Source organism: Natrix helvetica (genome assembly GCF_964273705.1).
Source record: "Natrix helvetica genome assembly, chromosome: 1".
In the NCBI taxonomy this organism is placed as follows: domain Eukaryota; kingdom Metazoa; phylum Chordata; class Lepidosauria; order Squamata; family Natricidae; genus Natrix; species Natrix helvetica.
The window spans coordinates 10516330-10638225 of NC_138548.1; the positions used below are offsets into that span (position 1 = coordinate 10516330).

Consider the following 121896-nt stretch of genomic DNA (forward strand, 5'->3'; position numbering starts at 1 on the left):
TTTCTCAAAGTAATACAGTGCAGTTCATCTTTCAGCTTTAACGTGATCTAGGCCAGGCATGTCAAACTCGTATTGTCACATGACATATGATTTTTTTTCCCCTTTGCTAAATTGGGCATGGGCATGGCCAGCCGATGATGCTTCTGGCCCGTGGGCAACAAGTTTGACAACCCTGTTCTAGGCTCTGTTTCAGGGTAGGCATCCTGGATCACCAGTTAAAAGATGCTGGGCTTATCCCCTGTAAAGCTGTGACAGCCCAGGTTTGAGACCCAAGTGCTATGCAACAGGGTGAGCTCCCGTTATTTGCTCCAGCTTTGGGCCAATCATCAGGAGACAGGGAGTTCTTGTCCCACCTTCATCATGAAAGCTGGCTTGGTGGCTTTGGGCCAATCATCAGGAGGCAGGGAATTCTAGTCCCGCCTTCGTCATTGACGCTGGCTTGGTGGCTTTGGGCCAATCATCAAGAGACAGGGAATTCTAGTCCCGCCTTAGTCATTGACGCTGGCTTGGTGGCTTTGGGCCAATCATCAGGAGGCAGGGAATTCTAGTCCCGCCTTCGTCATAAAAGCCAGTTGAGTTCCTTCACTCTCTCAGCCCAACTCACCTTACAAGATGCTTGTGGGGAAAATAGGAGGAGGGAAACATGCTGGAAATATCCACCACCTTGAGTTATTTGTAAAAATAATACAGGTGGGATGCAAACAAATAAATCCATAAAAATCCAGCTTGGGCGCCATCTGGCAGTTCTAAGTGCCTTACTGTCAACAACCCATCGTGACCAAAACTCACGCACGCACGCACGCAGACACACTCATCAGTCTGTGATTTAGGACTTTGCTGCTCCAAGACCATCCCTTAACGTTGTTGATTTTCCCCCACCCTCCTCTTCCATTAGGACGGCCTTTAACAACAACGTCCACTCCACCTACGATGCCCTCAGTGCTGGGGGCAAGGGCAAGAAACCCGGCGTGGACGGGAAGACCTACAGCGAGCTCCTGCGACTGCTGTGCCAAGAGAGGGGCGCCTCGGAGGAGACCTTGCAGCCCCTCCTGCAGAAGGTCTCGTGCCGTGACCACGAGGCGGTGCCCTTCGACATCTTCCGCTACGGTGTCCTCACCTGCCTGATCCTCCTCGAGTTCCTGGCCAAGGCCGACGGTCTCTACGACGCCCTCGACGACGGTTCGGGCGCCGCCGATAAAAGGGTCTGCACGGCTGTGCTGGGCACCCTGGAAGATGCTCTCCACGTCACCGACGTGTCGCCTCCCATCCGTTGCTTGGAAGCTGGATCCAAGCTCAGGCCGGACTGCTTGGCGATGGCGATGGACCGGGCGCTGTTGGAGAGGAAAGCCAACACGGCCATGGAGAAGGACGAGTTCCTCAAGAGGGCCTCCTCCATCTTTGTGACAAAAGTGAAGTCCGTCCACTGAGCCCCCCCGCAGGGAAAGGCGGGGGTTCTCTCTGGCTTTCCTGAGGGCCAGAAAGATCTGTGATGCTACAGGGTGCAAATGGACACGGGCGTGGTCTGTTTTGGGGGTGTGGGCAAGGGGGATCCCCAGAATCGGTTTGCTTTCTTCCGTTCAGCAGGGCAGCTCCCCTCTAGGGGCAGGGGTGGCGAAATATGGCCCCTTGACGACCTGTGGACTTCAACTCCCAGAATTCCTGAGCCAGCATGGCTCAGGAATTCTGGGAATTGAAGTCCACAGCATGGCTGGCTCAGGAATTCTGGGAATTGAAGTCCACAGTTGCCGTAGTTGCTCACTCCTGCTCTAAGGTATGCCCAAAGCCTGGCCCGCAGTCTTATTATTTGTTTACTTATTTACTATTGGTTCTTATTTATTTACTTGTTTAATTATTGACTAGATTTCTTCAAGAGCTCAACGTAATAGATACAGCACTTCTTCCTCCTATATGTGACAACTTTATATTATTGTTTCTTATTTATTTACTTATTTACTTACTGTACTTACTGTACTTACTTGTTTACTTACTGATTAGATTTCCTTCGAGAACTCAAGGCAGTAGATGGAGCACTCCTATATTTTAGCACAGTGACAATTTTATAAGGTCGATGAGGCTGGGGGGCGAGATAGGCTGGTCGAGTCACCCAGGAAGTTTTTGAAGACGAAGTTGTTCTTTCCTACAAGGGCTTCCCCGCTGCCTTTAAGCCACCCAAGTCCTTGGGCATTCACGATCTGGGGTTGATTTGGGTCTTTTGTGGGACCGGGTGGGTTCTTGGGGGTGACTGCAATGGGGAAGGGCAGTAGGATTAGGTCTGTGTATCCAGGCATAGGAAGGAGGGGTGTCCAACCTTGGCAACTTTTAATACCTGTGGACTTCAACTCCCAGAATTCCCCAGCCAGCCATGGTTGGACACCCGTTATAGGACACCCGTCAAGGATCTGGTGGGCAATTTGGCCCTAGTTGCCATCTGAATGGGGCAGAAGGTTGGGCTTTGGACTATATTGTCCTCATGCGGCCTCTCCCTGCGTGCAAATCCTGGATCACACCTTGGTTTTCTGAGGAGTTAAGAGATAGACATAGAGTTGGAAGGGACCTAGGAGGTCTTCTAGTCCAACCTCCTGCGTAAGCAGGAGATCTTACACCATTTCAGACAAATGATTGTCCGGTTTCTTTTTGAAAACCTCCAGCGATGGAGCATTCACAACTTCTGAAGGCAGGCTGCTGTTCCACTGGTTGATTGCTCTCATCGTTAGAAAATTCCAGAATATGCCAGAAGGGACTCCTGGAGTGCTATGGGAAGATGACTCTGAGTGAGTCTAATTGAATCTGGGGAAGGGCCCATATTAGAGATTCCCTTGTGAGTGGAGAAACATCAATATTTCTCCATCTTGATTGCATTCAGAGATACCCATCCAGTGGATGCCCTGGTTCCTACTGAATTGGGGCAGGCCAGAGGACCTGCAGGTCTGTGAAAAATATTCTAGCTGCCTGGTAGGTAAAGTCACTCAAATCTGGCCCAAGGCCAAGGGGTGCTTGAGGTTCAATCTTATTGTGTAAACTGGGAAGAGTTTGAACTGTTGATTCTTTTTTTCCTGAAAAGTTTTATTTTTTTATTCTCTTACATACCATTTTAAGTATACCTTCACATAACTATTTTTCTTCTTTACATTTATCATTCTTATACATTTGTTATTCCATTTTATTGGGTTGCTTTGTTTACCATCCCTTCCTCCTGTTGTAACGCCGCCTTATTTTCCCTTTCTTTTCTCCCTCCCTCCCTTCTCTACTTTTTTCCTTCCTCCTCTCCTTTCCCTTCCTTCTTCCCTTCCTTTTCTCCTACTCTTCCTCTTCCCCTACCTACTCTCTCTCCTTCTCTTCCTCTCCCTTCCATCCTCCTCTCCTTACCTCTTTCTTCTTTCCCCCCCATCTTCCTTTCATTCTCTCCTCTCTTTCTTTTCTATTATTATAGGTGTCTCTTTCAGGTCTCTGTTTATGGATGTAGGACTCAGAAATCCATCATAGCAGGTGTCCAAAATGTCTGTCTGCCTTACACAGAGTTTATTTGGCTTTTATACAGTTTTAACAAGCAACAAGAGCATAGGTAGCAATAGGATTATCGTTGGCTTATTCTCCTTGGCAATCTCTAAGACCATCCCAGCCAGGGTAGAATCTCACGTAACTCCCTGGTAGTGCCTGGTTCTACTAATTAAGTGAGCTCATAGACAGTTGAGGTAATCGGTTACTAAGATATAGCAGTTTGCTGCGCATGTCTGCACGTAACCTTTGTATAACCTCTACAATGTTTCCTTGGATGGTATTTCTGTTGATTCTTGAGGACATGGAGAGGGTACTCCGTGGTGTTAGCACAACCACCTGTCTGCTGGCTTTGGAGTCCCTTGGGTCTTGAAAGTGGCAGGGAGGTTGAGGCCTTGCTGTAGTGTTTTTTACATTGATGGAGGGGTAGGGGCTCTGACCTCAAAAGAGATGGTAGCTTGCCTCCTCAAGAGGCCCAACACTATTAGATAACCACCAACCATCTCCAACCTTTGAGAGAATGGTTGGACCGTAGCTGCAGAGAACCTTGGAGGAAGAATATTATGTAGACCTGTATCAGCGGGATTTAGTATGAAGAGGGTCTGGGTGATACTTGTGGCAAAGCTGGGATGGTGGTGGCCCATCCATCCTTGTGCTCCTTGATTTCTTGGCAGGGTTTAACCCCATCAATCACGGTATCCTTCCACACTAGAAGTTGGACATTGAGGGCACTATTTTATGACGGTCATCTTCCTTCAAGGCTACTGTTGGTGATCGAAGGTCTCTCCCAAGGCCCATAGTCTCCTCTCCTATTCAACATCTACATAAAACTTGTAGATACGGTGATCCACTGGTGTAATTGATGACACCCAATTATATTTTTCAATACCAGTCCAGTGCCTGGAGGTTCTTACAGGTTTGGATAAGGAGGAAGTGCCTCCAACTCAGTCTTACCAAAACTGAGAGTTGTGGGGCCACCAAGATCCTAAGATACCTTAAATGAGATCACGCTTCTCTTTTTGAGGGTCAGGGGCAATCTGGAGGTCTTTATGGATTTACAGCTGCTGCCCAATGAGGAGGCGGACAAGAAGGACTTTGCCCCGCTTTATCTGGGGTGGCAACTGTGCCCTTTCCAGGATCAGGAAGCTTTTCAGATGGTCACTTTTACCCTAGTCCCCTCTTGACTTGACTGCTGCAAAGTGTTCTCATGGGGCTGCCCTTGAAGACGACTTGCCAGCTTCCTCGGGCCCAGAATGCAGTGGTGCAGATAAGTGACAGGGCAGCTCTGCTCCATCAGCTGACCCAGTCTCATCTCTATATCAAAAATGCAGGAACTAGAAAAAAGGAAATTATTCATTTAAATTGAAAAAGATTTAAGAACTTTTAATAAAGTTTATTAAACATACAGTATATCTATATCATTCTAGCCCAATGCCAAGATATTTCCAAGCAGCAAGTCATTCAGTGTGCCTGTCAGTCCCAGTGGGGGCACTAGAAAAGTTGGATAGTTGTTGAGTAGTGCCACATTTGCAGAAAATTATCCTCCTCTTCTGGGGGAAACCCCCATTTTTCCATGTGGTCTTTAGTTAAAAAGGATATTTAATTTAAAAAAAAAAGAACAATAAAAAGGATGTTGAGATTCTGGAAAGAGTGCAGAGAAGAGCAACAAAGATGATTTGGCTGGAGATCAAAACATACAAAGAACGGTTGCAGGAACTGGGTATGTCTAGTCTGTCGAAAAGAAGGATTAGGGGTGACATGATTCCAGTCTTCCAACATCTTGAGGGGCTGTCATAAAGAAGAGGGGATCAGCCTATTTTTCCAAAGCACCAGAAGGCAAGAAACAATGGGTGGAAACTAATCCAGGAGAGAAGCAACCTGGAACCAAGGAGAAATTTCCTAACAATGAAAACGATTAACCCGTGGAACAGCTTGCCTCCAGAAGTTGTGGATGCTCCATTATTGGGGGAGGAGGCTTTTAAGATAAGACTGGACAGCCACCTGTCTGAAATAGCATAAGGTCTTCTGCTTGAGCAGGGTGGTGGACTAGAAGATCTCCAAGGTCCCTTCCAACTCTTGTTATTCTGTTTTAAGTTCCAGCCAAACCAGTCCACAGTCTAGTTCGGTGTTTCTCAACCTTGGTGACTTTTAAGTCCTGTGGACTTCAACTCCCAGAATCCCCCAGCCAGCTGGCTGGGGGATTCTGGGAGTTGAAGTCCACAGGACTTAAAAGTCGCCAAGGTTGAGAAACACTGGTCTAGTTAAACATCTCCAAACCATCCACTCCTCCTCCAGGCAACTCCTCAAATGCTTCTGTCCCATTATGAAGCTGGCTTGGTTGCCAACGTGTTTCTGGCTGCAACTGAAGGAGCTGGCTATAACTTGAAAACTCCTTAAATAGCACACAGGCTAGTAATTTGAGGAACTACCTATCTCCATGATGGCGAACCCAAGTGGCACCTGGAGCCATGCCAGCTGGTCCGCGCAGCATCGCCCATTCCTCCCCGTTTCTGGCGCGCAGGTGGGGGCATCGATCAGCTATGCGCCAGTGCCAGAAATGCATGCACACCAGCCAGCTGATCGTTGCCTGCCCATGCACACCAGTCACCGGAAGACAAGCTGACTAGATAAATTCCTAGATAGGCTGCCCAGTGGGCATGCGCGCTGGGAAATGAACTTCCGGTTCCTGGCGCACACGTGCCCGCTGGGCAGCTTATCTTCTGGGTTGCCTCCCTGACGGCTGTGTGCGCGCATGCTCCCTTTTTCAGCATTTGGTGCCCAAAAGGTTTGCCATCCTTGATCTCTCTCTTATAGTGTCTGCCTGGCCCTTCCAAGCTTACAGCAGATTGCACACATTCCAGCTTCTTTATCAAACAATGTCAGTTATCAGGACCCTGGAAGCGTCTCTTTTCTGCCATGGTCCCCCCAGATGAGGTTCTCCCTGAGTTCCATCCATAATGGTATTCCAGAAAATGTGATTTTTCTTCCCTCCCAGGCCTTGGGGGGGGGGGGGGGCTAGAGTGACCGGAGCAGCCCTTGGAGGTTGTTGGTATTTATCCTTGCACTGTTGTTCAATTTTGTCCTTGTTTCCTTTTTTTTCTAGTGTGTTTGGTTTTTTTTGCTTGGTATCATTCCTATTTATATGTATTTTTTTTTCCTTCATTCTGTTCCATGTATGGGAGTCACCCAGAATCGTTCTGGAGTCGGACGGCATGAAATTGAATAAAATAAATAAATCTGCATCCTACGAAGACAGAATCCTCAGTTTTAGTATCTTCACCAACATCTACCCTACCCCGATTCTTGAGCTGAGAGGGAGGAGCTGGCCCAATGTCAGCAAATGGGCTTCTGTGGTTGGGACTCGAACCCAAGTCTTGCCACTCCTACTCCCAACTTTCCTCCTACATCTGATTGGTTCTTAGGTTTAGAGGGAGGGATTTAGCCCAAAGTCGGCCAATGAGGTTCTGCGCCTGAGGGAAGATTAGAACCCAGATCTTCCCAATCCTACTCTAGCCACCGAATAAATAAAGTAATTTTTTTTTGAAAGTGGCAAATGTCAAGTTGGTTTTTAAAAAAATTGTGGAGGCATTTGATTTGATTGTTTTTAAAGGACACAATAGAAATCATTTCCTTTTCACTGGAAAAGTCTAGCTCTTTCCTTGTCTAGACTTTTCCAAGCTTCAAAAAGATTTCAGTGCATACAGAAGCAGAATTATTTATTCACTTTGATCTTTTCCCTCCCAAGATTATATTCCTGCCTGCAGCTTAAAATTCTCCCTGCTTAATCAAGAATTTGGGGTTCGGTAGCATTGTGACTCATTCTTTGGCCAGACGCATCTTATATTCTGACACCTAGATAAACAAAAGTTTTTATCTAGTCCAAACAGTCATACGGACCGTTCAGTGTCTCAGTCAGATAAGACCCTGGTTTGTTTTTTTCCCCTCCCAGGTTTTTCTCCGCATTCCTTACTCATCTGAAGCCTGTTTAATCTTTTTTCTTCAGTTGGGAAAAGTTTGTAGACTAGCTGGCGACGGTTAAGTGTCTATCAGCAAAACTCTAAAACAAGTGAGGTGAAAAGGAATGAGACTGAAACGGAAGAAGAAATGAGAGAATTCAGCTTTCAGAGACTTCATCTTTTTACTCAGTGGTTGCCTTTGGATCTGGATTAGGATCTGGACTACTGTTGAGCTTAGGACATTGTGTAACCCACCCCCACCCTCACCAAGTGGGATAACACGGTTGTTAAATGAATTTAGGAATATTTTGAAGGTGAGAAAGGAGGGGCGTCTATGGGGATTCTCAGCCATCCAGGTCCGTGCTTATCCCAAAAGGTGATTTTCTCCTAATGGCCATTGGACCTCCTTGATTTCTCACGAAGGCGTTTCACTTCTCCAGGAGCTTCTTGGATGAAAAGTGAAACTTCCCTAAAACAACGCCCTGTTGCCGTAGGAGGAAAACACCTTTGAGAAAAGCTTAGCACGGTGGTTCTCAACTGCCAATGTTAGGATTTAAATCTTGAATTAAATTTTGGGGTCATCCGTGGTCATGGTCCATGGCCACAAAAGGTATTGCAAGGGGATCCGTGGTGAAGAAAAGGTTGAAAACCACTGGCTTGGCACATTTTGGGGGCAATCCCCAAAGGTGCTTTTGCAGGAGACAACTGGACTTCCTTAAGTTTTTCCTTGAAGACGTTTCGCTTCTCATCCAAGAAGCTTCTTCAGCTCTGACTGGATGGAGTGGGGGAATGGAAGGATTTATACTCCTTTCAGACAGCTGGTCGTTTGCATCCTTTGAGAGAGTCGCTGAGGCCACTTGGAGGTTTTATCTGCTGTTGGACTACAATACACCCTCCAGTCAGAGCTGAAGAAGCTTCTTGGATGACAAATGAAACGTCTTCAAAAGAAAAAACAGAATGTACAGAATCTCCATAGACTTTTAGCTATGCACTTTGGGAGGAACACTCTTTGAATGGTGGAGTATGAGAGTATGAACGGATTTTCCAGAAAACAGGTAGACTACAGGAACCAATTGCGCTTCAGTTTGAGATGCAGACAACACAGGCTCATCCCCAACAAGCCTGTGCCTGTCTTCCACAGGGAAGGAACTGTGGAAAGTTATCACCCAGCCCTCTCCCAGAAAAATGAAATATCCTAGGAAATATTGAAAAGGCAGAATATTACATTTCCCTGGATGTGAAAAGGAAGAAACATGTTTTAAATTGAGAGTAGCTCCCTGTAGCTTCCTGCCTCCACCCACTTTGTCAATGGGCCATTAAGGTGGCCAAGCCAGTCCCTTGACATAATAGAGTTCTCCCCTTCAGCTCTAGGGGGATGGGATTAAGGCATGATAATATTGGCCCTTTACCCAACTCCCCACATGGCATCTGAGAACTCAACCAAACCTGGATTCACAACGCAGCCTAGAGAGTTGCCCCTGCATGGCCCCATGGGAGTCTGACAACCCATCAGAAGACAAGCTCAAGATCAAAGGCCAGAGAGGGCATAAAACCAGGGACTTTCAGCATCTCAGTCCTTCTTTCTCATCTTCTCCACCAACATTGAAGCATGTGATCCCCCTTTTCTGTTCAGGACTCAAGCCATGTGGTCCTGTCCACCATTAAAACCATCTTTCCAAGCAGCCTCCATGTTTCCAGTGTCTTTTTCTCCACTTGGAGCCGAACCCAGAAGGACATTTCTTCCAACAGGACACAGGGCAGAAAACACCCTGCAGTCAAGTAGTGCCCACCCACCCATTTGCACTCTTCAGATGACCCTGAGGACACAGATAAACCTCCAAGCGGCCTCAACAACTCTCTAAAAAGGATGCAAATGACCAGCTGTCTGCAAGGAATATAAATCCTTCCATTCCCCACCATCCAGTCAAGAAGCCTCTTGGATGAAAAGTGAAACATATTCAAAGGAAAAAACAAAGTCCAATTGCCTCTTGAAAAAGCATATTTGAAGGTGTTGGAAGAAATGTCCTTCTGGATTCAGTTCCAAGTGGGGAGAAAGACACTGGAAACATGGTGGCTGTTTGGAAAGATGGTTTTCATGGTGGACAGGATCAAATGCCTTAAAGATGGTGGGTGGAAAAAAAAAAGGGAAGAGTGCCTGAGTTTTATACCCTCTCTGGGCTTTTGAATTTGAGCTTGTATTCTGATTGGTTGTCAGACTCCCATGGGGCCATGCAGGGGCAACTCTGTAGGCTGTCCTGAGTCCCAGGCTTGGTTGAGTCTTGCTGGGTGATGTAATCTTCCCAGGTGCCATGTGGTGAGATGGGTGAAGGGCTAATCCTAGCTTTGCTGGAACTTGGGTGAGGACATTTGCCTATGAATAGACCTAGCTATCTCTTTCTCTCTTAAGTGCGGACATCTGCTGTGAGCTATTGAGGATGGTGGGGCTATTAAGAGTGAGTCTGTTTTCTGGTTAAAAAACCACGTTTCTCCATTTCTCATCCAGGGAAATATAATATTCTGCCTTTTTAATATTTACTAGAAGATTTCATTTTTCTAGGAGAGAGGTGGCTGCTAACTTCCTACAGAGACAACCATGACTGAGAATCTCCACAGACATTAATACAATAGCAGAGTTGGAAGGGACCTTGGAGGTCTTCTAGTCCAACCTCCTGCCTAGGCAGGAAACCCTATACCGTTTCAGACAAATGGCTATCCAACATCTTCTTAAAGACTTCCAGTGTTGGGGCATTCACAACTTCTGGAGGCAATTTCTGTTCCACTGACTAATTGTTCTGTCAGGAAATTTCTCCTCAGTTCTAAGTTGCTTCTCTCCTTGATTAGTTTCCACCCATTGCTTCTTGTTCTACCTTCAGGTGCCTTGGTAAATTGTTTGACTCCCTCTTCTTTGTGGTAACCCCTGAGATATTGGAAGACTGCTATCATGTTCCCCCCCCTAGTCCTTCTTTCTATTAAACTAGACATACCCAGTTCCTGCAACCGTTCTTCATATGTTTTAGTCTTCAGTCCCCTCATCATCTTTATTGCTCTTCTCTGCACTCTTTCTAGAGTCTCCACATCTTTTCTACATCGTGGCGACCAAAACTGAATGCCGTATTCCAAGTGTGGCCTTACCAAGGCCTTATAAAGTGGTATTAACCCTTCACGTGATCTTGATTCTATCCTTCAGTTGATGCAGCCTAGAACTGTGTTGGCTTTTTTGGCAGCTGCTGCACACGGCTGGCTCCTATTTAAATGGTTGCCCACTAGGACTCCAAGATCCCTTTCACGGTTACTACTGTTGAGCAAGGAACCACCTATACTGTACCTGTGCATTTCATTTTTGTTGCCTAAATTAAGAGAGTAACGACGTTTTTTGTCTCACAAGCGTTGCCCTATGCACATATATACATATGAAGAAAATATGAAGAACAGTTGCAGGAACTGAGCATGGCTAGTCCAGTGAAGAGAAGGACTGGGGAGACAAGATAGCAGTCTTCCAATATTTGAGCAGGGGGTTGGACTAGATGACCTATAAGATCCCTTCCAATTCTGTTAATCTGCTAAAAGGAACATTGAGTGTCCAATTTATCTGATCCATTTCCATCATCAAAATCTATACACTATTAAAACTCTCATTTCTGAAACCTTTAACTGGGCAAAACAATGCATAATAAGGTTTTTGGACCAAGTGACTCACACAGGCTCACTTACAGAAGGTCTCCAAAGTCCAGGACTCATGCCTCCCAAGGGAATGACATTTGGGGAAATTGTAGTTGCTTTAGCACTGCCAGGTGCTGCTGTAGTCACGCGATGCTCATTTTCAACCTTCCATGACAGTTTCCCAGCCACTCTCACAATCCCTCACTCCATCCCTCATCCTGCGGCAGCCATTTACTTAGTTATGGGGTTAGTTATTACAAAGTTATGGGAGCTTCATCACTTGAGACTTTCAAGAAGAGACTGGACTGCCATTTGTCAGAAATGGTGTAGGGTCTCCTGCTTGAGTGGGGGGGGGGGACGTGTTGGTTGGACTAATGACCTACAAAGTCCCTTCCAACTCTGTTTAATCTGTCTGGCCTAACCTATGTCTGAATAAGCAACCCGGGTTAGGAAAATGCGGTGAAGTCAGCCGATCTTCGCGTGAAATGCACCAACGGAGAGGCACAAGGTGTGATGACGCACAGCAGCTTCACAGGGCCGGTGAAAAGAGGGAATTATTGCATTTCCCCCCCTAAGGCTCCTCCGTTGTAACCTTGCTCAGCTTTTCGTGGTGCAAAACCATATCAATCAAACAGTTCAGCTGTTCTCAGGCGGTCTGGGTGAGCATTTGCCAACAGGTCTCTGTATGACACAACGCATCCTTGTGATACACTTATTGCACACGCGGGAGACGTGTTTACGGTCCGATGCTGGGGGGAAAAAATCTAAATAAACAACTCGGACGGGCAATTGTCCAGCCCAGCCAACTTTCTCACGAGGGCGCATGCGTGCTCCGCCCCTGCCCCGCTCTCTGTCGGGAATGGTAGTCCGGCCTCAGGTGGGCGGGAGCAGGGAGGCTACTTGAAAGGCACTTGATCTCATGTTTTGCTGGGAGATGTAGTCCTCTCCACGCCCTTCGGACCGCCCTCTCCGGAAATCCGTCTCTCATTGGTGGAGGAAGGCGGGTCTGGCGGCGGTTGTTTTTGCCCCCTCCCATCAAGAACTACGCGTCCCAGGGAGCACCGCGCGCGCGCTCTGTGTTGTCGTGCCGCCGCCTTCTCAGTGGTGCGGTTGTTCGTGGCGCTCTTTCGGGTCCGCAGCGCTTCCGTTCTTTCTCCTTTCCTCTGCCCGGTCCGGCGCTGCTTCCCCGCCCGCTTCCCCCCTCCCCCTTCGCGGTCGGCGCATTCACGCGAGTCCCCGGCTTCGCTCGAGGCCTACGTCCTTTTTTCGCCTCCTCCGACGGCCCCGTGACATGGCGCGGCTGTCTGTGCCCAGCTCGCAGAAGGCCCTGCTGCTGGAGCTGAAAGGGCTTCAGGAGGAGCCCGTGGAAGGCTTCCGAGTCAGCCTGGTGGACGAGGGGGACCTTTACAACTGGGAGGTGGCCATCTTCGGGCCTCCCAATACGCATTACGAGGGTGGCTATTTCAAGGTAAGGAAAGGGGCTGCTGCCTCTGTGTGTATGTTTGTATGTGTCTTGTCTATTTGGGAGGGCGCCCTCCTCTCTTTGGTGGTCTCTAAATGGGAGGTTGGATTACAGCTCCCATCATCCCCAGCCAGGTAAGTATAACCAGGTAAGAGGCCAAGTCTGGACGGCTTATTTTGGGATGGTGCTGGGTGAGGTGAGAACACATTTTTGTGAAGCAGGACAGAATAGAATAATTCTTTATTGTCCCAAGTGTGATTGGACACACAAAGGAATTTCTCTTTGGTGCCTTTGCTCTCAGTGTACTTAAAAGAAATACATTCACCTAGAATCATAAGGTACAACGCTTAGTGGTAGTCATAGGGTACAAATGAGCAATCAGGAAACAATCAGTATCAATATAAATGGTAAGGATGCAAGCCACAAAGTTACAATCCTAAGTGGGAAGAGATGGGTGGTAGGAACGATGAGAAGACTATTAGTCATAGTCACGCAGGAAGAAAGAGGTGAAAATCCTGGAAAATGGGGAAACCAGGAAACAGAATCTCCGAATGGGCCAGTTCAAAAAGGCGGAAACCAGGAAGGTTAAAAAAAAAGAAAAGAAAAGATCAAAAGGGGGGAAAGCACAGCTGGGGAAAGTAGACTGGAAATCTCAGTCTGGCCCCTTCCAATTTGGGATACCTGCCCTCCTTCTGGGTCCCACCTGAGCATATGGAAAAAAATAGAGGGACTTTTTCTTCCCAGGAGACACGTACCAGGCGACAGAACGCTGCTATAAATCCCTTGGTCTAGATAGAAGTAAACAAAGCACCGCAGTCCTGGCGGGGTTCCTGCTTGAGGAAGTGCCACCAAACGGGGGTAGATCCAACCCAGTTCTGAGAAATCGAGCTACTTGGAATAAATCCTGCCCATCGCGGATCTGATTACTTCTGCTAAACATGTGGACGGTTTTACTGTGGCTACTGCTCCTTTTTAGGTCGGGATTTAAATTGGTCCTAAGAAGCGCTTTTTCAGCAGCAGGATGAATTTTTTTGGTTGTTGTGTTGGACAGAATGACTGTATAAGCCTTTTGGGGGGGGGGTTTCCTCTCTTCCTCTTTTACAGATTTTTTTGGGGGCTAGCTACTGCTTATTTTTACTTTGGATTCAATTGGGAGTTGTCCGGTTTACACCGTTAGGGCACTTTTCACATGTTACAAGGGGTTTTTTTTGGGGGGGGGGGTGTTGTGTTGGGCACAATTACTGTACAAGCCTTCTGATTTGTTTCCCCTCTTTTTTCCAGAAAGGAGTTTAAAGGAGTCATGGTTATAAAGAATAGCATGAGCGTGTGTGTGTGTGTGTGTGTGTGTGTGTGTTTTCACATCACCATTTCCTGTTTACCGGATTTGCTTTCCAGATGTGTGGGTTATAGTAGTTGCAGAAGTGAGAATTGAGAATCCCACATTGAGGAAATAATGTTGAGGAAGCGTGGAAAAGCTCCCCTGTTTAAGCTTCCCTCTCCTCCCCTTTCTAGACAACAATTTCAATTATTGGAAGAGTCATTTTGGATTACTGCAGCTTCTCCCAATCAATCTAGAAATCGAGTAGGATAACCCTTTTCACTTCTTACACACTCTGAGTTTTATTTCTCCTCTGAGCACAATTCCTCTGAGAAGAAAGAAATCCTCAACCATTCTTCAATAACAAAAACAAATCCTGGTAAAATAGATATTTGGCTACATGTTCTCCCCCTCTAATAAATAAACAATTATTTAATTAAAAAAAACATATGTCTTCAAAATAATGAATTGGTGAATTCATCGTTGTGAATCGATGGGACTTCTTGTACAGCTTTAATAATGGATATTTATTGTTTTTAGATCTTGTTTATGGTTCTTATTGTTGACTATCTTGAATGTGGGTTTGCTTCGGGGTATAAAATTTCAACCCTTTGTTCCCCACAAAGCCGTATTGGGTTTTCATACCATTTATGCATAATTTCGAATTCCTTTAGAGCAGGGGGCAGCAGTCCATGGCTCTGAAGCCGCATGTGGCTCTCACACAAAATACGCATCACAAGCACCAATGTGTGATACCCGCCGGCACGCAATTTATTGAGCTTTTCGACCCCTGGTAAGCCAACCATGGATAAATCCAAGAAAAGAAAAGTTTAGGAAGACAACAGAGAATGTTTAATTCAACTACATATGCTAGTTTTGTGGCCTCTCAGGAAATAGTCGGGCCCGGGAAAGGTTTTGTGATTCCCAGTATTTTCGTTTCTGTGGGAAACGGGTCCAAACGGCTCTTTTGAGTGTTTTAAGGTTGCCGAGCCCTGCTTTAGAGGAACCCGAATGACAGGATCTGATTACTTCAAATTAAATTAAGTTTTTTTTTAAAAAAAATTAAAAGCTCCTTTATTAGCAACCACAGACAAACCAAGATAGCTTTTAATCACTGAAAGAATTGTTCATTCTAGACACCTTTTACGGGGTATCATGGTTTGTTCCGCTTGAGGTTTACATTTTTTAAAGATTAGAGTCAGTTGATTGATGGGCAGAGGTTCCTGCCTCAGTGGGGTAATGAATAGAAATTACAATGAGAGGAAGAACTGCTGATGACTTCATGGACCAGCCGGGGTAATTTTCTTGGCACCTCATCTTGTCTTTTTCTGGGCTCTATCGGGCCTAAAACCTGAGATTTCCATTTCATTCTCCAACTTGCAACAGCTTGTTTAGTAACCAAAGTTACAGCAGCACTGCAAAATGTGACTTACAACCGTTTTTCACACCTATGACCGTTGCAGCATCCCCATGGTCACATGATCAGAATTCAGACACTTGGCAACTGACTCGTATTTATGACGGTTGCAGTGTCCTGGAGTCGTGGGATCAGCTTTTGGGACCTTCTGCCAAGCCAAGTCAACGGGAGAAGCCAGGTTCCCTTAACAACGGGTTATTCACTTAGCAACTACAAGGATTCACTTAACAACCGTGGCAAGAAAAGTTGTAAAACGGGGCAAATTTCACTTCACAAATGTCTCATTTAGCAATATAAATTTGGGGCTCGATTGTGGTCCTAAGTTGAGGACTATGTCCAGTCCCACTTCAGCCAAAGACAATTAAGTGCTACCAGTGCTGTGGCATTTAGCTGGTAACGGTAGAAAAATTTTCAGTATTTAGGACAGCCTTTCTGAAACCTAAATGGTATTTCTGGACAATAATTTCCTTGAATCCCAATTTTTGACTAGAAAGGATTTGTAGAATGAAGTAAATAATAATAATAATGGAATGACTGTGGCAAATGGAAACAGTGGCAGTACCAGTTGCCTTGGTTGCAATCCCAAACTGGAGCACCGTTTGAACACTGTTAGCATTAATAAATGGGATGCGGTGGCTCAGGGGCTAAGACGCTGAGCTTGTCGATCAAAAAGTCGGCAGTTTGGCAGTTCGAATCCCTAGCGCCGCGTAATGGAGTGAGCTCCCGTGACTTGTCCCAGCTTCTGCCAATCTAGCAGTTCGAAAGCACCTAAAAATGCAAGTAGAGAAACAGGGACCACCTTTGGTGGGAAGGGAACAGCGTTCTGGGTGCCTTTGGCATTTAGCCATGCTGGCCACATGGCCACGGAGACGTCTTCCAACAGTGCTGGCTCTTCGACTATGAAATGGAGATGAGCACCGCCCCCTAGAGTCGGGAACGACTAGCACATATGTGCGAGGGGAACCTTTACCTTAGCATTAACAAAATCAGTCAATTGCAAAAGGCAATATATGGAACAGTTTCAGTTTCAGTTTATTAAATTTATAAACCGCCCCTTCTCCCCGAAGGGACTCGGGGCGGTGTACAGACAATAAATATATAATAGACAACAAAACCAAACACAAAACCCCAGACAAAACAACTTAAGCACACAGTCTGTACAGTAACCATAAACTAACTGATAATTAAAACCAATTAAAATACCCCAGAATTTAAAAATTTTAAATGCCATTCATTTAAAATGAACAACATACATCCTGCCACGATACCCTTAGCACCAATGAACAGGAACATGTGCCTATCCTAAGTCCTTGGGAAGGACTTGATAGGTGAAGAAAAATGTCACATCCAGTCCAAACATCTGGCTGAGAAGAGATTGGACAGCCATTTGTCTGAAATGGTATTGGGGTTTCCTGCTTGAGCAGGGGATTGGACTAGAGGACCTCCGAGGTCCCTCCCAACTCTTGTTATTCTGACTTAATCATACAACAGCCTGAAAAATATCACGTCATGTGCTCTGATACTGAACTACAGAGCGTTGGAAGTGTAGCAGACGTGTCAAAAAAGGTGTTAGGTTGGCAATGGCGCACCAGCAATCCGTATGAAGGGATCCTTTCTTTCATTACTGTACTCGTTTGGTAAGAAGACTAAAACGATGAGCAAGTGAAGATTTGTTTCCTGGGTAAACAAATAAGAAGCTGTAAATAAATCTAGGGGAAGTGAAAATGCAGACTCTTCTGCCGAATGAAATCTGACTACAGGGTTTCTCCGGCTTTGTAGGCTTGTGTTGCAATTCCCTGCTTCCTGCCATGGTCTCACTTCCTTGCTCCCAGGCCTAGGTGGAGTTGTGGGTGAGTCACCCCAAAGTCGGTTGTGAGCAACCTTATAAAGGCAGCTGCTGTTTTTCCCTCAACTGTCTCGGCTGAAGCCTTCGGGGCACACCGTCAACCGTGGGGATCCCATCGGTGTCCTAATGGCTTCTCCCATTTGGCTGGTGTATTTTTACACATCAATATATTTTTTGTGTTTTGAGGTGTTGCACCTGCATTAAAGAGCATTCACAGAGCCCTGGAAGTGGGCCAGGGACATTGCCCTGATGTGAGTAGGGGGGAAGGCTGAATCGGAGCCATAAACTTGCCCGAGGTCAAATAAACGATCCGACATTTATTATAACCAATATTTTGTTGTTGTTAGTTGCGAAGTCGTGTCCGACCCATTGCGACCCCATGGACAACGTTCCTCCAGGCCTTCCTGGCCTCTGCCATCCTCCGGAGTCCATTTAAGCTCATGCCTGCTGCTTCGGTGACTCCATCCAACCACCTCATTCTCTGTCGTCCCCTTCTTCTTCTTTTGCCCTCCATCGTTCCCAGCATGAGGCTCTTCTCCAGTGAGTCCTTCCTTCTCATTAAGTGGCCAAAGTCTTTGAGTTTCCTCTTCAGGATCTGGCCTTCTAAAGAGCAGTCAGGGTTGATCTCCTCTAGGACTGACAGGTTGGATCGCCTTGCAGTCCAAGGGACTCAGTGCAGGAGTCTTCTCCAGCACCAGAGTTCAAAGGTCTCCATTCTTTGGCGCTCAGGATTCCTTATGGTCCAACCTTCACAGCCGTCCATTGCAACTGAGAAAATCATAGCCGTGACTATACACACTTTTGTTGGCAGGGGGATGTCTCTGCTTTTTAGCATGCTGTCTAGATTTGCCCTAGCTTTCCTCCCCAGGAGCAAGCGTCTTCTAATTTCTTGGCTGCAGTCCCCATCTGCGGTGATCTTGGAGCCCAGGAAAATAAAACCTGTCACTACCTCCATTTCTTCCCATTCTATTTGCCAGGAATTGAGAGGACCGGATGCCATGATCTTGGTTTTCCTAATGTTGAGTTTTAAGCCATCTTTTGCACTCTCCTTCTTCACCCACATCAAGAGGCCAATATAACCAATATAAACAACCCCAAAGATGTAGAAAACTGCACAAGGATGGCCGTTCTCCAAAAGCCCCTCTGTGGTTGGGCACCAGGCTAGTGGGAGACCGTGAGTTCTACTCGTGCTGAAAGCCAGGTGGGTGACTTTTGGCCAATCACCGGGAGACTGGGGAATCTAGTTCCATCATAGAAATGAAAGCCAGCTGGGTGACTTTAGGCCAACCACCAGGCGATGGGGAGTTCTAGTCCTGTATTAAATATGGAAGGTAGCTGGGTGACCTTAGGCCAGGCACCAGGAGACAGGGAAATCTAGTTCCATCATAGAAATGAAAGCTAGCTGGGTGACTTTAGGCCAATCACCCGGAGACTGGGAGTTCTAGCCCTGCCTTAGGCACGAAAACCAGCTGGGTAGTCTTGAGCCAGTTATTCCCTTAGCCCAGGGGTGTCCAAACTTGGGAACTTTTAAGACTTGTGGACTTCAACTCCCAGAATTCCCCAGCCAGCATGGCTGCCTGGGGAATTCTAGGAGTTGAAGTCCACAAGTCTTAAAGTTCCCAAGTTTGGACACCCCTGCCTTAGCCTCCTCAGAGCCTTCCCCAGACTCCATGACTGGCCCATGTTCCTCCCCAACCTCCTCACTATCTTCGTCTGTCACCAGCTCTGCTGGCGGGCCACAACAGTAGAGGAGGAATTGGACCAACGGAGGCAATTGCCTGTGAATTCCTGTAAACAGCAACCTTAAATCTTCAGTGTCACGATCCAATCGGCCATTGTGCAACATTTACTAGGAAGCAAGACAGAAGGAAACTAGTTCTTGTTGTTTGTCTTCTCAAAAGGTCTTTGGAAATGGACAAATGTTGTTTTTCTGCTGGGTCTCTGGCAAGATTTTCTTTTCTTTTTTTTACCAACCACAGTGGGTTTTATTTATTTATTTAATGTGTCTTGTCGATTTCTTCCCTTCCTGAGAAGATCCACCCAACAGTTGACATCGGTTTGATGACTTGCCTAATCAAGCTGTGGTTTTCTTGGACTCGTCTGCAGAAAACTGTCAGGAAACATTTTAGGAATACGGATAGTCCTGGATTTCCGATCACAATAGAGAGCCCAAAATTTCTGCTCTTAAACGAGACAGTTGTTAAATGTTAAATGAAATCGTAGAAAATACCTGTAGCTCAGAGTCTGTAGAGATTCTCCATCATCCAGGTCACGGTTGTCCCAAAGGTGCTTTTTTAGGAAGCACCTGGCCTTTCTATTTTTTTCTTTTAAGGACCTTTCGCTTCTCATCCAAGAAGCTTCCTCAGCTCTGACTGGATGGCGGGGAAGGGAAGGATTTATGTTCCTTGCAGACAGCTGGTCATTTGCATCCTTTTAGAGAATCATTGAGGACACAGATAAACCTCCAAGTGGCCTCAGCGGCTCTCTTAAAAGGATGCCAATAGATTGTCCTGTATAAATCAGCTTCCTTATGCCCCTTAAGAAGACAGCCAGCTTTTCACAATTAGCTTCCTTATGTCCCAATAATGAGAATATTTGTAGCCCAGGGTTGAAATGAAAGGTCCTTGATGCTCTCTGAGCTTGCTTGTTTTCTTGCAGAAGTTGCATGACCCAAACTAAGTAACATCATCAGGACTAGCATTGATGATGTTATCTAGTTGGCTAATGAAATGTCTACAAGAAAACAGGCAAGCTCAAAGAGCACCAAAAAAACCCCAAAGCCTCCTTTGTATCATTAGCTTCCTTATATCCTTATATGACAAGGCTAGTGGGGAATAGAAGGTTTATACTCCATGACCAGCTGTCTGCAAGGAATATAAATCCTTCCATTCCCCACCATTCAGCCAGAGCTGACGAAGCTCCTCAGATAAGAAGTGAAAAGAAAAAACAGAAAGTCCAGCGGCCTCTTGAAAAAAACACCTGGTCTTTGAGACTGGCAGCTCGGATTTTAGACTTCGTTAAGCGAGTTTGGCCCCGGTTTGCGACCGTCCTTGCCACAGTTGTCAAGTGAATCACCGCAGTTGTTAAGCAAGTCACATGGTAGCTAAGCGAATCTGCCTTTCCCATTGACTTTGCTCGTCAGAACGGGATCACATGACCCCAGGACACTGCAACCGTCATAAAGGTGAGTCAGTTGCCAAGCGTCTGAGTGTAACTCATGGGGAAGCTCCAGCTGCGCTCGTAACTCTGAAAGACAGTCATAAGTCACTTTTTTCGGTGCCGTTGTAACTTTGAACAGTCACTGAATGAACCTGTTGTAAGTTGAGGACAACATACCGTATTTTTCGGGATATAAGACGCACCGGAGTATAAGACGCACCAAGATTTTGAAGAGGCATTTAAAAAAAAAAAAAAAAGTGTTTGCACTCTGCAAACCTCCCAAAAACAGCCTGGTTTTTTTTCCAAAAAAAGGGGGCATGCATAGCCTTTAGGAGGTTTATAGAGTGCTCCTAGGGGCTGGGGGGAGGCAAATTGTTTGCCCTCCCCAGCCCCCAGGAGCACTCTGGAAGCCGCCTAAAAGCTATGCACGGCCATGTTGGTGAAGAGGGCGGGGTTTCGGGAGACCCAAAATGCTGTATTCAATGTATAAGACGCACCCAGATTTTCACCCTCTTTTTGGAGAGAGAAAGGTGCGTCTTATACTCCGGAAAATGCGGCATGTCAGTTTAAGCCAGGGGTGTCCAAACTTGGGAACTTTAAGACTTGTGGACTTCAACTCCAAGAATTTCCCAGCCAGCATGGCTGGCTGGGAAATTCTGGGAGTTGAAGTCCACAAGTCTTAAAGTTCCCAAGTTTGGACACCCCTGGTTTAAGCGCTATTTCTGTGATGTAGATGGCTGGGGAAGAGGTCCTTGCTCTCTAGGCAGACATTGTGTGTCCGTGGGAAGGAGAACATTGAAGCACGTTCAAAACGTTCAAAGGGTTATAGGAAATTCGATGGTTTAATCACACAAATCTGGTTCATGCACTGTAATGGAGTTGGGGGGGGGGGGAATGCATTACATTTAATTAATGCATCCCTTAAAGCCAAAGCTTACTAAATGCCAAACAGTTGGCAGCATCCACCCAGGCTCAGAAAGACCCAAGCTGTGACTGCAAGCGGCAGTGACCTATTAGAATGTTTTGTATGGCTGCTTCTTTTGAAATGGTATATTTAAGATCATTCTGTGCAGCTAACAAACAATCCATAAAGGGGCCGGGGGGAGGGAAACCAATGTAATTTCATAAAAAGTCGTAAACTCGCAAGTGTTCATGCCACTTTATAAGGCCTTGGTAAGGCCACACTTGGAATATTTGCATTCAGTTCTGGTCGCCACGATGTAAAAAAGATGTGGAGACTCTAGAAAGAGTGCAGAGAAGAGCAACAAAGAGGATTAGGGGACTGGAGACTAAAACATAGGAAGAACGGTTGCAGGAACTGGGTATGTCTAATTTAATAGAAAGAAGGACCAGGGGAGACATGATAGCAGTCTTCCAATATCTCAGGGGCTGCCACAAAGAAGAGGGAGTCAAACTATTCTCCAAGGCACCTGAGGGGAGAACAAGAAGCAATGGGTGGAAATGAATCAAGGAGAGAAGCAACTTAGAACTGAGGAGACATTTCCTGACAGTTAGAACAATTAATCAGTGGAACAGAAGTTGCCTACAGAAGTTGTGAATGCCCCAACACTGGAAGTCTTTAAGAGGATGTTGGATAGCCATTTGTCTGAAACGGTATAGGGTTTCCTGCCTAGGCAGGGGGTTGGACTAGAAGACCTCCAAGGTCCCTTCCAACTCTGCTATTGTATTGTAAGATTCATTTTTCTTGCCATGTACATATCTAAACCAGTCTGTGTTGTTTCTCTGAATCATATAATATAGCATATGTGGGTATAAGCATAATTTTGTATTTATTTATTTAGTCATATAGTGTATATTGGTGGTGACCCTTTGAGAGCTCTACAAATTTGAGGAGTTCCCCATTTATTCCCTCATCCAAATCATTGATGAAGATGTTGAAGAGTACTGGGCCTAAAGCAGAGCCTTGGGGTACTCCGCTGCATACTTCCCTCCATGTAGATGCAGTTCCATTGAGAACTACACGTTGAGTGCGGTTGGTCAGCCAGTTCCGAATCCATCTGGTGGTGATGCTGTCTAACCCACATTCTTCTACTTTATCTAGTAGTAGATTATGGTCTACCTTATCAAAAGCCTTACTGAAGTCCAAGTAAACTATATCAACGGCATTCCTCTGGTCCACTAATTTTGTCACATCATCAAAGAATGCAATAAGATTAGTCTGGCATGATCTGTTTTTGACAAATCCATGTTGGCTTTTGGCTATTATTTTGTTTGCTTCTAGGTGTTCGCAAATTCGTTGCTTGATTATTTTTTCCAGAATCTTTCCTGGTATTGAGGTCAGGCTGATAGGTCTGTAGTTTCCTGGATCTATTTTTTTCCCTTTTTTGAAGATGGGAACCACATCAGCTCTTTTCCAGTCCTCTGGTAGTTCCCCGGTGTTCCAGGATCTCCGAAAGATATAATTCAGTGGTTCTGAGATCTCGTCTGCTAGTTCCTTCCTCTATGCAATGAAATTTCACTTAAATGTATGCTGATTCGTGTACATTCGAAGTGACAAAGATATTATTTTATTCTACTCTATTCTAGTCTGCATTCTATTCTCTATTCCTCTGATGCCGAAACTATGGCACCCCTGCCAGAGGTGGCACGCAAAGCCCTCTCTGTGGCCACGCACACTGCCACAAGCTGCTTTTCTGGTTTACAGCTCGCAAATGTGCGTCGGCCAGCTGGTCTTGGCGGGTGCCGGAAAACGGCCTGAAAACAGCCCAAAAAACGCCCTCCAAAAAAGGGAGTTTTTCAGGACGTTTTCATCCAGGGATGCTTAAAACTGGCCTGTGGGGGCCAGCTTGGAAATATCAAAGGACCAGCCCACGGTGCCCCTGCTTCCCCAAAACGGGCCACACGGGGCCTCCATGCAGCCCCTTTTCGGTCGGGAGAGTGCTGCAGGAGGCCAAAATTGAGGTGTAGGGGGCCCTGCGCAGCCATTTTGGCTGGCAGGGTGCTATGGGAAGCATCCGTCGCGTCTCCCCCCACTCGCTCCCTGCTGGCCCGCGGAGAACTACAATGCTGATGCGGCCCTCGAATAGTTTGACACCCCTTCCCTAGAAAGTGTGCAGAGAAGCCCAACAAAGAGGATTAGGGGACTGGAGGCTAAAACATATGAAGAACGGTTGCAGGAACTGGGTATGTTTAATGGAAAGAAGGACTAGGGGAGACATGATAGCAGTCTTCCAATATCTCAGGGGTTTCCACAAAGAAGAGGGAGTCCAGCTATTCTCCAAGGCACCTGAGGGTAGAACAAGAAGCAATGGGTGGAAACTAATCAAGGAGAGAAGCAACTTAGAACTGAGGAGGAATTTCCTGAATAGAATAGAACAGAACAGAACAAGGAAAGGAAAGAATAGAATAGAACAGAACAGAACAGAATAGTCGCCACGATGTAGAAAAGATGTGGAGACTCTAGAAAGAGTGCAGAGAAGAGCAACAAAGATGATTAGGGGCCTGGAGGCTAAAACACATGAAGAACGGATGCAGGAATTGGGTACGTCTAATTTAATGAAAAGAAGAGCTATGGGAGACATGTTAGCAGTCTTCCGATATCTCAGGGGTTGCCACAAAGAAGAGGGAGTCAAACTATTCTCCAAGGCACCTGAGGGTAGAACAAGAAGCAATGGGTGGAAACTAATCAAGGAGAGAAGCAACTTTGAAGTAAAGGAGAAATTTGCTGACAGTGAGAACAATGAATCAGTGGAACAACTTGCCTCCAGAAATTGTGAATGCTCCAACACTGGAAGTTTTTAAGAAGACATTGGACAACCATTTGTCTGAAATCAGGGGTGGGTTCTGGCAGGCACTACTGCCACTTCGCTTGTTTGCGTGTTGCGCGCGCATGTGCATTGCAATTAAAATGGTTCTGTGCAGAAGCGAAAAACAGGATGGCAGTGCCTACGACGCCCCCAGAGAACCGGTTCGGGGGCTTGGCAGTCCTGGGTCGCTGGAACCGGTCACTAAACCACTACCGGTTCAGCCGAACTGGTCCAAACCGGTAGGAACCCACCACTGGGTGTAATGTTTCCTGCCTAAGCAGGGGGTTGGACTAGAAGACCTCCAAGGCCCCTTCCAACTCTGCTGTTCTATTCTAAATGAGAAAAGGAGCAACTCTCTCTTAAGAAAACTTAATAAAAGTTTGGCTGCTTCAATTTGTTGCGGACCTGGTGATAAACTTGGGGCAGGGTCTAATTGACAGAAGGCGAGAAAGCCCCGGGTGTTTGCTCGAAACTTAAAAACACCGAAATAGGTGAGGAGGAAGTCAGAAAGTGTTGTGTGGATGTTTGCTTTGTGTGACTCACTTGTGTTTTTGAGTTTCAGATCTCGGTTGTATGATAAGGTTAAAAAACAAGGAGGGCCTCTGGCACGTTCTCCGTACATTGCACCCTCTGTGATGTCACGAAGTGTTTACAAATATACCAGCAAATAGTGTTGTTTGCTTTCAGAGAGGTACGTCACAAGCCCCGACAACTGATGTAGTCCACACAAAATTTAGGCGCTGGGTCAGAGGTGTTGAGACCTCTCGGCAATATGAGAACAAGTTACACAATGTGCCCAAACGAAATCTCAAGTCGTTTTATCTATTACACAGTTTGGATCATCCATTTCATTGCCATTTGAAGTTACAAGAGCCCTGAGAAAAGGGACTTATGACCATTTTTCACACTTCACGACATTGCAGCTGGTCATGGACAAGTAGTCCTCGGCTTACGACCACAATTTTGCAGCCCAAACGTTTCTGTTGCCAAGTGAGACATTTGTGAAGGGGGATTTGCCCCACTCTACGTCCTTTCTTGCCGCAGTTGAATCGCTGCAGTTGTTTAACTGGGAACACGGTTGTTAAGTGGATCTGGCTTCCTCGTTGACTTTGCTTGTCAGAAGGTCGCAGAAGGGGATCACGTGACCCCGGGACACTGCGACCGTCAAAAATAGGAGTCAGTTGCCAAGCATCTAAATTTTGATCACATGATCATGGGAATAGGGGTAGTACTAAGGTCATAATTCTGCAAAACGGTCATAGGTCACATTTTTCAGGGCTGTTGTAAGTTTGAACGGTCACTAAATGAACGGTTGTAAGTCAAGGACTACGTGTGGTCAGAATTTGAGTGGTTGGTAGCTGGCACATATTTATGTCCTGGGCAACTATCCCAGGGTCATGCGATCACCTTTTGCAGCCTTCCCTGTCAGTTTCCAAAAAGTAAAGTCAGTGGGGGAAGCCAGATTCATTTAACGACCGCATGATTCGCTTAACAGCTGTCATGATTTGCTGTGACCAAAAAAGGCACAATACATTTAATAACTGCCCCTTGCTTAGCAATGGAAATTTTGGGCTCGATTGTGGTCGTAAGGACTACAGCTAGTTCTCGACTTAACTACAGCTCATTTAGTGACCGAAGTTACGACAGCCCTGAAAAAGTGACGCATGACCGTTTTTCGCAGTTACGACCATTGCAGCAAACCCCTCGATCACGTGAGCAAAATTAAGACATCTGGCAACTGACTCGTATTTATGACCTTGGCCTTGTCCCAAGGTTCGGTAATCCCCTTTTTGGCGACCTCCTGACAAGCAAAGTCAATGGGGAAGCCAGATTCGCTTCACGACCAGGTTACTAACTTATCAATCGCAGTGATTCATTTAACAACGGTAGCAAGAAAGGTCGTAAAATGGGGCAAAATGCACTTTTAACAAATCTTTCACTTGCCCATAGAAATTTTGGCTTGCGTTGTGGTCGTAAGTCGAGAACCACCTGTACCGGTATTTCAGTTATTCAAAAAGAGGTCAGTCTTTCAAGGCAGGTAAAATCAGGACACAGCAAAATAAATACTCACATACACACCTCCTGTTTTGATACGGGCTACATCAACAGTATTTTGAAAGTGGTGTTTTTCTTATCCTCCCTCCCTTATATGTCTATGGAGATTCTCATATCTTCCAGGTCACGGATGTCCCCAGGGTGCTTTTCCAAAAAGCAATTGGACTCCCTTTGTTTTTTCTTTGAAGACATTTTGCTTCTCATCCAAGAAGCTTCTTCAGTTCTAAAGACAGTACGGAAGAAGCCTCTTGGATGAGAAGCGAAACGTCTTCAAGGAAAAACAAAATCCAGCTGTCTTTGGGGGGGGGGAAAAACATCTTTGGTGTCTCCTCCATCTTACACTCAAGAGCAGAGGTGTCGAACTCAAGGCCCGGAGGCCGTTATTCAGCCCGCCGGGTGCTTAGATCTGGCCACAGGACTGCCCAGGAAACATTGGGAATTGGCCTCTGCCAGTGAAAACGGAGCAGCCCTCCCGAATTCCGTTTTTACTGGCAGAGGGTTGCAGGAAACCATCGTAATGTCAGGGTTCCAAATAGCATCCAAAAGTAAATCAGAGTCCAAGGCAAAGGATTCCTCAAAGTTCCAATTTATGAAGAGAGCCATGTTGGCACATCTGAGAAAACCCGAATCTGAAAGCTTCCCGGTTTTCCCCACCCAGCTGAAAGTTCAAGATCTTGCCCCCACACCCACAAGTCCATCCCATTGGTCCAATCTCCCACTGCAATGCTGGCAGCTTCCACCCATCCAGTTCCGGTCAGGTGCAGAGGTGGAGAGACAAAGGATGACCTTGACTTTCTGGAAAGAATTGTGTTATGGCTACATAGCATCTAACTCCGTACAATCCCCCCTCTAGTTTTCCCACCATAGGAAATGCATAGTAGAATAATAGAAAGTGTGGCAGGCCAAAGATCCAAAAGAAAAGATGGCTGCAGTTCTTACAAGCAGCTGGAAACGGAGCTCGGGAGCCCGTTTTCACTGGCAGAGCGCTCGGGCCACCACAGGTGCCCTGACATGAGTGATGTCAAGTTGGCCACACCCACCCTGGCCATGCCCACTCCACCCCTCCGAGGTCAAACAAAACCCCAATGCGGCCCTCAGTAAAATTGAGTTTGACACCCCTGTTCAAGAGAATCAAGTCCGGGGCAGCCTTGATTTTTCTCTCTCTCAAACTTTCCTGCTTTCCCGGACGAAACTCGTATTTTAACTAACAGTTGCTGTAGATCTTCTTCGTGGTCATCTGGGCTCATTTACTCTTTTTTTTAAAGAAAATCTGTTTCTTCGAACGTAAAGGGATTACAATATAATACAAAAGCAGAGTTGGAAGGGACCTTGGAGGTCTTCTAGTCCAACCCCTTGCCTAGGCAGAAAACCCTATACCATTTCAGACAGATGGCTATCCAACATCTTCTTAAAAACTTCCAGTGTTGGGGCATTCACAACTTCTGGAGGCAACTTCTGTTCCACTGATTAATTGTCCTCACTGTCAGGAAGTTTCTCCTCAGTTCTAAGTTGCTTCTCTCCTTGATTAGTTTCCACCCATTGCTTCTTGTTCTACCCTCGGGTGCCTTGGAGAATAGTTCGACTCCCTCTTCTTTGTGGCAACCCCTGAGATATTGGAACACTGCTATCATGTCTCCCCTCGTCCTTCTTTCTCTTAAGCTAAACATACCCAGTTCCTGCAACCGTTCTTCATATGTTTTAGCCTCCAGTTCCCTAATCCTCTTTGTTGCTCTTCTCTGCACTCTTTCTAGAGTCTCCACATCTTTTTTACATCGTGGCGACCAGAACTGAATGCAGTATTCCAAGTGTGGCCTTACCAAGGCCTTATAAAGTAGTATTAACACTGGCTGGTGCCTCTCTTTAACAGCATTCAAGCCAGAGGTGGTATTCAGCCGATTTGGATCAGTTCAGCTCAACCGGTAGTGGAAATAGCGGGTGTCTGTCCCCACCCGCAGCTCTATGCTGGCCTATTTAGGCACATTTTCAAGCCAAAGCGCATGCATTAGAAGGCCAAGCACATGCATGGAGCAGGCATGCGCTCATATTTGAGAACTGGTAGGGAATGCAAGTGAATACCAACCCTGATTAGAGCGGACATCTTTTTTCCACTAATCAATTTATAGTATTATCTGCCAGATCTATTTGTGGTTCACCATACAGTTCCCTCTTACTGTATGTAGACTCCTTAGGAGCCTCCTTTTCATTGTTCCCTGACAATATACTGTAATTAATAACAATATAGTAGAGAATCTGGTAGTCTGATCCTGGGCTGTGAATATATGTTTTTCTCCATAGTGAGGGGGAGGAGTATCCAGACTGGGTTAACCTTGTCCTCTCATTGATTGGACTGAGTCAGATAAGCTCTTTGGGAACGCCCACTGGACACCAGGTGCTACCCAGTTATCGACTCAGTCCACTCACTGTAACGTGATTGTTAAGGGAATCGGGCTTCCCCATACGACTTTGCTTGTCGGAAGGTGGCAAAAGGACCCTGCAGCTGTCATGAATACGAGCGTCTGGATTTCAATCACACGATCATCGGGATGGCTGCAACGGTTGTAAGAGTGAAAAACGGTCCTAAATCACTTTGTCCAGTGCTGTTGTCCATAAAACAGGCCGTAAACTGTTGTAAATCGAGGACTAACTGTATATTTGATAGAGAAATTCCTGAAAAGAAAGGAAACCACCACTGTTTATGCATTCATGCTGTAGCTGAATTACAGCGTACAAGTAGTTCTTGGGTTACAACGGTTTGCTTAGTGACTGAAGACATGGCAGTTAAAAAACTGACTTCACCATTTTTCGCACTTACGACCGCTGCAGTATCTCTGTAGTCACGTGATCAAAATTAGGATGCCTGGCCAGTGACTCGTATTTATGACGGTTGCAGTATGCCGGGGTCACGCGGTTCCCCTGTTTGCGACCTTCCGCTAAACAAAGTCAATGAGGGAAGCGAGATTCACTTAACAACCATGTTAGTAGCTTAACAACGACCGTCCTTAATATTTAGAATGATGGGGTTGGGGGGAGGGAGCAAACATTCGTTAAGTGGGTTTTGCTCCACTTTTAAGACCTTTCTTGCCACAGTTGTTAAGTGAATCACTGCCATTGTTAATTGAACAACGGAAATTTTGGGCTCAATCGTGGTCTTAAGTCGAGGACTACCTATACAACCTCCCCCCTCCCCTCCCCCATCATTCTAAATACTAAGGATTGGCTTTGTGACTCGTGCAATTTAACCCTTTTTGAACAGGTATATTTTTTCTACCCGTCCAAGAATGTACAGTACATTTCCCTTTCGGCAAACATTTCAGTACATCCTTATTGGGAACCAGTTTGGTGTAGTGGTTAAAGCCACCAGGCTAGAAACTGGGTGATTCGGCGTTTTAGCCTTCCCTTAGGTCCAAGACCAAAACTGGATAACTTTGGACCAGTTCCTCTCTCGCAGCCCTAGGAAAAATGTCAGGACAAACCACTTCCAGAAACATTGCCCCTCCGAAAAAAACCCTGCAGGGAGCTGTCTTTCTTCGGGTTGCCCTCAATTTACGATGACTCATTTAGTGACCGTTTGAAGTGACAGCGGCACTGAACAAAAGTGACTAGTTGCGGCGAGCCCTGCGGTGTTGAAGCTGCTGAGGACTGTTATTATTTTTGTGTGGTTTCAATTGTACTTTCGCTGCTGAGTAACCACAACGCAAAGGGTGGTTTGCAGATCTTTCTTCAGAATTTAATTGCTACGATAGGGTGGTTTTGGGAGTGGATGGGTAATTGCTCCATTTCTACCGTGTTTCCCTGAAAATAAGACAGGGCCTTAATTTTCTTTTGACCCTCCCAAAATAAGCGCTTGGCCTTATTTTCGGGGAGGTCTTATTATTTTTGAGGTGCAGGAGGCGGCGAGCGTAGTTACCTCAAGGCTGCTGTTGCTGTGTTGCAATATTTTTGGGGAGGGCTTATTCTCCATAGTGAAGGGAGGAGTATCCAAGATGGGTTGACCTTGTCCTCACATTGATTGGGCTGAGTCAGATAAGCTCTTTGGGCCATGCCCTGGTCACCAGGTACCACCCAGTTACCGACTCAGCCCCTCAACAGGCGGCTGTGATCATTCCAAGCGCCTGGAAATTTTTTTAAAAAAATATTGAACTCATTTTTAACTGGATTGCATTCGCTGCCTCCTTGCCTGAGTGAATAACTGGCTCTTGGCTGATTCCCTGGCCGGGAAGAGAGAGAGAGAGAGAGAGCACGGGCAGCAAGCCCTTCAGGGCAACGCACAGCCCAGGTCATAAAGAGAGACCTAGGGCACTAATCGAGACTGCGGGCGAGAGGACGTTCCCCTGAAAGCCCCGGGAAGGCACGTCGGAGAGGCTCAGAGCAGCAAACCGCGGCGTTTTTAAATGCAGCGGAGCGCCCTCGCCTGCCTGCGAGTGCCGGAGAGAGTTAGCGTCCCGCAGTAGCTCACAAAGCTCGGAAGAGAGCAGAGGAAGCAAGAGAGAGAGAGCTCTCCAGCGGCAGCGGAAGCCGCACAGCAGTCCCAAAGGCACAAGCCACTTCCATGTGTTCCCAGGGAGAGGAAATTTTTGAATTTGGAACCGGTGGCCATTTTGGAACCAGGTGAGCCAAGATGGCGGTGCCCAGCAGCACAGAGGATACCAGCAAGACTCCAGCCCAGCAGCCAGCAGCCCCACCGGAGGAGCAGAGGAGCAGCTAAACAGGTCAGAGACTGCTACAGAGGCTGCTAAGAGAAGAGGAGGGGGCAGGGCAAAGGCAAAGAGAAAGCACGTCTCCTCCAAGGGGGCCAAAGAGGCAGGCTGCAGCTCCAAGCCCCCAAAGTCTGGCTCCAAATACGAAAGGCGGAGGCACCGAGCCTTGGAGTGCATTTGCCACAAGGCCAGCAGCAAGAAGAGGGCTATCCCTGGCCAGGAAGCTGGGGAAGGATTTCCAGGGATTCTTTCTCCTGGCAGGACTGCAGATGGGGAACACACACACCCTTACAGGTGAGGATTCCCTTTGATACTTCGGGCATTTGGGGGACTGCACAAGGATGCCAATCACCCCCATGCAGCACAGCAGCGGGACCCTTGCCACAGCCCTTCCCGTTCATACCTGCTGGCACGGGGGCGAGAATACCACCCACATCAGGGATGCCCAACTTCCAGGATATGATGATGCGGGCTTTCCAGCAGTTCATGGCAGCAACCTTTCAGCAGCCACAGATGCAGACCCAGGCAGCCCCCGTGCCTAGGGTCTCGGAAGGGCTAGAGACTCAGGAGGAAGATTTCCCAGAATCACCCGCCTCTCCCAGGGGGATAGCCATTCGGATTCCGAAGAGGGCGAAATCAGAGGGGGTAGACTCTCTTGAGGACAAAGTCATGCCTCCTCCCAAACCTACCTTCTCCGGATTGTTCCAGCCCTTTTTGTACAAATCCCTTCTGTTCAAGACCAAGACATCTGCCAAGCTTGGCAACCGGCCAACAGAAGCCCCGGTACAACCCCAGGGGTTTTCAGCGGAAAACATTTTCGAGGAGCAGGCCATCGAGGCAGACACGGTGCCCACATGAAAGACATGATCAAGCGGCAATCGGCCTCCCCCACGGCAGGTTTTTTTTTACAAATAATTCAAGGTGGTAAATATAACCAACACAACTTCCTCCCAGGTTCACCACAACAGCAACAACCCTATGGGGTGGAAGGTTGGGCTGAGAGAGAATGACTATTCCAAATTCACCCATCTGGCTCTCATGGCTAAGGCAGGACTAGAACTCCCAATCTCCTGGTGATTGGCCCAAAGTCACCCAGTCAGCTTTCATGCCTAAAGCAGCAGGATTAGAACTCACTGTCTCCTGGTGACTTGTCCCAAGGTCAGCCAATTGCCTTTCACGAAGCCTAAGGCAGAACTAGAACTCACCGTCTCCTGGTGATTATCCCAAAGCCACCCAGTTGGCTTTCATGCCTAAAACAGGAGTAGAATTCACTGTCTCCTGCTGATTGGCCCCAAGTCACCTAGTCAGCTTTCATACCTAAAGCAGGACTAGAACTCACTGTCTCCTGGTGATTATCCCAAAGCCACCCAGTTGGCTTTCATGCCTAAAACAGGAGTAGAATTCACTGTCTCCTGCTGATTGGCCCCAAGTCACCTAGTCAGCTTTCATACCTAAAGCAGGACTAGAACTCACTGTCTCCTGGTGATTATCCCAAAGCCACCCAGTTGGCTTTCATGCCTAAAACAGGAGTAGAATTCACTGTCTCCTGCTGATTGGCCCCAAGTCACCTAGTCAGCTTTCATACCTAAAGCAGGACTAGAACTCACTGTCTCCTGGTGATTATCCCAAAGCCACCCAGTTGGCTTTCATGCCTAAAACAGGAGTAGAATTCACTGTCTCCTGCTGATTGGCCCCAAGTCACCTAGTCAGCTTTCATACCTAAAGCAGGACTAGAACTCACCGTCTCCTGGTGATTATCCCAAAGCCACCCAGTTGGCTTTCATGCCTAAAACAGGAGTAGAATTCACTGTCTCCTGCTGATTGGCTCCAAGTCACTCAGCTGGCTTTCAGGGAAACGGGATATTTTTTTTATTTCTTCGCTTTCTGTGTTAAGCATGGGAAACATTTCATTTTAAACCTGTTTGCGCTGGAAACGTCACAAAATGTCCCTTGGACCAGGGGTCTCCAACCTTGGCAAGTTTTAAGACTGGTGGACTTCAACTCCCAGAATTCCCCAGCACAGCGCCGTGATGGGATCATGGGACTGATTGTTTTGAGAAGGCGACAACGTTTTACTTTTAAGTAGGTGAAAACCGTGGGCACCTTCAGAGTCGGTTTTCCACCAGATCGGTGCCAGTATGATACATCCAATAAAGCTATTCCTTTGAGGAATCCACCTGCCTCGGAGTTTTGCTTGCTGTGGATCTATTACTTGGAACCCTGACATGGGCAACTTTAAGGCTGGTGGACTTCAACTCCCAGAATTCCCCAGCCAGCTTTGCTTTAAAAGCAGGATGTTCCCCAAATGTTTTGCACAGACCTGTTTCTGAGACAACTTGAGCAGAAACAAGGAACTCTTTCAGTAGCATCGTATTTATTTATTGTTTTTATCCCTCCCTTATTATTTTTACAAATAACTTCAGGAGGTAAATATAACCAGCACACCTTCCTCCCTGTTTCTCCACAACAACAACAACAACAACAGAAACAACCCTATGGGGTGGAAGGTTGGGCTGAGAGGGAGTGGCTAGTCCAAATTCACCCATCTGGCTTTCATGGCTAAGGCAGGACTAGAACTCACTGTCTCCTGGTGATTGGCCCCAAATCACCCAGTCGGCTTTCATGCCTAAGGCAGAACTAGAACTCAATGTCTCCTGGCGATTGGCCCCAAATCACCCAGTCGGCTTTCATGCCTAAGGCAGGACTAGAACTTACTGTCTCCTGGCAATTGGCCCAAAGTCACCCAGTCAGCTTTCATGCCTAAGGCAGGACTAGAACTTACTGTCTCCTGGTGATTGGCCCAAAGTCAACCAGTCGGCTTTCATGCCTAAGGCAGGACTAGAACTTACTGTCTCCTGGTGATTGGCCCCAAATCACCCAGTCGGCTTTCATGCCTAAGGCAGGACTAGAACTTACTGTCTCCTGGTGATTGGCCCCAAATCACCCAGTCAGCTTTCACGGCTAAGGCAGGACTAGAACTCAATGTCTCCTGGCGATTGGCCCAAAGTCACCCAGTCGGCTTTCATGCCTGAGGGAGGACTAGAACTCACTGTCTCCTGGTGATTGGCCCCAAATCACCCAGTCGGCTTTCACGGCTAAGGCGGCACTAGAACTCTCAGCTCCTGGTGATTGGGCCCCAACTCACTCAGCTGGCTTTCAGGCCCGAATACTCCTTATTGGAACCACGTGGCCCATCCCCCAATTCGCCGATTAAAGGATTTGAGACCGGGTGACATCCGCTCAGATGCATGGCATTTCTCCAGCGCTATTCTCAAAGGCCTCCTTGTGAGCACAGAGGCGGGGAACGAGGTTCTTCCAGGGTGTGACTGGACAAACTGGAAGCTGGGCTGCTCAAACTAAAAAGAAAAATGAAAAGAAAAAGAACCCTTTCCAACATGTGATGAGTGGCAGGATAAGCAGTTGGGGAGAAATGGGTGCAACCAGCTCGACAGGCCAAACATGAACAGCAAAACTCGCTTGGCAGATTTCGCCGAAGGTTCGAAGCTTCGGAGGGCGGCCGGTGGGGGACGAGCAGTTGTCAGTGACTCATTTGTGGTCTCCAATGTTGGCAGACAAGCAAAATGTGTCCTTGGTTGAAACCTTTCCCCTGACTTGGTTAATCCACCACTTCCAGCCACAGTTGGGATCAGGACATCCCAATTGCTATCCATCAGAATAGAGCCGGGAGGGACCTTGGAGGTCGTCTAGTCCAACCCTCCCTGCTCTAGCAGGAGTCACTGTACCAGTGATGGCGAAACTTTTCGGCACCCAGAGCCCAAACCGGAATGCATGTGCGTGTGCTAGACCACTGGGAACCTGAAGGCCAGCTGGCCAGGGAGCGCACGCCTGTTTTTAGGCTGTTTTTCAGGCCTTTTTCTGGCCCAAAACACAGCCTGAAAACTGCCCCCAATGTAGTAGAAAACAGCCCCCAAAACAGCCTGTTTTGGGGGCATTTTTTAGGCCATTTTTCAGAGCTCTGGTGCCCGCCGACCAGCTGCCTGGTGCACAAAAACGGCCTAAAAATGACCCAAAAACAGGCAGAAAACGGTCCCCAAAACAGCCTGTTTTGGGGGCGTTTTCAGGCCCTTTTCTGGGGCTCTGGCGCCTGCGAAGACCAACTGGTCAGAAACCAGAAGAGCAGCTGGCAATAGTGCGCATGCCCACAGAGAAAGCTCTGCCTGCCACCTCTGGCATGTGTGCCATAGGTTCGCTATCAAGGCACTATACCATTCCAGACAAATGGCTGCCCAATCTCTTCTTAAAAGCCTCCAGTGATGAAGGACCCAAAACTTCTGAAGGCAAGTTAATTGGTCAATTGTCCTCACTGTTAGGAAGTTTCTCCTTCATTCCAGGTTGCTTCTCTCCTTGATTAGTTTCCATCCGTTGTTTCCTGTCTTGCCTTTTGGTGCTTTGGAAAGTAATTTGACCCCCTCTTCTTTGGGGCAGCCCCTCAAATACTGGAACACTGCTATCAGCCCCTCCCCCAGTCCTTCATTTCTCAAGGCCAGCGATGGCAAACCTTTTTTGGCTCGAGTGCCATAAGTGGGGGGGGGGTCGTGTGCAGGCGTGCCGTACCCATAATGCAATGCGAGACCCACCCACCCCATTTTTGCATGCTTTTTTCGCCCTCCCCAGGCTCCAGAGGCTTTATAGGAGCATGGGGAGGACGAAAACAGCCTCCCCGGCCCCCCTGGAAGCCCTCCGGAGGCTTCAGGGACCTTCAGGAGCCTTCCCTGAAGCCTCCGAAGCAGTCAAAATGACCCTCCAAGCAAACCGGAAGTCACTTATGGTTTGCTCGGAGGGTCGTTTTAAGCGCTTCGAAGGCTTCAGGGACCTTCAGGAGGCTTCCCTGAAGCCTTCGTAGCGCTCAAAACGACCCTCCGAGCAAACAGGAAGTCCCGTTCACGAACTTCCAGTTTGGCCATGGGACCGTTTCTTTTGCGCTCCGGAGGCTTCAGGGAAGCTCATGAAGCCTTTGGAGGGCCTGGGGGGGGGGGGAGAGGCAGAGGAGGCTCTTTTTGCCCTCCCCAGCCTCCTATAAAGCCTCTGGAGCCTGGGGAGGGCGAAAAATGGCTTTAAAAAAGGGTGAACTCAGCTCATGCGCCTCGCATGCCCTGACAAATGGCTCCGCGTGCCACCTGTGGCACACGTGCCATAGGTTCGCCATCACTGCTCTAGGCTGACCTTAACCAGTTTCTGCAAATATTCTTCAGGTGTTTTAATGTCCAGGGCTTTAATCATCCTAGTTGCTCTTCTTTGCACATTTCCCCCAAAGTCTCAACATCTTTTTTGTAACGAGGTGACCAAAACTAGATGCAGCATTTCCAGGTGTGGCCTTAACTAAAGATTTATGAACGGGTACTAATACTTCACGTGATTTTGATTCTATGCCTCTGTGTATACAACCAAGGATTGTGTAAGTGAGTTGTGCATGATTTTTACAACCTTTTTTCCCCTATGGTTGTGTTGTGGCCCAGCAGCGGCCGGCTGAGCTGTTGGTGGACTCTGACAGCTCAGACCATTGTGGGACTGCTCTGGAGGGTGAGGAAGACTCTGGAGGGTATTTGGAGTCAGAGCAGGAACTAGAGAGGCCTGTTGGCCACCAGGTGGCATCTGAGTCGGGGAGCAATGAAGAGGAACAGAGGGAGGTTGTCCCTGATGTGCGTATGCGTAGAGCTGAGAGGAGAAAGGAACAGCCGTAGAGACGACAACATAGAAGGAAGTAGGGACAGCTGGCTAAGGTTGTGGCCCCTCCCAAAGAGTTTATAGGTGGAGCGACGAGAGGGGAATCTTTGCAGGAAACAACAGTCCATTTTACTAGCCGTTGAGAAAGCATTCCGTAAGTTTAATCTTGGTTTCTTGAAGATAGCTTTCTAGGCTCCTAGCCAAGGGGTGGTTTTATCTCTGTAATTAGTCGTGGCAGACAGCCAAGCCTGTGTCTGCATATTCATTGGAATCACGGGACAGAACAGGTTGTTATGTGAATCAGTGCAGTTGTTAAGATGAATCATGCAGTTGTTAAGCAAATCCAGCTTCCCCCATTGACTTTGTTTGTCGGAAGCCGGTTGGGAAGGTCACAAATAGTGATCATGTGACCCTGGGATGTTGCAACTGTTGTTAATACACCCTGGTTGCCAAGCGTCTGAACTCTTATCATGTGACCGTGGGGATGCTGCGATGGTCGTAAGTGTGAGGACTGCTTGTAAGTCTGGTTTTTTTTCAGTTTTTAACTTTGAACGGTCATTAAACAAATGGTTGTAAATGATGGCTTGAATGCACAAGCCGAAAAAGTTAATACGATCCTCGGTTGTATAAATGGAGGCACAGAATCAAAAGAGTAAGGTTCTACATTTAGGCAACAAAAACAGAATGCACAGGTACAGTATAGATGATACCTTGCTCAACAGTAGTAACTGTGAAAGGGATCTTGGAGTCCTAGTGGACAACCATTTAAATATGAGCCAGCCGTGTGCAGCAGCTGCCAAAAAAGCCAACACAGTTCTAGGCTGCATCAACAGAGGGAGAGAATCAAGATCACGTGAAGTGTTCATGCCGCTTTATAATGCCTTGGTAAGGCCACACTTGGAATACTGCATTCAGTTTTGGTCACCACGATGTAGAAAAGATGTGGAGACTCTAGAAAGAGTGCAGAGAAGAGCAACAAAGATGATTAGGGGACTGGAGACTAAAACATATGAAGAACGGTTGCAGGAACTGGGTATGTTTAGCTTAAGAGAAAGAAGGACTAGGGGAGTCATGATAGCATTGTTCCAATATCTCAGGGGTTGCCACAAAGAAGAGGGAGTCAAACTATTCTCCAAGGCACCTGAGGGTAGAACAAGAAGCAATGGGTGGAAACTAATCAAGGAGAGAAGCAACTCAGAACTGAGGAGAAATTTCCTGACCGTTAGAACAATTAATCCATGGAACAGAAGTTGCCTCCAGAAGTTGTGAATGCCCCAACACTGGAAGTCTTTAAGAAGATGTTGGATAGCCATTTGTCTGAAATGGTATAGGGTTTCCTGCCTAGGCAGGGGGTTGGACTAGAAGACCTCCAAGGTCCCTTCCAACTCTTACTATTGTATTATTGTAAAACCGCGTGAAGTATTAGTACCGCTTTATAAATCCTCAGCAAGGCCACGCCTGGAATCCTGCATCCACTTTTGGTCACCGCATTACAAAAAAGACGTTGAGACTTTGGAAAACGTGCCAAGAAGAGCAACTAAAGATGATTAAAAGGCCTGGAGACAAAAACGTATGAAGAACATGTTCAGTAACTGGGTATGCCTAGTCTAGAGAAAAGAAGGACTAGGTGTGACGTGATAGCAGTATTCCAGCATTTGAGGGGCTGTCACAAAGAGGAGGGGGTCAACTTATTTTCCAAAGCATCAGAAGGCAAGGCAAGAAGCAACGGATGGAAATTAATCAAATGGAGGAGCAACCTGGAATTAAGGAGAAACTTCCTAACAGTGAAGGTAATTAACCTGTGGAACGGCTTGCCTCCAGAAGTTTTTAGTCCTCCGGAGCCTTCTGAAGGTCACTGAAGGCTCCGGAGGACTAAAATCGGCCCTACAAGCAACCCAGAAGTGACTTCTGGTTTGCTCGTAGGGTCGTTCTTTGCCCTCTGGAGGCTTCAGGCAAGCTCCTGAAGCCTCCGGAGGGCCTTCAGGGGGCCGGGAGGAGGCTGCTTTCGCCCTCCCCAGGCTCCTGTAAAGCCTCTGGAGCCTGGGGAGGGCAAAAAAGGCATGCAAAAATGGGGTGGAGTACCTGACATGCATGCTGGGATGGGTCGTGCATTGCATTATGGGTGCGGTATACCCGCGCACGACCCCCTTGCGCTCCCCCGCTTAGGGCGCGTGAGCCAAAAATGGTTCGCCATCGTTGGTATAGGGTCTCTTACTTGAGCAGGTGGTTGGACTAGAAGACCTCCAAGGTCCCTTCCAGCTCTATTTTGTTTGAGAGATTAGTCTGAGCTACAGGTTTTACTAGCAAGTCCAGTGATCAGAGACACATACAGACTTTGTCCTGTGATGTTTACACTGTGAGTAACCTCTGTGTGTGCGCACACGTGTCTTACATTAGCCGTGGTCAGGGTCTAAATCCGGGGGAGGGGGGAACAGCATCAAAAAAAGGAGCACGTGTTCCTTAACTTAAGATTGGCACATTACAATAAACCATAATGGGATGATTCCTTTGATTCTGGCTCAAACCTGTTGCCTGGATCCAGCCCGTTTGCTTCTAAACTCTGATTCATGGCTTAGCATGGCCATTATCTATGTGGCCACTAGGGGGCCTTGACAGAACGTAAAGCTGAATCGGGGTAAGACAGGGGTGTCCAAACTTGGGAACTTTAAGACTTGTGGACTTCAACTCCCAGAATTCCCCAGCCAGCATGGCTGGCTGGGGAATTCTGGGAGTTGAAGTCCACAAGTCTTAAAGTTCCCAAGTTTGGACACCCCTGGGGTAAGATAATGCAGGCAATTGAATTTATTCAGCACCCTTTGGTTAAAATGCTTATTGTGTTGTATGAATCTTGCAACAGCAAGGAGCCACAGCTGCCTCTAAACACAACTTGGTTTCTCTGACCTCAGTCTTGGTTCTCCTGCCTCACTTGCCTCATTTAAGTGGGGTTCAGAGCCAGAGGGAAGCACCCCTCTTGCTCTCCTTAAATTTGTGTTCCTGCACTTTACAACTTTAAAACCTGTGGGCTTCCGCTCCCGGAATCCCCCAGCAATTCTGGGAATTGGAAGTCCAGACCCCTTAAAATCGTCAATATAAAGGAAACCTGTATGAAATGTTTTATAGATAGCACTTTGCAGCAGCAAGATTGGCTAAAGTATATAAAAATAGATCTGCTAAATGTTGGAAATGCAATCAATGGGTTCATTTTATCATATGTGGTGGACATGCCCAAAAGTTAAAAAAATATTGGATGACAGTACATGCTTGTTAGGAAAAAATGATAAAGGAGCACATTGATTTGAAACCTGAAATATTTTTGTTGGGCATCCTACCGGAAAAAAATATGATAAAAAGACTACGTATCTGGTAGTACATCTACTAACTGCAGCTAGAATGTGTATTTGCGCAGCAATGGAAATCTGATGAAATACCGTCAGATGAGACTGTCGTTAAGAAAATATTAGATTGTGCAGGAATGGATAGACTAATGCTGATTATCAGAGATAAAGGAGAAACTGAGTATTTCTTGACGTGGGATGTATTTTACCAATGGTTAGATAATCGAAATAGAAGTTCCACTTCTAGCACTGATATTGTTACTTAGTTGGGTCACGAAACATCTGCAAGAAAACAACCAAATGCAGAGAGCTCCAGGGCGCCCTCAGAGTCGTCTTTAACAAGATTTATTGAAGGAAGAGGGAAGGCATTAACAAAAAAAAACGTCATTACGATGACTGGTGTTGCTACTCAGTTCTTGACACATCTTCTCTCTTCCTTCTTTCTCCACATAGGCTCGGCTCAGATTTCCCATTGATTATCCTTATTCGCCGCCTGCCTTCCGATTCCTGACCAAAATGTGGCATCCCAACATATATGAGGTATGTTCTTGTGCCAGGGCTGGATGTTAGCCTGATATCAGCCGCGTTCTTCTCTTGCAAAGGGGATAAAGGACGTCGGTCCCTTTTGGCTCCCTTATGCTCAAGTATCACAGCCGAATATTTGTCAGTGTTCATTTCAATCTTTCTTATTGGGTCTCTCCGGTGCCCAGAGGATCGATCCCAAATCAATCCTAGTTTATATCAACAGAGGTTTACTATTTTTATTGGATTCAATTTATCAGTCGCGCCCTCTCCGCGAAGGGACTCGGGGCGACGTACAATCAAATATAAAGGCATGTGGCATGGAGGAGGTAAATACATCAACAATTAACAATACAAAAAGTAAAAGCCACAAAGTTAAAATAAATAACAATAAATTAATACAATTAAAACAATTAAAATACCCAAAAGATTTAAATATACAATTTAAAATTGCCAGGGAGGTTAGAAGTTCTGATTAAGCCAGGCCGGCTAGTTGGAACAGGTGGGTCTTGAGTTTCGTGCGGAAGGAGCGGAGATCCGTCGTTATCCTGATATCTGGGGGGAGGTCATTCCAGAGGGCTGGGCCCATCACAGAGAAGGCCCTACTCCTGGGCGCCGCCCTCTGGCACTGCCTAGTGGACGGCACCCGGGGGAGTCCCTCTCTGTGAGAGCGGATTGGTCGCAGGGATGTATGGGGCAGGATACGATCCCGCATCCACTATCAAGCTCATGCTGTGTTAATACCACTTTATAATGCCTTGGTAAGGCCACTCTTAGTCTACGGCATCCACTTTTGGTCTCCACAATATAAAAAGATATAAAATATTTATAAAATATAAAAAGTTGATATTCTAGAAAGAGTGCAGAGAAGAGCAACAAAGATGATTAGGAGACTGGAGGCTAAAACATACGATGAACAGTTGTAGGAAGTGGGCATGCCTAGTCTAGTGAAGAGAAGGACCAGGGGAGACATCATAGCAGTGTTCCAATATATGGGGGGCTGCGACAAAGAAGGGGGGGGGGTAAATGTATTCTCCAAAGCAGCTGAAGGCAGGATAAAATGCAATGGATGGAAGCAAATCAAGGAGGGAAGCAACCTAGAAATAAGAAGAAATTTCCTGACAAGGAGAACAATTAATCAGTGGAATGTCTTGACTTCAGAAGTTGTGGATGATGGACATCACTGGAGTTTGTTAAGAAAAACCATTTGTCCAGAACGGTATAGGGTTTCTTCCTTGAACGGGAGATTGGACTAAAATAACAGAGTTGGAAGGGACCTTGGAGGTCTTCTAGTCCAACTTCCTGCTTAGGCAGGAAACCCTACACCACTTCAGACAAATGGTTATCGAACATCTTCTTAAAGACTTCCAGTGTTGGACCATTCACAGCTTCTGGAGGCAAGCTGCTCCACTGACTAATTGTTCTCATTATCAGGGAATTTCTCCTCAGTTCTAACTTGCTTCTCTCCTTGATTAGTTTCCATCCGTTGCTTTTTCTCCTGCCTTCAGGTGCTTTGGAGAATAGCTTGACTCCCTCTTCTCCTGAGATATTGGAAGACTGATATCACGTCAACCCTAGTCCTGTGTGCCGGTACTCCAAGTCTGGGTCATAGGTCTCCTTTTTTAGGTCGGTCATAAGTCAAGAATTCACTGTATAGCCTGGTCTATCTCCTTAAGCCAGGGGTGAGGAACTAATGCCCTTTTATGACTGGTGGACTTCAACTCCCAGAATTTCTCAGCCAGTCATGCTGAGCCATGCTGGCTCAGGAATTCTGGGAGTTGAAGTCCACCAGTCATAAAAGGGCATTAGTTCCTCACTTCCTCCTGAAGCCATGATATGGTACATTTCTTTGACCCGTCTACGTTTGGTGAACATATAATTTATTTACCCATGAGTTAAACCATCTGGATTTTGGGCTAATGCTGTGTGAACTCAGCCTGTGCATAGCGGACACATGATTTATGCATTCCAGACGGGGGACGTTTGCATTTCAATTCTACATCCTCCAGTGGATGACCCACAGAGCGGAGAGTTACCGTCCGAAAGGTGGAACCCTACCCAGAATGTAAGGTGAGTTTTCGTTCCTTCCCTCTTAGCCACATTGAAACATATTATTTTTAAAATACAGATCCCTCCGCTATCAGCCCCCCCTCCCCTACCAGTCCTTCATTTCTCAAGGCCAGCGATGGCAAACCTTTTTTGGCTCGCGTGCCATAAGTGGGGGGGGGGGGTTCGTGTGCAGGCGTGCCGTACCCATAATGCAATCTTCAAAAGGTCTCATCCGGTTGGTATTCAGAGACGGTTGGCCTTGACCAAACCCAAACACAAGCCATCAGCATGCGCAGAAGATGGTGAGAACAAAACTCCCTTCTTGATAACTCCTCCAGTACCAGTAATTCCTTCTCCCAAATACCTTAAACCCCCACCCTCCCTGTTTCTATGGCAGCCGATGGCAAGCAAGCAAAGTAGAGGCTGACACCGCCCTCGTTGTCAGTGCTGGTCAGTGGTGGGTTCTGGATCCCGGTGCAACGGGGCCGGGCGTCCACCACATGAACATGCACACAAATGTGCAGCGTGCACATGCATACTGACGCATGCACCGTACGCTGCGTATGCGGAAGCCCTGAAAACCTCAAATACCGGTAAGGAGCGCGGGCAGGCAGGTGGGTCCTCCGGAGCACCGTACCAGAACGGTACCTGGTGCTCCCGGCAGGCACCGGTACACCCGTACCGGCCGTAACCCACGACTGGCGCTGGTAAGCTGCGCTGTTTTTTAGCTCTCCGCTCACGCACAGCAATCCACTTTGCCATGCGAATCAGCTGAGCTAAAAAAACACAGGAATATAGGACAGGGGACAACCAAGGCGGGAGGGCGGGGCCAACCAGAGGTATTTGCTGGTTCTTCGGATTACTCAAAATTTCCGCTACCGGTTCTCCCAATCCGGTCCGAACCGGCTGAATACCACCTCTGCATGTGACTCTGGGACAAATTGCAAGCGGCCATAAATGCAGGCTTAGTACTTGAAATGCGGTCATGGCCCCTGGTGGGAAGTTAGCCATCATAATTTCAGAAATGGGTCCTAAGTACAGGTGGTCCTCGACTTACAACCACAATTGAGCTCCACATTTCTGTTTGCCAAGTCAGACCGGTGCGGCGGCTTGCAGTGCCCCGTTATAGAACTCTTCATGCCTGCTAAGTGAATCGCTGCGTTTGTTAAGTTAGTTGCACTTGACGGTTGTTAAGTGAATCTGACTTCCCCGTTGACGTTGCTTGTCAGAAGGCCGCAAAAGGAATTCACATAAACCTGGACCTCCTGCCACCGTCATAAATACGAGTCCGTTGCCAAGCGTCTGAATTTTGACCGTGTGTCTGTGGAGATGCTGCAACGGTCCTAAGTGTGAAAAACGGTTACAAGTCACTTTTTTTTCCACTGCCATTGGTACTTCAAATGGTCACTAAAGTCGAAGGTTACCTGTGACTTTTGACTGGTCCATCGTAACTTCAAATGGCCATCGCACGTAGACTTATATACCGCTTCACAATGCTTTACGGTCTTCCCTAAGCGGTTTAGAGAGTCCGCCTGTCTCCCCGAACAATCCTCATTTTATCGACCTTGGAAGGATGGACGGCTGAGTCAACCTTGATCCAGTGAGAATTGAACTGCTGGCAGCTGGCGGTCACCAGAAGTAGCCCACAGTGCTGCATTTATTTATTTTTATTAAAGGTTTTAACAAATTTTACAAATATTACCCCTTCCCACCCTCCGATCCTCCCTCCCCCCAACCTCCCAGAGCAAAATACAGGGTATAAACTTTTAACAATCATACGCTAACATAAGCTAACTTTAACATCCTACCTCCTCTTGTGCTTTAATTCCCCTTTTGTTAAGCTAACTTTAGGTAAATTGTAACATTCCTTGTGCCTTCACTCATAAGCTAATTGAATTTTTTTAGTCTGATATTTGTTTTCAATATAGTCAATCCATCTTCTCCATTCCAACTTATATTTCTCATCCGAATAGTCCTTCAAATATGCTGTGATTTTGGCCATCTCTGCTAGGTTTACTACTTTTAGCATTCATTCTTGAATAGTAGGCAATTCTTCCCTCTTCCAGTACTGCACCACCAACAATCTTGCTGCCGTCGTTAAGTTCAAAATCAAATTAGTCTCTATAACTGTACAGTCTGTAATTATACCTAACAAAAACAACTGGGGAGTGAACTTTATCCTCTTTTTAAGTATATTTTGAATAACCCACCATATTTTTATCCAAAATGCTTTGACTTTTTTGCAAGTCCACCATATATGATAATACGTAGCATCAGCACAATCACATCTCCAACATTTAGGTTGTAAATTCGGATACATACAAGATAACTTTTTGGGATCTAAATGCCATCTATACAACATCTTATAAAAATTCTCTCTCAAATTCTGAGCTTGCGTAAATTTTACATTTCTTACCCAAATCTTTTCCCATGTTTCCATCATTATTGGCTCTTCGAAATGTTGTGCCCATTTTATCATACAGTCTTTAACTAACTCTGTTTCAGAATCTATTTCTATCAGTATATTATACAACCTTTTTATATGCATTTGACTCTGGTCCCTAATTTGCCACAGTGCTGCATTCTAACCACTGTGCCACCCCAGCTCAATTTATCGTCACTAAGCGATCAGTCTTAAACCAAGGACTACCGTGTTTATCCAAAAATAAGGCTCAACTGGAAAATGAGCCCTAGCACAATTTTTCCAGATGCTCATACTATACTGTATTTTCCCATGTATAAGACGATACTTTTTCTTTAAAATATTTACCGCATTTTTTGGAGTATAAGACGCACCAAAGTATAAGACGCACCAAGATTTTGAAGAGGTAAATTAAAAACAAAAGTTTTTGCACTCTGCAGGCCTCCCAAACCCTCTGTACGCCTTGTCTTTTGTGAAAATGGGGCATGCAGAGAGTTTGAGAGGCCTGCAAATTGCTCCTGGGGGCTGGGAGGGGCAAAAACGAGTCAGTTTTTGCCCCCAAAAAGGCCATGCATAGCCTTTAGGAGGCTTGCAGAGTGCTCCTGGGAACTGGGGGGCAAAAAACGAGCAAAAAACAATCCATTTTCCGTTTGTTTTTGCTCCCAGGAGCACTCTGAAAGCTTCCTAGAGGCTATGCACAGCCATTTTGGTGAAGGGGACAGGGTTTCGGTAGGCCAAAAATGCTGTATTCAGTGTATAAGACGCACTCAGATTTTCACCCTCTTTTCTTGGGAGGGGGGAAGGTGCATCTTATACTCTGAAAAATACAGTACCTAAAAATGGAGTGGCATCTAATACATAGGAGGAGCCACGGATAACCTTATCTAGCCTCACAAGCGAAACGTCCAATTGCTTAAAATATTGATTTCTGAATTTTGGGTAAGAAAAGTGTGTGGTGGTGGTGGGAGGGAACCTATACATGGGAGTATCTTAATACAGTAAGCCTTACCTCCCAAAATAAGCCCAGTTAAGATCATCAGCCCAGTGGATGCATTAAGTACCATACTTCCCCGAAAACGAGACCTAACCGGCAAATAAGCGCTAATGTGTCTTTTGGAGCAAAAAATCAATATAAGACCCGGTCTTATTTTCAGAGAAACACAGATATCTATACTTAAATTAAGCTGCCTTATTTTAAGACGCTATTCTTTTTTTCAAATGTTTTCCCACATCAGAACAATTCTTCTTAGTGTCATCTCACTCCTGAATGAACCAAACACTTTCTCTCCTGCAAATGTTGACGCTTCGGTGATGTACAGAAAGTGGAAAGAGAGCAAAGGGAAGGATCAAGAATACACGGACATCATCAGGTTGGTAAATCACCCAGTTTTGGAGATGAGCTTTGGTCATTCTGCACATCTCCCAGGCCTGCATTTGCTACAGTTAGTCCTCGACTTACGACCCTAATGGATTTGCCCCCCATTACGGCCATAAGTCGTGACTGAACTGTTTTTTCATTATTATTACTTTTTTATTGCAGTGGTTGTTAAGCAAATCACCATGGTCATTAAGTGAATCATTAAACGAACCCATTGTTTGCCATTGGGACATTTTTTATTGAAAGCCAGAAGCAAACTCAGGTTTTTTTCCGGGTTGAAGAAAGTGACATTACCGTTGCCCGGGAGGGATGCCCAGTTGGGGGCGTCTTTCCTGTTCCCAGCAGGGCCTGGAGCTCCCTCCCTCCCACAGCAGCACCCAGGTCCAATGTTCCCTCTAAGCTGCGCAGCCCCGCACGTAACAAGAAAACTCCGCGCAGCAGTATCCAACTGCCATGCCGTGTTTTTTAATGTCTTAAAATATAACTGAAAATATCCCCCCCTCCCTTCCTCCTCTCTCTGCACCGAACTCTCCTCCAGCGGGTGAAGTCAAGGAAGACTCTGCCCGGAGACCGATGACGTTGCAGAAGGGAGAATTCCCATTGGTCCTCTGGGGCTTCGTCGGTTCCTGGGAAAATGCGATTCGCTGGTTGTAGCCTGCATTTCTCTGCACATCCAGCGTTTCGTCTGAAGGCCCGTTCTGGCCTTGGCCGCCTTTCTGCGATCCCTTCGCTTTGCGGAGAGAGGGAAGCAGCGTGGAGTTGGACTGCCCGAGCCAACGGGATCCACGGGATCTTAAGACTTGATTTTTGAGCTCTACCATTCCACTCCACCCTTTTCTTTTCCCTTTCTGTCCTTCTTCTATCTTCCTTTTCTTTTTCCATTCCTTTCCTTTCACTTTTCCTTTTCCCTTCTTTTTTTCTTTTGCCTTCCCTTCCCCTCCCTTCTCCATCCTTTCCTTTCTTCTTTCCCATTTCCTTTCCTTTTTCCCTTTCCTTTCTCTTTTCCTTTCCTTTCCCTCCCCTTCCCTTCCTTCCTTTCTGGGGGTCTGAGGGAGAGGGAGGGGACCCTTTTCCTCCTTGCCCCCTTCCCCAACATCTGCTCTGATGGCAATTATGGCTAAAAAAAACCTCAGGTCTCAAACACAGGCTTGGGAGCCTCCAGCCAAACGTCCTAACCACGAGAACCAGTGTGCTCCTTGAGCCTGACGTGAATCGAGGATTTATATTATATTATATTATATTACAATACAATACAATAGTAGAGTTGGAAGGGACCTTGGAGGTCTTCTAGTCCAACCCCCTGCCTAGGCAGGAAACCCTATACCGTTTCAGACAAATAGCTATCCAACATCTTCTTAAAGACTTCCAGTGTTGGGGCATTCACAACTTCTGGAGGCAAGCTGTTCCACTGATTAATTGTTCTCACTGTCAGGAAATTTCTCCTCAGTTCTAAGTTGCTTCTCTCCTTGATTAGTTTCCACCCATTGCTTCTTGTTCTACCCTCAGGTGCTTTGGAGAATAGTTTGACTCCCTCTTCTTTGTGGCAACCTCTGAGATATTGGAATAATGCTATCATGTCTCCCCTAGTCCTTCTTTCTCTTAAGCTAAACATACCCAGTTCCTGCAACCGTTCTTCATATGTTTTAGTCTCCAGTCCCCTAATCATCTTTGTTGCTCTTCTCTGCACTCTTTCTAGAGTCTCCACATCTTTTTTACATCGTGGCGACCAGAACTGAATGCAGTATTCCAAGTGTGGCCTTACCAAGGCATTATAAAGTGGTATTAACACTTCACGTGATCTTGATTCTATCCCTCTGTTGATGCAGCCTAGAACTGTGTTGGCTTTTTTGGCAGCTGCTGCACACTGCTGGCTCATATTTAAATGGTTGTCCACTAGGACTCCAAGATCCCTTTCACAGTTACTACTACTGAGTAAGGTATCACCTATACTGTACCTGTGCATTCCGTTTTTGTTGCCTAAATGTAGAACCTTACTCTTTTCACCATTGAATTTCATTTTATTAGATAGTGCCCAATGTTCAAGTTTGTCAAGATCCTTCTGTATCTTAAGCCTATCTTCTGGAGTGTTGGCTATTCCTGCCAGCTTGGTATCATCTGCAAATTTGATGAGTTCCCCATTTATTCCCTCATCCAAATCATTGATGAAGATGTTGAAGAGTACTGGGCCTAAAACAGAGCCTTGGGGTACTCCACTGCATACTTCCCTCCATGTAGATGCAGTTCCATTGAGAACTACACGAATCTCTAGAGACAGCAATAGCCATCGCGCTTAGAACTTATATACCGCTTTACAGTGCTTTTATAGCTCTCTCTAAGCGGTTTACAGAGTCCGCCTATTGCCCCCAACAATCTGGGTCCTCATTTTACTGGCCTTGGAAGGATGGAAGGCTGAGCTGAACTTGAGCCAGTCAGGATCGAACTGCTGGCAGTGGGCAGTGTCACCCTGAAATACTGCATTCTCACCACTGTAGCATCACGGTCCTTCCTTCCTTCCTTCTTCCCACTTAGCACTTAGACTTACAGTGTTTTACAGCCTTCTCTAAGCTATTTACAGAGTCAGCCTCTTGCCCCCAACAATCTGGCTCCTCATTTTACTGACCTTGGAAGGATGGAAGGCTGAGTTAACCTTAAGGTGGTCCGGATCGAACTCCTGCCAGTGGGCAGAGTCAGCATGCAATACAGGCAATCCTTGCCTTACGACCACAATTGAGCCCAGAATTGACGTTGTTAAGTTGGGTTTTGGCCCATTTTACGATTTTTCTTGCCACATTTGTTACCCCAATCCCTGCAGCTGTTAAAAACAGTAACCCTGTCGTTAAGTGAATCTGGCAATCCCCCTTGACTTTGCTCGTCGGAAGGCCTCAAGAGGGGATCACGTGACCCTGGGGATTCTATCACCGTCATTAATACGAGCCAGTTGTCAAGCATTTGAATTTTGATCCTGTGATCACGGGAGACGCTGTAATGGTTATAAGTGTGAGAAACGGTCCCGAAATCACTTTTTTTTCAGTGCCATGGTGACATCAGTCACTAATTGTTCTGACCTAGGCTTCCCCAAAAAGCACGAAGCAGAGTCCTGGTCCCGACAAAACTCCTTTTGTTAAATGAATGTGAATTCCTCTCATTCACATTCAGCAAGGCCTGGCAAACAGTCTTTCAAAGGAATATTCATGACCACAGACCTTATCTATCTTGGAAAGCTGCCATGTAAATATTTTCCCAAATGTGGTGCTGTGCAAGGAAAGACTGGGCACAGAGTCTCGGAGGTTCACGGACAGATCTTCATACTCCTGAAACAAACAAACTAAACGAATTGTTTCCTGCGAAAGCCCCCTCCCCTTTCATTCCTCTTTTATTTCCTATGGGAGGGGCCATTCACCATCCATCCACCTGTGGCTTTACTCCCAAGTCGACCCTGATTTCTTAGCTGTTCTTTTTTTCTGGCAGCTCTGCGCATGCGCACACTGGGAAGAGGCTCCAACTATTCCTCTGCCTCACTGCTGTCTGGCTCCGAAGGCAGCTGATAACTGCCAGACGGCCTCAGCCCCCTCTCTGCCTCTGACGCAGAGTCCTCGTCCGAGCCTTCCCCAGACTCCAGGACGGTCCCATATTCCTCCCCACCGACTCTGTCCGACTCTGCTGCCAGCTCCGCCGGCCGCTGGCAGCCCAGAACACTAATCCCGACTGTCCTGCATTCTAACCACGGTGCCACCAGGGCTTTATAAATGAACTTCTCCCTTTCCAGGAAACAAGTCCTGGGAACCAAGGTGGAGGCCGAAAGGGACGGCGTCAAAGTCCCCACCACGTTAGCGGAGTATTGTGTCAAGACCAAGACGCCTGCCCCGGACGAAGGCTCCGACCTCTTCTACGACGACTATTACGAAGACGACGAGATGGACGACGAGGTGGAAAGCTGCTACGGGGACGAGGACGACTCTGGCAACGAGGAGTCTTGACGAGGGATTCCCTGCTCCCCCCCCGCCCCCCCTTCTTCTTCTTCCACCGCCCCCCCACTTCCTCCTCCCCCTCTCCCCCTCCCTCCACCGCTGCCTCCTGCTGCTGCACCTGATAGTAGCAATAAATTACCTGACTCATACTTGAACCCTAGGATGCAAACGGCTGAGACCTGGAAACCCCATTCAGCCCCGAGACGAAAGGACCCAAAAACTCTACCTCAAAAGGAAGACTCAGCTTCTGCTTGACTGGGGAGGGGGTGGGAGATCTCCCAGGGGGCTTCAAGTGCTGTGTGTTTTTTGGGCTTCTGATATTATTATTATTTTTTAAAAAATATCCTTTTATTCGGGGGAGGATTTGGGTGGATGGAAGCGACTCCTGATTCATCCTGAGCCGTTTCACCGGCCGTCTGGCGGGGGAGTTCGGGACCGAGTGCGAGGTTTGGAACAGCTTTCGTGACGTGGGTGGGGTTTTTTTTCCCCTTTAAACAAAAAAAAAAAAATGCAGGCCAAGAGATTTGAGGAAAATTTCTAGGGAGGATTTCCTAGCTGTACCAGTCAGGTTGGCAGAAGCAGGTATTGTGAAGGGGATATTTCCTTCTGGCTCACCATTGGAAACAAGGCCAGGGAGTCTCCGGAAGTTTCTTCCACGGAAGAAAGACGGTTTCCTTCCTGGAGCCAATCCTGGAGCTCGTTCTCTCCAGACCACAGGTTTCTCGGTTCCGGCGCTCCGCCAAAACCCGCCGTTTGACCAAGATGGTTTCCATGATGGTTTATCTGTTTTCTTTCCTCTTTCCTTGGCTTTCTTTCTTTCGGGGAGAGCCCCCAATTCCCTGGCGAGCGAAGGAACTGATGGCGGGGGGGGGGTTTCCCTGGACTCGCAGGGAGTAAAGGAGGAATTGGGCTGTCCGTTGCACATTGTGGCTTTGGTGTAGAGCTAAAACACAGCCAAAAACGATAACGGTTCCTCAGTTCCTAGAGAGCTCATTGCTGGATGTGGGGCAGGCCCTGGAGTGGAGCAGAAGGGAGTGGAGTGGAGCCCGCCTTCTATGCCAGCTTCACCGTAGCGTCCCTTTCTGAAGCTTATCTCCCTCCCCTTTTTCCAGAGATCTTGAGGAAAAGTTGGGTGGCTCCATAGGGGGCCACAGCTCTTACCGAGCAGGCCCATACTTGCAGCCAAGACGGGGGTCCTTCAGCCAGGACAAATTATGGAGGGAAGCATGGAAGAGAAAGGCCCTTGGTCTTCGCCTTCTCCTCCAGGGCCTCCCTCTCCTGATTTTCATTATAGAGAGAAAACATCAGGCCACGTTAAAAAGACAAGTTGCTGACGGAAGCAAGAGACTCTGTCCAACCTGGAGGTCTCCCCTTGAAACCAGAGAGAAGAGGTAAAGAGGGGATTAACAAAACCAGCAGCCAATCCAATAATTCCCTCAGAAACCTCAAAATCCAGAAGTTCCACACCAGCCCAGAAAAATCTTGAAGGACCCCCAGCTCTAAAAGACTCCAGACACTCTATAACACAGGGGGATTTCCAAACTTGGGAACTTTAAGACTTGTGGATTCCAACTTCCAGAATTCCCCAGCCAGCCTGGGAGTTGAAGTCCACAAGTCTTAAAAGTTGCTAGGTTTGGAGACCCCTTGCTCTAAATCAGGAGTGTCCAAACGTGGGAACTTTAAGACTTGTGGACTTCAACTCCCAGAATTCCCCGGCTGGGGAATTCTGGGAGTTGAAGTCCACAAGTCTTAAAAAGTTCCCAAGTTTGGACACCCCTGCTCTAAATGGACCCACTGGTGGCAGAGGTGTTTAATGTAAGGCAAAAAAAAACCAGCCAACCCACCTACTCCCAACTTCCCTTCCACAGAGTCTTTGAGGCTGAGTTGGGAGTGATTACTTCCTGCCCGCCAGACATCATGCTTTATAGACCTGTTCATCTCCCCTCTTGACGGCTGGAGATGCTACAGGCCAGATGTGGCCATAGCCATAATCACAGAGGTCACCTTAGTATCTACCAAGACTTCCATCCTCTGGGCCAGAGAACTTGCTCAGCTCACCCCTCCAGGAGATAGGAAATTTGGACTGGGTGAACAAGCTAGCTGAGATCCCCTCATAGCTGCTTGTCTGAATGCTTCAAATGTCAGTCAGAGGCCTGGTAAATAGCATAACCGCTAACAAACCATGATAGTTGAAGAACGTTCTCCTTGAGGAAAAACAAGCCGTCCCAGAGCTTTTGGGAATGAGAGGCATACGTGTAAAATAGTAAGCAGCATATGAAAGCAAGGGTAGCAGGACAAGCTATGATTGAAATCTCTTTGAATATTAATAGCTCGGGTTGGTAGTTATTGTTGGTTTGAGCTCCAAGTTTGGTGATTTGGTTGCAAACGTTTTGTCACCATTCGAGGTGATGCACTCAGTGCGCATTGAAGATGCCTCCTCGAATGGGGACGAAACTTTTGCAACCAAATCACCAAGCTCTGAGCTCAAGCCAACAACAGAACAAGCTATGATTCCCATTCTTTTCCGTTGCTACCTCAAATCAGAAACGACTCCAGGGAAGACCAAAGACCCCAAAAGAAGCCGCATCAAACCCCTCCCGTTTGGAAATCTTGTCTCAATTGGTGGGGGGAGAGGAGTCCTCGTAGGAGAAAGCAGAAGTAATGATTGCCTCAGCCTCTCTGTGGGTAAGAGGACCGGCCCACAATCTCGTAGTACCTAAAGACAACCTTTAACATGTTTTCCACCACGCAATTCTCCTGCTTTCACCTCTTCAGATGACACAAAGCAACCAACGGCTGGCTTATGGGACCCTTCTCCACGCATTCTAATCCGGCCATTCCTTGCTTGGAGTTCAAGTGCCAAGATGGCCGTTGCCCAATCAAGGCCCTCCCATGTTAAGTCTCATAATCACAGGTGCGTTAGGGGCTGTTGTAATGCTCAGATTGCAAAAGAATGTGCCATGATCTGGTCATCTTAAAGCACATTTGGCCTGTTGCAACCGGAAGGTGCTTTTCCCCCTTTTTTTTTTTTTGCGAACGGAGACTGACTCATTGCAATGTCAGATGGATGATCTCAAGAGTCACCTGAGTAGGAATTTGGCATCAGGGGTGGCCTCCTAATTTCCTAATGGCAGCCACCACTGAACCCCCTGGCCTTCCCCATCATGTTCTCCAGGAAGAACTGAGCCTGGTGTACCAGACTTGTCCGTTCTGAAATAGCCCATGGAAGATGGTAAGGTGTTCTAGGAACGTAAGCACCCGCCACAGCTGTCCTCAGCACTAAGGTCCGTCCCCATCCCTGTCCTCCCTGGGAAGATCTGTACGGCTCCTGCGATGTTCTCCCATATCTTCTAAAAGTAACTGCTGCACTTTGCTTTTGAAAGTTTATCTTAACAGGAGCTTAGCACGGAAAAGAGCATCCAGAAGAGGTAAGACGCCTTCTAGGAAGGAGTTTCTCCAACCACAGGAACTTTTAAGATGGGTGGACTTCAACTCAGAATTCCCCCAGCCAGCATGGGAATTCGGGGAGCTGAAGTCCACCCGTCTTAAAAAGTTCCCATGGTTGGGGAAACGCTGCCCTAGGACAGAAGTCTCCAACCTAGGTAACTTTGAGACTTGTGGGCTTCAACAATGGCTGGCTGGGGAATTCTGGGAGTTGAAGTCCACAAGTCTCAAAAAGTTGCTAAATGTGGAGATCCCAGCCCTAGGAGATAAGATCCCACCCCAAGGATATCTCTGCACAGGTTCTGTTGCTCACTTCCGTGATTCCAATGCAGGACAATGTCACACCTGACTCGGCCAGGAAGGTGGTTCTACCTATAGTGGAAAATAAATAAATCCGCCAGCACCAGCAAGGTGTACGGAATCTGTTCATTCTCTCTCTCTCTCTCTCCTGCATTCCTGCCTTTGGAAATTTTATTCCTTTGAGCTCGCTCGCTTTCTTTTTTGACGATTCTCTCCCCAAGGATGTGACGTCCATCTTTTAGAACAGGAGGGAATTGCCCACTTCAAAATGGCCACCTTTCTCTCTGCCGTAGAAAAAAGGACTTTGCTAGATCCAAGTTTTCCTTTTCGCAAGTGTGTCCGGGTGGGGGTGGGAGGGAAGGGTTTTTTTATTTTAATTTATTTTTTCCCGGGTCCCGTGTGTTTCCCTGAGCACCGAATGGACATCCACTCTGCTTTCCTGATTTTTGTGAGATTATGCCCCTTTCTCCAGGGTGGAATTTGCTAGAATTTGCACCTGGGAGGGGCGGGGGCTGTTAGGAAGCAAGGGGGAATCCAATGGGTAAAAATCGACTGTTTTGTAGAATTGGAGGGGGAGGGGAATGGGTTGGCAGTGGATGGGATATATATATTTTGCTTTTTTCTGTTTTTTGTTTTGTTTTTCTGGTTTCGAAGCTATTTAATAAAAGGATTTTGAAAGGAAATGGGAGTAGTAGTTGTTTTTTTACCTGTTCCGCAGCATCGCAACCTCTGGAAGCTGGGAAGGAAAATTGTTCTAAAATGATAGTGGAGAATCCATCATGGCCCTCGCCTCTCAAAAGCCTAAAATCTTGGAAGGCTGCCAAGTCTCCCCACTGGCCTTGGGTACATGCAAGGTTTTGCAAACATTTGAGATTCCTCAACCACGTGAAATTAACTACAGGTAGTTCTCAACTTACGACCACGCGTGAACCCAAAATTTCTGTTGCTGAGACATTTGTTGAAGTGTGTTTTGCTCCATTTTACGATCTATCTTCCCACAGTTGTTAAGCGAATCGCTGTACCTGTTAAATTAGTAAACATGGTTGTTAAGCGAACCTGGTTCTTTCTCCATTGAGTTTGCTTGTCCAAAGGGCCCGGGACACTGCGATGATTATAAATATGAGTTAGTTGCCAACTTTTGATCACGTGAGCATAGGGATGCTGCGGTCGTAAGTGTAGAAACCGGTAATAAGTTCCTTTTTTCAATGATGATGTCACTTTGAACGGTCACTAAAAGAATTGTTGTAAGTCGAGGACTACCTGTACTTTTGGAGGGCATTTGTGTTGTAGGAAGCTCAGGGTTTCCTTCAATACCGATGGAGACTCTAAAGTCCTGGGTATAATGAAGCTTCCTTTATGCAGAAGTGAAAAGGAATATCTGAAAAATAAAGATTGGCGAGATTCACCGAGATGGAAAAAAGCTGGAAATATTATCTTGTTCAGTCAACCAATCGATGCTGAACTGTCACCGCAGGACTACACATTTATGTCTCACAATTATTTTTACAAATAACTCAAGTTGGCGAACATATCTTCCTCCTCGTATTTTCCCCACAACAATAAGGTGAGTTGGTCTGAGATTGGCTCAAAGTTACCCAGCTGGCTTTCATGCCTAAAGTGGGACTAGAACTCACCGTCTCCTGGTGATTGATCCAAAGTCACCCAGCTGGCGTTCATAACTAAACCATCTCCTGGTTTCTAGCCTAGTGTCCTAACCACTAGATCAAACTGGCTTCTAATAAATATATTTGAAAGATGTCTATCCAGGATATTGGTGGCAGCTAGAATCTGAACACATTTTCCACTTCTCTGAACATTTTGCTATGGTGTGCAGAAATGTTCTGACTGAGGCTTCCCCAAAAAGCACGAGGCAGAGTCCTGGTCCCGACAAAACCCCTTTTATTAAACGAATGTGAATTCCTCTCATTCACATTCAGCAAGGCCTGGCAAACAGTCTTTCAAAGGAATATTTATGACTACAGACCTTATCTAACTTAGAAAGCTGCCATGTAAATATTTTCCCAAATGAGGTGCTGTGCAAAGAAAGACTGGGCACAGAGTCTCTGAGATTCACGGACAGATCTTCACACTCCTGAAACAAATCTAACAACCGAACGAAGGAATTGTTTCAGTGGTGGCTTCGCTCGCACGCAGAAGCATCTGGGAAGGCGGGCGGAGCCTGCCGCCACTACCAGCTCGGCCAAACCGGGAGCAACTCACGTCTGAATTGTTTCCTGCAAAAGCCCACTCCCCTTTCACTCCTCTTTCATTTCCTATGGGAGAGGCCCATCAGTGGAGTCCCGTGAATGCTTAGCACAAACACAAGCACTTTAAAGACTTGGAGACTTCAAATCCACAAATCTTAAAAGTTTTCAAGGATGGACACTCCTAGCTTAGCATCTGCAACTCTTCAACTGATTCCTGACGTGACTGGAAGTGATCGGTTCAGATTTCTGTTAAGAGAGATTTCTTCTGTTGATACAACAGAAGAAATGGATACCTGTGCTTCCCAACGAAACTGTGTGATCGGGCTATGCAGGAGAAATTCAGTTCACAATCCATTGGCTCAGTGGTAGTTGGTGACTGAAACACATAAGGGAATATTGCCCCTGATGCCTTGAGTCCGGAAGCAGTTGACCACATTTTGCATCATTGCAACATGAAAGATGCTAACACAACAAAGACACCCATGCAAACAGATTTTCACAACTTGACACATGAACCAAGTCCTGAGTTTGAAGATCAAACACTTTATCGTTCAGTCATTGGGTCACTGTTGTACATTAGTAGTTGGACCAGACCCGACATTGCACTTAGTGTTAATCTCTTATCATGACACATAGGTAAGGCAAAACAATTTCATTGGACATGCGTTAAGAAGTTATTGAAATACCTGAAGCACACTAAACACATGAAGTTATTGCTAGAACCAACACATACTGATTATGCAGAATTATGTTGTTATGCAGATTCTGATTGGGCAAGTGATAAGAAATCATGCAAAAGTACTTCAGGTTACATGATGTTCCTGAATGGTTGTCCTGTTTACTGGCAAGTGAGAAAACAGAATTTTGTTTCTTGTTCATCTACTGAAGCTGAATATGCTTGTGTTTCAGATGCATGTAATTCTCTAACATGGTTTGATGCTTTGATCGCAGATATCTGGACAGGTCCTATTTGACCAATCACCGTGATGGAAGATAATGAATCGGTGGTTTATATTTCTGAGTCACATTTCACAGGTTCTAGGTCCAGACACATTGACATTCGTTATCAAAACACAAAGCAATTAGTTAAGCAAGATTTTGTTAAATTGCAATATGTATCTACACATGATCAAATTGCTGACATGCTCAACAAACCGCTTTCAGCAGCTCAATATGAGTATCTGCGAAAGAAGATGTGCCTTATTTGATGATTTACCTGACATCAGCCCAACTAGCAAAAGAAGGGGTGTCACTGCGTTAATTGGTTTGCTAGCTGTGCTGAAGATTTACTGCGCAGGTCACAGTTCTTATCTGCAAATGATTTAGTGCGCATGCACTTCACATTCCTTCTTAACTTTCTCTTCTGATTTTCTGTTCGCCTGCCGAAGGAGGTAGGCACATAGCTTTGCCAAGATGTAATTAATTAATTAAAAATGTTTTTATTAGATCTTGCTTCGGGTTTATTTTTGCTTATTCAAAAGTATACTTCCAGGGAGAAGCCACAATCCATCACCATTAATCACAAGGTTTTAAATTATATTCCTTAACAGTTCCATAGGTGGAAGGCGCAGACATTTTGGTGAGGTACTGACATTTTAGTACTGTAAAGAGTCCCAGACCGCTCCTGAGTGAAGGATTGGAAGGTCTGCCATTTTGAACTGAGGTAACGGAATGTGAGGCAACTGGCAGTTGGAATAGAGTTCTTTTCAGGTGGGGAGGGGAAGTAGAACTCCTTAGCATCAGAGTGTGTTAATTACTGAATAAGAAATACTAATGATCTGATGGTCATTTCGAAAAATCCTTTCTTAGCGAGCACCTAGAAGCCAAGAGGAATATACATGCCAAATTTCAGGTTTATAGGCTTTACAGTTCTGGAGATTTCATGATGAGTGAGTGGTATTTGCCTTTTATATATATAGATTAGAACTATTCATAATTTTAGGTAAGAGGCAAAAAAGGCCCTTTTGTGGACACTGAGGATAACATTGTTCTGTGTTGGAGTTTCTCCCCTCCTCCATTTAATTTAAATGGAGTTTCTCCCCTCCTCCAAGACGGAGTGGCTGTGGGTTCCGGCGCCCCGGTTCAACCAGTTGTTTCCATCTCTGGCCATTGGGGGCGTACAGCTGGCCCCCGTGGAGCGGGCGCGCAATTTGGGCATCCTCCTGGATGCCCGGCTGTCCATGGATGACCATGTGACAGCCGTGGCAAGGGGGGCGTTCCACCAGGTTCGCCTGGTGCGCCAATTGCGCCCCCTATTGGACCAGGATGCCTTACGCACAGTCACTCATGCGCTGGTGACGTCTCGCCTGGACTACTGCAATGCTCTCTACATGGGGCTTCCCTTGAGATGCACTCGGAGACTGCAGTTGGTCCAGAATGCGGCCGCGCGGGTGATTATGGGGAGTACTAGGTACTCCCATGTAACACCTCTCCTGCGTGAGCTGCACTGGCTTCCTGTGGTCTATCGGGTGCGTTTCAAGGTTCTGATAACGATCTTTAAAGCGCTCCATGGCACAGGACCTAGTTATCTGCGGGATCGCATCCTGCCCCATACATCCCTACGACCAATTCGCTCGCACAGAGAGGGACTTCTCCAGGTGCCGTCCACCAAACAGTGTCGGGGGGGCAACGCCTAGGAGCAGAGCCTTCTCTGTGGCGGGCCTAGCCCTGTGGAATGACCTCCCCCCTGATATCAGGATTACCTCTGATCTCCGCTCCTTCCGTGTAAAGCTCAAGACCCACCTCTTCCAATTAGCTGGCCTGGCTCAACCATAGTTTTATCCTATTGCTCCTGACGGGTTTTTTAAATTTTGAAATTTTAACTGAGGGTGTTTTAAATAGTTATTTTAATTCTATTTTATATATATTTTATGAGTGTTACCTCCTCCATGTACATGTACATGTATGTGTTTATTTGTATTTGTATATGTATTGTATATATATGTATATTGTATGTGTTTTATTGTACGCCGCCCCGAGTCCTTTTGGAGAGGGTGCGGCTAACAAATTAAATTTCATTCATTCATTCATTCATTCATTCATTCATTCATTCATTCATTCATTCATTCAATAGGCTTATGAACCTTAAGAAAAGTGCAGTTAAATTGGGAATACAGGATTTGGAACATGGACAACAGGTGTTTGAAGAAGGTTTTTGAAGAATTTCCCACTTTTGAAGAATTAAGACACTAAGGCTTATGATATCCAGGTATCCTGCCACCAACAGCTATGATTTTATGTGGCATGAAAAGTACATGTTTGCAGAGAGTGAGGTCTCTGAGAGATTAAGCTACTTAAGCCTTGGCAAGGATATGTGCATTTTGCAATGCCTGCAGCACAAACTAACAGAGTTGAAAGGGACTTTGGAGGTCTTCTAGACCAACCCCTGCTCAAGCAGGCGACTCTAAGGCTTTCAAACAACTGACGTTTCAGAGAGCTTCTGTGTTTAGGAGCAGTCTACCCCTACCCACCTGCTCTTACAGAGACTGCTTCCAGAGACTGACCAGTTTATGAAGGAATCCAAATCTTGTTTGCAAGAAAAGCACGCAAGAGCTTCTATCCCTTTCGCCTCTCGCTGAAGTTAAAGAGATTAAGCCAACGCATGCCAGATTATATATTTCTGCACAAAATTAAGCCCTGTTTGTACAGGGGATCCACGACTCAGGGCCACAATTGAGCCCCAAATTCGTGTGGCTAAGTGAAACGTTTGTTAAGTGACTCTTGCCCCATTGTATGACTTTTCATGCCACAGTTGTTAAGTGAATCACTGCAGTTGTTAAGTTAGTCACACCGTTGTTAAATGAAACTGGCTTCCCCATGGACTTTGCTTGTCAGAAGGTCTCAAAAGGGGATCACATGACCCCGGGACACTGCAATGGTCATAAATATGAGTCAGTTGCCAAGAGGCTGAATTTTGGTCATGTGACCCTGGGGGGATGCTGCAATGGTTGTAAGTGTGAAAAATGATGATGTCACTTTTTTCACTGCCTTTGTAACTTTGAACCATCACCAAGTGAACTGTTGTTAAGTTGAGGACTGCCTATAATACAATACAATAGTAGAGTTGGAAGGGACCTTGGAGGTCTTCTAGTCCAACCCCCTGCCTAGGCAGGAAACCCTATACTGTTCCAGACAAATGGCTCTCCAACATCTTCTTCAAGGCTTCCAGTGTTGGGGCATTCACAACTTCTGGAGGCAAGCTGTTCCACTGATTACTTGTTCTAACTGTCAGGAAGTTTCTCCTCAGTTCTAAGTTGCTTCTCTTCTTGATTAGTTTCCACCCATTGCTTCTTGTTCTGTCCTCAGGTGCCTTGGAGAATAGCTTGACTTCCTCTTCTTTGTGGCAACCCCTGAGATATTGGAACACTGCTATCATGTCTCCCCTAGTCCTTCTTTCTCTTAAGCTAGACATACCCAGTTCCTGCAACCGTTCTTCATATGTTTTAGTCTCCAGTCCCCTAATCATCCTTGTTGCTCTTCTCTGCACTCTTTCCAGAGTCTCCACATCTTTTCTACATCGTGGCGACCAAAACTGAATGCAGTATTCCAAGTGTGTCCTTACCTAGGCATTATAAAGTGGTATTGCCTGTATATCAAGACCATTTTTATTTTATTGCTACTGATTTGAACAACTTTTTCATAACAAAGAAAAGAAACATTTATTTCCCAGTTCTAGCAGTGCTTTAGTTAAAGATCCTAAGCACAAACCATTTGGTTGTTATAAGGCAGCAAACATAACTGGCTTCATGTATTCTTGCCTAAGCCATCTTTAAAATCTGATCTGTTGAACAAACCAAAACAAGCTGGGCTTTCACACAAGGCACTAAGCCACAATCTATGGCTTACAGACCACAGGTTTCATACGTACACATTATGATTGAGTACGGTGCATGGATCCAGCCCATAACCAGTGACGTGCAGTCAGTGGAGGCAAGGGAGGCGGAGCCTCACCACTCTCATCATGAAAATAAAAAAGAATTACTCCAGGAAGCCGTGAAAGTGGCTGGAAGAGGCGCGCGGCTTGCTTTAGCCTCCCTGGACATCTCAGCAGCAGCCCCAAGTGCGCCGATCTCGCCATTTTTTACATCGGGCGAGCCCAGGATCCTTCCAAGGGGAATGGAACGTGTGCAGGAGGCTCCTCAGCTCCAGCCTCAATCAGCGCAGCCGCGGTCCCCTTCATCTTGCCTCAGGAAGGAGGGGAATGGGACCACGTGTGCAGGGGAAGGGGATCGCGGCTCTGTTAATCTGAGGCTGTGCGCTGAGGAGCCACCTGCACACGTGGTCCCATTCCCCTTGCAAGAATCCCGGGCTCGCCCGATGCAAAAAATGCCTAGGAACTGTGTTTCCCCAAAAATACAACCTGTCCCGCGCTCACTGACCTAGCGTTATCCCGAAAGCGCCAAGTTACAGGAGCCGGGGGTGGGGGAGCGCTCACGTTGCTTGCCGCCTTCGGTATACCGCTAGGTTGGGGAGTGGCGTTCTCTCCGGCCAGAGGGGAGAGTTACCGGGCGGCTGCTCTCTTGTGAACTGGCTCCCAAAGAGCCGCCCGGTAAATCCCCTCTCCAGCCGGGAAAAGCGCCATTCAGGGACCTCAGCAGCCGCCCGGTAAATCCCCTCTCCAGCCGGGAAAAGCGCCAAGTTACAGGAGCCGGGGGTGGGGGGAGCGCTCACGTTGCTTGCCACCTTCGGTATACCGCTAGGTTGGGGAGTGGCGTTCTCTCAGGCCAGAGGGGAGAGTTGCCGGGCGGCTGCTCTCTTGTGAACTGGCTCCCGAAGAGCCGCCCGGTAAATCCCCTCTCCAGCCGGGAAAAGCGCCATTCAGGGACCTCAGCAGCCGCCCGGTAAATCCCCTCTCCAGCCGGGAAAAGCGCCATTCAGGGACCTAGGGGGTACCAAGCCCTTGCGCAGCTCTCCCAGGCCACTGCCGCTGGCTGCTGCTGCCCGCCACCGCCCCCCGCCGCCCCGCGCATAACTTCCAAACTCCAAAACTTCCAGCATCGGCCACTCTAGGAGTGCTCTCTATGGTGGGTCGGCTGCTGAAAGACTCTGTCCGGAAAACTCTCTGTCCGGCAGCCGGCCCACCATAGAGAGCACTCCTAGAGCGGCCGATGCTGGAAGTTTTGGAGTTTGGAAGTTATGCGCGGAGCGGAGCGAGGCGGCGGCGGGCGGCGGCGGGCAGCAGCAGCCAGCGGCGGTGGCCTGGGAGAGCTGCGCAAGGGCTTGGTACCCCCTAGGTCAGTGAATGGCGCTTTTCCCGGCTGGAGAGGGGATTTACCGGGCGGCTGCTGAGGTCCCTGAATGGCGCTTTTCCCAGCTGGAGAGGGGATTTACCGGGCGGCTAACCCAACCTAGCGGTATACCGAAGGCGGCAAGCAACGTGAGCGCTCCCCCCACCCCCGGCTCCTGTAACTTGGCGCTTTCGGGATAACGCTAGGTCAGTGAGCGCGGGACAGGTTGTATTTTCGGGGAAACACGGTACCTAGGCATTTTTTGCATCGGGCGAGCCCGGGATCCTTGCAAGGGGAATGGGACCACGTGTGCAGGGGAAGGGGATCGCGGCTCTGCTAATCTGAGGCTGTGCGCTGAGGAGCCACCTGCACACGTGGTCCCATTCCCCTCCTTCCTGAGGCAAGATGAAGGGGACCGCGGCTGCGCTGATTGAGGCTGGAGCTGAAGAAACTTCTCATTTTGGGCTGCGGCCGTGCGATCGGAGCAACCACGTGGTTTGATGACGTCACCAGCCTCACCAGTCATAAACGTCACCGCACGTCACTGCCCATAACGCACTTGGAATGCTGCATCCAGTTTTGGTCACATTATAAAAAAGATGCCGAGGCTCTGGAAAGAGTGCAGAAAACAGCAAGAAAGACGATTAGGGGACCGAAGACTAAAACAGATGAAGAATGGTTGTAGGAATTAGGTATGTCTAGTGAAAAAAAGGGTGGCTCAGTGGCTAAGATGCTGAGCTTGTCAGTCCAAATGGTCAGCAGTTCGGCAGTTTGAATCCCTAGCGTTGCGTAACGGAGTGAGCTCCCGTTACTTGTCCCAGCTTCTGCCAACCTAGCAGTTCGAAAGAACGTAAAAAAAATGCAAGTAGAAAAATAGGAACCACTTTTGGTGGGAAGGTAAAAGCGTTCCGTGCACCTTCGGCGTTTCGTCATACCAGCCACATTGTTGCAGAAAAGGACAGGCATTAGACTTCTCAGGATACAGGAGGAGTTTATTTGGCAGCCAGGTTCAGAAAAGTTAGCCCATGGCTAACGATGTGAATTTCTGAACGACCTTCATTATCGAAGCACGCATTCTTACACATTCTCAAAGACAGCGTAACACGGAAACACTTAACTCATTTCTTATTGGTTACCTTGAGGAAAAAGCCTTATAAGGAGATGGGGGTCTTACTTCTCCTTTTGTTACAGGTATGGACTACATGCCATTAACGAACTTTAATTGAACCTTGTGGTTTTGGACTTTTGACATAGGGACATTTGCTGGAACATGTTGTGGTTGAAGGCTGATGACATTTCCCTGTCCCTTTAAGCAAGCTTCCAACTGTCCCTTTTATGCCACGTCTTCATTCTTATATTTTAATCCATATTTTATTCTATTTTAACATGACCACGGAGACGTCTTTGGACAGCGCTGGTTCTTCGGCTTTGAAACGGAGATGAGCACCGCCCCCTAGAGTCGGGAACAACTAGCACCTATGTGCGAGGGGAACCTTTACCTTAGTGAAAAAAAGGACTAGGGGAGAAATGATAACAGTCTTCCTGTTGCAGAAAATGACAGGCTTTAGACTTCTCCGGATACAGGAAAAGTTTATTTGGCCGCCAGATTCAGAAAGCTAGCACATGGCTAACATTGCAAATTCTGAACAACCTTCATTATCGAAGCACGCGTTCTTATACATTCTCAAAATACATTCTCAAAAGCGCAACACGGAAATACTGTACTGAACTCATTTCTTATTGGTTATTTTGAGGGGAAAGCCTTATAAGTAGATGGGGGTCTTACTTCTCCTTTTGTTACAGGTATGGACTACGTGCCATTAACGAACTTTATTTGAACTTTGTGGTTTGGACTTTTGACATAAGGACAGTTGGCTAGAACATCTTGTAGTTAGAGGCTGATGACATTTTCCTGTCCCTTTAAGCAAGCTCCTGTCCCTTTTATGCCACGTCTTCATTCTTATATTTTAATTCATATTTTATTCTACTTTATTCCAGTATTTGAGGGGTTGCCACAAAGTTGATAGGGTCAAGCTATTCTCCAAAGCACCTGAAGGCAGGACGAGAAACAATGGTTGGAAACTAATCAAGGAGAGAAACAACCTAAAAATAAGTATAAATTTCCTAACAGTGAGAACAATGAATCAGTGGAATGGATTGTCTTCAGAAGTTGTTGGTACTCCATCACTGGAGTTATTTAAGAAGATATTGGACAGCCAGTTATCTGGAATGGCGAATTTCTCCTTCTTGGATGCGTCTTACTTTTTGTTTTTTGTTTTACAATTTTCTAAGACTGAGCTGATTTCTTTTAAACCGATTAAAGCTTCGTGGTTACCAAGCATTGTGCTTTTTCTAGGCGTCTAAAACCTGTTCCTCTGCTATTCACCGGCATAAGCTGCTTTTATGAACTTAAATCCAAGTGTGAATTCATGATTAATTGCACCATAATTTCCATGCAGCAAGACAAGGATTATTACGCAACGCACCCGCCCCGCCCTGCGCCCTCCTGCTTAATAACCTCCAGCGAGGTCAACGCAGCGCCTTTAACAATCGAATGTCCTTCTGCACGACCCATAGTCAACAGGGAAAGGGTGGAGAGTGGCCGGAGCCGCTCTTTCCTCGCCTTGTGGTTGGTCGTCAACATCCATTGGCTTGAGCTGCTGTCAGTCTGCAGACGCCATGCTCTGATTGGGCAGCGCTGGAGAATGCTCAGGGCCTGATTGGTGGTTGCTATTGCGACCGCCCATTGGGGTATATGATAGCGTAGAGGTCAGTAGTTTGTTTCGCCAAATAATCAACAGTATAAAGGCTTGTGGCCCGGCTCTTTCCCGAAGGCTTTTCCTTCTCAAGCTCCCTTTTTCTGCGATCTTCCGCCTGCGCCCGCTCTTCCTGGGTTGCCCCATAATATCACACAATCCCTTCTCTCAAAGCTTCACCTCCGCCAGCGTCCAATCACCCGCCGGAGCCGATCGCTTCGTCATCTGTGATTGGCTGCGAGTCATGATTCTCATTCCCACTTTTATCCCAACCCTTTCCAATTACCGCGCGCTCCCGGATTCTGAGTGGACCAGCCCTCGTGTCACTCCGAGGGGCCCGAACCAATAGTGAAGTCGGTGGCTCCTCGCGCTCGTTCGCTATTGGCTCTTTGCCGCCCGGCGGGCCCGCCCCTTTTCGTCCCCTTGGAAAGGGCTATAAGCTCCTGAAGCGGACGAAGCGAGACCGGCTGGGACGTGTGAAACTGTGCCAGGCGGCGGGGCGGTCATGGCGGCCGGGCTCGTGGTACTGACGCTGGGCTCCTTGCTCTGCGCCCTGGGAGGCGCCTCGGCAGCAGGTAGGGCTGGTCTGTGGGGGGCTCCAGGGACGCTTCCATGTCCGAAGTGCCCCCTCCGGAGGAAGAAGGCGGGTTGGGGCGGGGGGGAATCTTCCATAAAACGGCTCGGAAGCCTTTTTCGCTCGTTGGTCGCCGCGTTCCTGGAGGAGGGAAGATGCCTCGCCTGCCTCGAGTCATGAAAGGAGGGGGTGTCGTCCCCTTGTTCGTTACTCGTTAGGAGGGAAATGTCCCCCTTCAAGATAATGAGGGGAGGGCGGCTCTTCATACCGTAATTTATATTGGGGGGGGGGGAGAGAAAATGTTTCCCTCAAGTTAATGAAGGACGGGGAGAGAGACGCATCTTGTACATTTTGGGGGGAGGAAACATCTCCCCCTCAAGGTAATAAGGGGAGGGGGCTCCTCATACATTATTGGGTGGGGGAAAATGCCCCCCTCAAGGTAAGGGGGGATGGGGCCTTATATATTGAGGGGAGGGGAAATCTCCCCCTGAAGTAATGAGGGGAGGGGGCTCCTCATGGTACTTTATTGGGGGGGGAGGAAATGTTCCCCTCAAGTTAATGAAGGAAGGGGAGGGAGACTCAACTTGTACATTTGGGGGGGAGGAAACATCTCCCCCTCAAGGTAATAAGGGGAGGGGGCCTTATATATTGAGGGGAGGGGAAATCTTCCCCTGAAGTAATGAGGGGAGGGCTTCTCATACTTTATTGGGAAATGTCTCCTTCAAGACAATGAGGGGAAGGGGATCCTATTGAATGTGGTGGGGTGGGGCTCCTCTTGTACAATTTTGTGGGGAGCGAAAATGTCCCCCCCTCAAGATAATTGGGAGGGGGGGAATGCCTCCCTGACTGTTAACGAGGGGAGGGGGCTCATACATTATTGAGAGGAGGGGAAATTTCCCCCTCAAGGTAATGAGGGGAGGGCTTTTCATACTTTATTGGGAAGGAAATGTCTCCTTCAAGACAATGAGGGGAGGGGGCTCCTCATACTTTATTTGGGGGAGGGAAATGTCCCCCTTGAGATTAGGGGAGGGAGGGGATCCTCATTGGGGGAGGGGAAAAATCTCCCCTCAAGTTAATGAATGTGATGGGGTGGGCTCTTGTACGTTTTTTGTGGGGAGGGAAAATGTCCCCCCTCAAGGTAATGTGGGAGGGGAAACTGCCTCCCTCCCTGTTAATGAGGGGAGGGAAGAATCATCTCCTAAATTATTGGGGGGGGGATCTCCTCAAGATAATGAGGGGAGGGGGCTCATACTTTTGGGGGAGGGAAGAAAATGTCCCGCTCAAGACAATAAGGGGAGGGGGACCCTGCTACATTATTGGGGAGGGGAAATGTCCCCTGCTCAAGATAATGAGGGAAAGGGAAAGCACCTTCCCACGTGTTAATGAAGGGAAGGGTATTCTTCTCATACATTATTGTTGGGAGGAAAGTCTCCCCCCCCCCAAGATAATGAGAGGAGGGGAGCTTCTCATTATTGAGTGGAGGGAAAATGTGCCCTTCAAGTTAATGGGGGAGGGGCTCAAACATTTTTGAGAGCAGGGAAAATGTCCCCCTCAAGATGGGAGGGGGAGCATCCCTCATACATTCATGGGGTGGGGGTGGGGAGTTGGAGAAGCTATCTGGAGGATTGGAGTAGGTACATACTTATACAGTGATTGGGCAAGAGGGTCCCTGGTGTGATTGGTGGAGAAAGTCTCCTCATCCCTTCAAGAAGGGAGGAGGAAGTCATACCCCGTCTTAATGGGGAAGGGACCAAGTCCCCCTCCTCTGTTACAGAAATGGGGAGAAGTATGAAGCTAGTCCAAACTGATATATTGTGTATTTATCGTGTTTTTAGGCAAGGTGAAATAGAATTGTGTAATGTGAGCTTTAGCCTACTGTGAGAATCAATCAAGTGTGCTAGACTGTATTGTTTTTTTTTATTTTGGGTGGCCAAAACCCACCTCAACCTAATTATTGGGAAATTAGGAGGAGGAATGTGTGATAGATATGTTCACTGCCTTGAGTTATTTGTTAAAGTAATAAAGGTGGGATACAAATAAATAAGTAATTTGGTGTAAACCTAGCTGTATTGTGGGAAGGTATACTGGGAAGAGCAGTGGAGAGATACTGAGCTCATGATAAGGGGCCAGAGGGTTAGTATCTCACATATTTTTTGTGCAGGAAGAGAATACTTAAGAAGCTGAAGCTCAGGAAAGAATATAGTTCTTCCTTGTGTGGGAATGGGGAAAAGGTGGGGAAGAAGTTGAAATGTATGAGTGATCTTCCATGTATGGAGAATATGCATTCATAGGATGGGAGAGACTGGATAATACAAATGCTGTCGCTTATATTACATTACTAAAAACACATTCTTGCTCATTTATTATAGCTTTCTTGATTTCCCGTTTGATACTTTTCTGATTAGCTTAAATAGTAAGGTATTTGTATTTTTAAAAAGTAATGAAATTAAGGGAGGGTTTTAAGAACATTTGTATTTTATATTTGAAAATTAATTACTTTCCAGACTATTTTCAGTATTTAAAGAGATTTTTCCCAATAGCCTCCCGCTCATAAAATGCATGCCAGGATTATCCTTGGAGAAAAACCAAACATACTATAGTGGACTATACAATAATTACAAGTAGCAATGTGTCTTAGGAATGAATTCAAACATTGAAATGAATATAAAAAACAATGGCAAAGTATAAAATGTAGTACACAAGGAAACTTATTCATGTCTTCTCTCTGATATGCAGATTTCTATGTAATTTTTTAAAATTCTAGACTCTTTTCATCAAGACTTCATCTACATTTCCCATACTCTATTTCCTATTCCAATTTTTTGAGCATCCCTGTGAAGGAATTTAAAACTCATAACGTATATTAACTAATGAAATTTAAAGGAATATGCACGATAAATTCATACAAGTCTTTTTGACAGACAATAAAAGCTATGTTGTATCTTTGCTTTTTGATTCCTGTTGCAAGGATGAAAGACGTTTAATTTTTTCCTTTCTCAGACTTTCAAGAAATGTTTTTTTTTTTTTTGGTATTGATAAGGAAAGAAAATAAAATAGCTAAGGAGTAATTGTTTGTACTGAGAAGCCAGAAGTGTTGCTCTGTGAGTCAGATGAGCAGTTTCCAAATTGGATTAATAAAATTCTGAATCCACTAGGAAACCATCCTGGTGCAGAGAGAAGTAACAGGCTAAAGGCTTGAAGTAAAAGTTCTCTTGAATCTCAGACTACGAGATTTTTGAAAACAGGGTAAGATTGCTGGATAGATTTTTTTCACATGGGTGTTAGGAAAATATGCTTGTCCACCATGAAAATTTAAATGTAAAGAACATAATGAGTGTGCCTGTAAAAGAAAGGTTAGGAATCTTTATTATGAACCCAATATCTATAAGGATTGAGTTTCATAGGTATAGTCATGGGAATCTGAGGAGGAATATGAGGAGAAATTCCCCAAATCAAATTGAGATTGAAATCACAATGGCAGTGTTGCCACAAGACACACTCTTCTGAATAGTTTACTGCATGCTTTTTGAAAAAAAGATGTAAACCAAAGAAAAATGGTATGCTTCTGCCTCATTGACGGTGTAAACCTCCCATATTGGGCTAATTCTGTAAATCATGAATTATTGACTTGTGCAGACAGATGTAGTGAGATATGGGGAGAAATGTGTTGGATTTAGGTAATCTTACTTAGAAGGAAGGGAATAAAGGAGGATGACAATAGTAGTAAGGGTGAGTCACTTTTCTAGACATTTAAAAGAAAATAGCAATAGGAGGAAACAAGTTCAGATGGCTTTGTGAAAAGGGAGGGAGAAAAGTATGTGTCTCATCGCAATGGGGTACAATTTTTGGTGCCCGAAGTAATGTTTATTAACTGATGAAAATTGTCCCCTTAATATGAATCATTTAAATGTAAAGCTGCCTTGATCTTTTACTCTCATCTCCCAATGTAGAATTTATTTTCCCTCCCGCTTTAATGACTGTGGTCTAGGCTAGGGAACAGATTTCCTGACATTTTGGGCTTACTGTGGCTGGCATTTTCAAAGGCAGTGCCAGTCAAAATCAGGAAATTTGATATGTAACTCACAGTTGCCAAATCCTGCAGCACAAAACTGCCCAACAGGTTTGTTTGTTTTATGCTTTCACAATCCTTAAGTTCCTCATCTAATTGAAGAATATGCCATTCCTACATCAAAGTTGCTCTTAATATGTTCTTGGTTTCATCGAAATTCTTATCCAGTGCTACTTGGCATGCAGGTTTTTAAATTAGATATCTCTTTTAAACTAGAAACTGTAAATCTTGTAGTCCTTAACACCAGCTACCTTTGATATTTCATATATTGTTTTTCAGCTTGCACTGAAGGTAGAGAAGTTAAAGCAACCTTGGAGTAGAAATAAGTTCCATGTTCCCACTGTTAGTCATCAACAGGCACATAGAGATAAACAACATCTACATACCATTGAAAAGAAACAATCAGAAAACCAAAAAGAAACAAATGCTCCTCACACCAATCAACACCCAGATAAGCAGAGATTAATACCAGATCAAGGAACCACCAAGTACAATCCCACCAACACTGACAGAGCAAGCCACTTGTATATAAGCAGAGCGAATGCCATTCCCTTCTAGCACTGATTATGTTGCCTAGATGGATAATGAAATGTCTGCAGGAAAACAGCCAAGCTCAGATAGTACCACGGACCCAAAGTTTTATTTATTCTTCAGATTAAACACAGCTGGAACATGAGATGGGCAGAGGTCTTTTGCTCCATGAAGTTATCTGCAGAATTGGGTCAGACTTATAGTTCCTCAGTGTTGACAGTATTATTCTTTGGAAATTATTTTCCAAAACACATGTGGGTTGTGAAAAAATATGATGCTAACCATCCTTCTTCATTTCCTTTAGTTTAGAGAAACATTTAAATTTCCAAATCCAATAGGAAAAATTGTTTCTCTTGGTTTGTCATTTGTGTTTCCCTTTTAAAATTTAAAACTCACCACATTTCTTTTGTAAATCCAGTGAAACATTTTGCTAACTCATTCTTTTGGCCTCAGGGTTGAGATTCACAATCATCCAGTCATGATTGTTCCAAAAGGCAATCTCCTGAAAACCAAAACAGGTTATATTTTCCATGATAAGTTAGTTATTCTTCATGATTGATTCCAAAATCTTCTTGTAAACATTTCAATGCACCAATTTAATTAGGTCCATTACAACTTTCCAAGATCAAAACTTTCTTCAGCTTTTTGCTGTTTATTTCAGATATTTCTAAAATCTTAAGGTTATGTTTAAAATTTCATTCAGTATTGAAGGCAGAGTCACCTAACAAATTTCCAACTTGTTCTGAAGATTTGAAATAGCTAAAAGTAGTTAATGAGCAATTCCAAAAGTGATTGGAAAGTGAGTTTTGTGACCTTTAAGTGTCCTTTGAAGTCTCCACCAAGTTGTGAGCAAGATGGCTAATCACATCATCATCATCATCCAGTGTTCAAGCACAGGAAAAAACTGTTGTGAGAAGCAGCCATTTGGAGCACATGTGAGCTCCAAATGGCTGCTGTCAATCTCCTGTCCTCTCCTTAGCCATAGAGGATCCTTGGAGACCAACGTTTGGCGCAGTGGTTAGAGTGCAGTACTGCAGGCTACTTGGCTGATTGCCAGCTAACTGCAATTTGGCCAATCAAATCTCACCAAGCTCGAGGTTGACTCAGCCTTCCATCCTTCCAAGGTGGGTAAAATAAGGATCCAGGTTCTTGGGGGCAATAGGCTGACTATAAACCACTTAGAGAGGGCTGTAAAGCATGATGAAGCAAGTATATACCAAGTCTTAATTGCTATTGGTCTTTTCCAAATGTTGTTGACTGTGCTTCAATTTGCCATACCTCCCCTGCAAGTCTGAACTTAGATACCGTAATTAGTAAAGCTCTCTAAAATTTCAGAATGTGTAAAAATGTAGCTTGGTTTTTAATATCTTATTTAAATAGTTTTGCTTCTAGAAGGTTATAGAGCCTGTTTGATGCTGGAAAACCTAGCATGTTATTTCTAGGGGTGTGTAAAATGTGTTCTGGTTGAAACACTTCCAGTGAGGTTAGAATAACTCCTTTCAAGTTTGAAACAGCTGATTGGCCTCAAAAATAGTTTACATACCGCCAAAGGTTTCATAGGGTTTCTCAAAATCTCTAGCTGACATTTCTGTTTTTGCTCTTGTTTTTAGACATGTATGAAACTCTAAAGTACATCTGAAACTTAAAATGATGATCATGCTTTCATTGACTCAAGGTGACTTACAACATTATTATATTGCACAATAAGTTTTTAACATTGAAGGTCAAAGTGGATTGAGAAATGGGAGTAGTCCTCTGTAATGAAACAGCAGCATCCATTTGTATCTGTTCATCTTATAGCAGTATCACGTGTTTCTTGTAATTTTGCCCATGCAATGTTTAATTTGTCACATATCTTTTGTGAGATGGCCAAGGGTTTATTATCACTGGTTCACTTACCCAAGCAATGCTTAGCTCTTTCTTTTCGTATTAAGAGCTCCGGATCCTGCAGCAAAAATGGTGGGGGGTAGATTTGCAGAATTCATACTTAAGTTGAAAGATTTGTTGTTAGAAAATTCTGTGATGGTGGCCTATCCAGATAATCTCTACAAACGATTGAAACATTGGCCAGTGCTTAAGGTTCCTGGTTTTAACTCTAAGGTGGTGGTAGAAATTTGCCATAAGAGATCTTCACGCTACAAGTAATTTTGTAGTTTTGGAGGACAAAGCACTAGCAGGTTACAAAGTGCTGGTGTTTATGCGCACAAACTGAAGTAGAATCTGCATCTGAGATCTCTTACATTTTAGTTAGAAGGATCATAATGAGGAATTGATTGGCCACAAGAAGTTGAGATCTGTAGTTTAGTAGAGGTAGTCTTCAAGTTATGACCATAATGGAGCCTGACTATCACGGTCATAACTCAGGTATAGCACTAGCACTTAGTTTTATATACTGCTCCATAGGGCTTTACAACCTTCTTTAAGCGGCTTTACAGAGTCAGCACATTGCCCCCCCAAAATCTGGGTCCTCATTTTACCGACCTCGGAAGAATGGAAGGCTGATTCAACCTTCAGCTGGTCAGGATCGAACTCCTAGCAGTGTCAGCCTGCAATGCTGCATTTTAACCACTGTGCCACCAAGGCTCCTGACCAATTTGATTTTGCAGCCCTTTTTGAGGCAGCCATTAAGCGAACCAGTGATTTACTATCAGCACAGGTTTGCAAAAACTGAAAGTAAATGTTTTTTTGACAAAACTACGGTAAAATGCCATCTCACGACTGTGGGGCGCTACAAACTGGTGTAAATGTGACCCAGCTGTTGAGTGCCCACAGTGCGGTCATGTGACCATGGAGGTGTTGACCATCGGACCTTTGAATCCAGGCCCTAAGTATCCCCTATGTAGGTCCATCAGAAGTTTGAAGGGTCACTAAGCAACCACTTGAGGCCAATCTATATGATTTGAGTAAACAATGATGCTGTTGACAAACCATAGGTGACAGCACTTACTGAATCAAAGATGTAACACTTGAGAAAATTTAGAAACAGCTTTATTCATTTGTGAGCTAAACTGACTTCTTAGCATACCTCTGATGATTTTCTTTGCTTCATTCAGAGTCATTTTTCTATTTGTGTTTTACCTTCTCCCCGTCCCCCAGTTCAAATGATGCTGAAACATTGATAGACGGAAGAGAAGACCTCTCTCTCTCTGAGATTTCTAGGGCTGTTTCATATATGCTTTGCGTTTACTTGGAAGAAGACAAAGAGTGGCTTTGCCTTCCCCTGTTTGTGAAGAAATATTTCCACATATCCCCTCAGGCAGAAAAGAGATTTCAGAATGTAACACCTGTTAGCTTCTTAAACCAAATGCCTCTTTTTCTGGCATTGTCAATTCCCTTTTAAATCCAAAGCAAAAAAAAACAGATCAAGAAAAAAGACAAAGCAATTACAGAAAAAGAAAGGGGGGGGGGGGAAAGCAGTGCTTCTTAAAAATAAAAGTTTTACATAACCATTTTAATAAAAGGTGGGCCATATTTCCTTTCAATTGTTTATACATAATCTAGTTTATAAACAAACAGGTATCAGTTAACAGACAATTTCAATCCACTGAGTAAATTACAGCCAGAAATTTGTTTTTCCAAAAGAGACTGGTTTATTAGTTGGGTAACGTAGATGCTGACCTCTGTCTGTAACCTGGCAGATTAATGTTTGATTAGGCTAATCTTTGAATAGATCATTAGCTCAGCAGCTCTGGGAATGTGCATGTGACACATCTTTAGAGCTGGTTTTTACTGGACACGCTAGCGCTGCAAAACGGAAACCAGGAGCAGCAGTCTTGTGAAACGTCAAATATTTCCATGTTTCCCTTTATCTTTGCAATGTAGGTTACAATTGGCTTGTGGAAGTAGCTTACGTGTTTCAAATTTATTATCCCTTATCACTTCTTTGGAAACCCAAGGACCTGTCTTGTTTAGACTAGACACAGAACAGATGAAGCTGCTTTGTTTATTAGGGTTTAAAGTTAATCCAGGCCAACCCAGTGAAATGCAGCTGGCAGTGTATTTTAATTTTTATTTATTTATTTTTTTGGATTGCAGATGCTAAGGATGGAACATAACAAACCATGCATTGGGTACATTGAAGAGAGAGAAAGATCATTGCTAGGAGCTGTTATCGGATGCCCCACATGGGAAGCACATCCCTTCCGGTCCTGTTTTTGCCCCTCTCCCAACCTCAGCCTGTTTCTTATCTGGCTAAAAGCATAGTGTTGCAAATGTCCTCGTGAGACGTGTTTGGGTCAGTGTCTGCTTTGTGAGCGAGTGTTTAAAATTAAGGGAAGGAGAGAAGAGAGAATTACCTGTATGTCCAGCAGGCCGATGTGTTGATAACACTCAGGATGTGCTCTTAACGGAACCATCTCAAATCCCTTTGAGAGTTTTCTCTGAAACAATATTGGTTTCAGGGATCTTCTATTTTTTCTCTCTCATTTCACAAGGAAGTTATCTTCATCCTTGAACCTGCTTGTTCTGCCATTTAGCTTGAAAGCGTTTTACAGTTGATTTAGGCAGGTAGATTTTTATGGTAGCATAGTCAGCTTTATGAAGTTATTACTATTTTATATTGGACCATTTCTGTCCTTGGCAGATTATGGCATTTTCTATTGCAAAATAAAGCTACACCTGCTTGGGAAAACGAAGCATATGCTTGAATGGATCTGTTGTAAAGCGATTAAAATGTTATCTCCCTGATCACTTCAACTGGCATCTGTTTTTAAATGTCATCCTAGCTCTTCAGCGCTAGAACAAAATTATTTGGCCCTTGTTTAGACATCGGTGTCTAAAATTCTAAGGTTCTAATCCAAAGTATACAAGACTTGCATTATTAAAGATTGATGCCTGATTTCTAGTGGCCAAATATCTTATTGGGAGGTGGAGGCATTGTTTAGGGAGTGAAACATCTCTTAATAACATCTTTTTAAAAAGAATATCTGTTTTGCTTTAAAAGAACATTGCTCTTGGCAAAACCAGCAGTCTAAAGAGGTTATAGCTAGTTGTGTGTGCCAGTTATTTTATACAGCCTTGCAGTTCCACCCTCTGATGAGGGAAGGTTTGCTTTTAGTTAAAGGTGACTTTCAAGCAAAAATCACGTTTTTCCTTTGGGCAAAAAACCCTAGGTAGAAACAGCTGAAAAATCGGTTGTTTGTATTTGCCTTTAAACCGGGCCCTGCTGTTTTATTGTAGCTCTTTTTCTCCATTCTAATTAAGGGTCTTAATTGAGCAGGCTTAAACAGGCTTTTAAGGTAATCCTTTTACTCCACCGCCATCTTAGATTCAGACGACTGCTATTTCTTCTCTGTTTTTAATTGGAAATATAAATATTGTAAATGTGATTAAAGTTAATATGTGATGGCTAAGCATATCAGGGCTTAATGTATCTTGTTTCCTTGTTAGCTTTTGCTGCTGCTTCCCTCCTATCTGTTGGGGCATCCTTCTTGGAAGGATTCCTGATTGCTTGGCCCTTGTTTTCAATTCATCTTGTACTTTATATAGCGGAGCTATTTTAAATGGTCTCCCTGTATGGATTCTAACATTTTGTTGGGAATGTCAACCGATAACTAAGCTGTCTAGGCCGCTTGACCTATAAAGGAGCCGAACATTTTAACGTCCTACTTCGATTTCCCCCCAAGTGCTGCAGAAATAAATAAAAGCAATACCAGTTTTTAACTGCAATTTAAAGTGTAGTCATTTCACACAGAGAGGCAATCTTCAGAAGTGCCACTACAGGAAGTACATTGCAGATGTTCAGTTCTTATCAACTTTTAGGTATATGCTTTCTCCTAGAAGAAGATATTTGCACAGATCTGTGAGGAGAATGGGCAGTTTTAAAAATGAAAGAAATAGCCATTAAAAAGCATTTCGATGTAAAACTGTTTTAAAAAGTCCAAATTTTCATTCTGGGGAAATCTTTCATGGCTTCCAAATAGGCTCTGTGTTTATTAGTCAGATCTGGAATAATTATGGATCAGAAATGACAAGATACTGTAATTTTTTCTTCTTGTGGCTTCTTTGAAGGAAGTTTTAAAAATAGATTTGGGTAGGATTACCATGAAGTACCATGATGGGTACAAGCTATGTTTGTTTATTTATGCATGCATTTATATTTCATATGTCTCAAAGGGAGATGCTTAATAGAGTAAAAATGTGTGAGAGAAATAAAGTGCAAAAAGTATTGCAATTTGTCATGGGAAACTTTTTCTGGATTTTAGTTGCAGAGTGACTTTAAAAGTATAACCTTCTGAATTTTAGGCTTGATTAGAATCCTGTAGGACAGTGATGGCTAACCTTTTTGTCCTCGTGTGCCCAAGGAGCGTGCACATGTGGCCACAACCATAATGTAATACACGTGTGACAACACCCCCCGCGTGCCCCGCCCCTCCGTGCATTCGAGCGTGACTCTCTTCGCACCACATTTTGTACTTAGAAGGCCTCCCTGCAGCCTCCTGGGACCAAAAATGGGCTGTGGGAGGGATGCCGTACCCTCCTGCACCCTTTTGAGGCCTAGCAGTCCTCCCTGAAGCCTCCTGGCACCAAAAATAGAGCACGGGGAGGCGTGCCTCCCTCCATGCCCCTGGGCATGTGCGCGCATCTTCCATATGCGTGGTAGAGACCCGAAAATCAGCTGGGTGGTGGGAGGCAATGCGCAGTGTAGCTGAGCTGGGCAATGGCCATAGGTTTGGCATCATGGCTATAGGAGGTGAATTCAGCATGGCAGGCTGCTTTAGACCAGAACTGTCAACCTTGATTTCATTGAGGGATGCAACAGGGTTATGTTTGACCTTGAGGGAGGAGCAAATCGACGTCGTTTGTGTCAGGGGCGACTCTGGTGGCCCAAGGGCTCTGCCAGCAAAAACGGAGAACAGGAGGGCCCTGTGCAGGCCGCCAAATCTCCGTTTTCGCTAGCAGAGGGTTGCAGGAGGTCATCCCAGCCGAAATGAGACCGAGAACCTGTTTTTGCTGGCAGAAGCACCACGTGCCGGTCCTTTGCTGTCTCCAGGCCGGCCTCGCAGGCCAGATTTAAGCACCCTGTGGGCAGGATCTTGAGTTTGACACCCCTGATTTAGACCATCAAGGCACTGCATATTTTTAGTTTTGATTTAAGTGTGCAGGTTTTTGTTTATGTTGGCCTAGTATTTCCTCTCCCCCCCCCCCCCTTAGGCTTGCCTTTTATAAACTGTAGAAACAGCCCTTTGGACATCTCTGGCAAGTTTACTGGAGCTCTCAGGGAGCGGCCAAGGCTGTTGTTAGCTCGCCTGGCTTCTCCAAAATAGGCATGACTGAACAGAATACAATGTACCCACATTGCACAATGTATCTGAAGCCATTTGAGTTTCTCTTGGAAGGAAGGGAGGGAAAACATCCCTTTTTTAACCTAAATTTCATTAAGCAGATCCCGCTGGGGAAAGAGTCATAAAAAGGGGAGGAGGGCAACATTTACGAGGAAATCCCCACATTAACAAAATCAAATTCTGTGTTTGAAATCACACGAGCATAGGAGATACAGAGGTGATCCTCGACTTGCAGCTGTTCATTCAATGACCTTTCAGAGTGACTGGAAAAACTGAGATGGCCAGTCCTCACGCTTACAACCAGGGCAGCATCCTTACCGTCACGTGATCAAAATTCAAGCACTTGTCTGCTGGCATGTATTTGGGTGATATATTCATCATTTGTGACTTTCTCAGCTGGCTTCCAACAAGCAAAGTCAATGGGAGAATCTGGATTTGCTTAATGACCAGGTGATTCACTTAAGAATCACACTGATTTGATTAATCACTCTAGCAGAAAGGTCGTAAAGTAGAGCCCCTACTTACCGCCTTGCTTGACAATGGAAAATCTGATCCCCAATTGTCGTAAGTCGGAGACTCTACTCTGTAGACCAGGGGTGTCCAAACGTGGCAACTTTAAGACTTGTGGACTTCAACTCCCAGAATTCCCCAGCCAGCCTTTCCATCACTGACCATAGGGGGCGAGCAATTGCCCCCTGTGGAACGGGCGCGCAATTTGGGCGTCCTCCTAGATGCCCGGCTGTCAATGGATGACCATGTGGCAGCCGTGGCAAGGGGGGCGTTCCACCAGGTTCGCCTGGTGCGCCAATTGCACCTCCTACTGGACCGGGATGCCCTACGCACGGTCACTCATGCACTGGTGACGTCTCGGCTGGACTACTGCAATGCCCTCTACATGGGGCTTCCCTTGGGACGCGCTCGAAGACTGCAGCTAGTCCAGAACACAGCCGCGTGGGCTATTATGGGGAGTACTAGGTACTCCCACGTGACACCGCTCCTGCGCGAGCTGCACTGGCTGCCTGTGGTCTTTCGGGTGCGTTTCAAGGTATTAATTACTATCTTTAAAGCGCTCCATGGCTCAGGACCTAGTTACTTGCGGGATCGCATCCTACCACACACTTCCCTGCGACCGATTCGCTCTCACAGAGAAGGACTCCTCCGGGTGCCGTCCACTAAGCAATGCCAACGGGCGGTGCCTAGGAGTAGAGCCTTCTCTGTGATGGGCCCAACCCTCTGGAATGACCTCCCCCCCCCGATATCAGAACCACCACCGACTTTCTCTCCTTTCGACAAAAACTGAAGACTCACCTGTTCCGTTTAGCCGGCCTGGACCATTTATAGTTTTGTTCTGCCTCCTGGCAGATATTTTAATTGGGTATTTTTAGGGTATTTAAATATTGCTTTTAACTACTTTGCTTTAGATATGTACAGTTTCTTATTGCCTCCTCTTTTGTGTTTGTATTTTCTATTTATTGATGTGTTTTTATTTGACTGTACACCGCCCCGAGTCCCTTTGGGGAGAGGGGGCGGTATAAAAATCTAAATAAAAGTAAAGTAAAGTAAAGCTCTGCTGGCTGGGGAATTCTGGGAGTTGAAGTCCACAAGTCTTAAAGTTGCCAAGTTTGGACACCCCTGCTGTAGACTAATTAGGATTAAGCAATAGGGCTCACTGTGAACTAGATATGGGGTCCCAAAAGTGCTTTTTTTCAGGAGGTAACTGACTTCCTTGTTTTTTCTTTGAAGACTCATCCAAGAAACTTCTTCAGCTCTGACTGGATGGTGGGGAATGGAAGGATTTATACTCCTTGCAGACGGATGATCATTTGCATCCTTTAGAGCAGTGTTTCTCAAACTTGGAGACTTTAAGTCCTGTGGACTTCAACTCCCAGAATTCCCCAGCCAGCTTGCTGGCTGGGGGATTCTGGGAGTTGAAGTCCACAGGACTTAAAGTCGCCAAGTTTGAGAAACACTGCTTTAGAGGGTCCTTGAAGCACTTGAAGGATTATCTGTGTCCTCAACAGAGTAGTACAAATGTTTCCTGTAGTCTGCAATTTTTTTTCCCCTCTGGAAATCCATTCCTTCTCCCACACCATCCCAAATTGTACAGCTAAAAGTCTGTAGAGATTCTCAGTCTTCCAGGTGATGGATTTCTATTCCGTGTAGACAGCTGGTCATTTGCATCTTTTTAGAGGGCGGTTGAAGCACTTGGAGTAAAAGGATGCAAATGACCAGCTGTCTGCAAGGAGTATAAATCCTTCCATTCCCCGCTATCCTGTCAGAGCTGAAGAAGCTTCTTGGATGAGAAGCGAAACGTCTTCAAAGAACAAACAAGAAAGTCCAGTTGCCTCCTGAAAAAAGAATAAACATGACCTGGATGACTTAGAATCTCTACAGAATAAACAATAGGGGTTTCCCCCCCTTCTCTTCAGGTAGTCCTCAATCAAATATTCTGAGTTTTAAGAATCTTTCTGTTGCCATTTGGAGTAAAGCAAGTCTTGGGTCTAACTTTGGGACCAAAAAAACAGCCTTAACCCCTTGAAACAAATGTGTGTGTTTGTGACTGTGCCACATCATTCCAAAGTCTGAATGGCTAATTTAGAAATGTTCCTTCCACTTCAGCACAAACAAGAGATTCCCGCCCCCCGCCCCCCATTTCCTGTCACTTTCTAATCTTCTTAAAGGGCCTCAGCAGATCCTGCCACAAAATCTCAGTCACGGCTTCTCTTTTTGTTCCTTCTGCAAAGCCTTGTAAATGTTTACAGAACCGCCATTTACAGGGAACAACGGGTAGAATAACGAACGAACACTTTGAGCCCCAATAGAAATGCATTATAAATTTAATTGCTTCATTAGTGTGTGGTGCCCTCCTACTGTTCTTCATAGGAGCACCTAAATTGTGCCATGTTTTGGATTTTCAACCCTAATTGCTTTAGGCAACAAGGCATGCATTACATTTTGCAGGACTTGTATCTAGCTGTATGGCCGAGTTGAGTGACAGTCTTAAAGGCCCAGAGAGCAAATTGAGTCGGCTAGTACAGAAAGAGGAGGTCTAATCAATGCATTTTAAAGGAAACCCATGCAATGCTATTCAGTCACTACAGCCAGGAATTAGCAAATTTGGATCAGCTGACCATTTATTTTTAACGTGAGGGTGAGCAAAAAAACAATTCTTTGGTGCGGTACACATGAGGACATATTCCTTTCTGACTTTCTTTATGAAAAGGCCTTATATTTGTAATTTTGCATACCTAGAAAGAAAAACTGATTGGGTTTGCTTTGAGAACAAATTGTGTGCACCAATCCCTTGACAGGAGAGTGATTGGCGCAAACAATTTGAATTGAATTGAATTCTTTATCAGCCAAGTGTGATTGGACACACAAGGAGTTTGTCTTTGGTGCATATGCTCTCCGTGTACATAAAAAGACAAGATGCATTCATCAAGAATCATAAAACACAACACTTAGTGATAGTCATAGATTACTAATAAGCAATCAAATCATACTAGGAAACAAACAGAACAATATCAATCGTAAAAATACAAGCAACAAGGTTATAGTCATAAGTGGGAAGTGATAGATACTGGGAAGGAAGAGACAAATAATAGTAATAAAATCTTAGTAAATAGTTTGACAGTGTTGTGGGAATTAGTTGTTTAGCAGAGTGATGGCATTTGGGGAAAAACTGTCCTTGTGTCTAGTTGTTTTGGTGTGCAGTGCCCTATAGCGTCATTTGGAGGGTATAAGTTGAAACAATTGATGTCCAGGATATGAGGGGTCTGTAGTTATTTTCACAGCCCTTTTTTTTTTGACTCCTGCAGTGAATGTCCTGATAATTCACTTTTCCCTCAATTACCTCCATTATTTGTCCTTTCTCCTTTTCTGGAGAAGAGGATCAGAGCCTGAACTGATGATTGAAGCAGGGGTGTAAACAAGTAATGTCACAATAATGATATATTTGCACATCATCAATACTCACAATAACTACATCCGAAATTAGAAGCTGCTTTGTGCAGGTGTTACGCTGGGGCAAAATATTCAGTCCCCAGGTCTTCTGCATGGATCTGTTTCTGGAAGCAGATTCCTGTATGGAAAGAGAATGCTCAGGAAGAACTCAGGAAGACTAGTAAACCATCTTTTTTTATCGTGATTTAATGGCCTTACAAACACTTGCATAGAAGAGGTTGGGGTCGTGCCTTTTCCATGTGCACAAGGTTCTTTTGAGAGCTCTGTAGCAGCCTGTGGATTTTTTCCTAATTTGCAAATTGCTTTAGGACACAGTGGTGCAACAGATCATTGAACTGTTATTTGATAAACATTCGATATTGCCTTTAGGAAGATGCATTAGCATTGCAGTCTCGATAGTGTGAAAGTTAAATAATGAAGAATAAATGGGTTCTGTTTCACCTCTTAGTTGGAATAACTTTTTAAAAATATCTTAGTCCCGAGTAAAGGCAAAGAATATGGCTGGAACATGTTTAATATCGCTAGTGATACTTTTTGTTAGACACCTGTCCATCCTCAGCCATTCACCAAGGGAGGAGAAGGTTTCCAGGCTCCGCTGCTTCATTACTTTCCGCGTCTTGTAATTATAAGCAACCAATGAAGGAATCGGTGTAGCTTTGTGAGTTACCGCTATCCCTTTTTAAAAATCAGAAATATCTTCTTTTTGAATGCACTATATATATATATATTTTGCACTAACCCTTTATTACTAATACCTCTTCAACTCATAGCTGGCTTTATAAAGTCACCTCTCTCTCAAAAGAAACTGACAGAGGAAAGTGTGGAACTGCACTGTGAGGCCATTGGCAACCCCATCCCTGAAATCCAGTGGTGGTTTGAAGGAGCTGACCCCAATGGTACCGCCATACAGCTGTGGGATGGCGCCTGGCAGAACCGGGTCCAAATCAGCGCGACCTACCAGCATCACTCCTCAAGCACTATCGCCATCACTAACCTCATGACCGAAGACTCTGGCACCTACGAATGCTGGGCCAGCAACGACCCCGACCGTAACCACTTGTCGAAGAACCCCAAAGTCAAATGGATCCGTTCCCAGGCAAACGTCATTGTCACTAAGCGTGAGTGGCAGACTCTTAAGTGTCGACGTTCCCACGGACACCGAAAGGTCTCCAACGTTACGGTCCCTGTGCCCCCGGCTCTCCTTCCATCCGTGTCCTGTGGCTTCCCAAGACCCTCTTATGCGCCTCAGTTTCCCGACCCTTGTGAACCCCGCAGGAATCGGCCTTCTCCCCCCCCCCCCCCAATATTCCCATTAGAAACAGAGACCAGGTTGCCTTCGCGCTGCTTCCACCAGTCATTTCCAAACCTAGTTTCCCCCCGTCCCCCCTTCCTCCTGCTCTGATATTTCTTCCTGCATCTGTGCATCTGTGCGGTTGTGCTTTTTTGTTTTTGCTTCCCCACTTTACAAGGAGCACAATTTTGCAGGGGGGCGGGGAGTCGAAACTGTATTTGTGCTTGTTGTAACGGGCAGCCATTTTCTGAAAAAGGCCAAATTTTCTCTTGGCCACCTAGGTGTGTCCTATGCTTCGTAGTTCTTCTTGGCTGTGGGATGACCAGTCGGCTATCCTTCCATTTGCAGAGCTTGCAAGTCAAATTTCTTAACCGCCGGGGGGGGGGGGGGGGTTAAAATGATATGGCTAATGGCCAAAATGCTGAACTTGCACTTACGGTCTTCGGTTTTGGATTTATGCGCAAGAGCATATAAACAAGCAAGAGCGTTTTCACTCTTGGTTTTCAAATTCTCCTGAAGCCCCTTGAAAGCTTGATCAAGGATTCCTTAATAGGATCAGGAATGACTTTCTCATTCCCGAGGCTGAGATACGTAGGCCCTTGGTTCATATGAGGTGATGGTGCAGCCCAGCCGGCGCAACATATGAACTAGGTCCATGCTTCAAGCCCTCTGCAAGTAGACCAGCTCCCCTTGTAGATGTTTGAAGTAGTGTCTGTGTGAGAAACTGTTCCTTAACTGAAGGAAGTTTGCAAATGGCTTTGTTCCATCGATGGCTCGTTTAAAACAAAATTAAATAATTCTTGATGAATGGAAACACTTCTTTTTTTAGGAGGCAAGTCTCAGGTGGGTCTTTTACCTTATGCCCTGTCTCATGGGAAATAGCCAACTTGGATGAGTTGGCTTGATTATGTGCGGTGGGGGGAATATTCGTAGCAGTATATTTCTCTTGAAAATGGTGGTTTAAATACGACGGTTAGCTTGGATAAACTTCTTTCAGTGCTCAAAATCTCTCAGATCAAGTCTCTCTAAACTCAGCAACTTTACGTCTTGTGGACTTCAACTCCCAGAATTCCCCAGCCAGCCATGATGGGGAAGTTACCAAGTTTTAGATATCTCTGGTTTAGATGGTGAAGGCCCAGTGCCTTTTTTGGGGGGTGGGTGGGGGGATTAGGTTGCACACCAACTACATTTCATACCGTTTGCTTGCAGTTCAAAGGATGGCTATAATTTATTAAATTCCAAAAGAAACAAGGCATGAAAATAGCTCCTTTTGGGTACTCTGTGCATACGAACTATAGGGTGCAATTGTTTCTCTCTAAAAGAAATAACTATGCCAATTATGACTTTGTGACTGATCTTATCTATACCTCATCAGGTAACAAATTCTCCTTTGTGGCAGGTGAAGGCGAATACAGGTAGTATTCGACTTACAACCGTTCATTTAGTAACCGTTCTAAGTTGCAGCGGCACTGAAAAAAAGGTGACGTGAGCATTTTTCACGCTTACACGGCCATTGCAGCCTCCCCATAATCATGTGATCAAAATTAAGACCCTTGGCAACTGGTTCATTTTGATGACGGTTGTGGTGTCCCAGGGACACTTGATCCCCTTTTGATACGTTCTCACAAACAAAGTCAATGGAGAAGCCAGGTTCACTTAACAACTATGTTATTCACTTAACAACCGGCAGTGATTGACTCAACAAGTGCCAATCAGATTGACTCAGCAAGAAAGGTTGTAAAATAGGGGGAAACTCAATTAACAATTGTCTCGCTGAGCAACAGAAATGCGGGGCTCAAATGTGCTCGCAGGTTGCATACTACCTGTACACTCTCTTCTGCCACTATTAAAACTTGTAACTCTCACGTAGGCAGGCAAAGAGGCCTATAGGAAATGTGGAGCTTCCACAGTCTCTGTGGTTGAGCTTGGGTTAAACTGGGGGCGATATCACCCAGAGGTTGCAGATTGCTGCCTTTATTTCTCTTGAACTGGCTTAAAATCCCGAATGCAATTTCTGCTCCTGGCCTAAAATTGAACTACAGGTAGCCCTCGGCTTACAATATTCAATTAAGTGACCTTTTGAAGTTACGATGACAGTGGAAAAAGTGATATGACATTTGTCTCACGACCATTGCTGCGTCCCCATGGTCACATGATTCAAAATTCGGATGCTTGGCAACCGGCATGTATTTATCCCTTGCAGTGCTCTGGGGTCATGTGATCATCTTTTGCGACCTTCTGACAAGCAATGATTCATTTAGCCACCATGTTACTAATTCAACAACTGCAGTGATCCCCTTAACAACTGTGGCAAAAAAAGGTTATCAAATGGGGCAAAACTCACCTAACAGTCTTGCTTAGCAATGGAAATTTGAGGTTCGACTGTGATCGTAAGTTGAGGACTACCTGTATGCAGCCATTTTTCATCAATATATTCCTTTACTGAAATGAAAGAGAGAGAGAATGAATGAATGAACGAATGAGAATAGAACTAGATGTTTCTCTGTAGCGATTGTTCAGAAAGGAGAAGAAAGTGCACGTGTATTTAAGCAGAAGAAACAACAAATACATTGACTGCAAAATCACAAATAAAGCACCCAGAATGTTTTGAACCATTCAATAGGTCTGTATGCATCGATACACTATTTTATTTATCCCAGTAGTTGTATTTGTTATTAGATAACATTAGAATAACGATGTGCTTAGAAGGTGATGTGCTGCTTTAGAAATTATTGTTACCTCTGCTTCCTAATCGCTTTCCCTTCAAATCCCTCAGATAGTTCATATGGATGCTAACTTCCTGGAGTTTCACGACTTGTACAACTGACCACATTGTTGAAAACCCCAGAAGCTTGATTTTAATGATAGAAGTTAAATGCAGTTACTATTCTGCAGCCAAGCTGCTTTTTCTCAGGCATGCAGGGGACCGAATTCCCTGTCAAAACCCAGGGTTCTTTCCTTCTTTTAAGAGGTGTTCGTAAAACATGCTGTCATGCCCATGATATCCTAACCTAACTTTCGTTTTCTTCTTAACAACCAGGGGCCAAAATTTCAACCTCTCCCGAAGTAACTGCTGGAACAAATGTGATCATTTCATGTAACATAAGTGAAGCACCAACTCCTATCAAAGGCAATTACTGGATGAAAGGGGAGACAAAGCTTGATTCCAATGCCACCGCTCTGGATTTTACCTCCTACATGTAGGTGACTTTAAAGTAAAGCGTACATGGCTTAATAGTCAGAACTAGTTTGGTGTACATGGTTTAGGTGTTGGCTTAGAAACCAGGAGACTCTTGATTTCTAGTCCTGCCTTAAGCATGAAAGCCAGCTGGGTGACTTTGGGCCAATCACCAGGAGACACTAAGTTCTAGTGCCACCTGAGGCATGAAATATTGGCAGGGTGACTATTGGCCAGTCACAGTTTCTCATCCCAACCCGCCTCACAGGGTTGTGGTGGAGAAAGGAGGAGCAGGAGGAATAAATACTTGTATGTGCATCGCCTTGAGTTGTATATTGAAAGAAAATAATAATCTTTTTTTACAAAATAGTTATCTCAGATCAGCAACTTCTCCAAATGGAGTATTTCCTCCGAATGCAAAATGGGGAAACTTCACAGCTTATTTGGCTCACGTACCAATCTTCAGTGGAATCATTTTTTTCCCCAAAGTCAACAAAAAAATTGTTTTCATTTCACTTGGAAGTAAATTATTTCCTAGGGAGTATGCAACAGATTATACTCTGTCCTTAGCACTAAAAGAATAACTATTTCTTCCTCCTCCCCCCGCATCTTGCTAGTAGGTGTGGGGAAGGGAGTAATGAATTGTATGCATTAGCTTAACAACAAGCCCGAAATGCTTTGCTTGCGGAAAGTATCATTCTTAGCTGACTGTCACTGCACAGAAACCTCTGGTGCTTAAATTTTGGCCAGTATTAGCTTCGTTCTAAATTAGAAAGGAGGTGGGAATAGGTGGGTATTCTTCACTCGAGAACAACATGGCACTCAGTGGCAGGCGTAACACAGAAACGGGGAAATGCAGTGTGCAAAATAATTGCTTTTCCTTTTTTATCTGGTTGTAATCCAACCTCTAAGTGCTGCAAGAGCCCACCATATTTAAAGGTATACAGGTAGTCTTCAACTTACAACAGTTTGTTTAGTGACCATTTTGAAGTTACAATGGCCTTGAAAAAAGTGTGTCTATTTTTCACACTTACGACCGTTGCCGCACACCCACACCCACCCCTCCATGATCTCGAGATCAGAATTCGGATGCTTTGCAAATAGTTCATACTTACAACGGTTGCAGTGTCCTAGGGTCATGTGATCAGCTTTTGTGACCTGACAAGCAAAGTCAAGGGGGAAGCCATATTCACTTAACAATCATATTACTAACTTAACCACTGTGGCAAGAAAGGTCGTAAAATGGGGCAAAACTCATTTAACAAATTTTTCACTTAGCAATATAAATGTTGAGCTCAGTTGTGGTCGTAAGTCGAGAACATACCTGTATTTTACATCTCCTGAAAAGGGGGAAGTATACTTCTGCCAGCAACTTAACAACTAGAAGAGTAGCCGTATAATACATATAGTCTTCAACTTATGGCCATAAATGAGACCAGAATTTCTGTTGTTAAGCAAAACAGCTGTTAAATGAGTCAGGCCCAATTTTAAGACCTTCTTTTGCTGTAGTTAAGCAAATCTCAGCAGTTGTTGAGCAAATCATGCGGTCTTAAAGTGAAGAGGAGGAGGGCTAGGAAGGTCGCCAATGGCGAGCATGTGATCCCAGGATGCTGCCAACATATATACAGGTAGTCCTCAACTTACAACCAAAATTAGCCCAAAATTTATGTTGTTAAGTGAGAAATTTGTTAAGTGAGTTTTGCCTTTTACGACTTTTCTTGCCGTATTTGTTAAGTGAATCCCTGCAGTTGTTAAGTTAGTAAAAATTCCCTTAACAATCAGGTTACTTACTTATCAACTATCCAAGAAACGTCGTTTTGCGTGTCTCAATTTATTACATAGCACTGTTGTTAAGTGAATCAGGCTTCCCCCTTGACTTTGCTTGTCAGAAGGTTGCAAAAAGGGATCATGCGACCCTGGGGACACTGCAACCGTCATAAACATGAGACAGCTGCCAAGTGTCCTGAATTTCCATCAAGTGACCATGGGTGCTGCAATGGTCATAAGTCTGGAAAATGGTCATGTCACTTCAGTGCTGTTGTAACTTCGAGTGGTCACTAAGTGTAACTGTCGTAAGTCGAGGTCTACCTGTACAAGCCAGGTGCCAAGCAACCAAATTTTGATGACATGGCTTGCATTGGTTGTAAGTGCAAGGACTTAGTTGCCCGTTTTTCAGTACCGTTATAGCCTTGAACAAATGAATGGCTATAAGTTGAGGACCCCCTGTATTATTCTGCCAGAGAGGCGATCGGTAGAAACTTTGCCAGTTTGACTACCTAAGTGCCAGTGCCTTGTGCATTAAAACAAGATACGCCATCCTAGAAGGAGTGGTTGGTTGGCTATTTGCACCCTTCAGCTACATCTATAAATGGAAGATTCTTGGAAAACCGGGATTGTTCTATCCACTCTATTGTTTTATTGTGATGGTTTCCTGGAATTTTTCCTCTCGAGAATTCCAGGCCTCTCCCAGAAAGTTTTAATTAGATGTGGCTCAGCTTTAGGTATTCGTCGTACCCTTTGATAGAAAATCTAATCCAGCATTTCCTAGTAGTTATTTTATTTTTCCTCCTGGTTAATGCTGGAATGTAGCTCCTCTTACTCCGTGACCGTTGCGTTTGCTGAGGGAAGTTGCAGTTGCCAATATCCATTCCCCGTTCTCCTGCTGTGATGGCTTTGTGCGTTCTCCTTGTCACCTGCTGGTGTGTGTTTGTGTGTGTGTTTTTGAATCCTAGGATCCCCAAAGTGGATCACGAAACCTCGGGAGAGTACCACTGCATCTTTGACACCATGCCCCTCTCAAAAGGAACGGTGCTCGTGAAAGGTAACTCTTGTGGATGCTTTAGTCCTCTGCCTTTTTTCTTCCTCTTTCCTCTTTCCATTGGTGAAACTGTACATAGAGGAGAAGGACTTTGTGTTGTCAAATCTATGTGGAACGAGCCGCTGCGCATGGGTTCCCCTAGCTCAGCGATGGCGAACCTTTTTTGGCTCGCGTGCCGTAAGTGGGGGGAGCGCAGGGGGTCGTGTGCAGGCGTGCCGCACCCATAATGCAATGCGCGACCTCCCAGTGCGCATGCACGCACTACAGGCGCGACCCCCCATTTTTACATGCTTTTTTCACCCTCCCCAGGCTCCAGAGGCTGTATACGGTCCCTGAAGCCTTCGGAGCGCTCAAAACGACCCTCCGAGCAGACCGGAAGTGATTCCCCCTGATTGTCCCTTGCCCTCACACATGTGCACACGACCCCCCCCCCCATATGCCCTGGGCATCCTGCTCATGCACGACAGAGAGCTGAAGACCAACTGGCCAGCGGGAGGCATGCGTGCATGTGCGGCAGAGCTGAGATGGGGCGACGGCTCGTGTGCCCATAGAGAGGGTGCTGTGTGCCACCTTTGGCACGCGTGCCATAGGTTCGCCATCACAGCCCTAGCTGCCTCTCTAGTCTGAGAAAGAAAGGGGCCCTGGTGGTGCAGCGCAGGTAGAATGCAGTATTGCAGGCTAACTCACTGCCAGGCATTCGATCCTGACCAAGGTTGACTCAGCCTTCCATCCTTCCAAGGTCGGTAAAATGAAGTCCCAGATTGTTGGGAGCCATATGCTGACTTTGTAGAGCACTTTGAGATGTAACACACTGTGAAGTGGTATATAAGCCTAAAGTACTAGTGCTAGTACTGCCCATTTTTCATCACCGAAAGTATTTGTCTCCAGGAAATCCAAACAGTTCCAGGTTTAGCAAGCAAGCTTGTGGAAGTTAGTTTCCATTGATGTAGACAAGCCTTGTATCTTCTAGGTCAGGGTTTCCCAACCTTGGCAACGCACGGACTTCAATTCCCAGAATTCCCCAGCCAGCCATGGGAGCTGAGACTTGAAGTCCATGCATCTTAAAGTCACCATAGTTGGGGAAACCCTGCTCTAGTTAAATCGGATTGCAATTTCCATACTGGAATTGTGGGATTCATAACTGAATACATCCCAAGGACGCTAAATTGGGGGAGGTTATGATATGATAACCAGCTAGTTAGATTGCAGCATGACAGGCAAATTCTGCTGACTGTCAGCAGTTCGATCCTGTCTGGCTAAAGATTGACTCAGCCTTCCATCCTTCGGTAAAATGAGGACCCAGATTGTTGGGAGCAAGAGGCTGACTCTCTAAACCACTTAGAGAGGCCTGCAAAGCACAGTGAAGTGGTATCTGTCTTAAGTGCTAGATGAACTTCCTGTATTTTCCCAGTCTTGTGTACATCCGTCCCCCAATAACTAACTCCCAGACCTAGCAAAGAAATCTGCTGCCAAGGCTTGCTCATGACGGATGAGAGTTTATAGGCGGGAGTGTTTGCTTGATCAACCTCTCCTCTGACCCCTCTTTGAACTGATCGTGATCTACTGGCTTTTCTGATATCCCTTTGCAGTTGCTCCTAATGTGCTGCCCTATAAGAAGACGGAGCACGGAAACGAAGGAGACGCCATAATGCTGAGTTGCAAAAGCAATTCTTACCCTTATGTTACCGAGTGGACTTGGTACAAGGTGGTAGACCAGGTGCCTCAGGTGAGTGCCTTTCCTGCCACGAACCCAGGATTCCCCTCTCTTCCTCCCCAGTAGGTGTCCCGGCTGCCTAGGGAGAAACCATGTTAAGAGTCATCCTTTCCAGTTGGGGGTCTTGCGTCACAGAAGGCATATTGAAGAGAGATTAACATGTTTGCTTGTAAAAAGAAAAACCCATTTGAAACCAGGGAGTTCTCAACTTACAGCCATTCACATGCAGTGGTAATACCACTTTATAAGGCCTTGGTAAGGCCACACTTGGAATACTGCATTCAGTTTTGGTTGCCACGATGTAGAAAAGATGTGGAGACTCTAGAAAGAGTGCAGAGAAGAGCAACAAAGAGGATTAGGGGACTGGAGACTAAAACATATGAAGAACGGTTGCAGGAACTGGGTATGTCTAGCTTAAGAGAAAGAAGGACTAGGGGAGACATGATAGCAGTCTTCCAATATCTCAGGGGTTGCCACAAAGAAGAGGGAGTCAAACTATTCTCCAAGGCACCTGAGGGTAGAACAAGAAGCAATGGGTGGAAACTAATCAAGGAGAGAAGCAACTTAGAACCAAAGAGAAATTTCCTGACAGAACAATTGCGGTGCTCTGAGGTCATGTGATCATCTTTTGCCACCTTCTGACAAGCAGAGTCAATGATTCATTTAACAACAGTGTTACTAATTCAACAACTGCAGTGATCCACTTAACAACTGTGGCAAAAAGTTATCAAACGGGGCAAAACTCACTTAACTGTCTTGCTTAGCAATGGAAATTTGAGGTTCAACTGTGGTCATAAGCCAAGGGCTACCTGCATATAGCCATTTTTCATCAATACATTCCAAAAACAGAATTAAACCAAAAGTTAAAAAAAGGTGGAGGGCCACAAACTGCTCCCATGGTTTACATGTCACAAACCTCAACACAAGCCACATGGTTTGCATGCCAGAAGCCACCTCCCATGGTGGCATGTCGCTTTTGCACCCCTATGCCAGTTGACACTCTTTCAGAAGGCCTGAGGGGTGAGGGGCAAAAATATATTTATCAAATGTATATGCTCACCTGAGGTAAGAGACTGAGCTGGATGAGGTGGTGATCAGATTAGTCACAAGGAAGCTTCCTCAGTCGGGTTTTCCATTTTGGTGTCCCAAATTGCATTGGACGTTGTGTGGAAATGGTTCCTTTTGACACTATGAGTCATCTTCAAGAATATAGGTAGTGTGGCCCACCAGCAGAGCTGGTAGCAGATTCGGAGAGAGAGGTGGTTGGGGAGGAACATGGGCCAGTCCTGGAGTCTGGGGAAGGCTCTGATGAGGGCTCTGTGTCAGAGGCAGAGAGGGGGCCAGAGCCGTCTTGACAGTTATCAGCTGCCTTCGGAGTCAGACATCAGTGAGGCAGATGAACAGCTGGAGCCTGTTCCCAGTGTGCGCATGCACAGAGTTGCCAAATGAAGGGAACATCTAAAGAACGGGGGTCAATGTGAGAGTAAGGCCACAGGTGGACGATGAATGGCCCCTCCCAGAGGAAATGAAAGGAGCGAAAGGGGAGGGGAGTTTGCAGGAGACAATTAGTTGGCTTAATTGGTTTGTGACTCTCCAAGACTCCTTGCCAGGTTTTGCAGATCTCAGTCTGACAGCTCTCCAAGCTAGATAAGGTCTGTGACTGTAAATCCTCCCTTGAAAGACTTTGCTGGATGAGAATGAACAGAATTCACAGTCAATTAATAAAAGGGATTTTTGTTGGGACAAGGAGTCTGCTTTGTGGTTTGAGGGAAGCCTAGTGAGAACAGGTAGTCCTCAACTTACAGCAGTTCATTTAGTGACCAGTGTTACAAAAGCGCTGAAAAATCTGCAACATCCCTGCGGTCATGTGATTCAGGCAACCGGTTCATACCGCTGCCATGTCCCACGATCATCTGAGTCCCCTTTTGCAACCTCCTGACAAGCAGTCAATGGGAAAGCCAGATTCACTTAATGACTGACGTAACAATTGGAGTGATTCTCTTAAACGGTGGTGCCAAGAAAGGTCGTAAAGTGGGGCACAACTCACTTAACAACTGTCTGTCTTAATGACATAAATTTTGGGCTCGACTGTGGTCATGGGTGGAGGACTTACCTGTCGTTCTTTCTTCTCCTCCAGCCTATTGCCAATGGCACCGATGAAAGATTCTACATCCGATCCAATGGCAGCAGGACAGATCTTCGGATCATTTCTTTGCACCTGGAGAAGGACCCCGGGAGTTACGTGTGCAACGGCACCAATGAAATAGGCGAGGGGAGTGCGGAGGTGACCCTGAGGGTGCGGAGCCGGCTGGCTGCTCTGTGGCCATTCCTGGGGATTGTAGCGGAGGTGCTGGTCCTGGTCACCATAATCTTCATCTACGAGAAGAGGAGAAAGCCCAACGATGTTCCTGAGGGTAAGGTGCTGGAATGGGCAAGGGGGAGGAGATTAATAATAATCATACTATTACCATAATATTATATTATAATACAGTGGTGGGTTTCAAATTTTTTTAGAACCTATTCTGTGGGTGTGTCCTATTCTGTGGGCGTGGCTTGGCAGTCATGTGGCCGGGCGGGTATGGCCATCACTCACTGACATCACTCATGCACACTCAGTTACATGACACCCCCCCCCCCCAAGCCATGTGGCAAAAACTTTTGGGATTCCTATGAAGGGGGGCGGGGAGAGGGGAAAATCTCCCAAAAATAGACAACTGGAGGATTAAGGGCCAAAATTAGAGAGATCGGAGGAGGCAGGACAGAGGGGAATCCAGTAGAAAGCTATCACACGCTGGGGAAAGAACCTTGGGAGATCGGAGGAGGCAGGACAGAGGGGAATCCAGGACAAAGCTATCACATGTTGGGAGATCGGAGGACAGAGGGGAATCCAGGAGAAAACTCCTGAGCTTGCCGCTGCTGTCTGGTGGATTGTGCCGCTGGACCTCTCCATGCTTCTCAGTTCATCACCTCCACTCCCAGGTATGGGACTTGACACCGAATTGGGCTAGGATAGGGCGGGCGGGCGGGCGGAGGGGCGAGCGAGCAACAGGGCCGGGACAGGCGTTCTGGAAGTTACTTCCTGGTCCACAAGTCGAACCTCCTCTCACCGGAATTCTGGCTGGGGAATTCTGGGAGTTGAAGTCCACAAGTCTTAAAGTTCCCAAGTTGGACACCCCTGCCTTAAGACAACAGCCCCCAAGCTTTTGGGCCGCGGGCCGGAGGGGGCACGATTTCGTGTGCTGCCTGTATCCTGCGGATGGGGCTTCTCTTGTTTGCGCAGCTCAGTTTCTGGCATGCCGCGGCCCAGTGCCAGTCTGTGGGCCGGGGACTAGGGACCCCTGCCTTAAGAGGCTCCTACAGGTTCTCCCACCTCCAAGCTGGCTTTGCGAGGGACTCCGGTTGCCTAATTATGCTAAACTTGGCTTGGATTCCACACCATTGGAGTGAAAAGGAACATTAATCTCACTCAGATCGTGGCAGCTGCAGTGGTGTTAGGCACCGTGGAAACATTGCTGAGTGAGACTTTATCTGCTCCCCTTGTTCCTTGCCTCTATGGGGTGGAAAAACAACAACCCTGCTGCATAAATCAACTGGTAGGAATGTTTTTAAGTCCCTGGAGAAGTCTCTCAGCCAATGTCAGCCTTCTCATTTCACTGCCATCAGCATCTAACATTTTGATTTGTTTCTTCTGTGAAGGAATATTCTTGTCACTGTTTTCCCCCTCCACTTGTTTGCATTATTTAAAAATATTTTCCTTTAAATACCTGAGATGCCTAAATGCTTCTGTCTAAATAATGAATTCAGCATCCCTTCCTGTGCCACCCCCCCTACTCTTCTTTCCTTTTAAAACCATGCTTTTCTTTGCTGTGGAGATTTAAATCATTGTTCTTTATATTTTTCTTGGTAAGCAGCAAGATATTCCTGGCTTTCTTCACCCTTATAAACTTAGTTAAAACCCTGCTTCATTTGTACATGGTGTGTGCAGCAATTCTTTGAATTGAGTGAAGGGAAAGGGAAAATCTTAAGAGCAGGGGTGGGGAACTATGACCCCTTTAGGACTTGTGGACTTTAACTCCCAGTATTCCTCAGCCAACAAGAATGGCTGCCTCAGGAATTCTGGGAGTTGAAGTCCAGAAATCATAAGGACACCATAGTTCCCTACTTCTGTCTTACAGCAGGGATCCCCAACCCCCAGGCTGCAGTCCACTACTGGGTTATGACCCATTTGGAACCGGGCAGCTCGAGCGTGCAAACACCTGCCACTCACATAAAACCATCCCCTCTTCCCATCCCCCACGTCGGGCTGGACCACCAAGCCAGAAGGTTAGGGACCACTGTCTTTTTTGAAAAAAAAATTTTTTTTTTGAATAGACAAACAAACAAAACACAACAAGCACCATAAAAACATATTCCATTACAAATTATAAAAAGTGTGTCAATTGGTTACAAAGAACTTTCGCGCATCCCTTCCACAGTTGTCATCACCTATAATCCATATCAAATTATATATTTTACATCAAATATGTTTATATATATTAGTATCATCATATCTCATCCTTCATATGACTATAGTTGTTTTAACATCCGTTTATAACAAATATTCCAAAATTCAAAGCGAAACCACATAATGGCATTCCATTGTCTATTTTCAATATCATCCAACAACATTCTATCTTTGTGAAACATTCTATGTTTGATAACAAAGTTTCTAAACCTCCTTTCTTAATCACTGTTTACAATTTATATCCAAATTCAATATTATAGGCTTTCATACATAACTAAGTTTCAAAACTTCCTTTCATGGTCACCATTTAAAATGTATACCAAATTTCCTCTTGTCGAACCAATACATATGTATACATTATATCATTATCAATTATCTATCTAGCTATATCCATTAACACTTCATTTTTAACATAATGCTCTAATTTTAACTATTTAGCTAGTATTTTGTTAATAGTTTTCATATCTCAACCGGTGTCTTTCCAGTAGTAGTACAATCTTATTTCGTTTGCCTTATGTGGGATTAAGCTTCTGGTTATTTCCTTAATCAACTTTGTGTGGACTTCTCTTCGCACCTTGTTGCTTGTTGCATGTCTTATAAATTCTCGAAACCCTCCATCAGCTTCTTTAATCAGCTTATCTTTGGTTATCAGTAGTGCTTTTGTCAAAGTTCCTCTCCTTAAATCCATCAATTCTTCTCTTTTTTTTTCTCCTTCTATACCTTGAAATCTGGGGTAGAGCTCCTTTCCATCTCTCTTCCCTTTCCATGTTCCATTCTTTCCATTTCCAACCACGTTCAGATCACTGTCAATATCCACAGTTATCTTGCCTCTTTGTTCATTTTTCCCTTGGGTTTTTGAGACTCTAACCTCCACTTTTTCCATTAGCTGGCTATCTTCAATTTCATCACATTTTTCTATGTTACCATCTATATTTTCCAATTTCTTCTCAGTTCTCTCTGATGTTTCTAATAATTTTTGAATTTCAAACATAATCTGTTGTAATGTTATGGTTTCTTCTTGGTATTGTGTCATTGTCTAATTTATAAACACTGCCACTCTAGTTGGAAAACAAAGCTTCGTTTTTCACTTCTCTCTCACTGCCAAAGAGACATCCAAAGGGCACCCGCATAAACAACCCATTTTATCTCTTTGCAAGCCAAAACCTTTGAAGTGCAAGGTCAAAATTATCAAAGAAAAGAGAGAGAAAAATATTTCCGGAACTCAGCCTCCAACCTCCAAGTGGCAGTGTAACTTCTTTTCCTTCTGATGTTACTGCTCTCTTTATATTCCTTTTATATCTTCTTTATATTCCAAACTTAAAAGAAACAAGGCTCTTAAATGGGACAAAAAAAAAAGAAAAAAGCCATCCAAGCCAGTATTGTGAACGTAAAAAAAAAAAGATTTAATCCATAGGTTAAAAAAAAAAGTAGAAGAAGAAAAGCCAATACTTTCACTTTAAAAAGTAGGAAGTGTTTGCAAAACTTCCATCCATAGAAGACAATTAAAAAAAAGGATAACACACAAATTCGCCGCTTATTTTCTTTTCTTTTCTTTACAAGTTTAATTTGGTTTTAATCTTTTTTGGACAGTCTCTTTTGTAAAAATAAAATTTCCTCACCAGATGGACACACTTTCTCTTTCCGCTTTCCTCCGATTGCGGAGCTGTCCCGACTTCAGTAGCTTGGGGCTGCGCTTCTATCACCGGCTAGAAGAGATTCTCTTGAATCAATCAGGGACTTTGTGATGGGGGACCGCTGTCTTAAGAGGATAGGAAGGTTTTTCGATTGGCTTAAAACAGTTTTTCTCAACTTTAGGTGCTTAAAGTTGTCTGGACTTCATCTCCCAGAATTCCCCAACCAGCATGGTGGCTGGGGAGTTCTGGGAGTTGAAGTCCAGACAGCTTAAAAGTACATAAGGTTGAGTAACTCTGGCTTAAAAGCTTGTAAATATGGCGTACTTGCTGCCATTAACTTTGAATTCAATTCTTTCTTGCTGCTGCATGTTAATCCTTTGTGGTAAGTGGAAGAAGTCCAAACTAAAGCCACCCCTTTCCCTGGTTGTCTTGTCATCTGTATATGATCGTAGTACCCGTGTGCTAGTTTGTCTAGTGCTGAAGACACCTGGCTAGAAACTGGGAGACCATGAGTTCTAGTCCCACCTTAGGCGCAAAAAGCAGCTGGGTGACTTTGGGCCAATCACCAGGTGACTGTGAGTTCCTGGTCTCACATTAGGTAGGAAAGCCAGCTGGGTGAGTTTGGGCCAGTCCCTCTCTCTCAGTCCAAGCCACCTCATAGGGTTGTTGTGGGGAAAACAGAATGTATAAAAATGAGTGTGGGATGTAAATAAATGAAGGTAGACATGTGAGTGTGGTGGAGTCTGTTCCTCTATAGTAACAGTGTTAAAAGCTGGGGATTTTTTTGACAAATAGGGGATAGATGGGATGATAGATAGATAGATGATAGATAGATAGATAGATGATAGATAGATAGATAGATAGATAGATAGATAGATAGATAGATGATAGATAGATAGATAGATAGATGATAGATAGATAGATAGATAGATAGATGATAGAATAAAGGAACAATTACTATCAATAGATCGTAGAAAGTGATTGTTAGATGATTAGGTAGATAGATAGATGGATGGATAGCTGATAGATAGATAGATAGATAGATAGATAGATAGATAGATAGATAGATAGATAGATGATAGATAGATGATAGATAGATAGATGATATAGATGATATAGATGATAGATGATAGATAGATGATAGATAGATAGATAGATAGATGATAGATAGATAGAAAAAGAAAGAAAGAAAGAAAGAAAGAAAGAAAGAAAGAAAGAAAGAAGATCATTTGGGATGAAGGAGGTTAACTGCCCGAAGCCCTTCTCTGCAGAAACTGAGCAGTTTAGAAATAGGAAATATAAATAAATGCATAAATAAATGTGACAAAGTATGATTTGCCTATTCACCGAAATCCTTTTGCTGACTTCTGTCTTTCTTCTTTTCCTCTCCTCTTCCTTTGCTCAAAGATGACGATGGCGGCTCTGCACCCCTGTAAGTATAAAGAACCGTCCCGTCCCCCCCTTCCTGGTAAATCGCCTCCTGAGGCCACTTGTGGGTGGGAAATTAGACAACCAGCTGGATGCGCCCAACTGCAATGACCCGAGCAGGCACGAAGGGAGCTGCCCCCTGCCTGACAGAAGCAGAGTTAAGCCAGATTAATGGCTGGCTGGGGAATTCTAGGAGTTGAAGTCCACACGCGGTCTTCAAGCGGCCAAGGCTGAGAAAGACCAGTTCAAATTGTCTGTCTTGAAATCTCAGCATAGCTCACAGCTGGTTGGGAAATTCTGGGGACTAAAGTCCACATATCTCCCAAGTTGTCAAGGTGGAGAGACACTGGCTTTAACTTTGAGGGATATGTGGCTGCCTGATGTCTCTGATCAGAGGGGTATGTGACAGGGAGAGCTTTCTAATTGTGTGTGTGTGTGTGTGTGTATGTATCAAGTATCAGCATGGGTGTTGTGGCCCTTTGTCTGCCAGTAGAGATAGCTGTAGAGTCAGACGAGGAGGAGGTGGAAGGGTTGCCTGGGCCACCTTTGGAAGGCTCTGATAAGGAAACCGCCTGGGGCCTTCTGTCCTCCCACAAGTGGGGAGGCAGCTGTCTTCGGGGCCTGAGCTCAGTGAGTGGGAGGAACAGATGGAGCCCATCTCAGATGCACATATGCATAGAGAGGAAAGGAGAGGAGAACAGTGGAAAGCAATAAGCCGGCTCTCAGGGAAAAGCAGACGTAGACGCTAGCCAGCCCCACCCTGGCTGGGAAATAAATAGGAGTTTGAGAGTAGCCAGTTTTCGCAAACAACCATTCGTTTTTGTAGTATACATCAAGCAATTGGGATTTTTTGGCTTTGTTGGGACTAATTACATTTGATTTTTTGTTTATCCCTGTAAATAAAAGACCATTACTGCCCTGTTATAAAAAAAAGGGGGGGGTTGTTTAACTCGGAAGTAAACATTTTACCACTGCTGGCGAAGGCTCGGTCAGAACAGTAGGTCCTAGACGCTGCGTACTTGCTGGCCTAGTTTAGAGTTTGACACAGATCTTCCTTAAGGTCTGGAACTGACCGACTTTTCCTCTTGGTTCCCAGGAAAGGCAACACTGCAAACAACACGGACAAGAATGTGCGCCAGAGGAATGCAAATTAAGCCTGCAGCAAGGTAGGATTTCTGGGAGGGCTGAGCCACGGCAGGGGAAGCCCCCCCCCCCCCAAAGATGCCCCGGTTTCATCCGCTGTCCAGAGATGAAAAGAAAAGCCATTCTTGAAATTCTGGATTTGCTTTAAGACAGGGGTGTCCAAACTTGGGAACTTTAAGACTTGTGGACTTCAATTCCCAGAATTCCCCAGCCAGCCATGCTGGCTGGGGAATTCTGGGAATTGAAGTCCACAAGTCTTAAAGTTCCCAAGTTTGGACACCCCTGCTTTAAGAAAATGACAGTAACAGAGAAGGGAGTCGGCCTCTTCTTGGTCAGGGAATGTCATCGTCCTGACTGGTCACGACACAAGAATTAATCAGTGGGATAGCTTTCCCCCAGATGTTGTGGGTGCTCCCATTACCACTCAAGCAACCATTGGGCAACCATTTGAACAGGGGGTTGGACTAGAAGACGTCTGGAGCCCTTTCCAATCCTCTTTATCCACACATGCACCCAGCCTTCTGCGCATGCGCTTTGGCTTGAAAACATGCCTAAATGGGAGGTGATAGAGCTGGGGTAGGTGGGCAGAGCCACCAGCGATTTCCACTTCCAGTTCGGGCAAACCGGTCTGAACCGCCAGAGTACCATCTCTGTTCATTACCCAACTAGGTAACATCACCAGTGTTAAAAAAGAGAATGGGTTTTGTTCTGTTTGTATATGACTGTTCTGAGCAAGGCTTCCCTAGAGCATGAAGCCAACTCCTGGTCCTGACAAAAACCTATTTTATTAATTGACTGTGAATTCTGCTCCTTCACATCCAGCAAAGTCTTTCAAGGGAGGATTCACAGTCGCACAGACCTTCTCTGGCTTGGAGAGCTGCCAGGCCGAGATCTGCAAAACTTGGCCAGGAGTCTCGGAGAGTCACGAAGCAATTAAGCGAACTAATTGTCTCCTGCAAACTCCACTCTCCTTTTGCTCCTCTTTTATTCCCTATGGGAGGGCCATTCACTGTCCACCTGTGGCCTTACTCCCAAGTCGACCCCTGTTCTTTAACTGTTCCCTTCGTCTGGCCACTCTGCGCATGCACACACTGGGAACAGGCTCCAGCTGTTCTTCTGCCCCACTGATGTCTGACTCCGAAGGCAGCTGATAACTGTCAGACCGCCCTGGCCCCTTCTCTGCTGCAGAGCCTTCGTCAGAGCCTTCCCCAGGCTCCAGGACTGGCCCATGTTCCTCCCCAACCTGCTTGTAGTCCAACTCTGCTACCAGCTCTGTGACGGGCCACAACAATAGTGTGATGCATTGATCCCATAATCGGTGCTACCCAAAACCTCTCCATGTAAGAGAGTGGTCACCATTCAATATTTTTAAATCTCTTTTCTCCCAATCGACTTCCTTTAGTGCATATGAAGTCTCGCATACTTCCCAGCTGGCATTCTTTTCATGCTGTGCTTTGAAGTCATCCTTGGCTGGGGTTGAGATATTTGGATTTGCCCTTACTCTGGGTGTGGGTGGGTGTAAACACCAACAATACAATGTGTTAGTTGAGCCTAATTCTCTCTATTCTCTCTCTCTCTCTCTCTCTCTCTCTTTCTCTTTCTCTTTCTCTCTCAGGTGACATGTGAGACCTAAGCAGACGGCTTAGATGATGTTTCTTCTGACACTTTCCTGCTGTAAAACCAAGAATATTTCTAGAACATCCTTGCATCCTTTTTTAAAAAAAAAAGGAAAACAGAAAATCAGTGAGAGATCTTTTAGCCTTTTACGTTTTAACCACATATAAAGCTTTTTCTCCTCCTCCTCACTGCTGAATCTTGAGAGTTGGGGAAAGGAAAATGGAAGGCACGGGGAAATTACATTTCAAGAAAATGTTGCCAGTTAAGTTTAAGAAAAGAACCCTCATCCCTGACTCAAGAATGTCCTGTTCTCTCTTCTATCTTTCTCTTTTTTTTAGTAGCAAACCATAGGGGGAGTTATTAAATTAGTCCCACTGGAATGATGTGGTAGCGCGAAGCAATCCAGAGTTTTAAGTCACCTTCAACTTTAGGAAGGGCAATGCTTCAGCCCTGAATAGGTTCGGCCAGTAGAAGAGCTCCCCTCCCCTTCTCTTCCTCACTTGGTCTCCCTGGACCAGAAACCCCCCAATCTTCTCCAAATTTAGGAGCGAAGATACTACGAAACAAGGGGTTGCGCACTGCTTGTGTGTCAGTGTGCTTGTGTTTGGCTTCTCGAAGCCCAGAAGCCGCCTTTTGCCATTCCTCTCTCCAGCCACTTGAGCCCTTTGGGGATCTCCTGAGCGTCTTGTGCGCTCAGACGCACACACACACACACACACACACACACACAACAATGGTGCCATAATTGCTCAGAAGACAAAGACAAGGACAGTGACTTTTCTCCTGCCCCCCCACCCCACCCCTTACCTCGGTGACATCCGAGCATCAAGCCAGAAGGGAGGTGAGAGTCCGAAGCTCCTTATGTTATGTAGAGTTGTCTTTCCAGCTTATCTGGTGATGTGTCCTTTCAGTCGCGTGACATTTGAGTTCGCAATTAATCGCAGAGGCCGAAAGACGAGCCAGGACATAACTCTGTAAGTCTCACGCAGCTCCTCCATCTTGTCCCGTTGGCCTTTGCCAAGGCGGAGAATGTTCTTACGGCTTGTCGGGCTAACCCTTGTTTTTGGTTATGTTGGAAGAGGTTATTGTTTTAAATAAGCCAAGCTTTTTCTCAATAAAACAAGACTCGGTTGTTTTGGTTTCTTTCCCTATTCTTGTTTCTCTCTTCTTTTTTCTTTTTTGGGAGTGCTGACCGGGGAATTCTGGGAGTTGAAGTCCAAGCGTCTTAAAAGTTGACAATGTTGGGAAATGCTACTCAAAAGGGTTAACCTTGCAAACAGGTGAGGCTGAGGCGGAGGTTGATAAGGAGGGGCAGGCAAAGGAAGGAGGAAGTATTGAGTTGCTGCTGTATATGGGGACCCTTAAAGGTATAGGTCAGGGGTGTCCAAACTTTTTGCAAGGAGGGCCAGATTTGGTGAGGTGAAAATGTGTGGGGCCGATCATTCAGCCTGACATTCTTTGAACCCTTAACATTAAATGCGAATTAACTACCGTATTTTTTGGAGTATAAGACGCACCAAGATTTTGAAGAGGCAAATTAAAAAAAAAGTTTTTGCACTCTCCCACGAAAATAGGCCTTTTTTTAAAAGGGCATGAATAGCCTTTAAGAGGCTTCTAGAGTGCTCCTGGAGGCTGGAGAGGGCAAAGTTGAGCAAAAAATGGCCCGTTTTTTGCTCATTTATGCCCTCCACAGCCCCCAGGAACACTCTGAAAACCTCCTAAAGGCTATGCACAGCCATTTTGGTGAAGGGGACAGAGTTTTGGGAGGCAAAAAATGCTGTATTCAGTGTATAAGATGCACCCAGATTTTTAGCCTCTTTTTTGAGGGGGAAAAGATGCATCTTTATACTTCGAAAAATATGGTATTTTATGAAAGACTAAACAAATAACTCCAGTGGGGAGAAGAGGCTGCGGGCCGCTTGAAATTTGAAAAAGGGCCACATTTGGCCCCCGGGCCGCACTTTGGACATGCCTGGTATAGGTAGTCCTCTGCTTACGACCACAATTGAGCCCAACATTTCTGTTAAGTGAGGCATTTGTTAGGTGAGTTTTACCCCCGTTTTACGACCTTTCTTGCCACGGTTGTTAAGTGAATCACTGCAGCTGAGAAGTTAATAACCTGGTTGCTAAGTGAATCCGGCTTCCCCGTCGACTTTGCTTATTATCAGGAGGTTGCGAAACATCTTGGGGCGCAGCAACGGTCATAAATACGAACCAATTGACCAGCATCTCAATTTTGATCACATGATCATTGGGATGCCGCAAAGGTCATAACTCTGAAAAACGGTTACAAGCAGAGGTGGGTTTCACATCATTTTGCCACTGGTTCTCTGCGTGCTGAAACTGCTCACGCATGCGTGCGTCTTAGAAAGCGTGACTAAACAGGATGGCAAAGACCCATAGAGCAGGTCACTACTACCAGTTTGCCCTGAACCGGTCCGAACCGGCTGAATACCACCAATGATCATAAGTCACATTTTTCAGTGCGGTTGTAACTTTGAACGATGATTAAGTGAACTGTGGTAAGTTGAGGGCTACTATATATTTGCCAGCGTTGTGATCTGCACCTTGTAGCCTGCCAGTGGCTGTTCCTATCACTTCGAAACAAGCATTGGACTCATCTTGCTAAGTGACGTCCCCAACTTTGTGGCAATTTATGGCAAGGCTCTGAAGGGAGCCCTGCAAATTGTGCCTTGCAGTAGTCCAGCCCACTTCCCTAAATCCTGAAATAAATACAAGCTCTGTCCCAACAAATCCGTTGACCCATTTCATTCCTAAGCTGCCTCTCGTAACATCGTCGGAATCTTTCCTCTCTGCTTGTGGATTTTGACGATATTCTTAATTGACCCAGGTCTCTGCAAAGCCAGGATCCTGCAGGCTAACACCTGTTGTAACCAGGGCATTGTTTACCCCAGTAACTTAGTCCGTCACTTGCTGCGGATGAGCGAGACTGGGCTGAACCTGTTGGGAGTGTCAGAAAATGAGTGACCAATACATGGAAACACGGCAGTGTCTGAATATAGATTGGGGGGAGCCTTCACCCCCTCTTCTTTAAGGAGAGGCAGGTGTTCTGGAACAAGCCATTCTTCTGCTTTCTAAGAAAAAGCAGTCCGGAGAAAGGGCAGCGCTAGGCAATCTATTAAAAGGTAAAGCTTCCCCTCGCACATATCTGCCAGTTGTTCCTGATTCTAGGGGGCGATGCTCATCTCCGTTTCAAAGCCGAAGAGCCAGCGCTGTCGGAAGATGTCTCTGCTCATGTGACTGACATGAATACATGCTGAAGGCGCACGGAACGCTGTAATCTTCCCACCAAAGGGGGTTCCTACTTATCTACTTGCATTTTTTACCTGCTTTCGAACTGCTAGGTTGGCAGAAGCTGGGAAAAGTAACAGGAGCTCACTCTGTTATGTGGCGCTAGGGATTCAAACCGCCGAACTGCTGACCTTTCTGATCGACAAGCTCACCGCCTTAGTCCCTGAGCCACCACCATCTACATTTAATAAATTCCAAACAATACCACTATTATTACCTTCTTCCCCATCTTAGGAAAAACATCCCTGGAACAAATGCATCAGAGAATACACACAGTCCTCAAATTACAACCGCCATTGGAACAAGAACTCCCGTTGTTATGCAAGGCAGCTAAGTGAGTCATGCCCAGTTTTATGACCTTTTTTTTTTGTCCACAGTTAAGTGAGCCACTCAGTTATTAAATGAAATCTGGCTTTCCCTACTGACTTTGTCAGGAATTTGCATCGCGTGACCATGGGGGAACCACAATGGTCTTAAATGAAAAACGGTCGTGTCACTTTTTTCTACTGCCATTGTAACTTTGAACGGTCACTAACTCTTGTAAATTGGGGACTACCTTGGGGATCGTATTTGCAATCCCACACAAACATACTACATGCCCCACCTTTTCTTTAAAATTCACCAGGATTTTTGTATTTTATACTGCCTGAGAGATATATTTTTGCACCCCAAGAAATGCTGCGTGCTTGAATGCCTTGAAGCTGTTATTCAATTTAATCTGATTTATTCAGATTAAATGAGCCACCCGAGAGGCCATTTTTCTCATCATAAGAGATGGAGAAACAAAACATCCCAAGTTTCTTGTGATCAAAACGAGTTCAGAAGACGGACGGCTTCCCTTTGCATGGTTCGTTACCCTCCAGTGAGTCCCCCGGGTTCAACGTTTGCTTAATGTTTTCTGTAACACAATAACAGTGCCTGGGTGCTTGAAGGGAGAGCAAAACAAACTAGGAAAAACCAGGTCAAAGGACAAACTTGGATTATTCTATGCAGCGCTGCCCCCTTCAGTCAAGTTGTAAAACCTGCCAAAGTTGAACACGGCTCTTGTATTCCCTGCGGTTGTCCCAAAACACACGGAGAATGCAGAGATAATATTCGCTTTGTTAAATCTCTGTTTCTTGTTTAACTACTGGTGGAGTTTTAGTTTGATACTTTGAAGACATTCCGCTTCTCATCCAAGAAGCTTCTTCAGCTCTGGATGGTGGGGAATGAAAGGATTTATATTCCTTGCAGACAAAACACTAGATGCAGACCGGGGGTGTCTAACTTTGACTGTCAACCCTGTAGCTGATCTGACCGAAGCTTTGTTGTTATCACACTGGAGCAGAGGGATAGGGAGGGGTGGGGATTTTAGATAGCTGGGATTTTGTAGCCAAAACAAAATACTTTCTCTTGGGAACCAAGGACATTCTCACACCTGGTCAGAGGAAGGAGGAGTGATGTCACCAGGCAACCAGACCGCTGTGATTGGATCATGGTTGTTTTGAGAAAGTGACAAACTTTTTAATTAGGTAAAAACCGTGGGAATCTTCGGAGTTGGTTTTCACCAGATCAGTGCCAGTATGATATATCCAATTAAGCTATTCTTTGAGGAATCTACCTGCCTCAGAGTTTTGCTTGCTATGGATATATTATTTGAACCCTGACATTGGCAACTTTAAGAATCCCAGAATTCCCCAGCCAGCAAAGCGTTGCTGGCTGGGGACTTCAACTCCCAGAATTCCACTTTGCTAACGGGAATTCTGGGAGTTGAAGTCCACTAGTCTTAAAGTTGACATCTCTGATGCAGACTTTGGGCTTTGTTTCTATCTCAGCCTAGTGTCAACAGCTTTGGGTAAATTTTAAGATTCGATGACAGCACAGTCCAAAGCATTTCCTTAGGCATTTTTTCCCCTCTGCATCTAGCAAACATCTATGGAGATTCTCAGTCATCCAGATCATGATTGTTCCAAAGATGCTTTTTCAGGAGGCAAACTGGACTTTCTTTCTTTCTTTTTCCGTTGAAGACATTTCCCTTCTCATCCAAGAAGCTTCTTCAGCTCTGACTGAATGGAAGGATTATTTAGATTCCTTGCAGGCAGCTGGTCATTTGCATCCTTTTAGAGGGCCGTTTAGGCTACTTGGAGGTTTTATCTAAAATGGCAGACTGCAGGAACCATTTGCGATTCAGTTTGAGATGCAGACAACACAGACTCGTCCCCAACAGCCTGTGTCTTGTCTTCAACAGGGAAGGGACACGGGGCAGAAAACGTCCTACACACATATTTGCACCATTCGGGTAGCCCCCGGGGACACCGATAAACCTCCAAGTGGCCTCAACAACTCTCTAAAACGGGGGTGTCCAAACATGAGAACTTTAAGACTTGTGGACTTCAACTCCCAGAATTCCCCAGCCAGCCATGCTGGCTGGGGAATTCTGGAAGTTGCAGTCCACAAGTCTTAAAAGTTCCCACGTTTGGACACCCCTGCTCTAAAAGAATGCAAATGACCAGCTGTCTGCAAGGAATATAAATCCTTCCATTCCCCTCCATCAGAGCTAAAGAAGCTTCTCGGATGAGAAGTGAAATGTCTTCAAAAGAAAAACAAAGTCTAGTTGCCTCATGAAAAAAACGCCTTTGGGTTCTGCCGTGTCTCCCCGAAAATACGGCCTACGCCAAAAGTAAGTCCCAGCTTGATTTTTTTACACCCAATATAAGCCCTACCCCCTGAAAAATAAGCCCTAATTGAGACACTGCCCACTCCAAGGTGCACAGGTAAAAATTAAGCTAGGGTGGGGGATGGGGAGGTGGAACTTCCCTACCCCTTCCCTTCAGACAGTTGCACCAGGTCTCACACACCCCAACACCTCTGTTGCCGACCGAATCCTTCAAGGCTTTCCTGAAGGCCTTCCCATCCGCAAAAGACGTTCCTCAAAGCCTCTGACAGCAAAAGTGAGGCTGGGGGTGATGCACACAAGGGAGGAAGCGAGTGCACGACATTCCCCCCCCCCCAGAAAATAAGGCCTGGTGCCTTTTTGGTGGCCAAAAAAAATTAGACCTGGTCTTATTTTGGGGAAACCATGGTAGCAAATAGCACGAAGCAAAATTGGTATCTGGTTTTCCTCAGAATTCCTTTGCGAGGGTGTTTCTTTCGCTTACCATATTTTTCGGAGTATCAGACGCACCTTTTTCCCTCAGAAAAGAGGCTGAAAATCTGGGTGCGTCTTATACACTGAATACAGCATTTTTTGCCTCCCGAAACCCCTCCCCCTTTCCGAAAACGGCCGTGCGTAGCCTTTAGGAGGCTTCCAGAGTGCTCCTGGGGGTCGGGGAGGGCAGAAATGAGCGAAAAACGGGCTGTTTTTTGCTCGTTTTTGCCCCCGCCTCAGCCCCCAGGAGCACTCTACAAGCCTCCTAAAGGCTATTCATGCCCTTTTTTGGACAAAAAATGGGCCCGTTTTCACGAAAAACAGGCCGTTTTTGGGAGTTCTGCAGAGTGCAAAAACTTTTTTTTTAATTTGCCTCTTCAAAATCTTGGTTTGTCTTATACGCCGGTGCGTCTTATACTCTGAAAAATACGGTATATCAGAGGTGGGTTCCTACCAGTTTGGCTTGATTCAGCCGAGTAGGAAGTAACTCCGCCTGCCACGCCCCCAAACTGGCTCTGTTGGCGGCGGTGCCATCTTGATTTTTGGTTCTATGCATGTGCAGAACAATCTTCACAGCAGAATTATAATTTTTTTCCCTTTTCTAATGTGCGCATGTGCAGACCTTTTTAGGTGTGAATGCCCACGTACGCAGAGCATTTTTTGCATGCCGAACCAGCAGTAATGCTGGCAGCCACCCGCCCCTGATTTTTATATAAACTAAGTCTGGGTTGCCAGACATACCAATAACCAGGCAAGCAAGGAAGGAAGCTCTGGCCTGGGATTTCAAATGCCTCAGCATTTTAATCTCCACTGAGCATTATGGAGCTCACATGTTCCATAATGGTTTGTGTGTGTGTGTGTGTGTGTGTGTGTGTGTGTGTGTGTGTGGTGCTCCTGTTGTGACACCAGAGCTGGTCCTGTGTTCCAAGAGCTGAAATACATCCCCCCCAATGGTGGGTTTCAAAAATTTTTAGAACCTCTTCTCTAGGTGAGGCCTGCTTTGTGGGAGTGGCTTGCCAGTCATGTGACCGGGTGGGCGTGGCCAACTTGTAAAATGTGGTGAAACTCACTTAACAATGCTCTTGCTTAGCAACCAAAACGTTGGCTCAGGAACTCTGGCATTTGAAGCGTGGCAAGTCTTAAAGCTGTCAAGTTACAAGACCCTTGCACCCCTAACCCTTTAGAAAAAAAAACCCAGGGGAGTTCAAACTTGACAGCTTTAAGACTTGTGGACTTCAACTCCCAGAATTCCTCCTCTCGCTCTTCATCTTGATGATGTGCGGACGGGCAGGGGGAGGAAGCTGGAACCGGTTCTAAACGGCACTGTAGATTTGTGGAACCAGGTTAGAACTGGCAGGAACCCACCCCCGCCTCACCCCCACCCCAAGAATTTGAAAGCCAAAGTTCCTGCTCAATTTATTCCCATCACGCCTTGTGTTGCCTCTTCCACTCAGAGAGGCATCTCTAAGTAGTGTTCCTTCCCCTCTCCAGAACAAAAGCCCTACTACCATGTTTTCCAGAAAATAAGACCGGGTCATATTAATTTTTGCTCCAAAAGACCCATTAGGCTTATTTTCCAGTTAGGTCTTATTTTCAGGGAAATACGGTACCACATCTGGCTGACTATCTTAACTGGTGTTTATTTTTGGGATACGGCTTATATGACAAGCACCCTGAAAAATCATGCTAGTGCTTATTTTCTAGCTGGGTCTTATTTTTAGGGAAACAGGGTAGCTATGAACAATTAATTTTGTACTCAGGATCAGCTACATTAAAAGAATTACCATCTACAGATAGTCCTTGATTTACAGCAGTTCATTTTCATTTTGTATTTATGGCAATTGCAGCAACCCGGAGTGCCGAGATCACCATCTGTGGTCTTCCCAGCCACCTTCCAACAAGCAAAAGCCCATAAGGGAAGCCAGATTCACTTAATGACCTGGTTCACTTAACAACCGTGCAAAAAAGGTAGCAAAATTGGCAGCGGCTCAATAACCACCTTCCTTATCACCTGAAATCCTGGTCCCAATTATGGAGATAAGCCGAGGCCTACCTCTAGTTCTATAAACCGTAACATCCAGATGTGAACAGTGTCAGACCTGCAGCCATCTTTTCTTTTGGATCTTTGGCCTGCCACACTTTCTATTATTCTGCTATGCATTTTCTATTGTGGGAAAATGGGAGGGGGGATTGTAGGAGTGAGATGTGATGTAGCCATAACAACATTCTTTCTAGAAAGCCAAGGTCATCCTTTGTCTTTGCACCTCTGCACCTGACCAGAACTGGATGGGTGGAAGCTGCCAGCATGGCAGTGGAAGATTGGACCGTGGGATGGGCTTGTGGGTGTGGGGGCAAGATCTTGGACTTTCAACTGGGTGGGGAAAACCAGGAAGCTTTCAGATTCAGGTTTTCCCAGATTTGCCAACATGGCTCTCTTAATCAATTGGAACTTTGAGCAATCCTTTGCCTCGGACTCTGATTTACTTTTGGGTGCTATTTGGAACCCTGACAGACAGTTATCAGAATCAAATAATTAATTCACACAAAGTAGCACTTAAATTCCATAGGCATAACTCCCTTTCCTGGGTCCTAGTTATCCGGAAAGAATTCCTAAGGTTCTCCTTAGCTTTCTAGAGGAAGCTGTTGTGTAGGACCCTGAAACTGGGGTGTTTCCAAATTTCAGGCTGGTGAAAATAAGGCGACTTATTTTTTGAAAGCAGTAAAGAATGGAAGCAAGACCAATTGTGGCCTCACTGAACTGGAACAGTTTGTGTAAAATAAAACGGCATTGATCTGCCAACTCTTTGCAACCCAGTGCATCGGTTACTAGGTGTCAATGTTGCTACAACATCGGTTTTTCCATGGCGTGAACAAGCTTTATTGACTGTCCCTGGTCAATAGCAGCCACTAAGGAATTACTATTCCTACTTGGGTCATTTGGAAGGGTCGGCGATCTATTTCCAAAATTGCACACACGCGCGTGTGCACACACACACACCTCCCTTTCCCCCCTCTTTTTCAGTCTAGTTGGACCTTGTCACGTTGGACCTTGTCTTTGTCTCTGGCCAGTGGACGAGTGATCTGGGAATAGGGGATCCAATTATTACTCCCCTGTCATGGTCAGATCACTCACTTCTCCGGCTTGACTTCCCCGGTGCTACACCCCGCTGCGGGGAGGCGGAACCGGAAGGTATTAGATGGTTCCGCCCCAAGCGCCTGATGGAACCAGATAGGTTCCAGACGGAGCTTGGGCCACCTCCTGTGGACCTGACCCGCCCCCGAGTGGAGGACCTGGTAGACGGATGGAATAGTGCGACTACCGGGGCCCTAGACCGGGTGGCACCTTTGCGGCCTCTCCTGCGGCGACGAACCACCCTGGCCCCTTGGTTCACCGAGGAGCTAAGGGTGATGAAACGCCACAAGAGACGCCTAGAGAGTCGCTGGAGATCCTCCCGTTCCGAATTTGACCGAGCACAGGCACAAGCCTATTTGAGGACATACCTTGTGGCATTAAGAGCGGCCAAACGTCAATATTGTGCCGCTCTTATTGCGTCTGCAGATAACCGCCCTGCCGCCCTGTTTCGGGTGACTCGCTCTCTCTTGTTTGAGAGATCGCGGGAAGCCCCTTTACAGGGCAGAGCAGAGGAGTTTGGGAAATATCTACAGGACAAAGTCGCTCAAATCCGGAAGGGATGGGCCCCTTTCAGTGGTCCAGCTGAGACGCCCGCGGCAAGTCTTGAGGGACCGCTTTGGGAGGAGTTTGACTCGGTTGCCATCGAGGATTTGGACAGGTTGCGTGGACGTCTGCGACCTACCACATGTTTATTGGACCCGTGTCCCTCCTGGCTTGTACTGGCATCCTGGGAGGTTACACGCGACTGGCTCCTGGGCCTAGTGAACGCTTCGTTGGGCGAGGGGCTTCTACCGACCGCCTTGAAAGAGGCGGTGGTGAGGCCCCTGCTCAAGAAGCCTTCCCTGGACCCAATGGACCTAGTCAATTATCGTCCAGTCTCCAACCTTCCTTTTTTAGCGAAGGTTGTAGAGAGTGTGGTAGCACAACAGTTCCCACGTCACCTGGAGGAGAATGATTATCTAGACCCGCGCCAGTCCGGCTTCCGACCCGGGCACAGCACAGAGACGGCCTTGGTCGCATTGGTTGATGATCTCTGGAGGGCCAGAGATAGGGGCTGTTCCTCTATCCTGGTCCTATTAGATCTCTCGGCGGCGTTCGATACCATCGACCATGGTGTCCTGTTGCACCGGCTAGAGGGGCTGGGAGTCAGGGGCACCGTTCTACGGTGGTTTGGCTCCTACCTCTCTGACCGGACGCAACGTGTGTTGGCAGGGGAGCAGAGATCGACCCGGAGGCCACTCACATGTGGGGTGCCTCAGGGGTCGGTGCTCTCGCCTCTTCTGTTCAACACTTACATGAAACCGCTGGGCGAGATCATCCGTGGTTTTGGGGTGGGATATCATCTGTATGCTGATGACACTCAGCTATACATTTCCACTCCGAACCACCCCAATGAGGCCGTCGAAATGATGTCCCGGTGTTTGGAGGCCGTACGGGTCTGGATGGATGACAACCGACTAAAACTCAACCCTTCCAAGACGGAGTGGCTGTGGCTTCCGGCCTCCCGGTTCAACCAGTTGCTTCCATCTCTGGCCATTGGGGGCGTGCAACTGGCCCCCATGGAACAGGTGCGCAATTTGGGCGTCCTCCTAGATGCCCGGCTGTCCATGGATGACCATGTAACAGCCGTGGCAAGGGGGGCGTTCCATCAGGTTCGCCTGATGCGCCAATTGCGCCCCTTATTGGACCGGGATGCCCTACGCACAGTCACCCATGCGCTAGTGACGTCTCGCCTGGACTACTGCAATGCTCTCTACATGGGGCTTCCCTTGAGATGCACTCGGAGACTGCAGTTGGTCCAGAACGCGGCCGCGCGGGTGATTATGGGGAGGACTAGATACTCCCCTGTAACACCTCTCCTGCGTGAGCTGCACTGGCTTCCTGTAGTCTTCCGAGTGCGTTTCAAGGTTTTGATTATGATCTTTAAAGCGCTTCATGGCACAGGACCTAGTTACATGCAGGATCGCATCCTGCCCCATACATCCCTACGACCAATCCGCTCACACAGAGAGGGACTTCTTCGGGTGCCGTCCGCCAAACAGTGTCGGGGGGCGACACCCAGGAGCAGAGCCTTCTCTGTGATGGGCCCAGCCCTATGGAATGACCTCCCCCGTGACATCAGGACTACTTCCGATCTCCGCTCCTTCCGTGTACAGTTGAAGACCCACCTCTTTCAATTATCTGGCCTGGCTCAACCGTAAATTTTTCTTACTCCTCCTGACAGTTCTTTTAAATTTTTAAATTTAAATTTAATTGTGTTTTTACAATTGGGGTATTTTAATGGTGACTTTTAATTGTCCAATGTGATGTAATTTGTCACCTCCTCCGTGCATGTATGTCCTGTATATATGTATGTTTATGTGTTTGTATACATGTTTTATGTTTTATACACTCCATTGTACGCCGCCCCAAGTCCTGTCTGGAAAGGGAGCGGCTAATAAATTTAAATTTATTATTATTATTATTATTAGTCTTCATTTCCATACAGCCTCAAGCAAAAGAGACTTTTCATCTTTTGGAGAATTGGTATCCATTCGAAAAGACTGGGCTAATCTATTCATAACAATACGCGCCCAGAAGGTTGGAGCTGATGGGATTAAAAATCTACCTTCCCCCACCCAAATTCTAAGGATAGGGCATGACCTTTAGGCTCCCATAGGATTTACCCACCACCATTACAATAGAAAAAGGCACAAGGCTGATTACATTGCACAACCCCCTGGAGCATCTCAAACACAAAACCTCAGAACCCTATCAAAATCCATTCACTCACTCAGCCATTTTGTCAGCTACCCCAGAAACATGTCGCTGTCACTGAAGTTCCTGGAAACCAAAATAAACAAGGTATCTTCTTTCCTTGGAGCCAGCCTGCATTGCTTTTTTTTTTTCCTCCCAGCTTGGGACCGGACTAGATTTTTCTTCCTACAAACTGGAATTAAGAGGGATCTAACCCTCCTAGAAAAACACAGTGGTTTTTTTCTTTTTCTGGATTTCCCCCTCCAATCTAGAGATGGCCCCATTTTAACATTTGATCTTTCTCTGCCCGGATCAAGATTTAGTCTCTTTTGGGACTTTTTGGGAGAGTAATTCAAAAGGGCATGCTAAATCCTTTTATTATTCCTTTAGGCTTGAAGACTAAACAAGATGGACGCTATCCAGTTTGGTCTAGTGATTAAGGCATCAGGCCAGAAACCAGGAATCCCAGTTCGAGTCCCATCTTAGCCACAAAAACCAGCTGGGTGACCTTGGGCCAGTCCCTCTCAGCTCAACCCATGTCAAAAAGTTTTTTGTTGTGAGGAAAATAGGAAATGGGCCTATTGGATATGTTTGCCACCTTAAAGGTAAAGGTTCCTCTTGCACATATGTGCTAGACGTTCCCAACTCTAGGAGGCAGTGGTCATCTCTGTTTCAAAGCCCAAGAGCCAGCGCTGTCCGAAGACGTCTCCGTGGTCATGTGGCCGGCATGACTCAATGCCGAAGGTGCACAGAACACTGTTCCCTTTTCACCAAAGATGGTCCCTATTTTTCTACTTGCATTTTTTTTACGTGCTTTCAAACTGCTAGGTTGGCAGAAGCTGGGACAAGTAATGGGAGCTCGCTCCGTTACATGGTGCTAGGGATTCGAACCATCAAACTGCTGACCTTTCTGATCGGCAACCTCAGCGTCTTAGCCACTTCTTGCCATCTTAGGCTATTTGTAAAATTTGGGCAGGGAAAATGCAGGCGCCCCAAGATGGCAGCAGAGAGTCAGGATAGGTTGCAGCTTTTGTTACATTCTTTGTATTTCTTCTCTCTTTTTTTTATTTTTTTGTCCTTTCTCGACCTGATTTGCAAAGCAACATCTGGGATTTTTAGCAGCAGCGCATGCTGGAAAAAAGCTGGTGTTTCGTGGCTTCCTAAATGTAGCCGCCTTTCCCACCCACTCACATTTGGGATAAGTCTTTTTCCCAAAGCAAACAGGGGGGGGGCGCATCTTCCCCAATGCACGACTTCTTTTTCATTCCAAAAGGTGATTTTATTGAAACTGGGTAGCACCATGCGCAGCTGTCCATAGGAGAGGGACAAGCATTGAGTTAAGCATCAGAACATCGCAATAGTGTATTTAGAGTTATAGCAATCACACTTAGAATTATATACCGCTTCACAGTGCCTTACAGCTGTCTCTAAGCGGTTATACAGAGTCAGCCTCTTGCCCCCAACAATCTGGGGTCCTCATTTGACCGACCTCGGAAGGATGGAAGGCTGAGTCAACCTTGAGCCAATGAGGATTGAATTCCTGGCTGTGGGCAGGGAGCCTGTAATGCTGCATTCTAGCCACTGCGCCACCAGGGCTCTTGACATCATCATGCAAATGGCTGGAATTTGGAAGCATTTCAACATTTGTGCGAGGGCATCATGAGGCACATCAGGGCTGGTTCGGGAGTCTTGGAGAGCAGGTGCTTTGAAGCACAAAGGAATAACGTGGAGGATTGTTGCATCTCTTGGACCTTTCTAAATGCACTGATCCTGCAACTCAGCATCTGGACCCGTCAAGATCCAAGTCCATCTGATGATGGGACCAAGAGAGAACCGGTTTTGCCTATTGATGAAGGCTCCAGGCTAGATGCCAGGCGACAGTAAATTCTAACCCTCCTTAGACAGGAAAGCCAGCTGGGTGACCTTGGGCCAATCACCAGGACGCTGTGAGTTCTAGTTCCATGTTAGATATGAAAACTGGCTGGATGACTTTGGGCCAATCACCAAGTGATGGTAAGTTCTAGTCCCACTTTAGGCATGAAAGTGAGCTGGGACACTTTGGGCCAATCACCAGGAGACGGTGAGTTCTAGTCCCACTTTAGGCATGAAAGCCAGCTGGATCCCTCAAGTGGTGTGTTTGTTGTCACCAACAAGGAGGTGGCTGGCTGTGGAGCTATTGGGTTTTCTATTTGGGGTATGTTGTGGCCCACCAGAGGCCAGTGGAGCTGGCAGAACAATTGGACAGTGAGGAGGTTGGGGAGGAACATGGGCCAGTCCTGGAGGCTGGGGAAGGCTCTGTTGAGGGCTCTGCGTCAGAGGCAGAGACGGGGCCGAGGCCGTCTGGCAGTGATCAGGTGCCTTCGGAGCTACACAGCAGTGAGGCAGAGGAACAGCTGGAGCCTGTTCCCAGTGTGCGCAGGCACAGAGCTGCCAGAAGACAAGAACAGCTAAGAAATCAGGGTCAACTTGGGAGTAAAGTCACAGGTGGACGGGGAATGGCCCCTCCCATAGGACTTAAAACAGGAGCGAGAGGGGAGTGGACTTTTGCAAGAAACAATTCAGTCATCCGTGCGTTAGATTCGTTTCAGGAGTGTGAAGATCTGTCCGTGAATCTCCGAGACTCTGTGCCCAGTCTTTCCTTGCACAGCACCTCATTTGGAAATTATCAGCTTTCCAAGCTAGATAAGGTCTGTGGTCATAAATATTCCTTTGAAAGACTGTTTGCCAGGCCTTTGCTGAATGTGAATGAGAGGAATTCACATTCGTTTAATAAAAGGGGCTTTGTCAGGACCAGGATTCTGCCTCCTGCTTTTTGGGGAAGCCTCAGTCAGAACAGGGTATCATTTATATAAGCCACCCAGAATCACTGTGAGTTGGGCTGCCATAAACATTTTCTTAATAAATAACGAATAAACGTAAGGTGTCTCGCTGCCCTTAGTGTAACAGTCCTGCCCTGCAAATTCCTGGGCTCTCTCTCTCTCCAGCCCCCTACTCTAATTCTTGGTCCCCACTGGAGCACTCCTGAACAATATGGGGAAAATGTGGGCACTGCTGAGCTAGGAAGAGGCTATTGCTTATCAAAGCACGTTCACCGGTGACTCAGAGAAATGCAGCACGCCAGTGCCATCACACACAAGGAAGGGCTGACTCAGTGTCGAGTGCACATGTTGGAGTGTCCTTACCCAGCTTAGCTGCCACTTTTCCCCAGGAAATTAGATCCACAATTGGGAGGGCAACACGATTTTCACCTCCTCTCAGCCTCCTCCTTTCCCGCCCCCAAGAAATGGAAAGCATCCATTCACACGTGCTTGATAGTTTTAAGGATATTATGATTCACTGCACAGTCAGCCAGGGTTTTAGACTGGATTTGGCATTTTCATCCACCCGGGTCCTTCCCCGGGATAGGCAGAGGTCATCGTTTGATGGAGTTAAAAGGTTTTGTCGCAGGATGTCAGCTGTTCTGATCAAAGCTGCCTTTTGCAGTTCCAGGATTTGGTCAATGCCGATCTCCAGACAGCCAACCATTGGGTGTAGTATTGAACGCTGGCGATTGTTCTGACCGAGGCTTCCTAAGAGCATGAAGCCGACCCCTTGTCCGGACAAAAAGCCCTTTTATTAATTGACTGTGAATTCTGCTCATTCACATCCAGCAAAGTCTTTCAAGGGAGGATTTACGGTCACAGACCTTCTCTGGCTTGGAGAGCTGACAGGCTGATAACTGCAAAACTTGGCAAGGAGTCTCGGAGAGTCACAAACCAATTAAGCGAACTAATTGTCTCCTGCAAACTCCACTCCCCTGTCGCTCCTCTTTTATTTCCTCTGGGAGGGGCCATTCATTGTCCACCTGTGGCCCTACTCCCAAATCGACCTCTGTTCTTTAGCTCTTCCCTTCGTCTGGCCACTCTGCGCATGCGCCCACTGGGAACAGGCTCCAGCTGTTCGTCTGCCTCACTAATGTATGACTCTGAAGGCAGCTGATAACTGGCATATGCCTGTGGCCCCCTCTCTGCCTCCGACACAGAGCCCTCCTCAGAGCCTTCCCCAGACTCCAGGACTGGCCCAGGTTCCTCCACAACCTCCTCACTCTCCGAATCTGCTGCCAGCTCTTCTGATCACTGGTGGGCCACAACATCAATCAGAAATAGGCAAGTTTTTCTTTTTTTTCTTTTCCCCCCTCTCCAGCTGATACAAACAGAGTGCAGAGAAGAAGAACAAATATGATTAAGGGACTGGAGGCTAAACATATGAAGAATGGTTGCAGGAACTGGGTATGCCTAGTTTAATGAAAAGAAGGACTAAGGGAGATATGATAGCAGTCTTCCAATATTTCTGCCACAAAGAAGAAAGGGTCGACTTATTTTTCCAAAGCACCCGAAGGCAGAACAAGGAACAATGAATGGAAACTAATCAAGGAGAGAAGCAACTTAGAACTAAGGAAAAATTACCTAGCGGTGAGAACAATTAATCAGTGGAACAACTTGCCTCCAGAAATTGTGAATTCTTCAACCCTGGAGATTTTTAAGAAGAGACTGGACAGTCACTTGTCTGGAATGGTATAAGTTCTCCTTGAGCAGGGGGTTGGACTAGAAGACCTCCAAGGTCCCTTCCAACTCTGTTATTCTATGGTGATTCAATCACTGAGTGACTGTCGGACCTACCTGGGGAGTATTTACAACCCAGATTCAACGTTACAAAGGTTGGCCCCCTGTACTTATGACCGCATTACTACCATTTGTACTGTCCCACAGTCATATTGTCACATTTTACAAGGTTTTCTGGTTATCATCATTTTTTTTATTCATCATGCGGCACATTCACATCACATTTCGATTTTAAAAAAACCCACAAGGGACAAAAATATAAAATATTAAAACTAAAATATTATGGACCTTTGTCTAAGTAACAAATATAATTTTTTGTTTCAGGAAACCAGCAAAATCTCCATTATAGGCTCCATTATATGGCACTCTGGTTTTTAGCAAACTGGCCCAAAGCGAACCATGGTTCGCCGAATGACCACAACGTTCACTTAATGGCCGTCAAAAAAAAAAAGATCTCAAATTGGGTTGGTCACATGATCAAACTGTCTTGACCAATACGGGCAGGTTCCATTGCAGTCGTTAACTCGAGGACTTCCTCTATCATCATCATCATCTTTATCCTGGTTCAAAATGCTTGGAAGAAGGCTGCATGCTAGATTCAGCATCATCCAAGCTGGGGAATTCTGGGAATTGAAGTCCACCCATCTTAAAAGCGGCCATGTTTGAGAAAAAAACGGAACTAAATCCTCCCCCTCCTCTTTCATCAGCGATTCTCTTTTGCTTGGAACAGCTGGAAGGCTTCGGAAGGAATAACAGAACAGGAGAGTTGGAAGGGAACTTTAGAGTGGTGTGGTGGCCTAGAGGTGGAGCTCTTGCCTCACAATCAGGAGGCTGTGAGTTCGATCCTAGGTAGAGGCAGGTATCTCTCTGGACACCAGGGATGTGCGGTCAGGGGAGGCAGGGGAGGCAGAGCCTCACCTCTCTTCATGAAATAATAATATATAATATATACTATATATATATATATAATATTATAATATTATATACATCCATCCGGCCGCGCCCGGGAGCTGCGGAGGCAGAAATGTTGTCGGCGCTCCCGGATGACGAAGCCACGAAAGCGGCTGGGGAACGACGAGAACCTTCCAGCCTCTGCTGGATTTCGCGCGCTCCTCACGACTGCATATTGCAGTCGCGAGGAGCGCGCAAAGTCCAGCAGAGGCAGGAAGGTTCTCGTCGTTCCCCAGTCGCTTTCGAGGACTGCGGAGTGCGAGCCGGCGGAGCACGCTCAGGAAGGCGGGGAATGGGATCACATGTGCTGGAGGCTGAGGCAGCCTCAGCCTCCAGCACACGTGGTCCCATTCCCCGCCTTCCTGATGACGTCACCAGCCTCACCAGCCATAAACCTCACCGCACGTCACTGCTGGACACAATGGGAATATATCCGCTGAACAAAACTCTGCATTGGCGACAGGAAGGGCATCCGGCCCTTAAAACACTCAGCTCCATTCATTTGCTCAAGACTCCACCCGGCAAGGGATTATGGCAGTGGTGAAATTCAAAATGTGTTATTACTGGTTCTGTGGGCGTGGCTTGGTGGGTGTGGCAGGGACAGGATACTGTAAAATCCTCATTCCCTCCCCACTCCAGGGGAAGGATACTGCAAAATCCCCATTCCCTCCCCACTCTGGGGCCAGCCAGAGGTGGTATTTTCCGGTTCTCTGAACTACTCAAATTTCCACTAACGGTTCTCCAGAACCTGTCAGAACCTTCTGAATTTCACCCCTGGATTATGGGTTTGATAAATGATGATGATGAGAGTTGGAGGGGAACCTTGGAGGTCTTCTAGTCCACTCCCCTCCACCTCCTCCCCCCTGAGGCAGGAAATCCTATACATTTCGGACCCTTCCTAAAAACTTAAAACTTCCAGTGTTGAAGCACACACAAAGGAGTAAAACCTAGAGGCCGAGGACATCTTTGGCATGCCAAAGGAGGGCCTGGCCCAAAGCGCCCGTCACAGTTGTTCGGAGACCAGCTGGGACAATCTGCTCCTTGAAGTGATCGCAGCTTTTCGGTCTCCAAGCCAGATGGCCCATTTGGAGAGTCCATAACTCAGCCAAGTCCGGATTGCTTACTTTGCAAATGGAAAGAACAAGGGCCGTTCCCCAGGGATGCCTCTTCCTTTGGCTATTAGGCTTTGATCAGGTTCATGTTAATAATTAAAGGGCTGCTTGTATTTATAATTAACCAAGCAAGGTTTCTCCCTGATAGGCCCTGGTTTCTGCCTCCCTCCAATTCTCCCCCCCCCCAGCCCCCTTTTCTGGCAACCTCATTTAATGGCAGACTTCTTCTGCATCGAACAGCAAGTATGCAAGATAGTGGAGGAGACCAGGGAGGAAATCTGGCTCAGTTGGGTTAGTTTCCTTGTAAAGGTAAAGGTTCCCCTTGCACATATGTGCTAGTCGTTCCCGACTCTAGGGGGCGGTGTTCATCTCTGTTTCAAAGCTGAAGAGCCAGCGCTGTCCGAAGACGTCTCCGTGGTCATGTGGCCGGCATGACTAAATGCCGACTAAACAGGGAACGCTGTTCCCTTCCCACCAAAGGTGGTTCCTATTTTTCTACTTGCATTCTTTACGTGCTTTCAAACTGCTAGGTTGGCAGAAGCTGGGACAAGTCACGGGAGCTCACTCGCTTATGCAGCGCTAAGGATTCGAACCGCCGAACTGCCGACCTTTCTGATCGACAAGCTCAGCCACCGTGTCCCTTATTTCCTTGTATCCCATCTTTATTATTTTACCGATAACTCTGGGCAGCGAATGTGTCCGATGCAACTTCCTCCGCTTATTTTCCACGCAACAAAAACCTTGTGAGGCGAGTTGGGCTTTGGCCATGCAAGTAGTACTCCTCAAAGTATGACAATGGAGCCCCACATTTCCCTTGCTAAGGTAGACGGTCGTTAAGTGAGTTTTTTGCTCCATTGCACATGACCTTCCTTGCCACAATTGGTAAATGAATCAATACAATACAATACAATAGCAGAGTTGGAAGGGACCTTGGAGGTCTTCTAGTCCAACCCCCTGCCTAGGCAGGAAACCCTATACCGTTTCAGACAAATGGCTATCCAACATCTTCTTAAAGACTTCCAGTGTTGGGGCATTCACAACTTCTGGAGGCAAGCTGTTCCACTGATTAATTGTTCTAACTGTCAGGAAATTTCCCCTCAGTCCTAAATTGCTTCTCTCCTTGATTAGTTTCCACCCATTGCTTCTTGTCCTACCCTCAGGTGCCTTGGAGAATAGTTTGACTCCCTCTTCTTTGTGGCAACCCCTGAGATATTGGAAGACTGCTATCATGTCTCCCCTAGTCCTTCTTTCTATTAAGCTAAACATACCCAGTTCCTGCAACCGTTCTTCATATGTTTTAGCCTCCAGTCCCCTCATCATCTTTGTTGCTCTTCTCTGCACTCTTTCTAGAGACTCCACATCTTTTTTACATCGTGGCGACCAGAACTGAATGCAGTATTCCAAGTGAGTTAGTTACACGGTTAGAGTAAATCTGGCTTCCCCGTTGACTTCTTAGCTTGTCCGAAGATTGCAACCATCATAAATACACGCCAGTTGCCAATTTGGATCGCATGATGATGGGAGTGTTACAACGGTTGTGTGAAAAAACGGTCATAAGTCGCCGTTAGTGCTCTTGTAACTTCAAATGTTCACCAAATGAGTGGTTGTAAGTTGAGGTATCTGTTTACACAGGTAGCCCTCAACTTGCTAACACAATTGAACCCAAAATGTATGTTGCTAAGTGAGAAATGTGTTAAGTGGGTTTTGCCCCATTTTACGACTTTTGCTTGCCACGTTTGTTAAGCGGATCACTGCAGTTTTTAAATTAGTCCCCTGGCTGCAAAGTGAATCTTGTCTCCCCATGGACTTTGCTCATCGGAAGGTCGTGAAAGGGGGTTGACATGACCCCGGGACATAGCAACCGTCATAAATGTGAATCCGCTATCAAGCATCCAAATGGAAATCAAGTGAGCCTAGGGATGCTACTATGGTCCTAAGGGTGAAAAATAGTCCTAAGTCACTTTTTTCATTTCCGTTGTTAACTCTGAACGGTCCCTAAGGGAACTGTTGTGAAATCGAGGACTGCCTGTCTATTGTAGACCCGTAATGGCG

The 121896-nt window shown here is 46.0% G+C and overlaps 3 protein-coding genes and 1 long non-coding RNA gene across 5 annotated transcripts in view; 3 read left to right on the forward strand and 1 right to left on the reverse strand.

Moving 5' to 3' along the window:
- TPGS1 (tubulin polyglutamylase complex subunit 1) overlaps positions 1–7025 on the forward strand; it is a 10787-nt gene extending 3762 nt beyond the window's left edge. Inside the window, exons 2-3 of one of the 2 annotated variants that reach the window (XR_014175964.1) lie at positions 896–5610; positions 5737–7025. Coding sequence is in view for 1 of the 2 variants with exons in the window: in XM_081960117.1 (XP_081816243.1) it covers positions 896–1427 (532 nt within the window). In the remaining variant the exon portion in view is untranslated. Of the gene's footprint in view, positions 1–895; positions 5675–5736 lie in introns of those variants that run through there. The other variant, XM_081960117.1, reaches the window with a different exon arrangement.
- Positions 7026–12131: 5106 nt separating this feature from the next.
- CDC34 (cell division cycle 34, ubiquitin conjugating enzyme) lies at positions 12132–51902 on the forward strand. The gene is made up of 5 exons (XM_081960286.1): positions 12132–12579; positions 40306–40392; positions 42347–42444; positions 46081–46215; positions 49990–51902. Exons 1-5 carry the CDS (start codon positions 12403–12405, stop codon positions 50198–50200), a joined length of 708 nt encoding a protein of 235 aa, XP_081816412.1. The 5' UTR covers positions 12132–12402; the 3' UTR covers positions 50201–51902.
- On the reverse strand, positions 50530–54766 carry LOC309396023. The gene is made up of 2 exons (XR_014176020.1): positions 53821–54766; positions 50530–51741 (listed from the first exon to the last, which is right to left on the reverse strand). It is a non-coding gene; the product is annotated as an uncharacterized lncRNA (long non-coding RNA).
- Positions 54767–65534: 10768 nt separating this feature from the next.
- On the forward strand, positions 65535–102023 carry BSG (basigin (Ok blood group)). Its single transcript, XM_081935738.1, has 8 exons — positions 65535–65700; positions 85877–86036; positions 88747–88835; positions 90422–90558; positions 92684–92960; positions 98092–98116; positions 99209–99278; positions 100871–102023. The coding sequence occupies exons 1-7, from the start codon at positions 65631–65633 to the stop codon at positions 99264–99266; spliced, it is 816 nt and encodes a 271-aa protein (XP_081791864.1). The 5' UTR covers positions 65535–65630; the 3' UTR covers positions 99267–99278; positions 100871–102023.
- Positions 102024–121896: the final 19873 nt, after the last annotated feature.

Excerpts from the sequence above, each read along its gene's own strand:
- CDC34 (XM_081960286.1), top strand. The coding sequence starts at position 12,403 with ATGGCGCGGCTGTCTGTGCCCAGCTCGCAGAAGGCCCTGCTGCTGGAG. Across the intron at positions 12,580-40,305 it reads ACGAGGGTGGCTATTTCAAG|GCTCGGCTCAGATTTCCCAT; the intron begins GTAAGGAAAGGG and ends TTCTCCACATAG. Across the intron at positions 40,393-42,346 it reads GGCATCCCAACATATATGAG|ACGGGGGACGTTTGCATTTC; the intron begins GTATGTTCTTGT and ends TATGCATTCCAG.
- BSG (XM_081935738.1), top strand. The coding sequence starts at position 65,631 with ATGGCGGCCGGGCTCGTGGTACTGACGCTGGGCTCCTTGCTCTGCGCC. Across the intron at positions 88,836-90,421 it reads AGGAACGGTGCTCGTGAAAG|TTGCTCCTAATGTGCTGCCC; the intron begins GTAACTCTTGTG and ends ATCCCTTTGCAG. Across the intron at positions 98,117-99,208 it reads GATGGCGGCTCTGCACCCCT|GAAAGGCAACACTGCAAACA; the intron begins GTAAGTATAAAG and ends CTTGGTTCCCAG.